The sequence below is a fragment of the Psittacula echo genome, assembly GCF_963264785.1.
Source record: "Psittacula echo genome assembly, chromosome: 10".
Lineage (NCBI taxonomy): Eukaryota > Metazoa > Chordata > Aves > Psittaciformes > Psittacidae > Psittacula > Psittacula echo.
In genome coordinates, this window is record NC_137741.1 from 8,061,658 (window position 1) to 8,205,836 (window position 144,179).

Sequence of the window (144,179 nt, forward strand, 5' to 3'; positions counted from 1 at the left end):
AACAGTAATAGTTTTCTTGGCTGAGGGAGGCCTGGAGTGCCCTCACAGCTTCTCAAGACTGTCTGTGACGCTCCAGCCCTGCCATGGAGGCCAGGTCTCCTCCAGCAGCACACCCTGGAAAACATCATTTCCACAAGCACCTGCATGTGTGAGGGCTGCACTGAAAAGGGATAAATTTAAGCCTGCTCCTGTGAAGTACACATTTACAGGCTTTGCTGAACCAGGCCCTAAACCACGACTTCCCTCTTTTTAAAATCATCCCCTTACAATTAACAGATGTAAAGGCAAACTTGGTGTATACAGTCAGCTTAATTTTTTCCCTTTGAATAACCTGGTTATATCCAGTTTCTGCAGCCATCATGTTTACATTGGTGGGGTTTTTTTTTCATTTCCCTCTTTTAATAATGCAAAGCAGACGCGGTGCGTCTGATTTACCTCAGGAGGCGGGGGAGAGGAAGGGTGCTGCCGGCTCCTCCGCGGAATGCACTGAGGGGAGTGGAAGGGGCGCTGCGGTCGGAGTTATTTATTTTGTTAATATCTTCGGACCCCAAGGGCCCCATTCTCGTCCTCCCTGGCTGCTCTCCAGGCCGAGGCTGTCAGCCAGGGAGAGGATAATATCTTCAGGCTATGGCCCATTTAAAGTTTTTCCTCAGCTCTCACTGAGCTTTTCCTGCAGCTCAGGGGAGGGCACATAAGCCTGGCTAGCCACGGCCACCAGGCCCCAGGCCCGGGTGCCCTCAGGGCCTGTCCTCCTGTGCCTGCAGAGCTCAGGAGCAGCCCCTGAGCCAGCTGGTGCAGCTCCTGCTGCCTGAGCAGCCCGAGGCCTGGGTGCACCTCCGCACCATTCTGATCTCCTCACCCCCGGTCTTTCTGCCCCCGCGCAAACAAAATCCCTGGGTCAGTCCTTGATGCCAGAGCCCTGGCCCCCGGCTTGCAGGGTATCTGTCAAGGAGCCCTTTCTGCTCTCTGCATTTCCCTTCTTCTTAAGATCTGTAAGGAGTTTTGATATTTAATTAAAGTATCATGAAATATCTAGATATTTAATTACCTGATTCTGTCAGATAGCCTAGCTTGGCTGAACGTATAAATCCATGGAAAAATGTTTAATGTTGGTGTTGAGCTGTTACCCAGAAACCGCAAACAGGCCAGCTATATGGAAATAGGAGTAATGTCAGGCAGGGTTGCATACACCTGTATTTTTCAGTAGAAGTATCAAAAGGCATTTGAAAAACCCACCTAAACACTACTCAGAATTTATCTTGGTTGGTTACTCTGCTGACATAAGAGTATGCTACCTAGCACAACATCATTCATTAGTAGGGCTTCATTAATCCAGGCAGAGCTCAATGCTAATGAGGCTATACTGCCTCAAGTGCTTTGACAAGTTAGCCAGCTTTCAGGGGTGCTGCTTGGTGCGATGTCCACGTCTCTAATGGCGTTACACCAGGAAAGCACTAGCTAATTATGTAAAACATTAGTTACAATTTTCAAGCCCTAAAGCAAGTTACAAACAAGGCCGTTTTTGTGATGAAAAAAAAAAAAAAAAAGTATTTCTGGTTTCTGTCTACCTTAACATTCCTATGGCAGTCTTGAACTATTGGCACAATGACAAAAATGCCCCCACAAAATGCCTTGTATGACACAGCTCAGCTTTGCAGCAGGGAATGTGGTGATCATGGGGGAACATCAGCTCTCCAGCCAGCAGTGCAAACTGGCACTTTACTGAGGTCATGGTTCAGACAGCAAGCCTGCTTTTAAACACCTAGTCTGGACCACAAACCAACCTCTTCTGAGCAGGTGAAACAAACGGCTGCACTGGTTCAGACTGACCCCAGGAGTTCCACATTTGTTCCAGCTGATGCTGGAAAACACCTTTCCCCTGGCAGGCTGTGTGCTGGATTGAGTATTACCTGTTCTTATGCAGCTGGCATAAAATCATCAAGGCAGCGTAACCAGCACACTGGCTGCTCTACCTAAATAGACAACAGGAATAAGTTGTGTAGCCATATAGTATCCTGGTTCAATTAGTACTGTTGGGTGTTACACAGTACCAGTATTACTAACAGTAATACTAACAGTATTTTTAATAACATTTTAATTATTATTAAATTATTTATTAAATTATTGAATTATTTAATAATTTAAATAACAGTAATTTACTAACAGTAAAACCATAACCTGGAAAAACATTTCCTGCTGCAGTGGCAGGCTGTAAAGTGGAGAGTTTGTCCTTCAGTAAGTCTCCTGGTTCTTCACTAGCTAGATGCAGCCAGGTGGTCCTTGATCAAAGGCCATGTACAATGTATTAAATGCAATCTGATCCAGGGCAGCCCTGCAATATATAGCATTCCTACAAACATCCTCTTATATTACTACTATCCTAACTGCAGTGTCCAAGCAACAAAGTACGTATTTCATACCAAGTTCCATGATAAAGTGTAATCTGACTCTCCTGGCTCCTCTACTCCCACCAGTAAAGCTACTTAGACATCAATTTAGCAGGGAACATGTAAGTATTCAGTGTAGGTAAGGTTTAAGGATGAGCATCATGCCCCCCTTCCTGGCACATGGCTGGAAAAGGCATTTTAGGCTTTCATCCTGAACTCTGTATCATTGATTCTTAAGGCCTCCAAACATTTTGCAGCTATCTTTTCTTACATACAAACACTCAAAAGAAAACACACAGAGTTCTCTGGAGCACTTACCTCCTAAGCTATGGCAGAGAATTACAGACCACATACACAGGTTAGACAGATGTGACACAGGCTGAAACACAAACTGCTGCTCCCCCGCAGGCCTATGAAATTTTCTCTCTCCTCTCCCTGTTTTTAAAAGGTCAAATATTTGCAGTTCAGGTGACAAGTCTCCCATAGATCGTCAATCCACCAGTAAAGCACAATCTGATTTCTCCAGCACAAAACATGAGGCAGAGCCCCTTTTCTGTGGTAAAAGGGTATGATACCTTGTAAAACAGGCACAATAGGTGAAATCTGAAGTGGTGCTTTTCCAATTCTCTTTACACTAAAAGCCAAACACAATTGATAACCCTGAGCAACTACTTCAAACATAGAGAACAGAGCTCCTCTAAACAACTGGCTAATAAAGTTGCAAATTGTGGCTTTACCATCTAGTGAAATATTTACTTGATTATAATCTTTTCCTACATCTTGCTTTTTTTCTTTTTGAAACTTTCTCTGCATGTAACGTAGGTATGTGGCACGTGAGTACAGAGTCAGCTTATAATGCATGTACTTCAAGGCTTGTTATCTTTGGATCTCTACAAAACTTTATAATCATCTGTGAATAAAAACACCTAAACAGAGCAATGACTTTAGATTTTAAATGTACATGTCAAGTGTCTCAACAGCCATTCAGTACAAACCTATAAAGTTCACATCCTCTCTACTGCACAGCAGTTTGAGTTAAGAGAGGGGTCAAGACATTCAACTCAAGCTCTTTTACCTTCGCACAAAGCATAAAAAGTGTGCATAAAAAGAATTTACATCTGCTACAAATAATTTGAAGTTAATTTTATTACTACTTTCTATCAGCATTTTTCATTCATGGGAAAAAGTAATCAATGTTGGAACAGGGCACAGCTGATAAGTAAGGCAGTTACCCACACAGCCCCATCCTTTCAGCAAGCTTAGAAAAAAAAAAAACCTAAACGAGGAAACCAGAACTGTCAATGTATTTCAGATTCAAGATCTGATGAGCAATTTCCATTAAATTTAATGGGATTTAAGGTAGCCTAGGGTAGCCAAACCAGATCACCAGGTTTTAATCACAAATAGAGCTGAAAATAGCGGCTGCCCTGTAAGAGAGGAGTATGCTGCAGTTACAGCATGGGGCAGAACAGCATCACATCCTGATCATCCATTTACCTGGTTAGCACAAAGCTGTTCTCCACAGTCAGTACTTCGCCCAGTGGAGTTTTAAGCACCTGCAGATGAGAACCTAGCACTTTCCCATGGAGGATCATTCAACAGATAATTCCTGCTACAACAGCTTTTGCTTAATTGTCCCAACCTACATTTTCCTCTTACCTTTATCCACTCAGCATTCCTCAAATGCATCTAAGTAATAAACCTCTAAATAATTTGTCTTCCTCCTCTGTGTTCCTATAACAATGAATAGATTATACTGTCTGAACTATAACACTACAAATTTCCGGTGCATAGTTTTAGCAATGAAGAATTAGGTATTATAATAAATACCAGGTTAAAACTAGGGGAAATTAATTACCAAGCTATAGATCAATGAGCAAGAGGTGAAACTGCTGAAGAGATGCTGTTATTAGATTATCAGACTTAAGGCTGATTTATAGCTTCCTTATCCATCATTTTTATAGTACATAGAAAGGGTTACAAAGCACAAATTGCCTTTTTTTAATTAACGCTGAAGTTTTAGACAGGCTCAGATCAGGGTAACCAGCCTTATTACCTTCTCCCTGCTCTCCAGAAAAACATGAAAGCAGAAAATATATTTTATTGATTTGGGAAGGCTATGACAGAGTGAACAGTTCAATACACTTGTCAGCCTGCAGCTTCCTAATACGCTTGCCTATGATTTGCCCAGAAATGACAAAAAGAGGGGGAGCAGCCCTGCTGAAAAGGCCCTGAGGGTGTTGGTAAAGAGCAAGCTGCAGGAGCCAGAGGTGTACCTGTTCAGGCTGAAGAAGGGGAGACTTCAAGAGGATCAAACAGTAGCCCTCCAGCACCTACAATGAGGCCATCAAAAGACAGAGCTAGGCTAAAACAAGAGAAGTTCAGAGTGGGTTTAAAGAAGAGCTCCCCACCACCGCAGGCCAGAAGACAGTAATACACAGGAACACGTCACCCTGAAACACTGTAGTGTCCATCCTTGGAGGTTTTCAATACCAGATTGGATTAAAGCCCTGAGCAACCTCATCTGGCTTTATAGCTGACTCCATTTTGCGTGAGGTCCCTTCTAACCTGAACTGCCATATGAACCCAAGCCCGATTCAGGACACAACAGCTTTGACATCTAGCATAACAGGGACTTGCTGAATTGTACTCAAACACAATTCAGCCTCTTCCATCTCTGAAAGGGATGATGACCTGTAGGTCAGGCTAAAACATCAGTTCCCTAAAGCTTTCTTAACCTGTTGGTATGGCATAACTCAACCAGTGGCTCAACAGCATTAGCAGCCAGCTTACACTAGTACTCCTGCTAGTGACAGCCAAGGTAAGAAACTGTAGGAAGATGTGCTGATGTTGAGAACCTGGGCTGTGGGGAAACATAAGTTAAACTGAAAGTGGCAGTGAAGATTTCTAAATCTTGAATACTCTTCAGAAGAAACCTTAGCTTGTCCAGGCCCTTTGCAATGGAGACACAAATTGTCCCAAAATAATAAAAATAATTAAAAATATAACTTTTAAAAAGCATTAATGTAGTAGCTTTAATATGTGTCAATAACTCCTCAGCCTCAGAGACACGATTCATTTCTTTGGAAAAAAGTGATTTTGCACCTGTATCCCACACAAGAGGCTTTTCTAAGGAATATAAAAGTCAGACAAAAACTAAGCATACTTTTACTAGCCATTCCCTCACCATAGTTGAAATATCAGGATCAGATCTGGACTGCAAACAGTGTTTCATTTAGTCTTGTAACTTCATTGCTACCTCTTTTAAACACTTCAGTACATATGAATACCACTGTCTGTAAGGAATACCATGTTCTTAGCACTCCTTGTTGCCATAAGTAAAAAAGATAAAGAAAGAATCTTTAAAAATATTGAGAATAACTTTTAAAATTATTATCATTTTCTTTTCAGTACAATTTAAGTGGTTACCAGAGCTGGAATGAATTACAGTGCACTGCCACAATTTTCAGAAAAGGCCCTTCCACCCCAGGAAAAGTTCAGTTGCATTCTGCTTTAATGGCTCTTGGCAAGCTTGCACTATTGTTTTTGTACAAACAGAAGTAAATTTGATATAAATAAAAAATGGAACTTTATGTGAATGTAGCAACATCAAATTCCTTAATCTTCAAAAGAAATTCTATCCTTGAATAATTAACTATGATATATTTATAAAACTAGAATAATTGAAAACAGAATTCTAAGTTGATTCATGTGGACTGCGCTGAAATATTTATTATTGTAAGTCCAGAAGATCTGTCTGGGTTTTGTCACTGGAAATGTCTAAACTCAGTGTCCAGATGTTTATTTAAGTTGCTCCCACATAGTTCTAATGTCAATTACCAGGGGTTATCAGAGAGCATCACTGTGTATCTTCCTTGACTAATATTCTCATTTCTTCTGCATCTTTGATGTTTTGTTTCATTAAAATTCCTGGCTCACAGCCACAGAAATCTGCCATGCAGGCAAAAAACTGGTCTGCAGACATGACACATGATGATGCCCATTGTCTGTGCAAGGATAATATTTATCATCAGCTATCATTTAAGCAGTACTATAATCAGTACAACACCAATTTAAAGCAGCTCAGAGAAATACACGTGAAACCAGGGAATAAGAACTTCTAACCAATGTGAAATAACTTGAGTTAGTAAAAAAAGTATTATTGCATTGAATGAAGATTTTTGTGAATATGTATGTGGGATTTTTTTTCCTTTCAGGAAAAAGCAGGGGGGAAGCCACTGACAAAGTAATTTCACACATAATTACAAATGGAATTGATGGATCTGTAACTCTGGAAACCACAATTACATCAAGACTTTTATAGTAACCAGGAGACAACACAGGCCACTTGTAACAGTGACTTAAACAGAAAGAGCTTATCACGCAGTCTCTGAAGATTTTCTACATTCAAATGAAAATAGTTGGCTAATACAGCTTATTTTATATATACACACATAGATGTGTATGTATGTATATATACGTACATATACACACACACATAAAAAATTTGGTTGCACAATACCAGTTGGTTCATTTAATTTGTAGGAAAATTCTACAAGATTATCTAGGCAAGATTTAAAGATCTGTAAGAAAACAGAAGAAATTCAATGCTAATTCAGTATAAATGAAAGTGGAGATAGAAGAGGGTTCTTCTATATGAAAGGGGTCTACAAGGATACTGGAGAGGGACTGTTCATCAGGGACTGTAGTGATAGGACAAGGGGTGATGGGTTTAAACTTAAACACGGGAAGTTCAGGTTAGATATAAGGAAGAAGTTCTTTACTGTTAGGGTGGTGAGGCACTGGAACAGGTTGCCCAAAGAAGTGGTAAATGCTCCATCCCTGGCAGTGTTCAAGGCCAGGTTCGACAGAGCCTTGGGTGACACGTTCTAGTGCGAGGCATCCCTGCCCATGGCAGGCGGGTGGAACTGCAGGATCTTAAGGTCCTTTCCAACCTAAATCATTCTGTGATTCTAAGAGGGCTGGACAAAATAGTGGCTGATGCCACCTCATGTTTCCACATTAGTACATGGGTACTAACATCAGGTTCCTCCCTTGGTGAGGAATGTAATCCATTTTAGTTCTGATCAACCAGTAAGAGACAGACACCTGATGACTTCAATGGAAAACGGTTTACATGATTTGGAAATGTAAATCTCAATGATTATGTAATTTAACTTCTCTCCCTACACTGTCACTTTGAGAAGGTGTAACCACCTACCAGACAAAGCCCTAACAGATGAATCTTCTGCCTTGCTGAGAGTCATTCCCCTTCACCGAGATCTTCAACATACGTCTTTGCATTTTCAGATTCAGCTGTGGTTCTGTGTGTGCCATAAAAAGTCCCACAGCTTCTTACAGAATAGCAAGTTTTGCCATAGAATTTGTGCTCATTGCAACACAGGTTGCGTGCAATCTGCATGCACTGGGAGGGCAGTGCCAATACTACCTTCAATTCAGAGATGAATGCAGGAGATCACATGCTTATAACCACAGCTACATTACTGCCACCACTGTCTGGCTCATCTGAGTATATGCTACTAGCATCAAATAACAACTGAGAAAACTTTTTTCCAGGGGGAAAAAAATAAAAAAAAAAACAAAAATAACCATGACACACCACCCAAACAAACAAGGAAACCAAACAACAGAAGACATGGACAGAAATTTTGCAATTGAAATTTCTATGCAGAAGAACACAAACAGTATCTCCTATCAAGTGCTTAGCTTCAGAGACTCAGCAAAACCCTGGACTGCAACAACTTGCCACATTATATCACTGACTTGATCTAACAAGCAACTACATTAATTCCAGCTGTGTGGATAAAGGCAGGAAATACGAATATGTTCATTAAACATTATGGCCCCACTTATCTCCCTCATGACTTCAGTGGAGATGTGCCAATTCATGCATGATGCTATTAGGGTCCCTAACATCAAACCTGAAAGAAAAGCAATGAGGGTGTCACTTGTTACAAATTTCCCTGTCAAGAAATCTCCCCTACTTGCTGCTGGAGGACAGATCCACTCCTATGCGGATGACTAAAAGTTAAATACTTTGTTCAATGATTCTAGCAAGTTGAAAATCAATTTGCTTCCCACACACATTTCACTGTGCTCATTTGCGTCGTCTCCTCACATTCAGTAATTGGTTCACAACTGTTATTCACAAATTCCCTTGCATGCAGAGATTAAACAAAACACAGAGCCAATATCCCAGTTCAACGGAGCGCTTGCTCATAAGTATTCCTAGAGGAACCAAACTCAGAGTTCAGTGCATGCTTTCATGCTTCACCAAATCAAGGGCCAATTTAATAAAATGTTAATAACCAAATTATCAAAACAGTTGCTTTAAACAAGAGACGACTAAAGGCCTCCAAAGCTTTGCATACATATGGAGAAATAATTACAGTATTTACAAAGGAGTCAAATGGAGTCAAGCACTATTATCCCACAGAAAGTCAATGTGAGTGCAAAACATTTGGACCAGTCAGCTAACATTTGCCTGCCACAACGTCAGCAGTGACAGAGCACCGCAGAAGTACAAGAATAAAACACAACCATTGGCTTACTGAAGAAGAAAAAAACTAGCACAACAAACCAAATGTTGTTTTCACACAGCTGTCTTTTCTACTTCCCTTCTCCTCCCAAAACGTGGGATTTCACAACCTAAAAACAAACATAGGAAACCAGGAAATCTCAGTGGCAATCTCCACACATACCACCCACACTAAGAGCAGTGGACTGGCAACAATAGATGACCACAAACTCAGGAAAAATACAGTTCAGTTAGCACCCCCCTGGAACAACACCACACCATGCAAGACCTGAAAGGACTGTCCTTACAAGACACTTCAGAGAAATTACACTTCTTACTCTGAAAAAGAAACAAGGCTGACAAAGCAGAATAAAGATATCTTTTCCTATAGCAGAGTGCACAGGGTGGGGCATAGCTTCTTCCAACAGAGAAGCCTAATTCCCTGTCCCTTTAATGCCACTCTTGATAGAAAGGCCAAGAATTCATTGCAGTTCCCCCAGCCTAAAGGTACTCCTTGCAGGCAGTAACCTGCTTAAGGCAGATGATGAGCCAGATGCTACTCAAATTAGGCCAAAAATGTTCTGAATAGGGTCCTGCTACTGATCATTTTCACTGGCAAACCCCAGCAGGGTACACAGCTCAGACTACAGCCGGCCTCTTGAATCCAGGGAACTGGCTCTACAGCAGTGCTGCACAAAACCAGCCAGCCAGCCAGATTCCCACCTACAACTTAGGCTATTCAGGTCCTACCTCCTCCTAAGATTGCGAAAGGCTGCCAGCTTGTGGTGTGTTTGCAATACAAGAATCATCTTCAAGTTCCATAAGGAAACCCCCAAACTACTGCCTGGGGCTGCTCATGGAGCACAAGCAGCTTTTGCCATGGCTTCAAGCTCAAGTTTCAATTGCTCAGTCTGTAGCATCTGGGTATTCTTTTCCTCAACTCCTGATACTATGTCCCTGTGGCAGGTTCAGAAATTCCACAGCACAGAGCCATGGTTTTCAAATTCTCTCAATTTGCAGACCCCACCATTTCCTCCACCCGGGAGCCTGCAGCTTACTGTCAACGACTTCTATTTTGATGGCATGGCCCTTAGAAGCAGCCTGCAAGCCACCAAACTACAAATGTAACTATTGACCCATCAGCTAGGTTTAACTAAAAACTACAAAAAGTAGTTTTTATGCATCTTTTCTACCCTTAGTCCCACACAAAATAAGTAAGTACAGCAGCATTTAGGTCTTTCTCCTTTCAAATGCTATTTCCCAAATACTTAAATCCTCTAGATCATGTCATTATCATCACAGGTAGCAAACCAGATTGCATGTCCTGTCCCTCAGGAAGGGTTACAGCCGTAAACAGATACTCTATTACAGTGCTTTTCTTCTGTGCAGTTTGGGGATTAAGTACTCCTAACAATACAAAAATCAAGGGACTACAGCTGCTGCTGCAGATACCTGCATCACATGCTCGCAGCTCTCCAGTTAAGACCTGTCTCTGTGCCATCTTTCAGACCTGTATGACCACCCAGATTTAGGTTTTACAAACCTGTTCTCATATCTTTGCTTTCCCAAAAGCTTTCTTTCCCTATATAGCAATCATTTCCTAAATCCATTTCCAATGTTTTCCTTGTGGAGCACTGAAGCAAAAAATTGCAGTTCCCCCCCAGATGTGACTTCCTACTTTACACAGTCAAAACATTATTCACAAAAGGAACTTCAGAAACATATTATCAATTCTTTGTTTTCTACTGGCTTAACAGCCCCACTCCCAGGAAAGAGAGCGAGCTCCTCAATTCTCAGCATACTTTTTGAAATGTTCTGGAAATGGACCACAGTGAAATACACAACAGCAACACCACAGAGGATCAGCAACTTGGTACAACTAAACCATTCCATGATCATCCTCTTGTTCTCTAACCCTTTACAAACTTCCAGATTGCACATTCTCCTTAACATGGAGGACTCTTATTTGTACCCAACTCCTTGCTTTCTTATCACTCACAAAACCTTAATTCAAAGTACACTCCTGTGCTCAGAACCCAGGACCAACAATTCCCATGAAAGCTACAAGTTTTGAAGTAATACAAACCCTTTGGCAATAACTTAAAATCCATACCTTAAGCTTGATTTTCTATTCACACAGCATTCTCTTCCACAAAGACCCTTCCAGCACTGTGCTGAGCAGCTGCTACTTGTAGAACAAATATATAATGCACTTCACCTGGTATCAGTGATTCTGCCCCACCTCCCCTTAAGGGTGAAGTTTGCCCATTTAGTGGATCCACTCTGGCAAAGTTCCAACATGTTGAATGCTACCAAAACACAGATCAAGAAAACTGCACCTGCTTCACAAGGCTCAGAGAGCAGAAGTAAGCCTTAAAAGCACAAGGAAAGAGCATGATTTTAGTTAGCATGAAAGAGTGGAGAGCAGAAGCTTGTGCTGAGCTAGATTTCAGTGATCTAGAAAACAAATTCTTAACTCTATAACTTCATGTAAATTCCTTCAGCACAGAAAAGCCAGATTAGAGAAAACACATCCAATAACTTTAAAAGGGGTGACTACACAGTCAGGACAGGGACAAGAGTGATGATGTTAGTAAGAGGGAGAGATGCAAACAGGCCTGGAAGTGGTAACTTCTGCTTCATGCAACACTCAAGGGAAAGCGAATTCTGGTCTTCTGGACCAGAATTAAGGACCTCTGGTCCTTAAGCAGAACAACAGACCAAAATAATGGGAAGACTGATGATGAGACTCAGCTGAACAATGACTATTCGAGAGATGAACCACAGCCACAAGAGAAGAGTCGTCCACTGGTCTATGGAGTCAGACCCAGACAGTGAAGGAAGTCTTTCTGCTGAGGGCTGAAATACGTACAGCTGAGGATCAGATGGGTCATCAACACAGGTGCTGAGCGATGAATAATGCCTGAGTATGTGCCAAAAATAGTGCTGACAAAGACAGGTGATGGTGAGAAGCTGGGAGGATGGAGCAGGAGCACAGAAAAGAGGAAGGAAAACTAAACACTAGGGGGTGGAGCAAACCAGGAAAAAGCAGTAGGAAGCAAAAAAGGAAGATATAAGGCCTGGAAGTGGCAAATCTTGCACAGTCTGAAAACAAAATATGAAATAAGAAAGCCTCAGCAGGAGGGCAGCTGTGGCAAAAACATGAAGACATTCAGGTCTCCGTGAGATACTGAAGTGGCTGAGAACATACCCAGCTGCACAGCTGCCATTTAGATGGAGCTGCAGAAATCAAGAGAAGATAACAATAGCAGGAGGATGCATGACACTTGGCAGAAATGCAGACACAAGCAGTGATATGTCATTTGAAAGGGAATGGGTGGTGCAGGGATGCAGAATATGAATTTGCTCTAGTGACAGGAGGTAAGTCTTATGAGGAAAAGTGAAGAGCAAACAGCTGATGAGAAGGCAATAAACAATGAGAACAAGAAACCTGTGACAGGGAAGAGTACAGCAGTACTCCTATATAGGACTATAGGGGGGATCACAGATAAGCAACCCATGAGCTAGTCAAAAACCATCACATACTGGCTTAGTAGCAGTTCCACCTGTCAAACTGCTTTGCCAGGGTATGGACTATGCCACAGGAACTGCATGGGAGAGGTTGTGGAGCATCTGGGAGAGATGCCTGCTAGTAAAGTGCTGTGTGCACTCAAGAAGTTGCAGAGACTTTAATCCCCCATTTCCAGATGATGTTGTGCAGCTTTTTGAAGGACTCGCATGCAGAGCTCCCTTGGTTTCCAGAGACACCATTCCTGCAGGAATACGTACATATCCAGGGAGAGCCCTGTGCACAGAGCCACCCTGCAGACACAGCCATTGCTGTGCCTTGGAAAACAGGTGTTGCCAGGCTATACACGGCATCTCTGAGGTTTGTTTTTTAGAACTGAACTCATGCTAGGCTTGCAATATCCTAGCCAACAGTGGAGTATCATTGTGAAATACTTCCCAGATGTGTTCCTTAGCTTTCAAAATTCATATTAAAAGGCAGAAAATGTTATTGTAAGGAAGAATACTTTTTTTATCTTCAAAGAAAGCTAAAACTTCAACACATACAGAACATCTTCTCAAAGAACACCAGAGGACGGATCTCTTAATTTACACATTTGGGCCATGAAAAAAATAGTATTCCAAAATATTAAAGCAGTGTGCAAAAACATGGAAACCCACCAAGACCTTTAATGAAAAGGCTAGTCTTCAGAGTAACTTGATGTCTTGATGTGCTTTGCAGTAACAACCAAAATGAAACAGTAGAGTCCCTTAAAGCCCAAACAGAATTTGAGTTACAAAATAATTTGAAATGCTTACCTATTTATATAACATAAGGACAGAAAGTGTTATTTTTAATGTGCAGGCACAGAAAAACAAGCTGTCATGTGATAAGAAGCTAACTTACAGCCTATCACTTATTTACTGTAGATGTATGGGCATGTATTTTCACCATACGGTAAAAACAGGATAATCTTCAATAGATAGAAGAAGTATCTCACATTTATACAAGCCACGAGCTTTCCTGTGTGCAAGCAGTCCACAGGCACTCTAGTTTACTTTATTGACGTGTGCCAATGCCCTGTGCAACTGCATTTCTGCACAGAGGGAAATTTCTCTTGTAGGTGACTCATCACAGGCTGAAAAAGTGTATCAGAGAGTTACCGCTTAAAACCACTTACATTTATGAGGTTTATACTGAAACCTGCCTATCACTGTAATTTTAACATTTTAAGAAAACTACTATTCTCAATATCCATTCTCAATATCCAGGTTTGGGTTTTAAGAAGTACTGCATAAAGATCAATTACATGGCTCATCCACAGACATCCCTGCTTGAATTCAGTCCTCTGCTGAAGAATAATCTTCATCTCTTCCATCTCTGTATTGCAGAACCCCCTCTGGTTCAAACCTGAGCATTTTTATATTCAATCTCTCTGCAAGTTTCTGTGCTGCAAGCTTGGCTTGCATTTCCTAGGAAAGAAAGGAAAAAGGACACAAGTTAGAAAAAGCGCTGTCATGTTTATCCTGGTCATGAAAAACAAATAGTATACTGAAGTATAAACTTGACATAATGATATCAGTAATTGCAGAGTGGGCTTACTTAAACATAACTAGCAAAGAAATTTCAGCTCTCTCTTCACACTTAAACATGACTGTGTTATTAATATTTGAAGATGCAAGAGTTTAAATTCCTCATGTGGCTGTCCTCACCTGTGATACACTAACGTGGGCTTTAACAGAACAGAATCAGTACATGTGAGAGAGCAGCTGTGCACAGTAACCATGTAGCAATAGCAGCGCTTGACATTAGCAACCTCAGCAAAAATGTTTCCCTTTTCCAAATAAATTAGCTCTCTTAAAGTGTCACGATGGCTAAATTAGAAGTGCTTTTAAAACCATAAGGAGCAACAAACACTTTAACAATAGCATCTAATTTACACATTAGCTTGCACTACCTGGAAAGTCAAATCCAAAATCCATTACAACAGAATTTGTAGCACCTCAGAACTTTGATTCTTCCAGCACACTATAGTCAAATACAGATACTTGCATATTTTAAGAATAACAAATACTGCTAGGCCTTCACTAATACAAGGGCCAAGAACTCTTTAAAAACTAATTTCTAGTCAGAAGGGGAGCAAGTGCGATGAGGTTAGCATATCAACACACAAAGAATAACGTTAGATTTTGCTTAATGCAGGAATAACAGTTTCAGAAGGTATTAATACATTAATTATATCATTAAAAGAATCAAATACAAGAAAAAGTACCTTTTCTCAAAGTCTGACAATCTCGATTGCATCATCAAATTAATCAGAATGAAAAGATCCCTTTATGCTTTCTTTTTTAAAAGTGATCCCAATTGTGTAATTACTTTTCAGACCAAATTGTGAATTCATACCTCATAAGCTGCTTTTTGCTGTATCTGAATTGCTATGGATTCCTCTATGGATAGTAGCTTAGTAGGAGAATGGTGAAGTGGTGGCAGCCGAGCTGCTGTGATCTCATTCAAATGCTTCTTATCTCTAAGTCGTCTTTCTTCAGCAGTAATTGGAGAGCCACATGCCCCAGGTGACTGACTGGATGCGGAACCACGCAATGATCCATTTTGCTCTCCTGATAATCTGGAAGAGGTGAAACATAAAAGTCACGCTGCAAATCTGGGTCACAAGTTTGAATAACTTCAGATCGAAGACTTGTTATTTTGAACTTGTAAGAGCTGAAAAAAAATCTGAAAGTGTTACAACACCATAAACAGACAATAAGCAGCATTCAGCAAAACTGAAAAGGTTTCTCTGTAGAGAGACAATATCACACACAGGTCACTCCTCATAATGAACAAAAAAGGTATGGCAGTTAATTAGCAAGCATGAGATGGCAATGTTTTGGGAGTCACATGAAGTATAAAGCGCTATCAGTACAATGTGAAAACTCTACATCTCTAGAAACGCAGGAAAAGCTAAAGGCTACCTGCTATTCAAGTTCTGTGAGTTCTAGAACTGACCCACAAGAAAGCTTTGACAATGATTTGTTTTATAGCTTAAGCTATGAAACTCTGTGAAGATTCATGACAATTGTTTCAAGTGGCTATAGTGAGACCACTGCTCAATATTCCATGGCACTTAACAGAGCCAACATATTAACCTTGCACGTCAAATAACTTTAAATCTCTTTGATCACCACAACAAAATTAACCCACTATGCTCCTTCTGTGCCATTTCCAATTTCATACAAGTCAAGTATTTCACAAAAGGTTTTCCTGTTCTGTCATACTTACACATTTGTTTTAAATTTGCTTTTCTTTATGACTGGGTTCTTGGCTCTAGACTCTAGAACTTCAATATAATGCGGAGTCTTGGGGTGCAGGCTTCCAAAGGCATTCCCCTTATGTTTAGCCACATTCTGCTCTTTTTCACCATCATCCCCACCTACAATTGTAACTTTTTGAAAGGCATCAACCAACTCGTCTTTACTGTTGCCCAAAGCACCTGCACTTTCTGTGCCATCCTCAGATTTGCTCTGCGATATCTGCTCATCATTTGTCAGATGACTGCTTGTGTCCGACTTGGAGACAACTTCACAAAGCAGATACTGATCTTTTGTAAGAGTCTTTACTTCTCCATTTTTCCTCCGAGTCCTTTGATTTTCCAGTGCTGTATTTGTGGCATCGTGTGCAATACATTCTGCCTCCTGCCTTTGGGAAGAAACCTCAGAAACTTCTTTAGTATTAGAGTTTTCATTAAAGACTGTGGAATCTTCACGATTTAGTTTGTCCTCATTTAGGATAACTTGCTGTTTGTTTGCATTAATCTCATCCTGCTTCACCTGAAACTCCAGTCTAACTGAAGATAACAGCTCAGCTGCCCTTTCTACTTCTTCTTCTTGTGAAATGGCAAGCTTCAGCTTTTCCACAAAGTCGGAAATCTTCTTACCTTTGTCTGGAAGCCTTGCAATGAATTTCCTAAGATAAAAAAAATAATAGTCATGTGACAGGACAAAAAAACTCCTCTTGCAATCTGAGATACGGAACTGTTTCAGTAGAATAATATATTCATTAGAATAATATTAGAAAATGGCAGGGTTTTCACTTTAACGCTAAGTTTCTTATTTACGTGCTACATTTCTGAAAAGCAGCGAGATGCAAAGCACCTGCAGGCTGTGTGCTGGGATAAAGCGACCTTTACGGGGTTTTCTGCTCGAAGACGTAACTGCTGCTCTAGATAGTGCAAAAGCCGGAAGCCCCCGAGGGTACATGGAGCTTCATGAGCCCCGAAAGGGCTTAAACTAGGGAGCGGGAGGCTTGGCGCGCTCCTCGGCGCCTCTCCTCACCGGTCGGCCAGCAGCCGCTCCTGCCGCCTCAGCATGTCCCGCAGCTCGGGCAGGCTCCGGCTGCGCAGGCCGCCGCTGCCGCCCACCGCCGCCATGGGGCCCTGAGCGGCCCGTCGCCAGGGCTGCCGCCCGGTCCCGGAGCCCCCGGCGCTGCTTCCGCAGCAACTCGGGGGCCGCCATCTTACCGGAAGCGACGGCAAGTGGCAGGGCCCGACTTGACCAGAACGCGAAGGCCGACATCGCTGTGGGTCGCGGGTCGGGGGAGCGGAAGCCGTGGGCTCCCTGTATGTCCGCTGCAGGCGCCGCGACGGGGGCCGGGTGAGGCGCTGTCGTGGTTTAAACACAGGGCCGGGGGGGCCTGAGCATTGCTCGGCGTTAACCCTGTGTTACAACGTCTGTGATGCAGGAAGCAGTCGGTGTTCGAGAAGCAGGGTGCACATTATCCTCAGTGCGAGAAGCTGAAGCAGAGGCAGGTTGCCGGCCATGAGCCCGGCCCGCGCCGGGTGCTTGAACGCTGCAAAAGCGTCAACGTTTCTTACGTTAATTACTTTGCATTTGCACTGGCAAAAGCCAGGCCACTTCCGTGTGTTTGAGTGGATTTCAGCAGAGCATCAATTCCTGTTTAGGAATCGAGGTTTACTTTTTTGCGTGGCATTTATTTTTTAACATGTTTATGTGTGACAGAGGCTGAACATAGACATTTAGACTGCAGTATAATGTTGGCCTGCTTATGCCAAACTTTCCCTCCTGATACAAGTGCCATGAGCTTTAGTTAGTCCACTCCATCTAGCAGTAATAAGGTCATTAGCTGAATGGTAGTTCCCAGGCAGCAGATGTCAGCCCTTTTAAGTTGATCCCAGTGGAGGTTTCTTGATCCAAGTAATTGTAGAGGCACATTTCTCAGAGCTGTTAGAACAGTTGTTTTATGAACAGGGCCTACCCTGGAGGGGCTGGAGGAGGAAGTGTTTTAAAATGTCTGCCTGCCCTGTGTTTGCTCAGCTGGATGGGGAAGGGGAAGGCTGAGGCCAGGGGAAATGAGATTAATCAAGTCGGCAGCTACCCATGGAAACAAATACCACAGCCAGTGTGAGAAGAGCCAAGCTCAGGGATTGGTTGAAGAGACCGCTTTGCTGTGTGTGCTGCACAACCTGGATCATCTCCTGTGCAAAATCCCTAGGGGAGCTTTCCCTGGGAGCTCAGGGAAGAGGAAATCACTGAGTTTTTCTCACCAGGAGATCACTCACTAAAGGGCACAAGTTCCCTGCGTTGCAGCCTCTGTAATGCAGGCTTAAGCTATGCCATCTATTTAACATTCCTGCATCTTGCAAGAAGGAACACTTTATCCTGCTTTTTAGCCTCTTTCTCCTGTGCAGATTGGAGAAAGTGGGAAGGCTGGCTGTGGAAACAGAGCACTGCTTCTGCCTGCATGGAAGTGAATCCAGAAGGAATGGTCTCATTCAACCACTGCTCTGCACTTACATGATGATGGTTCATCTCAGTCCATCTGCTGTTATTATATGGACAAAAAAGTAATGCTGGTATTTACAGTGGATTTCAGCTTATGTGGTGAACTGCATAAATACAGTAAAATACAGCAAAAGGAAAAAGGTCCTAATAACATGACTGCTGGGAATCACAATTGATCATTCTGTAGCCTTGCAGTGGAATGCCATTCACCAAGTCTGTGTTTATCCAAGGTCATTGCGAAGGAATATTATTCATCTTTATAGTTCGGGAGCATTAAGTGTTGGAATACCATAGTTCATTTACAAGTAACACATGGTTCCAGAGTGATGAACAAATAGCTGAAGTCTGGAAGGTGCCAGAACAAGTACATTCTTGCTTGTGAAGAGATGGGCAGCATCCAGATACAATGCAATCTAGATAGCATCCGTTCAGACAAGAATGTGAAAAAGGAAAAGTAGATTTAAGCTTCCTTAGTCAAGAAGCAGAAGTATAGAGCATTTGTGGGACTGAGGAAAGTTATATGCTTAGGGATTGCTTGCCCTGGGGTAAATACAGGTAGGAAAATCTCACTATCCCCACTCTGAACGTGAGTGAGCACCACCCAGTACCTACTGCAAGTTTAGTCTTAGGACTTTACTCTTGCTTCTCTTAAGAGGCTGACAGACTGGCATTATTTGCAGTGAATGGTTTTATTTTCCTTAGAGCATTCTTGGCCTTTTGATTTGAGCTTATATTTTGTATCATTTTCTTGAATATTTTGATTAGCATTCACATGAGTGAAGTATATAGCAAAACAGGGGTTTAACCATTTCTTACATAATGAGCTTTCCTGTATTTCTCACTTAGGACATTCTCTCAAGAGCTATTATGAGGTACAGTTTTCAGTCAGTCTATTTTCAGTCACTAGACATTTAAATATAACTCATTCTGCAGTAGCATGGCTGCAATTGCTATGCAATTTAGTATTATTTCTACAAGAAAATTATTAGAATGACAATGAAGAAGATCAGGTATACTAACAAAAAGGAATAAACTGCGTGGAAAACACAGCACAAAGTGTGACCCAGGAATATTCATCTTTGTGTATGGTATAGCTAAAAAGAAAGGTATTCAAATAACTGAGTAACTTATTCTAGCATAGATTTTTTTCAATAGGTTACACCAGTTACAAGAAACATTGCAACAGACATTTGTGCCCCAGCTTTTAGTGTTCCTGTTTTATCAATGCCAGTTGCGACTAAACTGATGCATTCTAGTTGTATGACATTTTGGGGGACATGGCCATGAAATACAACTGGCTGAATTCTTTCAGGTGTAAAGATCTCCTGCCAGCAACACCTGAGTCTGCACAAAATTGGTATTAAAAGTAAAACTAACATTCTTGCTTCTTTTCTGTTAAAGGCATCATTTCCACTCTCCATTTGTCCTTTATTCAACTTTATAAATACATAAATGTTACTTCTTTTCACTAGGAAAAGAGGCAAAAGAGCCTTTGGACTGTAAGTCTCTAGAGGAAAAAACCCATACTTTTACAGCTTCTTTGCTCCTAGGTGGAAATATTGAAGGGCAGGAGAGGAATCAAGCCACACTTACAAAATAAACCACTCCAAAAGAAAAGTTAAAAAATGGTATGAATATTTGGAATATAAATTAATAATTTTAATTTCCTTTAAAAAAGCCCCCACCTTTTTAGTCAGCATGATTTTCAATAATTATTTTAGTTAATATAAGGAAAATAACTCCTTCCTTAACCTTATTTCTCTAAAAAAGCCCCAGACACTTTAAAAGCAATCCTATATATGCTTATACCTATCACCATACTGTTCTATGTATGGTTGTTGTAGCATGCCTAGACACCCCCCACACCTTCACAGAATATTGTAACCTTATAGATGTTCACTTGCACATATTTTCTCTTTAATCTGGCAGGTCTCTTTTTCCTTTGAAAATGTTCACATACCTTAAGTTGTAGAGCTCTCCTATCACCTTGTTTTCCTGTGTTTCTTCCGTGTTCTAATGATTGAGGTAGGGCTGGAAGGGCCTTATCTCCTTAGGTCACTTAAGAACATTCCTTCTTTTACACATGCAAATAGCCTCAGGTTCTGAACGGGAATGAAATAACACGTAAATGGCATGAAACTCTCAGCATGTACAACTCCATTCTGTGAGCAGGGATTTCCTGTACGGAGTTACAGACTTAGCAATGAGGAGAGAACTTCTTACTTATTTTCTTATCAATCCATGTCTTCAGATGTCAAAGACTTAAAGACTCTTGCAAAAGCATTAGTACCCAACTCCTAGGATCCTGTGTTGTAGGCTCAGCACTGATCTCAACAAGATTTTGAGGTCCTCTTGGCAACTTATACAGAATACATATACACAGGAAAGCACTCTTCAAGTAAAAAACCTCATATTCTTCAGCTGAGCATTGCAAACCAGTAACACTCTGATTGTCATGTTTACAGCATGACCTCTTCTTATTTAGTTGACATGAAGATTGTTTCATTGTGACAGTCTTAAGGATAAATATTATCAGTGAGTGGATATAGACTGTGAAAAAAATACAAAAAGGAGCCACAGTCATAACAGACTCATCATGCTGAAGCCTGGAGAGCATCATTCCAGATGTGTTCTGATGTTATCTGTGGGATCTGAAGTTGTAGGGGTTTTATGCAAGGGATGTGCTGCCCAGTTCTTGTTTATCCTGTGCAAGTCAATAGTTCTTTATTTTATGAAAGAGTTCATCTGCTTTTGTTACTTGGCTTTGAGAAGAGTCTTTAATAAGGGAGTGTCTTTCTGTTCTCACGAGCCCATCTGCCAAAGGAAACACTGACAAAAACATCAAGGCTCCAGGGGAACTGCTGTTCTATTCATACATGTTTTGAACAAACAAGATAGTGTAAGAGTTTGCAAGGTCTTAAGGCAAGTTTATTTCTAAATGAGTGTTGACACAACAGAATAGAAAGTTTAAATACAGTATTTATTGCAATTTATCCTTTTCATGTGCTACGTACAGGATGTATTAAAAGCATACAATGTAACAGCATTATTTATATGGCATATATGAAACTGTATCCCAAAATACTTTCCAGAGTATCTGAAATAAATCACAAAAGAATACTTATCATGGTACAAATGTAGTCATACAATTGACATATTTAATGCACTTTCTGGGACCTATTTATATGGCTTTTATTGATGTTTATAGAAATGAGTTTCTAATGTTATAATACTAATTAAGCCAATCTCAAATTGACAAAATTTATACTGAAGTGTTACAGTCTTTTCAGTCAGGTTTGTTATTATCTATGCTAATTTACATTGCTGCTGATTTGAGTGGAAAGCTCTGCATGGTCAAGAAACACAATTATATAAATACTGTTCCACTCCTGTTCTTCAAAGTTACCAAATATAGACCAGAAGCCCAATGAAATGGTGGTCATCCAGCTCATCGCATGTCAAAATGCTCTTACAATATAGCATAGTCTTCAATCCGTGTTTGGTTTAGAAAAAAAGTAGCACATTCCATCAAACAGTCAAGACAGAATTTACACAGAAAATTTTTACAGGAAAAAATTAGTGCCCTGCTGCAGTCTTGGGAAAGCCTTGAGCAGATCTTAATTTTGCAAGTCTGAGAGTTAAAATAGCTTGCAGTAGTTTCAGAGGAGATCCTGAGGACTGCAATAAAAGTAGAATGAACTTCCTTTTGAAGTCTGTCAAAACAGCATTTTGATACTTCATCCTGCCCTCTCCTCTTCACTGAGCACCTCAGTCATCATGTTCTGTTTTCTGAACTCTGGCCAAAACCAGAGGGATAAAGGATTTATACTTATTTAAACTTGACGGTTAATGTCTTTCACAGCCACGTGCATTTCCTTTTATCTATAAATACCACCTTCATCCATTCATATAAAGCTTGAAGGTAAATTTCACAAACTATGGTTTATAATTAAACTCCTGAAATGCAGAGGGACTATTTGGGCACTGTCCTGGTTTCAGCTGTGACAGTTAATTTTCTTCCTAGTAGCTGGTGCAGTGCTGTGTTTTGGCTTTAGTCTGAGAACAATGCTGATAACACACCAACGGTTTAGTTGTTGCTCAGTAGTGCCTACTCTGATCAAGGACTTTTCAGTCTCATGCTCTGCCAGTGAGGAGGGGCACAGGAAGCCAGGAGGAAGCAAAGACAGGACACCTGACCCAAACTAGCCAAAGGGGCATTCCATACCACAGCATGTCATGCCCAGTATAGAAACTGTGTTAAAGTTACCCGGAAGGCCCAAATCACTGCCTGGGTCAGGCTGGGTGTCGGTCAGTGGGTGGTGAGCAATTATATTGTGCATCACTTGTGTTTTCTGAGCTTTCCTTTCTTTGTTCTTGTTGTTTCCTATTATTATTACTATTGTTGGCATTCGTTCTATTATCACTATATTTTACTTCATTTTAGTTATTTAACTTATCTCAGTGGGTTTTACATCCCTTTGATTCTCCTCCCCATCGTGCTCGGGGCTGGGAGTAAACAAGCAGCTGTGTGGTGCTGAGTTACCGGCTGGGGTTAAAGCACGACAGGCACAAAAAAATGCTAGAAGGCATAATGTGATGAACTGAAGCTGCATCCCTAACAGGGACATTAACATGGCCAGCTGGGATTATACTGTACACTTTCTCTTCCAAAAGATACTGCCCAAGTATTTGCTGTTATCAGCCACTAGAGGGAGATATGATTACACAAATCCAAAGCTTAACCCTGAAGCTTGAGTTGGGTCATTACCCATCCTCTTTGGGGTTCATCAACATACATTTCCAATTTAAATGTGTTCTCTTTTAGAGTTTCACTTCATTATCTTAGTTGCTCATAACCATAATTCATTTAATGATTGATCAAACTAACTGTTATTTGGGAACTTTTTTTCAGTAAACTCAGTCTCCCAAATTCATTCAAGCATCAAAACTTCAATCAAAACCACCCTATGCACTCTTAGAGACTACAGCTTCTCCATGTGTCAGCTGTTTCCAAGTCTTTGGTATTCAGGTACAAGACAACTCTTCTTTTTTGCATAATGAGAGGGTGCTTTGTCTGAGAACTGTTTTTATAAGGAGAGACTGTTCTTGGGGACCTACTCTTCCAGTGGTTTCCCACTTGAGAGATTTTGCACCTCTTCTCTGGGAGAAGCCATTTAAGCTTTAAGTGTGGTATTAGGCCTGTTTACTGATGTGACAGCTGGAGGGGTTTCTTTGCCCTTTTGGTATCTGAGATCTTCTGCACTCCCTCAGCACATGCAAAGTAAACAGTTTCCTTTTAAAGCTATTAAAACTAACAATGTATTTTTTAATTATTATTTTTAAAAGAAGCATTGAGCAGCTGTTAATGTTTGTGACCTCCCTATCAGCGAAGGTACAGGCTTTCTTCACACAGTAAAGAATTCACTTTTCTGTTAATGGCTTTCGTTGCAATTATTTATTTAGTTTTGTGCATAAACCAATCCATGGTGCTGTGTTTCACTTCGTAGGAAGAATGGCCATTTTAAGTTCTCAGGAAGAAGTCACGACGGGAAAAAAAGCTTATGTGCAAACAGGATCATCTAACACAAAAGCTGGGGAAGTCTGAGCTTCCCATTTTACTATGAATATGCTTTGATTGTATCAAGCAATTCATGTTCCTGCAAGATTCCTGTACCACATCAAAACATCCTTCAATCCATCCTCCTATAGAGGCTTCTTTATTTAGTAGTTAAACAGCACAGCTAGAGAATAAACAAAGTTATCTAACAAATCCAGAAACCCATGTAATAATGCAGGAATAAGATTTGGATTATGAGGTCAATATTATTGTTTTAAATACAACTCTACTAAGTATACTTAATTTGAACAGACAGTACTGAACTGAGGAACTTGCATTAGACTGGAGATAAAAGCAATCACTTTGTAAAGCCCTGTGGCAAGATGAGCACCTCCTGGGATTGACATTCAATGCAAGAATGATATTAATCATACAAAATGGAAGTTGTTTTCAATATCAGATACTGTAATAATAAAAAAAATGCCCTTCATTCATGATAATAGAACTACAAGAAAATCTTCATAATGCATTTTAGTTCACCAAGACTGGAAGACCAAAACAAGATGTAAAAAAATGCCCTGTGTGTATGTTTAAATAAGGTTCAGTACTAGATGCAGTCAATCCTGCTGGTACTTTGAAGTAAAGAATAAGATTTTAAGTGCTTTGGGAAAAAAATAAAGAGTACTCAAAAATCCTGATTCAGGATTGCTGTTGATGTAGGAATTGCAGGGACTGCTGCAGGCAAAATTCTGCTTCATTTCATTTCCTCTATTGGAAAAGTAAATAAAAAAATGTGACAGGGATTTTCCTACACAATTACTATTGAATGTATCACCAACAGTCACGCTATCCCATGACCAAGGAAGTGCAAACCAATGCCTCACTCCAACAAAGCAAAATCCATTATAATCTGCTCTATCACTTACTGTTTTGAGCAACAAACATAATATTCATCTGCAGGCATCGAGGGAATTGCTTTAAACAGCCCAGTTGCATCTCTCCCTCCAAGCAAAAGAGCACTTTTTGAGTGGACTTTGAGGTGAAGAGAGCCCTCAACTATAGCAGGTCTCTGACAGGCGTGAACAGCCCTCACACTTTGTACACAAAGGAAGAGCTCTCAGACTAACGCCCTCTGCCAGCATAGTTTCAGATACTGCTTCTAGTAGCATTGAAAATAAAATACATTAGAGCTTCATTACACAAACAATTACAACACAGTTGAAGAAAAAAAACCTGTACAGCTATACAACTCCTTCCTTACAGGCATTTGAAATGACACATTGCACTAGCTACCTTCTGAAGAAGCAATATTGACTGCTATTTCACTCATCCTATTTCCTTCATCCCCCCCCCACAGTTAATGTCAGTAGTAACTTCAGATAGGAAGTTACTAAAAAGCTGCTTTCAGAATAAATTTAGCAAGATTCCGTGCTGCTGTTCTTCGCTATGACTTGATAAAAATTTACCTAATCAAGCTGCAAAGGCACAAGCTATTTGCTTGCATTTAGAAAGCAGTGAAAGACTTGAATGCTCAAGATGTACTGTTCTTTGTGCTAAATTCCAGCACTCTCTTGAATGGAGTGTATGTCCTCACCGGCCTTGCACTTTCAGGAGATCTTCCATTCTCAGTACTTGTACTGTTAAGGACACAACAAAAAGCTTACAGAGTTAATGTCAGAGTATCAGACAGCTAGGCTTGAAATGCCATGGCAATGAACTTGTGCCTCATTATTGATATTGACAGGCTAAAATTAAACTACTCAGAGTATTTGGTATGTTCTATACTTCTTTTCTCTATTGCCACAAAGAACATTTGATAAAAACCAGATACTGGTTTACTGGCAGACATCTGCTGTGGCTCATATTGCAATGTCCAGCAGTACAGTTACTAGGACTAAAGATCCTGTAACAATAAAGACAGCAATATTACATTTAAGAACACAATTAATTTGGAAGAGGAATTGCATAAAATCTGAACTGTAGAGAGAGGAATTTCTGCATAAATCTCAAAAATAGGAAAAAGATAAGTAGGGGCTGCAGTTACATACAGAGGGGCCCCAGAGAGGACAACAAAGATAGCTTTCTGTTGGCACCCTCAGTGAAAAACACTGGTTTTGAAGTTTCAAAATTCATGCCATTAAAACATGGTGTAGGCTGAACACTGAAATAAGAGTATTTATTAATTGGGAAGGAAATTTTAGTTTGTATTGCAGCTTGCTGATTTCATTTGCTGTTTTACATTGCTCAAACTAAATGATTTAGTTTGCAGGGCAGTTAAGATGAACAAGTTTACCCGTTGGTAGTAGAAGTAATGTGCAATGGTCCTTCTTACCTTACTATTTTGGTTTCTGTTTTTCTCCTTCCACAAAAGTAAGATTCAAGTGCAAGTCCATAGCCTTGCTCCCAGGGCTTAGTGCAACTCTGTTGCAGTGTTCAGGGCAGAGAAAGGGAGGAGAAGAAGCCAAGGCTACAGAAACACTGGCCACCACAGATCAGAGACAACCACCCCAGTGCAGAAGGGGTAATGTTTCCACACTCTTTACTTGGGAATCTTCCACCTAGGAAGATTCCCCTCTAGGGCTAGTGCACCTCCAAGAAATTGCTGCAGCCTTAAACTTTTACTGTTGGTGTTACCTGCCCTTTAAAATGGTCCTGGATGCATCTCCCAGAACACAAATAATAAAGCATGCATAAAGCCAGCATTAACCAGCCTCAGGGTAGAATTGTCCGTTGTTTTTTTCTGTGCTGCCAGATGACACAATTCATCAATATTTCTGATATTTAATAAAGTCTTATCTCTTGACTTCTTTTACTCCTTTCTTAAACCACGTTACTGTAAATAAGTACTCCCCAAAGGTTTGCATAAGTCACTGAAGTACACTACACCCTGTAGATGTAATCTTTTAAACTCCACAATCCACTCTAACAGTTTAGCACAATGGTTTACTAATACAGCACCAATAAAGGAGATTATGAAGAAATTTCCTATGAACAAGCAGAAAAATTAAATACCTGTATGGGAGATCACATCCTACACCGGTATCTCTGGTTTCTATATTGATCTTTGGTTGGTTTTCCATTAAGTAGTCCAGTTTATCTTGTAATTCTTTATTCTGGAAAACAGCAATTTTAATTTCATAAGTTTATTTTATTTATAAAATAAATAAAATTATTTATTTTATATTATAAAATAAGAAGAAGAATAGGCAGGGAAGAGATTCAGAGCAGCCCTGCAGAGAAGGACTTGGGGGTGTTGGTCGATGAAAAAATGAACATGAGCCGGCAGTGTGCGCTCGCAGCCCAGAAAGCCAACTGTATCCTGGGCTGCATCAAGAGGAGCGTGACCAGCAGGTCGAAGGAGGTGAATCTGCCCCTCTACTCTGCTCTCATGAGACCTCACTTGGAGTATTGTGTGCAGTTCTGGTGTCCTCAACATAAAAAGGACATGGAACTGTTGGAACAAGTCCAGAGGAGGGCCACGAGGATGATCAGGGGACTGGAGCACCTCCTGTATGGAGACAGGCTGAGAAAGTTGGGGCTGTTCAGCCTGGAGAAGAGAAGGCTGCGTGGAGACCTCATAGCAGCCTTCCAGTATCTGAAGGGGGCCTACAAGGATGCTGGGGATGGACTCTTCATCAGGGACTGTAGTGACAGGACAAGGGGTAACGGGTTCAAACTTAAACAGGGGAAGTTTAGATTGGATATAAGGAAGAAATTCTTTACTGAGAGGGTGGTGAGGCACTGGAATGGGTTGCTCAGGGAGGTTGTGAATGCTCCATCCTTGGTGGTGTTCAAGGCCAGGTTGGATGAGGCATTGGGTGGCATGGTTTAGTGTGGGGTGTCCCTGCCCATGGCAGGGGGGTTGGAACTAGATGATCTTAAGGTCCTTTCCAACCCTAACTATTCTATGATTCTATATTGTGTTAATTAAGCAAGGAAATAAAACTGCACATTGGCTTAATCCACATGAAATAATGTAAAAGGATTTCTTGAGAAAGAGGAATCCTTACTTCTGGGGAAAAAAAATATAAATCAAACCAACAGTTGTATTCAGAAGCTTCTGTTTTGAGTAATTGTTATAACAACTGTTATAAAACTGTATGTTAAGAAACTTAGCATTAATATTGAGACTGTATTACACACATTCTTCATCTTACTGGTGTTGTAAGTTTTATTTCCATACTGAAGAACAACAAATATGTATAGTAAATATGCATCCAGATAACATCAGATGACATTAGTTCAAATTTTATTTGGTTTCATAAAACTATCACAATAATATAAATATAAAAGTTAATGCCTTACCTCACATTCTAAGAAAGAGATTTTTTCTAAAAGCTGTACTATGAATAATTCCTTTTCTTTCACTTTCTTCCTTAGCATTTCAATCTATGAAGAAAAATAAAACAAAGACATTTAGTCTAATGGGGATGGGAAGAAGATGAACCAGACATAGATACGGTAGGAAGAAAACAGTTTCAATTTATTGTTCAGCAACAACTGAATACGTATACATATTTACAAACTAGTCAGTGGTTCAGCTATCATCACATACAATTAGGATCATTTAGATGAAGATGATATAGTATATAACACGGCTTTTAAGAATTGGTATTTTTTGGAAGGAGAATGGAAACACAAACATTGTCATATAACAAAGCACACTAGGGAAAACTCCATTTTTGATTCAAAGGCCTTTGCTTTAGTCAGTTTTAACTACACCCAAAAATACGTGGCACATTTGCTAGCTTCCTGAAGGTCTTATTTGTTCATTTATTTCCTGGCATACCAGGCTCCTTGAGAAAAAGTGCATTTTCATTTCACCTAGGGAAAGGAAGAAGTTATTTACAAATGTTCATGAACAGTAAATAAAGTTAGCTGCACCAGAAGCATTCCATCTCAGTACTGTTCTGTATGGAACAAAAGACAATCTTCCTTATGTTCTGGGATTTCTCCTGGTCATAGAGATGTACAAGAATTTTTGCATTAAATCTTGCCCTGCTACCAGCACAAGCAGGGAAAGGCACATACTCGAGAAACTGGTATTTCATTCTGGTCCCTTACTGTTGACCCAAAGCTGTTCTGATTTTGAGGGAATGGCTTTCTAAATGTCCTAAAGCCACAGATTTCCTTTTCTGTTCCTCTGAACTGTTTGCTTAAAGAGAGGTTTGCTGTGTGAGGTTCATACTGTTATCAGCAATAGAATAAGATGGGCACAGAGGTCAGTTCCTTTCAGCTTACCACATTTAGGAGACAATAGCATCTTGTGCAAACAAACTGAATTTTCCCCTTGGACCAAAGGCAAAGTCACTTGATATTCTCTCTCAAGCCCTGCTGACTACACCCACCAAACCAGCAGCTCATAAAAGGAGCAAACCAAAATAATAGCTAAATAACAACTTTGTTACTGCTTCCTAGGAGGCAGTTCAGGTTATTACTGATTGACAGATGTAGACACACAGTACTTTACAAGCACAGCAGACAAGGTACTTCTTGTATTTGTAGTGAGTCTACTCCAGATGCAGAAAGCAGTGTTAAGAGTATTTCTAAGCAGAATCATTAGAAGTGCACGGAAAGATCAGTTTGAGGGAGAAATGGGATTCTGCATCGTGTGTGTGCAGGTAGGAACTGGGAGAAGATGGATTTCTCACTGTGTTCTGTGCTCATGCAAGTCCTGTCCTACAGCAACAGCAGTGAAGGCTGAAAGCAATGGATACTTTTTTGCTCTCACTGCTAAATGGTGTCAGGTCAGTAATTTTTCCAATTAAATTTCAATCCAGCTTTCCTGAGCAAACCATTCCAGGTCAGCCAACATAAAAATCAAAACCCTATTTTCCTCCTATTAAGTGCATGGGAATCTCTCAACTGATGTACTGCAACACCATTAGCTAAACCCCTTTCCCTGCTCTGTGCCAGTCCAACACCACCTGCTTTACCAAATAGTGCATTATCTAAGGCAATCATCTCCACAATTCACTGAAGTAAAGATATAAGAAGTTTCTGATCTTAAGCCTGAAAGCAAAATCAGAAGTAAAGCTCCTAAATGGATGGTCCACATCACAAATGGAATGCCAGAGTCTGTCATGCACTGCTTTTGGTAAAGTCTTCACTACTGTATATATAAAAAAGTGCATCCTTCAAAACTATGTTAGATGAGGAAAGAAAGATGCTCACATTGACACTACAGCACTAGAAAAGCGTGTATCCTGCATATTCCTTTGCATTTTTGGGCAATATGCCTATAGTGGAAAAATCACAAGAAAACTATAGAAACACCTAGACATAATAAAAAAATAAGTACTTTCTATAAAGCTTCAGATTAAGTGAGCTTTACTTTGCCAGGTTATTGGTTGGCTGTGGCCTTCACTGATACAATTTTAAGGAAAAAAAGTAAAAAGTGTTTGTTAGTAAAAAATCTAGTGGACTTTTACTGAAGTGAATTAATTTTGTAGAACAGCCAAACTGAAATCAAGGAAAGCTCAGAATACAGGAGCTTTTCTTGACAGTCATTATGTTACATTGTTATGCAAGAAAGACCATTTTCTAAATCCTTCAGTCAAATTTTCCATGCATTTTCCCCAGTCACTTTTTAACTGTGTATCTTAATATTGTGAAAGCAAATGAACAAACCCATTCAAAACCAACAAAATTTTCAGCATGTCTAGAAACAATGATTAGTAGAAATATTCACATCCTGCTAAAAGAGAACGATCAAATCCTCAAAGCTACAGAAAGCAAAACAACAGTAGTACCATCATCCTCCCAAAACTTTAGTGATAGATGTTATAAAACATTTCAAACAAAACAGACAAAACTATGAAAAAAATGAAGCAAAACAATTGCATAAATTAAACAACAAAAAAAAAAAGTTATAAAACTAACTCAGCTCTAATTTAGTTTCTATGATCTTCAGTTACCACCTCTCATTTGACACAATGACCAGTTATTACTTGGAAAAGCTAAACCACAGTGCTTTCAGCGTAACAGTTACAGAATATGAGTGCTGTCATCATCTGTCTTTCTCAAACTCAGGTATTTCTTTCTTTTTCTGCTCTCAAGTGCATGTAAAAACTCTCCATATTATCTAAAGCTATTATCATTTCAGTTTTCAAATCACAGAAACCACAAAGCTTGTAGCACGTTCAGAAAATCTTCATATTTTGATCTCCATATTTAATTACAGCTTTGTTTAATATTATGACTAAAGTAAGTCATTGGTTAAACAGCTCCAGTCTCACCAATAAGTTCTGCTTCAGAAAACATAAACTGTCCTTCTAGGACTTTCAAGTGGGTCTTCTCTTAATGCTCTGCTACTATGCATACAAGGAAATAATTTTAACACCAGTAATCAGTACAACACAAAGATGACTGAAGCAAACAAAGCACAGCTATATGATCAAGGGAGGTTTTGCCCTGACAGATATTTGTTCTTGTTATTGAAGATAATGTACCTCATCATCTGCCTAATATGGTTTTTACATCAAACACAAAAAAAGTCTGTTACCAAATAAGCAATCAGATTATCAGTTATCCAAAAGCAGGACCAAACTCTTGTGTTCTGTAGCCATTTACCTTAAGTTATATTCACTCTATGATACAAAGGGTCTAAGACATGAAATAGTGTCAGTAACCTTGTTTACCAGTATTATGTACAAATAGATTTAGTGCAAGTTAAACTTATATTTTTTATTCTTCACATGGGCTACAGAGACACAAACTCCCTAAGAATGTTTTTAGGTTAACTGCAATATTCTGAAGACAAAAATGAGCATGGACACCTTAAAATCTAACAGAATATAAAGAGGAAGATCTTGACAAACAGCTCCCCCCCCTTCCCAAACACAAACCCAAACTCCTTTTTTTCCTCATTGAGAACCCTCCAAAGACTTGCAGACTGACCACACACAACAGTGCTCCCTGCCTTTTTTTAACATGTTTACACAGTACCTGTCAGAACCCATCACATCAATCTGATTTGTCCCCCTGAAGAATTATGCCCGAATTTTAAAACATTCCTTCTCTTCTGCAGTGCAGAGAAGAGACAATGTGGCACTGTATCATCACACACACAAAGTCTTAGTCTAGCAGTAAACTAGAATGGAGTGATTAGACCACGCAGATTACATATATAAGGCTGTGAACTGGGTAACTTACATGAAACTTTTCAGTGGATCTTTAAAACATTGTGAACTCAAAGACACAGCCACACAGACCAAACATATTCCAGGGGAAATTCAGCAGTTGCTAAAATGAGAGGCTGATTTGGCACCAGGAAAAAAGCCCTGCAGTCCCTGCTCCCCAGATGCAGCAGAGCTACCTTGTGAGGCCCTTGAAGAAGGAAAGCAGGGCCAGAATGTAGCAGGGCACCTGTATTACTTCATACAGAATGCTGCACCCCCAGACACATGGCCAACTAGTTATCTCAGCAGCTACTGCAGTCCAAGGTCTGAATCAACTTCTAAAGTTATGACACACCTTTAAACCTACCCACATGCCTGACAGATGACACATCCCACCAGAGTAGTTTACTACAAAAAAAGTTTATTTACTGAATATGGACTTGAGTACACATCATCCTATGCCATTAGCACCAGGAGTGAGCAAACTTGATGTGATTAACCCTTGACGGGATATGGCACAGGAAAACAGGAAAAACAGGAATAACTTTAGGGCCTTATATATTCATATATTACCATATTAAATATACTAAATAAAATGCAACCTTAAATCAATACATTTATGTAAGTCACGTTGCAAAAGTAAAGGCGATGCTTTCATTTATGAGAGGAATATAACAAGAACACTGGGTCATAATGCTGATACTGGGTAAAAGCACTTCAAGAATAAAATCCATGCCATGCTACTTAACGTAATTTTTATTTGTGCATAAGAATGTTAGTTATGGCAAACTAAAATAAGATGAGGACACTTACAGCACCATAAACCTGTACTGGACAAACCCAAGTCTTGAGAGTGTCTTTGTTTCAAGGAGTTGTATAAAGCAAGAGAACAACTAGCAGTTGACAGAGCAATAGGTTTTGCCTTTTGGTTGAATATAAGGTAAGGAGAAGGAAAGGAGAAGCAAGATAGGTCAAACACAACACTGAACTGAGGGCCCATGCGGTGGCCAGAATAGTCTAGGGTCAGAAACAAATGGCTGCAAATCAAAAACTCTCAACTCCCATAGACTGACTCTTGAACCTCAGTCACTTCTGGACTGACTCCAGGAAGTAACTATCACCAAGATGTTCCCACATTTTCTTTGCTCAATAACCAAGGCCTATAATCCATCTCAACCTTGTTGTATCTTTAGACTTGAGCATTTCACCTTACTGCCAGCTCAGCAACTTGCTCCCAAATCTGGCTTTTGCACAACTACCCTCTAAGGTTCTCCATTTCAAAACAATAGAAACGTGAATTGCTAACAGAAATATGAATTTAGCGACCCTGGACCACACCATCACCCTTTTACCTATCCCTTGATTATCTCTTACCTCCCCCCCCCCACACCGTATTCATTGTTCCTGCTTTCACTTCTCCTACTGGGAAATGTTTGATTATTCCAAAACTGGGAAGGGAAGAGCTACAAGGCCGAAGCTACAGTTCATAATTTATCTGATCTGTGAGTGACTGAGGGGCATCCATGCTCTTAGACCACCCCAGGGGCTGGGGAGCATTCCCCCAGTGCTGTAACCACTAGGAGACAAGAACTCTGGCTTAGTCACCCAGTACGTACATGCTGCTCAGGGTTTCTGTGCCTGGTGACAGGCCAACGCAGCAGGGTGCACGTGAACTCAGCCTTTCAGCCACCCCATTTCAATCCCTGACTGTCAGACACAGGAAGGACACCTGATCTCTCCCTGTCATGGCAGGATCCATGAAGTTCCCTGCAGACTGTGTTAGGTGTGTAGCTTGTATTTCACATACCCACTGCAATTTCCAGTGACCTGAATCAGCACATAAGGCCCCACAGGCAATGTTATCATCCTGAATTTATCCACTGGCTCAGGATTAATATGACCACAGCACTCCTTTTCAAGCTTCCTCCTCCTTGATTCAATCCTATTGCTGTTACCACCTCCATGCTTTTGCCTCCTTCTGAAATCTTTTTCAGAGGTCATCTCTCTGAAACTCCCTCGAGTTCCAGATTGTTACTTTATCTTGGAGCAACTCCCAGAAAATTAAATCCATCTTGCTCATCCTATCAAAGAAAATCTGCTTCTTTCTCACTACTGCAGCTTATAGTCTCTAATACCTCTCCTCAAATACCAAACAAGATTGTCATAATACTTGAATGGACTTTCTAGGAAGTGCTGCACTTCTAAATTTCTCTTGCTCCACCAATCAACTAAAGTTTGCTTCTATAAGATGGAAAGTCAACAGCATTAAATTGGTCTCACAGATAGAACACCTAGGAAGAACAGTCAAAAGGAGAACTGCAAGACTAAGAAGTCTCTAGAGAAATGTTGGAGATGTGAGAAGTGATATTATAAGGGAAGTCAACAGAATTACAAAGCTATTCAAGCAGAAGGAAAAAGCATCTTAAGAGAAAATTCCAGTTGTGTCCAATTGTAGAGCCTTTATAAAAAAAGTCTGAAATAGCGAACTTTATTCTGTGCACTTAGACACAGTTCTGGAGGCTCGAAATATAGAATGATCTATTGGATTGGAACAGATTCAGCTGTTAGATAATCTCAGTCAACAATTACCACTTGATATTATCATCCATTAGTTCAAAATATTTGTCAGAACATGACAATGTCAATGTATTTAAGTGTTACATATTATTCAAGTATCCTGCATTTTCTTTATTCATCTACCATTCACAAATTGGACACCTGTAACACTGGTGCAGACATTAACAAACTGGTCATAAATATGACTAAACAGAGGACAAACACGTAGTATGTGACACAAAACAAGACAGGCAAGACATTGCAACATCAGCCTGAACTCTCAGAGGTAATTGCTGTACAAGGAGAAGTAGATTTTTCTCGGTCCAGTATTTCACTTTACTTTAAGCAGTAATTCTCAGAGGCAAGACAAGAGCGTTGAGATTTTTTTCAGGGAACATAATACAGGGAACATAATACAGGAATGGGCACCTTCGCCTTTTAAGCCTCCTTAAATCACTTGAGCCCCTCAGTACTTTTTTTTATTTTAAAACTCATATTATATTTAAAGAAAAAGTAACAACTGATTGATTTAAGTTAATGCACCAACATAGAGACCTTCCTAAACTAACGAGCTGGATGAACCCATTACATCAGTCTTCGATGCACATCTATTGCTAAAGCAGGCCCACCGGGCCTAGATGCCCTAATGAGTTATAAACATTGGCACATTGTCTAACAGTTCAACCCACTTTATTAAGAGCTACCTTAGTAATGTGCAAGTTTTCTAATTAATGACTTGGCCAGGCAATTCTCAGCTGAAACAGCTGATGCTATGCATGTATAAACACTCTCACCAAACACCAGTAGTGATTCTACTTCTGCCAAAAGATAAGCAACATACTGCATTGCTCAAGTCCACTGAGGCATGCCAAACACTTGAACTGGGGGGTGGTGAGTTATTTATGTTCTGCCATTTATCTTCTTCCTCCCAAGCTCTGAGAATGGGTTTCTCTTTCTACATTTGCTGTTATGTGTTTTGTTGTTGTTTTGGGTTTTACTGTAGGTACTATGCAAAGCAGATTTTGATTAATAAAAAAATGGCATCTGTCTGTGGCTGGTCATTCCATCTTCTCGTCCCTTATGCTTCTGTATGGCTTCTTTTACTTTACCTAAAATTGAAACTGCGCTTCCATATTAAAACTGGAATATTTTGTTGTGTATCTGGAGTTGGAGTATCTTGATGCAGAAGCTTTCAGCTGGTTATTAAGCCTTCGGTGGGAAAATTTCTTCTTTATTCCCCACTTGCATAATACAAAGTATCTTCAGTATCTGGGATATCATTTGCTCTTTAGCACTTTGTTCTTCGTGCAGGTATCTTCTACAACAGAACAGGATACAACTTCTCCCTGGGGTTTGGTCACCATTTATTATCCAACGAATCTCAGACTAAAGCTGGAGAACAGCTCATGGGCCATGACCTAGAGACAGTTCAATTCAGTAGTTAGGGGAATTTCATGTGACATCTGAGTTCTGTAGATAATTTCTTGGCATGGAATCAAATATCCTTTTCTCTTCTCAGTACCCTTTAGAACAGCTGCTTGTATCTGCATCAACCCACTCACCTTGCTTACAAAATGTAAATGCTTATTTCCTTCCCTCTCCTGCTTCTCAACAATGAAACAATATTACATATAAAATAAGCTTATTGTGCCATGAAATGGCAATCTATTTCAATGTCAATTGCACAGATCTCAAAATCAAAGCTCTCTGAAATCTCTCTAGGTTTGAAATAGAGATAAAGCCAGAAAAAACATCTGTTGCTCATTTAAAATCAATGTTTTGTATTTCATTTGAAGACTTCTAGCTTTATATTACACTAAACTCTCTCCCATCTTCTAGAATAGCACACAGAGGATAAACTGACTGACCATATCAAATAGATAACATAAAAGACAAGCTTCCAGCACTTTCACAAAAAGCAAAAGCAATTTCATCCCTGCAAGAAACAATGTGGTAACAGCATCCCTTGCCCTCCTATTGCACCTCTGTGCCTGCATCTGCCTGCCCCTGCCTGCCCAGTTCTGTCTCTGCATTGGAAAATCTGTAGTGGAAGGGCCCAAAATTAGCACTGTTCCACCTTTCACACCGTGAGTCTTCCTGCAGATTTTTCCTGTGATCGACCTAGCCTTTCCCTGGATTGTCTTTGAAAGCCTCCCTCTGTCCAGCTGTACTTTAAGAGGTCTAGAGCTGAAAAATCCCCCATACCTACTAATGTTCACCAATTTCACCACTGAGCTCTGGGTGACCCACTCTGGCCATCTGTCTCAATCTTTTGAGAAGGCTTTTTTGAAAGCCTGCTATGTACAAATAGTATGAGAAAAGGGCTGGGTTTCTACACATCTGCCAAATAAAGTCCTGCATTTCATATGAAGTGTACTGCACTAAGCTGAGAACAAATAGATTTACTTAACAAACAAGTTCAAAGCAAGGATAAATCTGTCAGCCTTAAATCATCTGCAATCTCTAACAAGAACATGAGGCTTTAAGACTATGTAGGATAATTTTCTGCTCAGCTGGTGCTCTAATGGGCTGTGATCTTGGCTCTCACAGCAAAGAATCCCTGTGAGGCTGAAAAATGGGTGTGCATGGGATCTAACACGCAGAGATGTTGAAAGTTACAGAGTCCAGCAAACTTCCATTTAATTTCTTCTATTTATTTTTTTCTGAAAGTTATTTTCCATGCTCCTATTTAATTTATGTCTGGTCTGACTAGGTCAGGTTGGCAAATGTTCTATTAATGCCTGAGACGGAAGGACTTCTTTTCAGATAAAAAAACCTAGAAGCAAATTATTTCTTCACTAAGGAGTACAAGCACATGGAATTGTGATTGTTCTTCTTTGCCTGGGCTCAATTCCCTAGGTCATACATCTACTGCATTCAGTACGAACAAGATGGGTCCTCAAAAAAGGAGGCTTTAATACTCTTTTCCTCCATGGCCTCCTACATTTGGTGCTTCTCTGCCAGCATCCACTTTCATGCATGCCTAGATTAGAACTGACCATAGCGTCCTAACACATTTGCCATCAAACAGCACTGGAGGTGTTAGAGATGCCTACAGCATCACAAAACTCCACTATAAAGTTTCTCTTTCACTTCCTCTTTACTGCTTGCTGTTCTTTTACAGAATGCCCTGCATCTGTCACTTGCCAATGATCCATCATCTTCACCTAAAAAGCCTGAAGAGCAACCTATTTTGTGATTTTTCAGCCAGCATATTCATCTCAGCACTTGTTCAATTTTGACAGTTCTCTGTATGAGTTTGAAGCAGCAAATCTTTTTAGTCAGCACCCCACTGAAATAATTCATCATTTCTGTAGCTGCACTTTATTGGAGATGATAACAGCATAAACCTGTTGTGGTTTACACTGAAAAAATAAACCCCTCATACTTGAGATCTCTGTCCAAATATACCAAGATTAATACTAAATAAAGCTCATTCTGTAGTCAAGCAAGCCGAGGCTTAGCCATCCTCACTTAGTTCATACAGTAGCTTTGTTTCAGCATCTAGCACAATACTGCTGATAATTTTGATTACTTTCTTTCCACTTCTCTTCTGAGTTTCCCATGTTAGCCTCTTACCTGTCTGTTCTCATGCAATAGAGGCACTAAGTGTTTCAGAAAGCAGGCTTTCTAGATGCTTTGATCATTCTTTCTCAATTATATAATTTAAATGCAAGTTATTGATCATTATAATGCCCTCATAAACCCTAAAATGGAATGTTATTTTACAGACAGCAGACATGAAATTATTCAGTAATGAGTAACATGGTAGGTTTTCGTGACACTTTTTTAGATATTCTGATCCGTTACATTCTGCATTCAGTTAAATTTAAGTAGGGGGGATTTGTGCTCATATATACCCTGATGAACATATTTTCTGGGAGTTAAATAGTAGCACAATCACATTGTCTACCCTATTTGCTCTAGAAAGTATATTTAGTGATGTTGCTCATTAGTTTTTAACTCCAGAACAGACTCTTCAGATAGCATTCCTTTTCAAGAGCCTACCTTTTAAGAAGCATTTTCATTGCTGATTTCTCAGCTTCTATGGCATAGTTAGCAAGTGTTGCTTAAAGTAAGCTTAAAAATAATTTTCTTATGTTTACTCAGAGAAGAGCACAAAATCATGAAAAATACCACATGCGTGGATAGCTCAGGGCACAAACATCTGCAGTGCTTTCAATCTTCCCCCATGGTGGACAGTTACCCTCCTCTGTACTATTAAAGCTGCTATTTTTAGACCTTTAATGAAAAGAGCCCAGTTTAAAATAGTGCATGCCAACTGTATCATATATATTTCCTCGAACACAGTACAAACACAACCCATGGACAGCACAAAAAACATTAAGTGCCTAACGTATTTAGTACCATCTGACATGATCAAACTTATGTTACAGGAGTCTTTAGTTAGACTCAGTAATTTCAGTTACATCATACAGATGTAGCTACAGGTGTTCATGCAGTTATCAAGGAAATGGAATTAAAGAAAAACTAACACACACAAGGACTAAAGGAGAGAGCAAAAGTGCTGGTTACATGGCAGCCAAGGATTTGTACAGATATTTAATTGATTTTGAGAAGAAGGTAGTTTGACATCAAGCTAGGTAATACTGAGGCAGCTAAATAATGAGTTGGTCACCTAACATTCTACTTGTTAAACAGGGTAACAAAAAGATCTGTGAGGGCTTTCTGTGTATATGAAGGCACCAGCAGAGATAGATTGAAAAGAATCGGCAAGCTATTACTTGTATAAATCTTGGGACAGTTATTAGTATTTCGTATTACCAGAATCATTTGGGTTGCCACATGTATCACAAAGTGGCAAGTCCTTTAGAACTTCTGGTTAGAAGAAAAAAACCCTGATAATATGATGGTCGCCATACAGATATACAAAACATGTTATAGAATTGTTCCCATAATCCATTAAATCGATGGCTTGGATTATTAGAATGGAAATGTTTTTCTTAATAGAATACCATGGTATAAAGTGTCAGCTCAGTTTTTGACCACCTGCTGTGATGTTTGAAAATCATGAAAATGGCGAGCTGAACTAGAAACAAAACCTCAAGACTTTATACTAGTCTATACTGATGACAGAAGAAATTTAATGCAAAGAGATACTTTTGCATCCCTCTGTGTAAAAGACACTTATGTAAAATGACACTGTGTAAAATGACCCATCGGGTCATACAGCAGGACTACATCAGAATCTTATAAAACAAAAGAGATATAGGCCTTTGGGTATTTATGTATAAATTCCACCTTGATAAAAATGGAAAAGCACCATGTCTAATCAGAAATTCTATTGTAGGACATTGTGAATGCAGAAAGAATGCCTTAGGTTAGAATGATTTCCAAACATTTGATTTTGTGAATGTGTGATGTCCAAATACAAATAAAAGGTATTTCATGAGTGCCTCTCCTCTGTGCAAGGCTTGTGTAATAGTGCTGTCAGTCTGCTTTATAAAGCTCCAATTTAAACTTAATTTAGCTATTTCCTGTGTCATTCTTTCATTCACTTGGAGAAACACAGATCTTTGCAATCACAGCCTTCTGACTGCTGAACAGGTTATTGGCATGTAGGCAGTGTGCAACTTAAAGCCACTTTCCAGCAGAAAGCCACTTAAAGTTTTACAGGAAATTTTATCAGCTAAGATGATAAAAGATGCCCCAAACTAGGGTGAAAACGATGAGCGGTGAAAAACTGTTTGCCTGGCTATTTCTGTGAGGAACCACATTGAAAAAAGAAAAATAATTAAAAAATAAAGGCAGTTTTTGCCTTCCATGTCTGTACAGGAAGGAAACCCTTACTGAGCAGTCTGCACTATTTCTGCAGTTACCTTCTGCATGCTTCAAATTAAGTTGCAAGTTGTATGTGTATTTCCTGGACTACCATAAGGAGTTCTAGAATTAGCGTCAGCCTAAAAATCACAGTATATAAACCACAGTCACTGGATTAAACTGCTTTCACCTAGTCTTTCTGCTTCACTAGCTCATCTTTCATTGCATTTGCAACTAAGGTGGCATAAGGAAATTGCACACAGAACAGAGCTCTCTTTGGATTATGTACTAAAACAGTGTTCCCTCAAAAGGCTCAGAATTGTTTTACTAGATCTCACCTCCTCAACCATGTGCTTGACTTTCTTCTGTTGGCAGTGGACCATATCATCCAGATGTTTGATTCGCTCTCTGAGGCTAGCTGCTACCTCCTCCAAATGCTGTGACCTAGCAAAACATGGAAGAATTAAGCATATGAGTGGGAATCTATGCAATAAAAGCAAAACAAGAACAAGCTCCACAATCCCACCATAAATCAGGAAGACTAGGTCAAGGAGTAGGCAAGTCATATACGCTGACAGATGTAAATTTGTCCAAAGTACATTTTAATGGTAGTCCTTTAGTCAAAGTGGCTGTCTCCACCCAAGTTAACCCACCTTTGTGTCGCATACTGGCTTGCTTACTCAGAGCCTGAAGTGCTGACACTTAAACAACGTGATAAAGCTCACCTCCTTAAGATGTCTGTTTTTCCTTGAAGTGTAAAGCATTTACATAACTAGATCTTTATCACAGAATCACAGAATAGTTAGGGTTGGAAAGGACCTTAAGATCATCTAGTTCCAGCCCCCTGCCATGGGCAGGGACACCTTGCACTAAACCATGTTGCCCAATGCTCTGTCCAACCTGGCCCTGAACACTGCCAGGGATGGAGCATTCACCACTATTTGACACCCTGTTCCAGTGCCTCACCACCCTCACAATAAAGAACTTCTTCCTTATATCTAACTCGAACTTCCCCTGTTTAAGTTTAAACCCATTTCCCCTTGTCCTACCACTACAAATCATCAAAAGACACTTTTATCTTGAGTTATTATCACCTGAAATCTTTTTGGAAATGCATACTAACTAAAAGCCAGGAAGCACATCTGCTGGCATCCTTTTCAAAGCTTTCCCACTACAGGATTCAGGACTCTCTCACTACAGTCAAGGATTTGGCATAGTTGCCAACAGCAGCAGAATACTAACTGGAGTTAGTATTCTAACTAACTGGAGTTAGTATTCTGGTGTTAATACTGGAGTATTAACTCATCAACAGCAGGAAGTGTGGTGAATGTTTTAAGTTTGTATGAATGACTCTTTAGATAGATTCTGCATTTCTTCAAATCTGTTTAAGACAGAAACTGAAGACCGCCAGAACTCCTGCCACAAGCTGGTTTCACAGCTTACCAGAAAAGTAGCTTTAGCATACACAAAGACACGGGAGAGAAGCATTTTATTAAGTTTTGGGCATGTTGGCCACGGGAGCCTCCATTTTTATCTGAACATGCAATTCCTGCAATACTTCAAAGAAAGCAATTGGTTGCTTACAAAGTAAACTTTTGTACTCTTAGGTTCAGAACTGGACAGAATTTGAGATGTGGAGGAGGGGAATCAAAACCAAAAAGGCTCTTTTCATCTTGGTCCGTGCACAGCAGAAGAAACTGTTGAAGCTGCAATTAGAACAACCATACGAAGGCAAAGCAGCAGATGGCAAACTGTATGATAAGATTTCAGTGAATGACTGTGAAAGCTGTTTCCCCCCAGAAAGAGTCTCTATTAGCAGTGAAGTACTCTACAGAACTATAACTGCAGCACTTTGACAAGGACTCAAAAAAAATCAAGGCATTGCTGCAGGTTTTTCAGTCCTGTATGTTAAGGTCCCACAAAATCACAGTTTATATTTTGATTGCAACTGTAACACATATTTGGTCTCTCATTGAAAGATTCAAAATTTCAAGCACTGATAGCAATGGAGCAATGTAAAAGAGATCCTTCCTCAGGTGGAGCTCAAGTGTTTGGTCAGGTATAGACCTGTAAAGAGAACTTAAGAACTTCAGCATCTGAACCCACATTCACTGCTTGCAGTGCATAAATTGCAACTCTGTGCATCCCTGAATTGCACAAATTCTTGTCTGAACACCGCCTTTACTCTTTATACTGCAGCGTAACTTTTCACGCTGAGTGGCTAGGGCAGGATTCACTGAAGCAAGAAGAGTATCTGTTATGCAGAGGTTAAGGAAGAAAGCAATTATCTTTCATCTCTGTATTATATGTTGTATGCAATATCTGCTCACTTTAAATTATTATTTTAACAAGCTGCTGTGAAAAGCTGTTAGTACACTTAAACCAGATAAGCTGGTCATAGATCAACACAACTAGGCAGTGAGATGCTCTCAGCAAGGTCCTCCTTTTATGTTATGCTTCCTAAAGAACAGTGGGATGCCACAACCTTAAAACTTTATTTCTTGGCACCACAGAAATACAAGTTATTATCAAGAACAGTTATTCAGTCTCTACTTATGATTCATCTTTACCCACTTAAGTAGTGTCATATAAACTTTTAAATGGCAGATGCAATTTTCACTCAAATGGCAGTTATGCTATTTAAGAGCTGGACAGATTTCCCTTGAAACTTTGCCTTTGGCTTTGCTTGAACCTTTCTTTTGCCCAGTCATGATGCTCTGTCAGTCCCAAACAAATAGTAATGGATGCATATGCCATCTGTGGGCAGAAACAGCACATCCAGGTGCCACCACACTACTAGATCTTTCTTCTAAGCTTCATGCTTTTGAGAACAACCATTCATAGAGGACTCACTGCCAATAATATTGATCTCATTTTACCCAGATAACTTTGTAGCTTATTTCTGCACTGTGATGCTACATGACAGATTTCTTCCACACCTTCACTTTGTTCATGTGCATACTTTAACATGCACCATATGTACAGACCAGCTCCTCCCAGCCTTAAATATATTTTCTGCTTTCCCTCTTTTATGCATGTTTGCAAACAACTTTCCAAGAAAGATGCATCAAAGTGGGGGTTTTGTTGCAAAAATTAATCCTCTTGATATTTTATGTGTCAATAAGCTTACATTCAGCTGGACAATCCCTACCAGACTGCAATTTTAAAGATAGATAAAATAAAATTCAGGTGTCTTCAAAAAACACCCACCCCCTAAAGTTTCTTAGCAATACTACAAGTTTGACAGACAAGACGTATCTCACCTTTCACTGTCGGAGTTGTTTTCAGATTTTGCTCCAGATATTTGCATTTCATTCAGTTCAAGTTGTTTTTGCAGCTGGTGACGTTCCTAAACAAGAAATGTTATCCTTTGGTTATCTGTGTGTCAAAACGTAAAGGATAAAAGCATAAAGCATATTTCATTGCAATTCAAAAGATCATTTGTGAAATTAAAATAGAAACTGATTAAACAAAATTCATGAAGGCACACAGGATGCATAGGAATAAAATCAAATTCCCAGCTATGCATGGAAATAACATCAGAGTTTTCCATTTCCTTTTTGAAGATGTACAGTTGTACTTGAAACTGAGGATTTTGAATAAAAAGATGAGTCATCACAATCTTAAACTACATAAATGTAAAATTTTCCAAGTTATCCCTTCGAAAAATCTCTCAATCCAAGGCTGAGATAAAAGATATTGCCCTGTTTTCTTCACCAAAATATTCTTGTTTAATTTTCAGGTGTCCACCAGCACAGCGCCTGTGAAAAACCTATGAGGCTTTGGGGTCTGAGTCAACACAAACTAACAGAGAAGTCTGCTGTCCGCTTTAATGGGAATTTAAGAGGCATTCAGTTTTATTCTGCAAGTATTGGCCAGATAAGAGCAAATTAAATAACCAACATGAAGAAACTCATCTGTACTTAAGAACTATACTGCAATCTTTTATTCACTGCAAAATACAAGTTGTAGGGAGAAGCCCAGATTAAGTTAATGGAGCTGCTAAAGGGCATATTAAGCTGAACGACTTCTCAGTATAACCACTAGTTCTGCTAAAAGATTTGCAAGCATTAGATAAAAGAGGCTCAATACAAATGCACATTAGACTACACAGTCAAGCCAACAAGACAGGCTCCTAAAAATCTATTTCTTGGTAACAAATATTTACTATACTAGTTTAAGCCATTGAAAAAAACTTCATGTGTAAGAACAGAAGATCATAGTCCCTTCACTTACTAGAATGCTCTCTGCTTCTGTATTTTAGATAGCAACGCACAGATCTTTAAAGATAATGAGATGCCTGCTATTAAATGAAATGAGAAATGCCAAAGTACATCCAAGAGCACTGGAGTCTTTTGGAAGGGCTACTCTTATGCTCTCTAGGGTGACACTATTCAGTCTGAGGACTAAACAGTAACATTCATTCTCAGTTAGGGGAATGATACCAGAAAACTAAGAGGAAATTTCACCATAAGGCTTAGGCTGATACTCTTAGGCTTAACAATACGTTAAAATAATAATAATTTCATGATTAGTCTGAGTTTTGCCCTGGAGCATAGCCCGTAAAAGAGAAGAAGGGAAATAAGGAAATACAAAGAAACAATGCAAAAAGTACTACAACTAGTTTTACGGAAGTGTCACACTTGACAGTGTCACAAGAGGTAAATGTCTCAGAGCTTTTCTGCTTTGAGAGTTTTAAAATTCAATTGTCAAAAACTTGCTTTCAATTACAGTGTGATAGGGAATATTTAGCCAGGGAGAGGAATAATTAAATGCTTTTTAATACCAGCAGGAAAGGAAGAACCTAAATTTTGGATTAAAAGACAGTAAAAATGATTTTTTAATTCTTTCCTCAAATTATTCTGAGCTATAATCTAAATAAGATATCAGCATGGAAGATTAAGTGGCTGTTAGATATCCACAAAAAAATCCTCAAGACATTTTAGTCTGAAGCTTTCAGTTTAGCATTTCATCCCCAAGTGGAGGAATTTGGAGATACAATTCCAATCAGGAATATATATAGCTAAATAGAAGTATCTATTGCTAACTAAGTACATTTTAATCACTCATAGAATCATAACTGTTTGGGTTGGAAAGGACCTTAAAGATCAGATCAAGATTTGGTACTGGAAACCTGCTCTAAGGTCTGCCCGAAGCCCTCTCTTCTCCAGGCTGAACAAGCCCAATTCTTTCAGCCTGTCTTCATAGGAAAGGTGCTCCAGTCCTTTGATCATCTTTGTGGTCTCCTTTGGACTCGCTCAAGCAGGTTCACATCCCTCTTGTGTTGGAGACCCCAAAGCTGAAGACAGTACCCCAGGTGGGGTCTCATGAGAGTGGAGTAGAGGGATAGAATCCCCTCCCTCAATCTGGTCATGCTCCTGATGCGGCTCAGAACATGGACGGTTTCTGGGCTGCAAGCGCACACTGCTGGGTCATGTTGAGCTTCTCATCAACCAACAATCCCAATTTATGCTCTCAGTCAGTTCCTCATCCATCCCCATGCAAAACTCTATGCACTCCATGAACCTACAAACGGCATTTCTAAGAGACTTTGGATCATTAGGCTTAGGAGACCTTGCACACTGAAGGAAGACTGAATGGTCTTTTTAAACTCTTTATTTAAAATAATGGTTAATTGAATAAATAATTTTTGACACTTTAGGCAGCCCTGACTATAAAGGGCTACACTACACTACAAAGACAGAAGAACCACTTAATCATAGTGTCTTTATGGTAGACGAGGTCCATTTACTTATATGGTTACAATAATTAAGATAGATGCAAACAGCAATGGTATGACACTGAGCAAGGTACTGAGCAGTGGAAATGGAAAAGGGAAAGGGAAAAAAGAAATTTGTTTCCTCCATGCACTTCTATATTTCATATAAAGTCGGTACCTGACTAACTCTCATACCTCTTCCATGCGTTCAATCAGCCGGTCCAGCTCACCAATTCTCTGGTCTTTTTCCTGTATGCTTGTTTCTGTAATCTGCATCTTCTTATTTGCCTCTTCAATAGCCTTCAGAAGCCGATTCGTTTCCTCCTTCAAATAAGAACTTTTACAGTCACATTAAGATCCCATAGAGCCACGATAATAGCTTTCAAGCAGAGCTCAAAGCTTTTCACTATATCTGCCCAGAAGTCTGGAAGAGTTGTGACCTTAAAGGTGAATTGTATAGAACAAAAGATTTGGGGTATTTTGAAGTGCATTTTAAAACGTCATTATGAAAATCCGAGAAAAACTTTAACCCATTTCTTAGATATTTGTTTTCCTTTCTGAGCATGCCATGAGTAACAACATAAGAAAAATATTCTGTTGCAGAAGATAGCATTTCAGACACCAATGTTTCCTACGTTCAGCTTTGTACTTTTCTTACATATAAAACAATATCAAGAGACTGGGGAATCTACCTTCAGTTTCCATCATTATCTACTTTATCTGCTAGAAAAATGCAATGACTAACTGCTCATAGAAAGGTTTTACTTGGGAGTGGAGGGAAAGCAGGGAACAGAAAGAGTTCTTCCTCCAGTAGCATCCAGTTAAGTTGTTCCCTCTCTTCTTAAATTTTAACTAAAATTGGACATTATATTTTCCTTTCTTTTTTTTTTTTTTTAGAGAGAATCAAAAGTCAAAAACTGCAACTTACTCCATAACAAATTTTGAAATCTACATTATCATCACTGTTACTGTGTTTGAACACATTGTTTTCTTAGTCCTTCAATCACAAAAGCTTGGAAAGCTTAATAACCTTGGCATGACTAGTTCACAGAGACAGGCGTGAAGGAACACACGTCAGCTCTGCAGTATTGAGTGATTCAGAAACACCCAAGCTAAGCACCGCTCTTACAGACTGGTTATACATACTAGGAGGATTTCTTTCTCAGCTTTATGTTTCTGCTCCTCTTCTCGCATTTTTTCCTCATACTGACTGTACAGTTTTCTTGTCATCTCTCTCATGACTTCAGCATTGGCTTCCTGCGACGATTCCACCTATGAGAGAGGAAAGTTGACCTGTCAGTCAGTACAGCACTGCTGGGAGCAGGAGGAGTGAAGTTCACGTGATGTGAGAGTAGCACTTTGAACTTCAGCTCCACCTTGTTATGACACTGCTGAAGCTGATTTTCATTTGCATCAAGACCATTCACAATACTCTGCCAATATATAATTCGAGTTCATAGAAGTTACCATTTCATCAAGTTTCATGTTGTCTAAATTTAACTAGTTATTGCTCATCCAAGACCAGGCTATGACTCTTTACTAAGCCCTTCTGTAACAGACCCAAATAATTTAGTTTGTTTCCCCATTGAAAAGATATTTGCCTCCCCTTATTTTAAAGAAGCATAGATTAGAGATGGTCTAGACTCAACCATTGTTTCTAAAAGATCATGAACCTCAAAGCAATAATTACTTCAAGCTGAACCTAAGCATATATTAACTAGAAGACACAGCTGTATGGTCCCTCCTCTCCCTTGCTTTTCCACATACTGCTCTTTGTGTAGGCACAAGAACTGAGGTGCCCATGAAGAAAAGCAGATTAGAGAACAATCAGACAATATTCTCAGGGTGTGGAAGGGTTAATTTCTAACCATGTGACCAGAAACTTTACTATTGCTACAGGGAAGAGGGCAGGCATGGTAATTCAGAGACCGGATTTCCCCCTTCTCTTGGCTCAAAACGCTGGCTGAACCACACCCTCAGTGATTAAACACCAATAGGATAGTCATAGCTTAAACCCATCTACTCTGTAAGCATCAATAAAATAGCTAGTCCAGGACTTAGTTCTTTTATTATAGACGCCATAAATCAGACAAGGTTCTACTGAAACACTGTGGGTCCTACAAAAATGTCAGGAAGAGGAGGAATACACTGTCATGTGGGAGAAGAATAAAGTGCTCCTCCCTGATCACTACAGTTCACACAACTACAAAATACCTGGTTCTGATGATTAGGGGTTTGGTATCGTTGAAAGCTCTTTTAGGGGGTGGGTTTGGATCTGTGTGTTTGCTTGCTTGTTCCTGGGGGTTTTATTTGTTTGTTTTTCCGTTTCAAGGACTGAAAGATTTATTAAACCCCTGTGCTTATCTTGCACGGTGGGAACAAGCTGTCTTACTACCCTGTTTAACAACAGCGTATTTCATCCTGAAAAGAGATTGAGCTCTGAAGAACATTGCTTGTACTGCAGTGTCCCCTTTGATGCCTCACCTAGACCAACACTAGGGCAAGGGCAGCAACCTGCACTTTGCGAGAGGGAGTGGAGTAAGTTCTCCGTACAACATGAAACCTTCCACATTTCAAGAAGCCTGGAATAATCATATCATTCAGAAAAAGCCAACAATGAAAACCCAGAGTCTTTAAGATATACTGAACTGGAATATGATTCTTGGCACTGTCTCTCCATCATTTCTTTGCTTACAGCTTGAGCAATGAGGAGAATAAAAACAAGCATAAAAAGGTAGGCGCATCAGGGCATCTGTTATGGGACTCTTAAGCAGCGTCTCCAACCTCAGGTATTGTTATGATCGTATGAATAAGCCAAAGATCCTTAATAAGTTACACGGGTGTGTTCTCCTACCCAGAAAAGAATCACAGCATATGGTAGTTACTGTTCTTCAACTGCTATCCCCCCAGATTCCAAACCATCCTCTTACATTCACCCCTGGAATTAAATCCCAGATGTCTTGGCAATTTTGTGTTTAACTTTCAAAGACAGCAATGAAGTATTTTATTCACTAACTTAGTAACAAAACTGCAACTTTGAGGGCAAAATTTAAAGTTTTTCCTCATTAAAGCAGGGCATGTATTATGCAGACCTTGACATGCTCAAAGAGAAACAAGTCCTTATGTATTCAGTTGAACCTGGACTTAACCTGTGGTTCTCTGCCCTTAGGAGCAGAAAATACCTTCTTCTCTTTTAACCATTCATTGCTAAGCATGAATGCAAGTCACTAGAGAGCCCAAAAGAAACATCTTCATTGAAAAAATTGAACATTAATAAACCAGCAGTCACCTTAATTTCACAGTGAGGAATCCTGATACAGTCCTATATCCAAATTAGTCTATGTTGAGCAATTTTAGAAGAGGCAAAGGTTTCCAGAAGGTTTTTTGCTTGCTTGGTTGTTGTTGCTTTTGGTTTTGCTTTTGTTTCGTTGTTTTTTTGGGTTTTTTTTTAAATGACATTAAAGGAATACATTTGGCAGATGAGTGGAGAAGATGGTCAAGATTTCTGGCATGTAAAACTTTTCAGTTTGCATTTTATTCCCTTGCATTTCTCTGAAAGAAATAGCTGAATTCTCTTTCCAAGACACTGGCTGTTACAGCATATATCTGTGGACCACATGCTCATAAGACTGAACAGATTACCTATTAAAAATTGTGCAATACCAAAGAAATTCATCATGAAGAAATTCTTATAGCACCATATAGAGTTACAATATTCCTTTTCTTACAGTGCTGGATGCTAATAACTATTCTATGGTTTGAATTTTCACCTGCAAACATCCCTGAATGACAATCCTATGTTATGGAAAGACTGACGGCAGCTAGCTGAGATTCTCTGTTATTAAACCAGTATTGATTCACAGCAATATGTCAGCTCTAGGGAATGATGAAGGCATGAAGAATGAAGAATGCTTTACAAATACGACATAGGAATTCGTTTAACATACTCCTAATGCCCTTACTGGGCAATATTTTTAGGGGAGTTTATATACCACACCTTTAATTTCAGTAACTGGTTTTCAATTTGTGCTGTTTCCAGTTGCTTTTGCTTCTCTCTCAGCTTTTCCATAGATTGCTCATGTGTATGTTTTAAATTCCTTATTTGTTCCCTTATATCAGTGTTCTCCAGTGTAACGTCAACTAGAGTTTTCTAGAGGAAAGAGGCAAACCACATATTAAAAATCACAAATAGCTTGGTGAACTAATACAGTCAAGAGATTATGGAACAGACAGAACATTTAGTTTCCTGATGTATCAATGCAGTGGGAACAATTTTGCATGTTTTAATGTTTAAAATTACAGCTCTAGTTGTATTTTGTTTACTAGGAGATATTTCCATGAAGAACATGCTTAGTGAAATCATGTCTTGGAACGCTATAAGAAAAAAAAAACAACAAAGGACCATGGATATATTTCAGAATGAATACTACTCCCAACAGGCTTCCCCCAACAGTCTTCCTTTCTTCTCTCCAAGGGCCATATTATACATATTAAATACACTAGACTGAGGAAAAACTGTGACATACAAGAAAGCAGGAACATTAAGTTTTTCAGATCAGATACCTGTAAGTCTTTAACACAGAAAATTCATTCCCACCTTCTCCCTCCCCCTACATTTCACAGGTATGTAAATTCCCACAAGTGTTTAGCATCCAAACAGGCCACTTCCATTTCTGTTAACCAGTGAAGGTAGGGATCAGTCAGGAGATTAACCGTTTTGCACAACACAAAACAAATCACATTTTCACCTTAGATATTTCATAGAGACATGCCTAATGACATTAGTCTGCTGCAGATCAGTATCTCTTTATTGTACACTATTTTTAATAGGTTTTTAAAAACACAGGTGCTGGAATTATTTTTTTTTTGGTCTTTGCTTCCTAAATTAGCTGCCTTAGATAGCCAAGACAGTACTTTATGGGTTTGTTTAGTGTTAGAATCTATATCTGTCATCCATGTTTTATGTATGCTTTTAAATCCATGTCAGAAAAGGCGGTTGCCAGCTGTGAAACAGCTATTAAAATGTACCTGCAAGTCTATTGATGCTGATGTCAAGGAGCTGTTCATTTCACTAAAGCTATCTAAGGCTGCAGCCTGCACTCGCACATGATTCTCTAAGGATTCCTGATGAGCATTTGTCACCTGAGCAGGAAAAAAAAAAAAAATAAAAATTATATAGAATAATGATCAAGGTTACCTATTCTTTCGTAGGGAGCTACATAAGAGAAAGACCCCATGGTTAATTTTCACAGTACTAGGATACTAGGATGTTTAAAATATACAGGCCTCAAACCATATTCTTGTACCTCAGAAACAAACAAACAGAACTTAGAATCCAAATACTCTTAACAGGAATAAGGCACAAGTATCTATGTTTATTGCTAGTCTTTAATTGCTGTAAAAGCTGTTCTTTTTAAGAAAGACAAGAGGATATCTAGCAGATGGCTACTTGGAAAGCTTATGTACATGGAGTGGGCAGTTTTTAAGAAGTCACAGAGTGAAAAGCAGAATAGTGCAAGAAATTAGGAAATCTAGAAAGGTTTTGGTGAACTGTAGAATAGTCTTACTTAAGAAGGAACTGACTAATCAGGTCTGCAAAGAAGCAACATCAAGAAGACTTAAGGATGAAACAATAGGAAGCAGGTAGGAAAAGTCAGCAGAGAGCTTTGTTGTGTGAAAATGTCATCTTCTGTTGTGTACAAACACACACATGCTTAAAAACTGGAGGGGGTTTGGGGGGTGACAGGCACAGACTGTCATCGTTTAAGAGACCAAAACCCAAGCTGTGTAAGTCATTATGACAAATCCAATAAAAAGAAAAATATTGTTACTAATAGAGACCAGCCCACCTCACATTCTTAGATGGACCAGATTTGTTTCTTGATAAAAACATAAGAACACTGGGGACTGATATGGAGAACAATGAGTGTTTAGTAACCAAGTCATACACAGATTAGGTCAGCATAAGGAGTAGAAGCCAAGCAGTTACAGTTAACCCTATACAAACACGTGCTCATGTAAAAACAAACAAACAAAGGCAGAAATGCTTTGGATGGATTAAGAAAGGTACAAGATAAGAACTGAGGTGAAGAAACATACCGCCCAGGGCAGTATGCTGGAAGTACAAATTACAAACAAATTTTATGAACAAAAAGTAGTCCTGGAAATTGATGGGGCAGAAGCATAGTGATTCAAAGCTGAAGCAGAGTATATAAATTATTTTAAACAGAATCCACAAATAGCATGAAAGATGGCAGTCATGTTAACCCAAAGCCAATAAAAAAACCCAACCATACATTATTAGGTAGAACAATGCTTGTGTTTTATTACAGGCAGTGTAAAATATTAAAAAAGGGGGAAGAGTGTCTCATAATGTGCTATTTATGTCAGAAGGAGTACTTCATAAACTGCTAATTTGCTGCAGAACTAGAGATTCTGTCAGAGCTGATCAGAAACCCTTAATTAAGAGAGATGTTCAGGCTCATGCAGGATTTCTACTGGTCTGACAGAAAGATCTGGAAGTGCCAGATATCACCACTGTGATATTCATCACTAACTGTTCAGTAAGGATCAGCAGCAAAGATGACAAAACTTCATCTGTATCAGCATTTGCCTGTGTGCATGCTGGGTGGGAGACTCACCTTGTTGGCATCATTAAGACTATTTGACACAGTCTACAGCAACTGAATTTTCTCCCCCCCCTCCCCCTCAAGTCAGGGTGATTTTTTTGTTGTTGGGTTTTTGGGTTGTTTTTGGTTTTTTGAGACTCGTTGCCATAGAGGTATCAGTTTAACAGCAAGTTCTGATCTTTATACATAATAGAGCATGCAGAGAACTGACAGCCTCCAAATGAGGATGGCAGAAGGGCACAAGTCAGGGTCTCAGTCCCCTGAAGTCAGAATACCTTTAATAGCCAAAGCTTCATCTGAACCAGGGCTGTGAAAATCAATGTTGAATATCAAATCCACAGCAAGTTTTCAGGGAGATTTTTTTGGACCAAAGAACTCAGCAGTTTTATATGAAGGATACTTACTTCTACAGACTGCAGCAGCTTTTATTGCTAAAGCAGCATGTCAGAAGAGAGGTCATCAAATAACTATTACAAGGTTCAATTAAGAACCAAAAGGTAAGTAATTTTTAGAACTGTCAAGCACTTTAATATTAAAAAATACTGCTGCTTCTTTCACTATAGTGTTTAAACAATAAAGTCAGTAAACCAGAGCAAAGTCTGTTGAAATGACGCCAAATTGCACTTTACTCCTAATTATGTAAGTTATTTATTCAATTCACCTGGCAGCTTTGTGGTACAAACATCTCCACTAATTACCAATACACACAGACAATGCTATTAAGATCACTCTTTTATTTCCATGAAGCAGGCAATTAGTAATTCCATATATGAAAACATCCCTGTCCTACCTTTCCTTCTTGGAGGGGAAAATAAATACATAAAAATTTAGATGTCACATAAAACAATGAACTAGAATGGCTTGAGATTTTATTTCTGTTCTGTTGAAGCAAAAAAAAAACCAACCCCAAAATCGTTTTAGATAACACTGGGACAGTTATTCTCATATGCCTTACCTCCAAATGAATGTGTACTTACTTTCAGTTCATTTGTAAGCTGCTGGATTTTTCGTTTCATTTCATCATATTCACCATACATTTTCTTTCTTACTTTTTCCAGAGTTGCTCTAACCTGGTGTCAGAAAAAAATCAAATACCTTTATCAAACTTATTGATGATATTATTTATACTAGGCCGTGACTTTTTTGTTTTGATATGTTCTTCATTGCTACTTTCAGTAATTTCCATCATTAATTTACCTTTTCATCAACAGCAATTTACTCTTAAGAACAAGACACAAACTTAAGTCTCAAGACTTGTCTATGTAGGGGTGATACAAATAAATGTCTCTGAGTAATTCTAAGCTTCTCTGTGCACACTCAAATGCTTGTAGATTAATAATTTAAATAATAAATTATCCATAATTCACTCTAACCTGATTACTAAACAAATTAAAATTAATTTGAGCATATAATGTTTTCATTCTGAAAAAAAAAGAAGCATCCACACATGGATTTAATACACCTTCATACTTTTTAAAGTGGTTAATTAGTTTTCCCTAAGTATCCTTTGAAGATAAACCCTTAAATTTAAGACTTCTAGGCTTGTGCCTAGCTAAACAATATATTAGCATAAATTTATCAATGCAATTTCAGATCTGCAGAACAGAGTAATCAATTTGATTTTATTTAAGAACCAAGGATGTAAATTACACCTTGCCTTCCAAAAAAGAAAAGAAGGGAGGCAGGGAGGGAAAGCATGCTGGAAGACAGCTTGGGCTTACATGCCATTGCAATCATGCACATAACCAACCTTCTCAAGAGCACACATTGTAAGCACTAGTTAAATATTTGCCTACAGAGTTTATGTTCCAGCTATATAATTCAAACTCCTCTTCCCCCCACTCCCTATCAAACACAGACTGACTGCAGATAATCTAGGGCAGCAAGGTTACCTCCTCGCTGCACAAGCTTGGGGAAAGCGCAAAGGGAAAACAGTAGGGCCTTTTAGAAGAGGGGATATTTCTAGCAGCTCTGCAGTATACCCGCTGTCTCCCAGAAAGAGGGGCATTGGCCACAAAATCTATGCAAGAGGTAAGCACAAGCCTATCCCAAGCTACGTGGTCCCTTTAGGATAAGAAACATGAAAGGTAGCTGATTCCTATACTTCACCTCAGAAAAAGTCCCTTGCCCTGTCCCTACCCAGACATGCACACATGCACACACCCCACTCCCCTTCTTGCAAGGTGCATATTTTACTCAGGTACAGAGGAAACTGTCAGCAGTTCTAATGTGGCCCATCATTTCTGATTTAAGTCTTCACATATGTGGCATAAGCTGAGGACTTTGTTTAAGACTACTTCTAAAGATGAAACTTATCTGGCAGACCAAAGTTCAGCAATTAGCATAGCTGAACACAGCTGCCAGAAAAGAGCAAGAGCCAGTTCATCTCTTCCCATGTTTTTCCCACTTTTTCCTGTAAGGATCAGTACCCTGAACACACAAACACACACACACACACACACACAAGACATGCAGTCCATCTGGTCTGACACATCCCTCCATGCCACAACCCAGCTGTGAACAGCAACAGGGCAGCCTGGGGAGCCAGACCTCATCCAGATTCACCCATCACTGACACCACCCCAGCAGGGCAGGCAACCAACCAGGCAGGCAACCAGCAGCCGACGCAGCTCACATGCCATGCCTGCACTGCAGTGGTGACATATCCTAACTGTGAGTGCAGGAACTTGAGCGTGGTGAATGCTAGAAGCAAACAACTGTGAGTAGCAAAGGAGAGAAGCAAGTGCTGATGGCTAGAGATCAGGCAGATGTAAGAGCACACATAATTATAGCCTCTTATGCTGCTGGTTTGACTCAGTGTTACTCCCTTTTGTATCAACTCAGTGTGCACTTGCATCAGTGACATAGACCAATAACTTCCTGAGTGGTGAAGGTGGATGGAAAGAGAAGGTCAGATTATTTGCCCTAGGCTAATTAGGGGGTTATTTCCAAAACCTGAGAGCCAAGGACTGATGGTCAAAGAGATGCTGAGTTTCAAGCACAGAAACCAGCAGTGTCAGAGATGCTTTTTTTTTTTTCCAGGAGAGCTTCTGCCAATTATGATATATGAGCATGCACAGAGAAAGTAGTACAAAGTCATCCTTATTAGGCTGACTATTTTAAGGCTGCCTCAAAATATACCCAAGTGATTTTACTGTGTCACCTAATTTAGGAGCCTTTTCAAAACTGGAGGATTTGGGAACAGGGGGAAAGCAGAAGAAGAGAGGAGAGAGTTTATCCTTTAAGGTGTCTGCCAACATAGTTTATTCTGTATGACATTTGAAATTCTGAAGGCTTCAGGACACGAACCTCAATATCTGTTTGGCAGTCTGCACACCCAGCTGAGGCCCAGTCAAGCACTAACAAGTATCAGTTGGCACAGAGACCTTGAGCCTGGACTGCACAGTTCCCAGGTATAGAGCACACTTTTTTCCAACTCAAATACTAATAAGGCAAGTCTTCAGCTTAGAGTAGGTTCCCAATTCAGATTCAGGTGTTGGGCTAGACATCAGTCATCCCACATACACTCACAGCTCTACAGGAATATATGGAAAGGATATTTGACAAATTTTGAAGCTGAAAGCATAACTCACTTCTTTAATGTAATTCATCTCCTCTTTCAGCTGATCAGCTGACCAGCCATAAACCACCATTTCTCTCTTATGGTTGTTGTCAGTTCGGTGCACGACGCCATACACCATCCCATGAGAGAGCTTCCCTGGAGACATGCCATTAGGTACATGGTAGAGCTCCTTAAAACCAGAAAAAAAAAAGAAAGTTATTTTAAAGTCGGTACTAGAATAAAAAATAACAAACAACAATACAGTATCACAGGGCCACAGGAGACAGTCAACTCTAGTGAAAGCACAACAGTACCTAAGAACACTAGTTCTTAAATGTTTTGGGGCCAGACAGTCAACCTTCATGGTTTTAGGAAGATGAATGACCAATTTATACTTGATACAGATGATAGAAATGTCTAATTTCCACTGGCTTTAATGGAAGTGATAAAGGTATAACTAGAGACAATGGGCTGGATTTGTGCAGGGAGAGGTAAAGGCATGTGAGAGAAAAGGTTATCCTGGCTTACTTTAATTCACCAGTATATGCTACTAGAAAATGTTCTGCATTCTTCTAGCTCTCACAGTTCCCTTTAAACTCTTGCAACCACAGAATTGCCCCTCACTCCCCAAACTCCCTCCTGCAGGAAATATAAAAATTCACAAGTTAAATCAAAATTATAGAAAGTTCTCAGAAGAAATTGAATTAAAACATTTTAAGCAAGGTCCCTTAAACAGAGCTCAGAAAATACTTGTTAATATTGCAGATAAATAAAGTAGAATTTCAGTTTGCATTTAAAGCTAACTAAGGACCTCCAAAGCAATTAAACATTCATTTCAAGGCTGCATTGCTCTTATAGAAGTTATCTAACTAACATTGTAAGAGCCAAAGCAAAGCTATGAAAGAGCATTTATGTGGGTGTTTCAGGTTGTTAACTATTGTAGGAGGATAAAAGTTTGAAATCAGGTCTTGATGGGTAAATAGAAAGGCTGTTTTAAAGTGCCTACATTTGTTACTCTAGTGATCTCCAGAAATTTGTAAAACAATAATTTTGTGTCTTTCTTTAAGGCACTCTTTGTGAGAGACTCCTCTTACTCACCTCATCAATGTACTTAGTAACATAAATACTCATGCTAACAGTAGGAATCATTCCCCTTGGCATGTAAATAAATATCTGCAAGGTCAGATGGAACCATCGCCTCCCTTCCAATCAACCCAGAGAAACATCCTTCTGTAGCAATCATCTGAAACGAGTCAGTCTCCAAGAACTAATTTCTTCTCTTGATTACAAAGAATTAAAAAAACATAGCTTAGATGAAGACATCCCCATTTTGATTTTTTAAAAAGGGAAAAAAGATTCTTACCTAACTTTGAATATTTGCAAAGGAACCTAAAATTAGGGATTATTTCTGAATAGAAATTTAGAAAAACAGTCTTGGAAACACAGCTGTTACTGCCTAGCTTTGCACCTTGTTTTTGAAAGGCCAGTGCCAGAGACAAATCAGTCTTACACTGGATATACCAGGACATGACTAAATTTGGGAGTATTTACTACATAGATCTTACAGCATAATCTGTTTGGGCTTGTTTTGTTGTTCAGTAATGACACTGTAGGAAAACCAACAAACTTTGAGATTCTTTACTAAATTAAGAGTCTAAGCAGTGTCTAATACTGTCTTTGACACTGAGCAGAGGCTGAAAGAGATGAAGCTGAGCATCTTACATCCATCTGCAGCTGCATCCTAGAGAGTCTCCAGTCCTCCACCATGACTGACAGTGGAGATAGCATCTGCAGTCTAAAGCAGTACCACTTTCAGCTTTTAGCAGTCAAACTAACACAACTATGGTGGCAATATAAGAATAAATTCTTCTTTAGATAAGGGAAAAATGAACAGGAAAATCTACTCGCATTAAGAAAAATGGGTAAAGACAGACGTTTGGTTTATACTGTCCCTCCCACATGGCATTGAGATTTTCTCAACACTGTAAATCCTACAGTCCTTTCCTTCACCATATCATTACTGGCTTAACCATCCTGCTGAAGCTCTGGGTGTGTGTGCAGGGCTGGGAGGGAGACAATCACAGAGCAGACGCCTGATAAAGAATGTTTCAGGCAAAGAACAACAAGGCTATAAAGAAATCATTTAAAAAGAAAGCCTTAAAACCACTCAATGGAAAAATATTGGGCAACCAGCTTTCCTTACATGATATCATTTTGCACTTGGAAAACATTATATGCAAAGCTTCACATCCTGATAATCAGAAGTTTCATATTATGTATTATTGGGGGTATTGTTTTGCGGTTTGGATGCATACAAACAAAAAACCTACACCTGGTTTTTTGAGAGTAGAGAGAACACAGAAACTAGATAGGGACACGACTCAAAACTTCTCTGTGTTTGTTTGCTTCCAGGGTTGTACATTTTCTTTGGTAGTGTCATCGCAGCTCCTCCCCTGCATCTGTATAAAGGGATTACATACAAGTTTCCATCTTCCTGATAACCAAAAGAATAATCACTTTGATTGCTTAGAGATTAGTAAGGCGCCAGACACTGAATTCATAAATCCATATCCTTTACCCATGATCATTCCTTTTTTATGAGATGAACAGCTGAATGCCAGCAACTACTAAGATCCTTTGTGCCTCCAAAACATTAGCAGAATTGTTTAAAATGCTATTTGCAGAGTTCTGTATGAAAATTATGAGCAAGTTCCTTATTTTTAGAATATTATTAACACATTCCTAAGGAATGTGCTAATTTGAAGGATCCCCCCCAAGGAAACACCTACAAATTCAGACCAATGGGTTTGCAGCTGGAGAATCACCCAGGACACTTACATATTTGACAGAAAACAGACAAATTTACATCATAATGGGCAGTACATGCAGGCTTCAGTATGCACAAAGCCAGACTGGGTACATGTCTCTTGCAATAACCCTATACTTCCCAGTTGTTTATATTGTACAAGCCTCCCAAGATGCTTTTGTCACTTCTCTTTCAGAAGAATAAAAGAACCTCCATCATCTGTTCAGTGTCCCAGTTCTACTACATGCTATTTAAAACACAAGATATTGCTCTTACCCCGACCCTTATTTCTCCTTTGTAACACAACCCCCAGGGCAGGCACCTGTTAAAATTTCAGCGCAGTTCTTGCTTCATTTAAGGCTGTGCAAACCAACAGCTATACAAATATTTGTTCTAATTTCTTTAGTCTTTTTCCTTGCTGCTCTATTTCAGCTATGCTCACCTTCTACACCCCTGTTTCTCTGGTTAGTAACTCTTAATTTCCACTTAACGACCACTTGTTTCAGGGTTCAGCATATACCCTGACAAAATAGGGCTAACCTGATACAGCCTCCTCTTAGAGGAAGGGTTACTATCAGAAAACTTTGCTCAGTGCAGGTTTGAGAGGTGGATAGGTTGCTTTGCTTGTTGACTTGTTTTTAATATAATTTTGCCTCTAAAGGAGGCCTTGCTGAAAGGCTGTTTCTCAAACTGCTCCACAGAACTGCATCAGTAAGTACTCTTTGTTCTTTTTGCAGTTTGTCTCCTGTCTTAAGCTACTTCCACCCATCTTTGTTTATTTTCCTCCCTTCAGTGCCTTGTCCTCTGTTCTTCCTCTCTCACATCTTTTCTCTTCCATGTTTTCTCTTTGACAAATCTTGCATTTTGCACATCCCCAGGGACTACAGAATGTTTCTAAGTGAAGTGTTTTTCACTGTTTTCCTCAAGTCCCATGCATATCCACTCTCAGAACTTAGATATTTTTCTGAGAAGGTCCTTGCCTGTCTCCACTCTGATCTGCAGCAAGGCATCTCAGTGATGGTAAGAGAAAAAGTAATTATGTGCAAGTATTTAGGAGCAAGTAAATACTGTAAATCTAACCAGTGCTTGAAGATGGAAGGTTTCATTAGGTTAGCTAGCCATTCCTGTTTAAGGCCAAAGTATCAGCTAGCTCCAGTGAACAGGGAAGTCCTCTCTCCCCACCTGCCTATGCACTTCCTACACTGGAACAAGCACAGTTGTTGCCTCAAATTGTGCTCAAAATCCCTTCTAATGTGAGCTGCTGATCTGAAAAAGCAAACTTAGCTTCAGCAATTTGTGACTGTTTCTTTGTACTTACAGTCAGTTATATGACAGATCAAGGTAATAGCAAGAACACATCATGTTTATGCACATGAATACAGCAGCTTCCAGGAACGTGCTTTGTCTATGTGGCAGCAACAGTCATGTTGCACTTGGTATGATCATACAGCATGGACTAAAGAAACACAGACTGTGTTTACTTAATATTTAAAACAGAAGCCTACACACCAAGGTTGCAAAAGTGTTGATAATTGCCATGTATCCTGTTTATGTCTGTGTCCAAGGAAGTAGCCCAAGTAGCATGAAACATGGGAAGCAAAGACACTATAAACACAAACACTACATCTGAGTTGTTAGCTGCTTTTTGTATTGCCAGTTATTTTACTGGCATTATGTAAATAACACCAGGAGATGATATGCTTCCCACTGTTTTTTCATCAGTTTTTGAAATGTAAGTCAGATACCCCCACACTTTACACTTTCTCCCCGCCCTAAAATTGGAAGCAGATCTACAGAAAAGGTCCTTTTACCTCAAAATAAAATATAACTAACATAATGACCAGCACAATTCTGGGTTTAGTACTCGTATGGCCTTAAGATTTTGTTAAATTGTGCTCTTCTTTACCTACAAAATCTAACAACTCTTCTCTTAACCAGAAACATATCAGCTAAGCAAGGCTTTATCTTTTCTTCAACTGCCACATTCCAGAGGTTTCTGAAATATCCAGTTATCTTTTACTTGTTCACTACTTGTATACAAGGAAAAAGGACATCCACATTCTTACTTAGGTTACATATTTTCCGTTCAGTGAAATGACAAATTTATATTATTGAGCTCACCAAGGAAAGTCGCTGTGCTGTGACAAAAAACAGGTGTGTATTCCTCTGCAGCCCATGAAACTCATGTTACTTTTAGGGATGTTTCATATATAAATAGTATTAAAATAGGGAATGTATGCCAAGACATAGACATGAGTGTTCTTGGATTCACGATGCTAAATAAGAAGCATCATTTAACACATTCCCAAAAAATAGAAGTGACAGGCGTTACGTGAAAGCCGTATCTACTCAATGAAATCTATACACAGAACACCAATATTTGTACACTAAGAAAATAAGATCAAAAAAATACAGCAGTAACCACAGAAGTCAGTGGAATTCTTTCTGTAGTTTTCATATAGTGCTGTTTTAATGAATGTGTCGCTTAATTAGTACACATCAAAAATCAAGCAATCAGTGCTGCAGAGGCTGAAAAAGCCATTAGCCACCTCTAGCAGGTGAGCCACATTTGTTATGACACAACTGCTGTGCTAATGGGAGTAAGCTGGCAGCAGCAGATCAGCAAAGAAAATTGGCACTGTCCTAATTCAACACGCACAACTGATCCAGGTCTCACACAAGTTTCTGCTCAATTCTCTCCATCACATATGGGAGCAAATTCCCCTTCTGGCTTCTTTACAGCCTACTTTTTTGCTGGGAAAAAAAAAAAAAAATAGAAGTTTGGTATGCTTCTGTATTCCTGCTTAGAAAGCAAAAAGAGTTTCACCTCTTGGTTGTGATGCTTTAAAAGCACATGAAAATTAAAGAGTTTGAGGAGATATACAGTGAAAGTTTAGGACTAAACACTGTTTCAAACTGTTTGAAAGCTTCAAAGACAGGAAAGTGACACAAATTTCTAGAGTGTTATCTCATTTTAATTCTCGTGTTCATGTGTCCTAGCGAAAACTAAAAATCTGTCTATACATGTCTCCATATTCTACCCTTGAATGCCTAGCTGCAGCTTGCAGTGACACTTCCAAATTTAGCCATGCCAGTGAAGAAAGGAGCTGATGGATAAAAATAAGCCCAATCCCAAACAGGGACAATACAATTGTCTAGTAACCCTTCATTATGCAAGACAAGGCAGGCTTCAGACATACAGATTTTACATACAATCCAGCACACACAATATTCCTTTGTACTTCTTGGTGAAGAAAACAACCTCACACTACTGTCATCCATTGTCTATGATTAACAGAAGTAACGGAACAAAATCAGGATAGTTTCAGATTCTCCCTATGTAAGCACTAGCAACTCAGAAAGTAGGCTTTTAGCCTGTAAAAAGCAAACAAACCAACCAAACAGCCTCTACTTGTGACTTCAGTTCTCATATGCTTCTTTCAAGGTATCATGCCTAAATATCAATATAAAAATCCAATTTGACCACAAGCTCAGTCCCCCTTCCATTTTTGAGATCAACTTCTGCATACCATCTGCCAGCCCTTCGCAAAAGACAGAGAAAGGCCATCCTAGTGCAGTAATGCCTGCAGCAATTTTGTTACAACAAAACTGCCCAGCTCCATCACTCTGTTTTAATCTCATATACTGATTCATTTTTATTTCATGGATGCATAGCAATAAAAAGTCAATCTGGAAACTCAGTACACTGATAATGGATATAATGAGATACAGCATACATTTGCTGCTAAACTTGGACTACAATGAGTAAGGCTAAGCTAACAACCAATGAAGTGATGTGGTGATGTCTGATCTAAACTCAAGCTCCAAAAAAAGTTTTTGGGAGGATCAACACTATCAAGAGCTTCTGTGCAGTTCACTCGCTGATTTTGCAACTGAAACATCTCTTAATAGCACTGAGCCCCAGAAAGATACAGAAAAGTAACAAATAGTAAACTATCACTATGTCACATTAGGGCAGCTCAAAATCACCTCCTCCTAATGAAAGATTTGAAAGAAGAGATTACAAGCAAATGTCATGCCATAGTATATTTATAGTTTTCTGGCACTCCCTCTGACACAGCAAGGTCCCTGCTCTCTTCCCTCACCAGCAGCAGGCAGAGGCAAGGGAGGCTGTCTTGCTCTGACACTTGTCCTGCCCAAATAGGAGAGAGCCTGGCAGCCAGGATCAGACTGTCTGATCTGCCTGAGTACTCCACCAAATACTGTACAAACCCAAGAATTACCCTGCAGTTCATTTCTGTAAGTCACACTAACATATTTTAAATACATGTTCCATTTCCATGTTCCCATTTTCCCCATACTCAGCGCTTAAAGACAGCACAGAACTCCAGATTCCAACAAGAGACCTACTGTTAAATTTGATTCTTGGTGAAGCTGTATTTTTTGACCTTAGATTATCAAGTGCAAGGCAGAAAACTGAGCAGCTCCCTAATTTCTCTCTGTTATCCCTATTTCCAAAAAGGAGGCACAGTTCTCATAGGACTGTGCAAGGATTATCTAACATTTGTAAAACCTGTTATTCTCAAAGTGCTTTGAACAGCTTCATTAACACTAAGTCAGTTGAACACGGGCAGATCAGCAGAGACACCTGATCACTGCTTGTAGGAGATGCTTTATTTTTTCAATTTAAATTTTGCAGTAAGAGAAAAGTATCACAGACTTGTCAAGAGTCCTGTGTGCACTGTACATTATTATGTAATCAATTCAAATACATAAAGCAACACATTACATAGGCAAAACCCTTCAGGTAACACATTATTGTCTTGTTTTAGAGACATGAGGAAAAAGGGTTCATGATGTGATTTTTTTGTACCTGCTTCTATGCACTATGACTATTTGTAGGGCTATTTTTTAAATTGCATAAATACCATGAGACACAAGTCAATAGCACAATTACTATGCTATTACTAATTGCTATGAAATTGACTAATTGGATCCCACCTAGCTCTGAAGATGGTACGTATGCTTTCTAGAAGTCCTTAAACTGTGCGAAAGTACTGAACTTTGGAAAACTACTCAAAACATACAATAACTAAATTACATATCACTTTTTTTGTCTCAACTAAAAAGGACCCATCTCTTAAAAATCACTGTGCAATATACCGGAATGTAAGATGAGCCAGAGAACTTATTTAGTATCTTAACATCCTCTGATACAAACCCCACTTGCCTTTATTTCTACTATGGGGGAAATACAGGTCTCATCAAATACAAGGTCCCACAGGAAGAAAAAATGGTCACATAAGAAATTCACTACAAATGGTCCAAGCACTAATCATTCACGCTTCTTTCTTATTATTACACTACTCAGCACAGTAAAGTGAATAAGCCATGAGTCAATACCCATCCTCCTCAAAAACAAACTGACATTACTCTTAGGGCAATGGATCCATATGCTTAGGCCAATCTCAGAGTTTCTGCAGATCCAAACTGACGAGAGATTGACAGAGTAAGCAGTGAGGGAAGCTACTCTATGTGCTATAAATAAACACCTCTGTATAAAATGAATTATTGCTATTTAATGGTAGGTAGCTCAAACCTAGTTTGCATTGAAGCCTCTTTCATGCACTCTTTAGGTCACACTTCTAGATCCTCAAGGACCTATTACTTTGCCAGAGCAGATCTTGTGGTTTAACTCCAATCGGCAAGTAAGTGCCACACAGCAGCTCGCTCGCTTCTCTCCCCCACCAGTGGGATGGGGGGGAAAGTCCGAAGAAGGTAAAACCCATGGGTTGAGATAAGAACAGTTTTCATAATTTAAATAAAGTAAAATATAATAATAAAAAATATCAACAATAATAATAGGGAAAAGAGAGAAATAAAATTCAGGAAGCACAAGTGATGCATAATACAATTGCTCACCACTCGCTGACTGACACCTAGCACAAACCAAGCGGTGATTGGTGGCTCCTGGCCAACACCCCCCAATTTATATACTGAGTGTGATGTTTAATAGTATGGAATATCCCTTTGGCTAGTTCAGGTCAGCTGTCTTGGCTGTGCTCTCTCCCAGCTTCTTGTGCATCTGTTCACTGGCAGAGCATGGAAAACTGAAAAGTCCTTGATTTAGGGTAAGCATTACTTAGCAACAACTAAAACATCAGTGTGTTATCAGCATTGTTTGCAGACTGAAGCCAAAACACAGCACTGCACCAGCTACTAGGAAGAAAATTAACTCTATCCCAGGTAAAACAAGGGAAGTAGTGTATGAAAAGCTGGGTGTATACAAGATTCCAGCACAAGAAATATCTGAGAAGTAATCTTTATCTTGACCATTTTACTTTGCATTTACTTTTATTGCTTTAAAACACTTGTCTTTGTGAGAAATTTTACAGTTACGTTCGCTTCTGAATACCACCAAGAAACTACTTTAAATAAAACCTATTGCTGTTTTGCTTCCTAATGTCATATTGCTACTCAGACACTGGCTCTGGCAAACTTAGCCAACTTCTTGTTTAATTCTGGTTTACCAAAGTGTAAATATGGTGAAGTTGTGGAGCCTGTCCAGCTTCCCTTTCTAGTCTCTTTTCATCCTTAAGACAAATTAAACATCATCCGTTGTTCTGAAACAGCTCTTAAACAACTAGCTCTACATAAAGCAGCTGTAAGATTTTTTTGTGTGTGTACACACTTACGAACCATACTATGCACATGACCTTAAAATCACTTTCACTTCAGAACAATCTTGAATTCTTTATTTTGTATTTCTTATTAGTACATGTCCTGAGTTCAGCAGTAGCAGTCATTTTTCTCCTTCTTAGTAGCTGGTGCAGTGGTGTGGTTTTGACTTTCAGCCTGGGAACACCGCTGATAACACCGATGTTTTTAGTTGTTGCTCAGTAATGTTTATTCTGACCAAGGACTTTGTGAGTCTCATGCTCTGCCAGGCAGGAGGGGAAGCTGGGAGGAAGCAGGGACAGGACACCTGACCCAAACTAGCCAAAGAGGTATTCCATACCACAGCACGTCATGCCCAGTATATAAACTGGGGGCAGTCACCCAGAAGGGCGAGATCACTGCTTGGGTTGGGTAACCTTAGTTACTGGACTGTTCTTATCTCAACTCGTGAGAGTTACATTCTTTTGATTCTCCTCCCCATCCCTCCGGGAGTGGGGGGAGGAAGGGGGGGAGGAGTGAGCGAGCAGCTGCGTGGTTCTGAGTTACCAGCTGGGCTTAAACCATGACAGTACATCACCCATTATCACCCATTACCAAAATTAGCTGACACAGCAAAACACCTGGGTTTGCGCTCCCTACACATTAAGGCTCAAATCTAGCACACTCTTAAGCCTACCTGAAATATGAAATCTCCTTCAGGTGAGGATCAAGATCCTGTTTAAAGCAATACCTGTTCTTGATAGCAGTTTCCTACTCTTTAATATATAAATATTAAATAATCAAGCCTTAAAAGTACCTTAGTTACAAATCACCTACAATCTCTATGCTGTTCCTCTACTACTGTCCCACTTTACATACAATTTTGCTGTCCCCAACTGCAAGACTCAGCCTTAAAGTTCATAGCTGACTTGCTCAGCTTCCACATGTTCTGTGGTCTTTCGAGATCTGGGCTTTGGGCTCCCAAAACAACCAAATTAGCTTCTGTGGATGGCAATATTTAGTCCTTGTTTGTACAGAACTTCACTTTAATTCTCAAAACTTACGTTTTTCTTTCTTTCAGGTTCCTTTGCTCCCTGTTCGGGCTGTGAGCCTTCATCAGGAGGTACAGTCAAGCGTAACCTACAGACGTTCATCTGAAAGAAAGGTTTGCTTTTAGATTTAAGTGTTATAAAAAGTTATTTTAATAACTTATATTACAGAATGAACTGTACCAACATTCAAGTTTTAATTTAGTATTTTTTACCTGCTGCCTCATAGCTGACAAAAGATTTATTTTTTTTTTAAAGTTGAAGAGGGTTTTAGCTGTCAAAAAATAATTCATGGGCATCCTCATAATTACATACCTGAAATAGAAAAAATCCATTTCAATTAACAGCATGTTCTTATGTACTCATAAATGACATTGAGAGCTGAGAGAACAATGAACATGATTTTCTAGCTTCTCACTTCTGTTTGCAGATTTAGCATACTTTCAATCTTCAAAGGGGATTATTTAGAAACATAATGTGTATTCCGGAGTGAATGTTTCTTTTCTGTTCAATATGTATCCAAGCATTTGATCCAAGGATACCTTAGCACTGCAATTCCACTGAGTGTGAATAGGAATATTATTGAAATCTGATACATACAAGCTGTTTGTAAAAATAAAGCTTCAAAACACTTCAGAGAAAATTTAAGAGGTACTGTTTCTTATCTGATTTCAAAAAAGCCATTCTCTCACTGAGGAAAGAGGCCAGTGGGGTTGATACTTTTCTACGCCAAATTGCAGTTTGCCTTGCTTTTGTCTGAGATCTTTGGTGTAATGATATTTTTCAAACAACACATTCCATACAAGAAACTTGGTTAAAACTTTCAGTCTTTGTCCTGTTCATGAGATATTTTCATGGAAAACAACTGCAAGTCTTAAGCAGAGCACAGAAAATAATGAAATGAGAAATTTGTCTATTCAAATTTGAAGCTGTTAATTGATAACAAACAGGCCTCTTAAGGCTCTTTCTCAAGATGTCTAAAATATCTCTTTCATGATTACTGTGGGCCATGACCACTGTTCTTCTACAGTCCATAATCTCATCAGATCTAGGTCTCTCTCATTTCTCCTAACTACCTACTTCAGTCATGTGTAATGTGTACCTTCTCTCTGAAATACACCTTTCAATTGCACTTGTCCAAGCTCACAGCTTGTGTCTTGGTCACCACAGCACTTCCTTGCGCCTTGAAAATGACAAGCATGTTTGCTCATAGGCATTCAGAGCACAGCAGCAAAGTACTTTTCAGAGACCCCTAATTTTACCATTTTATAATTCACTTCCTCCAACTGTCTCTCATAGCAATTAAGCTAACTTGACTTAACTTCCCAGGCTCTTTACAACACAACCTCCTCAGAGAACCACTACTCAGCGTCACAAGGATTCCTGTTTTCCCTGTTTCCAAACAATGTATCTTTTCTAACTTTACCAACAAGCTTTAACTTTTCCTTCTTCTCAAGCAAAAGCAGTTGGAAGAACTACCTGCAAATACCTGCAGCAACTTCACTATTTTAATTCCACCCTTTATTTAAATCTATTAAAACAACAAATCAACAGTGTTCAGACTACTGGTATGCTGCCAACTGGATTTAAAAAATACTACTTTATATTGCTTCCTCTTATACGTCTTCCTGCTTTATACGTCTTCCTCTCGGTTTGGTATTTCAGGTCTGCAAGGCCTTCTACCAATAAGGAACAGTGTCCTGAAACACAGATACAATTCCTGTAAAATATGTTAGCTGTGACCATATTATAAAGATGATCAAGGTGAAATATAATCTACTCTTTAGACACTTTTGTGGAGGCTTTTGTTCACTTTTTGTTCAGTGGGCTCCTCATCATTAATTAATCTTTCACCCAACTGCTAGTAAATCTAGAGCAAGAAGCCACAGAGAAAGTGACATAACCCCCCCAATACTTAGTATAAAAGAGGTTATGCTTTCACATTTGCTAAAGAATTCTGAAACAATGTGTTTTAAAATGATGAATTCTTGCACATTGGCTTTTGACACTGATCGTCTGCTGTGTTCTTCTGAGAATGCTAGACTCTCCCCATAAACTGCAGAAACTGCAGGTGCTTCCTGCTTACAAGTTAGTTATCAAGACGTATTAATTAGAAACTTCTCAACTTTGGAGCTTATTGATTCATAAGGTAATTAATGCCACCTTTTCTCACCTATTCATTTTCCATTTCCCTATGGTCTTTCTTCCCATTAGCTTAGCAAGGCTCTTCCCTCTTAAAACAGGTTTGTTTACCCCAAGAAGGGAAGCAGAAATCTGGCATCCTTCCACATAGGCGAACAAAGAAAGACCAGGCCCATAAATAGGAAATAGAACTGAATTTGTGCTGTGCTGTGCAGGAAGTGAGGGATGAGGCCAACTTTTTCTTACAATGATTTCAAATGAAAGAAAACTGGATTAAAAGGATTGAAAGGGTTGTTAGAAGAAAATATTAAAAATACCTCAAATAAATAGGAAGAGATAATGCCTGGCAAAATAAGTTAGGAGAAATGGAATTGTGTATGATTCCCCAAAGCTGGCAAATGGCTTGCCTGTTAGTCAATATGCAACTAATTATAGTCAACATACTTACAGATAAACACAGTACAGTGATTGTAAATAAGTTATTATCCCTGTACCTGTACACCAGTTAGTGAATCATGACTGCCTGTCATGTTACAGCAATTGATGTGTTAAAGGGTTACTATGAAGGAAATCACAGAAGCCCAATGCAGATGGCAGTCAAATCACAACAGCTATGTTGGAAATACAAGTTAATAGTGGTAATTTGTTGAGACTAAAACCCCTGTATGATCAAAGGGTTGTTACCATTTAAACTGTTTTTCTTGGTCTTTTCACACTGCCTTCTCCATTACCCCCAAAATCACTTCCCCTGTCTTCATTTCCACACTATCTTACTTTTAAAGCACCTCAAATCAGTATCATATTTTTGGCAGTATTTCTGGCAAAAGATAAGTTTTAATGCTTTACTTGGCAGCCTGTTGCATGCAAACACCAAACAGAGGGTGGCATTGGTAATCATCTAACGATTCCAGCCTTGAAGCCATGCCCAGTGAGGCTTGTACAGAAATGGCAAAGTACCACCCAATTCCTCACTAAGACAAACTTATACAGGCTGTACTCTTGCAGTCACTTATAACAATAGGACTTCCTCAGCATCTCTTGGGAAATAGCAGCAAATGTACAAAGTAGCCATTCACTCCTGCTCCTCCTGAGCCACAGAAGACGCACTCTACCTAAGGACAGAACTACAGAACAATCTGTTAAAATTCAAGAACACTGTAGAGATTGGAAGGGAAAAATAACAGGCACTGCCTTTTCCTCTAACCTCCAGAAGCAATTATGAGTACTGTACCTATGCTGTTCTGCTATGCAGTGCTTCCTGGAGAAACAACACACTGTGCCATTTGTCAGCAAGTTTACTTGACCAAATGAAAGAGCAGGCTCACATGGAAATTGCAGCAAACCCTCCTCCAACAGCAAACCACTGCTGCAGTGATGCCTTAAAATGGAAATGAAATGGTAACAGGAAGCACCTCAACTTAGTGCCAAACAGTGGCAGAATAATGTGCAACTGAAGATGAAGGAGTAACCTCCAGAAACAAATTGGTTTATTCAGAGAGAAAACAGGGAAGAGAATGAAAGAGGACTCCCCAAGCAGGAAAAAGGCTGTGATTCAATTTCCTTCATACGCTGACTGACAGTAAGAACAAATGAGGAAAACCAGGGACAGATATGTCTTCTACCCCAATTTTATGCCACTGACATTGTAACTTTGTGAGAATAACTTCAAAAAGAAATACTGGGTAGAAGAACTGGGTGTCAGATTTTCTAGCCTTTAGTTTGATTTGCAGCATCTGTAACTATGGCAAGCCAACAACATAAGTAATCTTAATTGTGCCAACACTTTGTGTTCACTCCTGACTTTTTTACACCAACAGCACAGGAACAGTATTTTCAAAGCTGGCCTGACATCATTTGTGAGATGAATACGCAGACAGGAAAACAAAGGCTGAGAGGTTCAGCCCAGCACTCCACAAGACAGCTAAAGTTTGCTGAGTGCAATGTAAATTAACAGGTGAAGACATGCTCTTTCACCAAATTTCTAAGAGGCTAGTGGGACAACATAGATGAGAGCTACTGCAGTATGGCAGTTAAGAAAAAAGGCAATCTAGGTTAGTTAAAAATGTTAAGAATTCATGGCCCAGATCCACAATCCACATGCATGTTTACCATCCTACTCAAATCACTAGGGTGCAACTTAAAACAAATAGGGATGACAGATTCAGTCTGAGTAATGCTTTTCAGCCTCTTCTTCCCCATTCTAAAAACTAAAGCACCCAGAAAGCCATTGATCATAGTTAACTATATACTGAAACAATTAACAAGCTAGCATTAAAATAATGAGCAATGTTTTTATAGAATAACCAAAGTTATTAGTACAGCAATAGAAAAGTACAATCTGTTCTACTAACCATTCCCATTCTAATATTTTTTACAGTACCCCCACAGGGAAGATACCAAAAGATATTGAGCTAGATATTAAGCTAGATCAGTATTTATCTAGCTTCAACACAACTTTAGAGTAAACACCACCCAAATCTAACACTGGTGATCTTTCTAATGTCTGATACTAAAATGGTTTGGAATAGCATGTTTGTTGAGTAACTATCAGCTAACCCACCAGCTCAATGGCCAAAAAATCATTCATTCTGCCTAAGACCCAATGTTAGCTTTAGACCTTAGAGGTGAAAGCAGAAAAGGAATAGATGTTTAGTTTCAGTCAGTCCTAAACAGCAAAGAAGAAAGTACTTTCTTTGGTCATTTATCTATTGCTTAGCCTGCTTCATTTATGAAATCTCTACTACGAGATTCCCCACACAATTAAACAGCACTTTTCTTGTGACCACAGGCACACAGGAATGTGACACACATCTTTCATTTATTCAGCAGTTACTCTAACTGTCTTCCTCCCCTCTTTTGAAAACTCATGGTAAGGGAATCACATTTCACTAAAGAAAGCAACAGCAGCTTCCCAGTGGGTTTTATTTGCAGTTTAGTTTTTACCAGTTTCCTTAAGAGAATGTATCAAATACAGTTCATTTTACACTGTCCCTGAGAAATACATCATGGGGATGAAAGTAAGAAAATTATCACTTTAACACAACTTCTCTTAGCTTTAACTTTTTCAAGAAATACTAAAACAGGAAAACTCCAAGGGAACATAGAAAATATGTAGGCACATAACTGTGATTACCAAGTCATCTTAATTTTTCCACATACATGAGCAATATCATTGTTATGAAGCCAAAGGATTTTTTTCTGCAGAAGAGCCTGACCCTCATGTTACCCTGTAAAACATGGCAACATGGCATTCCTCATTGTTTCAATTATGAACTTGTATTTTTGGAGTGTCAAAACAATTACTACATAATTCAAGAAGCATCATGATCACACAATTGTATTCCTTTGTAAGAACAACCTTATAAGTTATTGTGATTTATTTCTTCACACGTGGAAAGTGCATGCACAATGACAGTAGTGTGGTTACAGCAGCAAAACAGAGCTATATAAAACAGGGTGGCTGTAGAGACATTCCCGTCGTATCTGCCAGAGTTTTAACAACTTTTTAGAAGCATTTCTGAACAGATTAATGCAGCATTATTGGCCATCTCATTTATGAAAATTACAAAAGAACAAAAATCCTGAACCCAGGACACATCAGTAAACCGTATTTCTGTATTTGAGGAGCCGATTATAAAAATAAATTACTATTGCCATCTAAATCATTACGGTGAGCTTCCTCATGATAGCTAGAGCCTGGATAGGCAAGTTCTCAGTTGTAAATATCAACGCTCATTTCGGGGGGTGGGGGGGAAGGGGAAGAGCGGAGGGGAAGTCGTCTCCAACACAAGCACACCTTCCTCGCAGGTTTTCCGAAGAACAGCCAGGGATTAGCACTAACAAAAGCCTTGCAGGACACCCCAAAAGCTCTTCATTTCCCAGCACCTACTACGAAAGCGCGAAAAGGTGTCCTTGCACACAGCAAGCTGCACCTGAGAACGCCGAAAATAAGCAAGGGAAAACTTTAAGGGGAGGAAGAGGGGGGAGAGTGCGTATCAAACCGCCGCTTCGCCCCACACACCCCACAGGACCTCCCGCCACCCTCCGCGCTGCCCCTCGCACCTTCCGCCGGGCACGGCCGCCGTCGCCGGGCGGCCTCCGGGGGGTGGTGGCGGTGACCGTGAGCCCCGAGCTGTAGCGCAGCATCCCCGCGGCAAGCGCTGACTGCGGCTCCCGCGGCGCCGCTCCGCCCCGGCGCACATGGCCGCGGGCGGCCGCAGGGGCCGGGCTGCGCGGCGGGGGCGGGCCAAGAGTGGGGCTCCGCTCCGCGCAACTCGCGCCCCACGCTGGCTCGTGTGCCACGGAGGTGACCGATTTCCACTCGGGGGCAGCCCGGCGAAGCCACTGCGGGACGCGGCCCCACGAGAAAGGTGTCCTTGGGATGCTGAGGTCCCAACAGGATGGCATCCCCTCTGCTCCCAGGAGTTTTGGGTGTTGGGTGTGCGGCGTGGGGAGGAGGGCTCTGAGAGGAGACCAGATCAGTGTATCACTCAACTCTTTCCGAACAGTGGAAAACAGGGGCTAGGGCTCAGAGGAGCCACTGAAGGCCACTCAGTACCGTTCTCTGGTACCTACTTCTAAGTGCTCTAACCACGGAGTGCTATGGGAAAGCTGGACACTGTCCTCCTCTCCTTCGCACAGCTGCAATTCATAAGCCACTCAGGCCTTTCAGTTTGCTAGCAGTGCTCCGGGAACAGGTACCAGATTGATCAGAAAGCACCCAGATCCTAGACAGCCTTGGGTGAGAGGCACAAAGCTGATGCAGCTCAGAGCATGAGTGAATGTAAGCCTTGGTGCCAAAGGTCCAACAAGGAGGTGAGTCTGGTGCACTGGAATCAATTGGCCCTGAGCCAGATTGCAGGTGTGGACTTCAGCATTTCAGATGCTCAGATCTTCCAGGACCTGGGCTAAGGGAATGCCATAACCCTACACCACTGAACACAGGCCTAGGCACCAGTATCTTCATCTGCAGCCTTGTGCATCTGTCATGAGCAGTACATTCCTCAGCAATCAAAGGGGTTACGACCAAAGGAGATGCTTTTGTTTGAAAGAAATTGCAGAACAAATACCTATAACTGCATTTTACCTTGAAATAATTAAGACCATGAGAAAACACAGTTATGGCTATACAACATCAACGATCATGCTGGATCCTGTTTTGGAGAATGCTGGAGAGGGAAGTAATTTGCATTAAAAAATGGAAACTGCACTAAACTACCAGTGCCTCACCCGTCATGTACAATGTGCCTGTTCTCTTCTGTCTCTCAGTTCCTTGTCCCCAGGGCAAGATACTGAGCTATCAACATTGACCAGGATCTGAGGAAGAGAGGAAGAAAGCATTGCCCAGGCCAAGAGGAATGAATGAAGAGTCTGCATTTAGTATTCAGCATCTTTTCTGTTGTTTCCCCAGCTACTAATCTCTCCTTCACCTGAGGAAGGTAATATAGCTGAAGGCCAATAAATTAGAACAACTACTTGTTATTTGGACTTCTCTCAATTCAAGATTGACTGCATGTTAGTGCTCTCAAAAAGCAGCTGGGTAAACTCATGGAAGACAAGCTATGAGGACTATAAAATGTGAAGATATATCTGCAACTACTGACTTAGGAGGTCCTTGAATTGTCTTTTCCACCTCAACATGACTCCCCACCAATAGTGGTAAAGGTGAGAAGCTTCTAGCAGGTAACAGTTCTCTGCTCTGAGAGTAGCTCTCATGCCCAGCATCTGTCCTTGCCTAGGGCAATCTCTGAGTGTATTTTTCTCTCACCCCCATTGAGACTTAAGCCAAGAAGTGACAATCCAGAGAGTCACTCCCTCTTTCACTCCCTGAGAGATCAGGAAGAAACGTCTGCTTGGTTTCAACTTGTCCCTCTTTGCCAGGACCTCTGAAACTCTCTGGTTCTCATACAGTCTGATGTAGATTTGACACAGTTTACAGCTCTTTTCCCCTGCAAGGGTCACAGTACACTGTTGTGAGCATTCCATGCTGTCTGTCTTTTGGACATAGCACTAGCTTACAGAAACAGGATGGAGGAATGGAAAGTAAATGACTACTTGACAGTTAAGTTTGACTAAAACAACAGCATTCATTCTACTCACTTTGACAGCTGGACAGACTACAAAAAACATATACACAGTCATACAGACCGCTTATGGATAATATACAATGTAGTGGCAGAGCATAATTTGGCCAGGATGCTGAGCTTTCAAGTTCAAAACCTGCCAGTGCTTTGTGAATGCAATGATCCAAAGACACAGCAGGTTAGTAACAAGATGACCCTACGGTATGAGTATCTAGAGCAATAGTTGTTATGAAACAGCTAATATAATTACATAGAAACTGCAAGAAATTTTAAGTGTAGCTACCTTCTTAATTTTTTTGCAGACTACCTTGTTCCCCACCACCAGCATTACTGAAATGCTTTCTTCCCAGGAGGCCCGAAGATCATTATGCTGTGAGAAAAGTGAAACAGGATGTCACAGATCAACAGGCCTTTATATGAAAAGCCCTTGGCTACAAGATGGACAACAGTATAGAGTACATGGAGTAGGAAGCTGGTCTGCCCTCACAGGATAGTAGATCATAAAAGAATTCCTGCAGGAGTGGGTAACCTGATCTTACCTTAACAAATTGTCTAAATATGGGCACGATAAAAGACTGATTTTTCTTCATCAAGATCTCATCTCCATCCTCATGCCAACTGCTGACAGAGTCCACAGGAAGAAGAAAAGTTCCAATAGCACTTGATCAACTGGAACATTAATCCTGAGGGATTTGGGAATAATTGCAGAGTTACAAACTGAACTCACACCTGTGGTCATTAAGGTTATAAAGTCCCATTTGTATTCCTTCAAAAATGAGGTGTTATAATCAACTTCTAATAGCCTTCACTTTCCAGGGGGATTAAAATCTATTCTGTCTTCATCATCCCTACGGCATGAAAAATGTTTATAAGAGAGATTATCAAATGGACAGAGGCATGTAAGAGATTTCAGAACCAGATTCAGTAAGAACTGTGGGCTTGATCACCTATTTTTTCCTGAGAGCTGGGTTGTTTATTTTTTTTCTGCTATCTTTCACCCTTGCATTCTACAGACATACACTTAGCCCAGCATCATATAACTTTGAAGCTCTCTCTTTTCAGCATTACAGCTAGTATGAAAATTTTAGCTTACTAATGGTTATGAAAGAGCTTGTTAAGAGATACATATCAGGAGCTGAGCTCCCAAATTCATGTCACTTCTTAAGCTGATCAATAAACTGTTTCCTGTCACTTAACGCTCTTGATACATAGCATCACGGAATGGTTTGGGTTGGAAAGGACCTTAAGATCATTCAGTTCCAAACCCCTGCCATGGGCAGAGACACCTCACACTAAATCATGTTGCCCAAGGCTCTGTCCAACCTGGCCTTGAATACTGCCAGGGATGGGGCTTTTTTATATAGTCACAGCTTTTATTTTATTAGATAAAAAATAAAAGCTTGGACTTTACTAAAATCATCTGAGAAATATATTGAAACAACATAGGACAGTTTAATTTATCAAGAACACGGCCACGTATGAATGAGAAAATAGCACTATAATTTTTAAATCACAAAATCCTAGGGATTTAAGATTTTGCTGAAGCATATAGGGCATCACTCCAGTTCTGATTCAGCAGAAAAAAGTGCCACCCCTTGATTCATCTTCACCATTTCCTCTTTCATGTAGGTCTCCAATTCAGTTAACAACTGGGTCACAGCCCCTAGCAGCGTGGCCTGAGACACATGTACAATGCTAGAAGCCTGCCAGTCATTCTTCAGCAGTAGGTATTGGTTTAGTCAGTCCACACAAGCAGGACAGTTCAGCATAAATGTCATGTAAAAGTAATGCAGCACAGGAGCAGCAGCATTGTTCACACTGGGGTGTGACCTGGCCAGGTCATGTAATTGAACTGGTTAAGGTAGATAGGATAGTAGAAAACAGGCACGCCCCACCATTAGCACCACAGTTATACTGTTAGCTAACTGCATTTAAAATCATATTCCCCTCCCTAGAGATAATATCAAAGGATAGATCTCTTCCAGAAGACTGATTGCAGTATTGTCATTGTGGCAGGAAATTAGAGAATTTTAGAGGCAGAAATAAATTGCAAGTTCTTCTGTAAGTGTAAGAAATGGACGTATTTCAGGAAGTGTGAGCATGAAGGACAGGAAATCCATCTATTTGATGGACTTCTTTTAGCTTAAGGAGGGAAAGATGAGACACATTTCACCTTTATTTCTCCACAGAAAAGGAAGTAAAAAGAGGAAGAAGGGAAAAAGCTATGGAAAAATGTATGGAAAAAATTACATTCTACTTCAGCTCTATTTTATGATGGAAGTCCAGAATAGCAAGTACTGGACTTCAGCCCTGCCTCAGGGCAAAGGATGATGGAACATTTTTCTAACCAAAAAGCAACCAGGCATTTGTCTAGAATGTCTGCACAGATGCTACAGTTCTTGGTTGTCTGGCTTCCTCCCCATCTAGGTCTGTTCAGAGCGTCCACACTCACCATCTCAGAATGATACACATGGGAATTCAGCACTTAATGACTCTCCAGGCCACCGCCTTTTTGCAAAAATAGCTGGGCAGGCACAGGGAACTGTGCATAAAAGTTGTGAAGTACAAGTGGAAGGTCTGGTTCTATCACTTCTCTTCCTCTTACATACTAAAAAAAAGTTTATTAGAAGTCCTATAAAAAGAAAACTAGGTGGACAGGAAGGTATTTTAACCATAAAAAATCAGGTCATATTTGGTTTTGATTTCAGGGGACTTTCATCAAGAAAACTTTGGTTCCTCCAGCTCCAAAAAACATTCTAGTGGACCTATCTCAGTATAATGAAATTTTCTATCCTGCCACCAAGAATTGTCTCATTTCCTCTGTGCATAAGTCATTACAATAATAGAAGAAGAAATAAAGTTATAATCAATACAGAAAAATAAGGAGGGAGTATAGGGAGAACTAACTAGTTAAGGGTACTTACTAATAGCTCAACCCAATGACTAAATATTATTTAGGGAAATGCCCATCTAACGATAGGCCCAGACCTAGGAAGGAAATAGATTCACACACCTAACCACTTATATATTTGGTCACACACTGTATCTGTGAATCTGGATGGCCCCTCCCAGATTTCCAGTGTGTCATCTTTCAGGCAGCTTCAGCCCAGGAGGAGGAGTATGCATCATCCAGTTAGCAAGAAGGATGCTGAGAGTAGCATGTTTCCAAGTCCTAATCACAGAGCAAGAGATTCAAACTATTCCAGAAAAGCACTTTTGAGAAATATTGCAGACTGAAATAGACCAAGCTGGTATGAGTGACTTGGACCAGGAAATCCTTGGAGCAGGATTTTCTGATATTCTGCCTGTTTGACAGTAATGTCAAATCTAAAGAAACCTGTGGCTTCTGAGTGACAAAGGCTGGTCTACAAAAGAAAAAAAAAAAAACCAACAGTTTGCAATATCACTTATAATTCAGAAATTAAAGTTTCTACTATGAAATTAAACTGTTTCGGCGGTTGAACTATTCCCATCAGGCTTCTCTCTCCAGAGAATATCACAAGAAGTAGCGAGTTCTTATTCAAAAGACCTTTGAAATGACTTGAATGACTCATTCACTCGCAATTAGGTTTTGATTCATTCTGTAAATTTATTCCAACCAAGAGATTTGGATGGCAGAAGTCTCCATGAAATTCTTCTGCTTTCTCTGGATTTTAAAGTGTGCCTAAAATTTACTGTGCCTAGCACAACTACTTGAATCCATGGGAAACACAGAATAAAAACATACACAGAAAGCCATGCACAGTATGATAAACTCTTGTAGGCCCTGGAGAAGGCCAATTCTTTTTCACATTACTCAACTCCATTTTATCTTACTCTTTCCGTTGCCTGGCCCTGTCTCTAGTGCTACTGTCATGCCTTTGTATAAAGATTTCAAACTGTGCTGTTGATGAAGTTTTTAGTTGCCCAAATTCATTTTAATAATATATTTTGTAGATATAGATTTCTAAAAGGTACCATTAACTTGAAAATTACATTTCCCTGACTGATTAACTGCTTTCTTGCAACTTCACCATGCAGCATTTTGCTGCACTTCCGGCCTACCCACATGACTTCTTTGAGAAGTTTATTTATTGTACATTAATAAAGCACCATTCCCACCTCTGGAATCTTTGAGAGGAGTTACCTGAAAGCTCAAAAAGCTACCAGAGTGGCTGGACTGAGTTACACATGAGATTCTATATGGCCTCCTTGAGTTGGCCTAATAGGGCACATATTATACAGGTTGTATGGGCAGAATCTCATCTTCACCTGGCAGGAAGAAACAGAAATTGAGTATCTCAAGAGATCTATTTAAATTCTTCCCTGTTGTAGGTTTCTTTTCTGCATAAGTATTTCAGAATGGAAAGTGTGCATTATAGGGCTCTATATATTCCAAACCTAAGCTTCTGTAAGGGGTGTTCTTTTCCAATTAGCTTTGTCTCAGTGTAGTTCACAAAGCTTTTTTAAAATGCATATATACAGAGTCACATGCATGACAGTTGATTAACAAAGTCTTTTAGTTAGTACAACTTAAACTTGCTGATTTTAAAACTGCAGTGTTCTTCTAATGTAAGAAGAGAAAGCAGATATAAGAAGGGTGTGGATAGTAAGGAATGCTTAAAACAGACCTGTCTAGAACACCTCCCTGCTGCAGAACAAGAGCAGAAAGACACAAAAATATAATCACTAAAAGACAATTGCCTACTTCTGCTCTCATTTTCACTAGCATCTGTCTGATTATAACTGAGAAGTAAATGGAGGTGCTCTGGATATTAATGTAGGTTAATGGAATTAAAGTAGTACAAAGGATATATTGCTTTTTATAATTAACCTGGAGATCCATTGCTGCTGCAGGTCACTGAACGAAGAAGTTACTAGCATTATAGGAAGAGATGCATACAGATATGTACACAGGACCAGATTTGGGTCAGACAAAATAGTGAGCTAGCTAGCATGAAATTGGCCAGAGCTATCAATCAGGTTTACCCCATGGCTAGCAATGATCAAAGACTGACAGTAGTCCCCTGTGACACAACTGATACTAGACATGGGGGAAGGAAAGGAGGGGATTTGTCTTCCTGTGGGGCCCTGGGAATCGACCACTGTTGAAAACAGGATGTTAGACCATCACTCTGCTGCTGGAAATTTCTATATTCCTACCTTTTAGAGAAATATTTACCAAATGATTAATATAGTAGCACAAGGCCCAATCCTCTTCCCTCTAAAATCAATAGCAAAATTCCCAGTAATTTCTGCAGACATTGAACAGAAGCTAAATATATTAATACATCAACAGCATGCACTAGATACATTGAAAATGCCTGATGGTTGTTCATTTTCTAGCTTGTTTTATTTGAGTAAACCATTTGGGGGAGAAACAAACACACCAAAATCTTCAATCTGCTGTCCTATGACACTGTAAAGTACACCAAAATATTCTGAAAGCAGACAGGGCAGCAAGCTCTTATGGAGGAGTTTTGGTGCATTTCCCACTTCTCATATGACTGGAGTTATGGAGTCTATCAATTTTGAGGTTCTCCTGTGTTAACATACGTATTTTGATGAATTAACAAGAGAGAGAAAATACATAGAGAAAAAGATCCTACAGAATTAAACATTGGACAAAAATCATTGAAGCACCCTCCAGAATTATATTCCTGCTGAGCATTTCTCTCCCAGGCCTTAGGGAGACAATGTTGGAGCAGATTTCTCCATGAAATAGTTTTCCTTTCCTTGGTTTATGCAAGGTGCAGTGGCCAATGTGGGCATAAATTGCAATGAAAGATCAGTATAACTAGAACACTTTCAGTTGGCCAAATTTTCCTGTTTAATGGTATGCTTTTTCTGCATAGATCTGCTGTAACCATAAACAGGATCTAACCCTCAGATTTGGAAACATTTCAGTATAAATGTGAGTCTCTGACAGCAATTGAAGGATCTAGAAAAATAAACATTGAAAGATATTTGGATATTTGGCTGAAGATTTGAGCCTGATGTGAACGTGATGTTAGCTTCCATATTTCACACAGATTTTTGCAGTGCAGGACAACCACTCACACATTCGGATGACCATCAGCATTAAGGATACCCAAAACAAAGTGGTGGTTTTTTGCATGTTTGCTACTGGCTCTTATCCACAGATTTCTTGAGTGCATATTGTCAACCAAATAGCTTCAGGATTGTTTGCAATCTGTTTCTGTATTGCCAAAATAGCGCTGCTGGCATCGTTCAAATGCCTTTGTTTCTACAGATCCTATACAATTTCTGCAGTTTTTAAGCTTCTGTGGCCAGGTTAGATGGGGCTTTGAACAACCTGGTCAGTCTGGTGGAAGGTGTTCCTGCCTGTGGCAAAGCGGTTGGAACTAGATGATCCCTTTCAACCCCAACCATTCTATGATCCTATGATGTTGTTTATGAAATTTTCTATTAATACCACAGGTGTCTGGCACAATTTCCACAGATCCCATCAAACCTGCTGTTTTCAGCCTGTGGTTAGTGTGTTCTCTGTCTGACAATGTCGGAAACAGCTGCAGTACAGAGGTCAGATTCTTTGGCTGCATTTCACTTAACATGTTTGGGTACCAGCAACCACTTTGCAACAGCAACACAAAAGCTGTAATTCACTGATCATCTTATGTAGATATAGCTTGAATTCCACTGTTCCTGGAACCACATGTGATCTAGAAACTTACAGTTGCTTTGGCTGAATTTTTAGTTGTTTTTTGGTAAATATCATCTGATCATTTTAATGTGAAACCTTCCAAAAAGATTAGGTTTTCCCTGTGTAGAAATTCTGAGGTTTCCCTTGGGCTAGAACAGCATGATTTTGTACAAAGCTTTGTGACACAAAGTGGGCAACCTGTTCAAGTAGAAATTGTGGTCTTGTTAATCCATAAAATTTTACAGATACCTGATGACATGGCTAGTGGAGGTACCAGTAAATAAACCACACACATTTCACCACAGTTCATTCTCTCCTCTGTGAATTCTGGAAAAATGGAGGAACTCCTAGGGCCCATGCTGTGAAATGTGACTGCTCAAAACTAATCAGTCTGTAGATGTCATGTTCTGCATGACACAAACAGTATTTTTGCTGGCCGCTGGTGCAGTGTTGATCTATATTCCAGTATGCAAACATCAAACAAATCATGTTTTCAGTGAGAGAACATCCGTGTATCTCTCAAGTCAGATGAAAAAAAAAATTGAAACATCTGAGAAAGACCACAAGAAGTGTAAACTCTCCAGACCCTTAATGAAAGCATGAACATACCTGCTCGTACTTTTCCTACACTGCTGACATCTTCCTAGGTCAGTGCCTGAAGTTAGGTGGAATGAACCCAGGTCTAGGGTGGTGTTGAAAATCTTTTGTCTGAGAATGTTAAAATGTTGAGGTAAAAGACAACTTCATTTTCAATAAATTCTTTTCGTGAAGTCATTGTCCAGCCGTAGTCATAAACTACCTCATATTGCCTCTCATTATTATGCAGAGTAGTACAAATGCCCAGATTGTACCAGAGCTGCTATCTTCTCTGTCAGTGGTCAGGATTTCCTGTTTCAGAAAAACATGTAAGAACTTCACAGGAGATAGATGCTGATTATCCTCCCACTCTCTCCAAATATCTCCCTGGATTTCTAATCATTAGAGACTGGCTTACTTCCTGAACTATAGGTTCAGTAACTCCTGCTGACACATTTTCATGAATAATGGGTATTCTTACCAGCTATGAACTTTAATTTCTAGCTAAATTATCACCATCAGCACCAGTGTGTCTTATCATGCTGCATAAAAAAGTACAAATTTTGGTTTTCCTTGTTTTATTTCAGTGATTGTCTGCTTGCTACATGTTACAAAATGGTAAAGAGTAGATATTATCTATGCTCTTTCTGTCTTTTTTAAATCAATTTCTCCAGACTCAGGACCACTCAATTTTCTGTCCTCTTAGAGTCATACAATAGTATCTGAGTACTTCTTACAGCAGTAGCACTTTTCTAGGAAAGCACCATACCCCTTCTCACATAAGTCACCTCTTGCACCTTAATATCTTCAATGCTATTTTGACTATGGTTCTATACTGAAAAGGATCTTTGTTGAGCAGTGCAAGAAACTTGTACTCTGGCAGGAACTCAATCTCAGTATTTAGTTTCGAGATAACCTTTAGCTTGCCAATCTCTCTTTAGGTTAGTGTATATATGAACCCTCTTTGCAGAGAGAGCATCACAATTGGCTCCACATCAGTTGCTGCCTGGGAAAACAAGACAAAAGGTGCACTATTAGGGGATAATTAACACAGGTCAGCAGGGAGGGTGCAATGCCTCAGCTGCAATGACAGCCACAGCAGGACTCCCTGGCTGCTTAGCAGTACAGAGGGATGAATTTTGCCATCCTAACTATACTGAAGGATGCCAGCAACAAAAGGCAGTAGTGCCTCTGGGCAACTTATCACGTCCTTGGGAAGTGGTGACTAGTACACAGATGTAAGTGTGAGATTCTTTATGACAAATCCCTGTATTTTGGCAAAAACATACAGTCATGTTATTCAGGGAGCATTGTGTCATTAAACACAATTCAGGATGTATTAAAGTGTATCTGCAGAATGAGGTTGAGACCCACATTTGCAGCATTCCAAGACCAAGGTGGGCATTTCCAGCACCTGCACTGCTGCACTCTGCTGCCGCCTGTGGGGTGCATCCCTGCCTGGCACGGCAAGAGGGACTGCTGAGGCACTTTAGGCACAACTACAGTTCCCATGCTTAACACATTGGAAGGTTTTCCATGGAAAGAGTCCTCCATACTCCAGAAAACTTGCACCAGCTTTCCCCTTTTTGTATCCTCTTTTTCACTTTTTTTCCTTCCAGAGCCAGAAATGTCAAGCTCTGCCAAGCACACAGAACTTTCAGAGGAGCAGCAAAGCTTATGGGAATCAATCTCCCTTCTCTTCCTCCATATTACTTCTAAATTTATAAAAATTATAAAGATAATGAGAACAACTGCACTCTCTGGATAAAGACCCAATCAAAGTTAAAATGTGCTACTTTTACCTGATTCTCTGCACCTGGTTGCAGAGCATCCTCAGAGGGCCTTACAGCTGCTCTCTGGCAGCCATGCACACTCCCATTGGTGCTCAGCAGCAAGCCACTGCATGCCTCAGGGAAGTGTAACTGCAGTTAGTGTAGTGGGTAGCACCAGGATGCTCTGTGGCTGGTTGGTATCTTCATATTCTTGAGAAGAAAAACTAAAATGACAAGACGTATAAAAGTTTGTGGTATCAAAGCTCAGTTACTCGGTATCTGATGCTGTAGGCTTGGCAGGTATAGGAGGTACGTGTCTGTGTAATCTGTGGAGACCTACTCTATCTAGGAGTTACTCATCCTGTGCACTGGTAGCAAGCTTGACACCACACAGAACAAAGCTAGACAGGCTCCCCAATGAGTTTCCAGGTATTCTATCTCATCCTGCCACCTGTACTGCCCTTCCCATGTAACCGCTAACATCATTCATCTGATGGCACATGGACATCTACGGATGTTGCAGTTTATACACAGGCTCCTGAGGTTTGTGTCGTCCCACTTTGAGTCATAAGCTCCTGCCTTCCCTGAAAACAACTTTGTGAAGCTTTGCAGTAAAAGCCCTCCAGGTGAATACACATTACAACAAGATGCTAGGTGTGGGGTAACTGCAGAAGTAAAGAAAGCTCAATCGTTTGCTCAAATAAGCTGAAAGATAGGTATTTAATGTCATGTCCACAATGCATCATGACATTTCCTGTCGTACCAGCCTGGTGATGTCATCACAGCAGACTACAGATACCGCCTGCCTCTCACTTTACTTGTGGACATGAGGTAAGCAAAAATAAAATCCCATACATGTAGTCAAAATTTCACCCACAAGAAAGAGAAGACCTAACAGACACCTAGAGAATACAACCAAGAGAGAAACCTCCCCAGGCTCAATTTTGGTCTTGTTTGGTTTTTTCTTAGCTCTGATCAAAACAAAGAACAACCTTCCACTTCCAAACTCCAAACCTGCCCCCAAAAAGCATAATGTCCCAGCAGCCACACCTTTCTGTCAGCAGCTGGGAACCCGTGTTTGCTGTGAATAAGCTAATGTTAACTCTGCATTTTCCGAAAGTCTGGTGGTCAGGACTCCTCGCTTCCCCTCTGCCTTGGTGCATGTAATGCCATGCACTGGGTTTTCCAATAGTGTCTGTACTTGTCACTCCTGAAGGGTGGACCTCAGCTGAGAAGTGCAAGAAAAACTGTCAGCCAGGAACCATGTCAGAAAGCACACCACACATTGGTAGTCCTAAGATACCTGCATCTTCATAGAGCTACTGTGCAGTAAGTAGCTGGCCCAGCAGGAACTGTGCTGAGGCTTGTTTCACGGTAGTTGTCAGAGGACATGTGATGAAAATTCAGTGTCTTTGAAAAGTAATTCCACAGGAATTATACTGCAAACATTTAATTCCTGACATACACACGCATTTAAATGGAATCTATTTAATTTTAGAAACAAATGGTTGAGTTTGTGAGCATTTTGAATTGGTTTGTTCTGTATGTCCAAACTTACAGCTACCTTTCTCCTGCAGAGAATATGAAGGACTATCTTACTGAGCAGGGGTTTCCCAATGCCACTGTAACACATTCTCTTAGTAAAGAAACCAACAACAACAGGAAGTACAGAAGACAAAAGGAGGTTAAGTAGACTGCAGTTTTCCTTCTGCCATCCCAACTCTACACCAATAGCACCAGTGTGGTACATGCATACAGTAGGCTTATCGTGTGAACATCTACAAAGATTCCTTCCCCCTCATATATGTGGCCCTATTTCTTACTCATTTTTTTATGTTCTCTGCTTATCCCACAATGCTTATTTAATTTAGTCCATCTGAAAAGGTTTCCTAACCAGGAAATTGGTTTGCCAAGCAAACTGAAGAGACGAATTCTCTTGAGCTCTGTAGGAAGCTCAGACAGCCCTTGTGACATCCTGACAAATATCTGTCCTTACGTGGTATCACATACAGCACCACACAGACCATGGTCTTCCATTGTGACTCTTAGTAATGCTTAAGAAGTTCACAGTTGGGAGAGACATTTTGATCTGAATTGTGAATTTGATCTTATCTTAAAAACAGCTGGATACCACACACAATATATACTGAAATAGCAAGGCACAGTGAGCTGTGTTTAAAGTAAACAGCCCAATTCAAGAGGCTTCCTTTCTTTGGTTGGCTCATGTTCCAGCTTTTACGTAGTTTTACTGGACTATGCTTTATTCTTTCCTTATGTCTTTTCATAGCCATTCTACCTGTTATACAATAAACCATTTTATTATTAAAAAAAAATAAAATTGAAATGCTCCTTAAAGCAAGGAAATCTAGACTTCAGGCTGTTGTTCTGCAGCAAAGATACTCCGCAGAGCCTACCAGTTACTGCAGACCTTCATTCTCAAATACGTGGCAGGTAAAACAGCACCCCATTAGGAAAGCATTGCAGCATATCACACACTGCAGAGCAAAGGGCTAACACAGCACAAAAAGCAGATACGCTGAAAAATGAGATTCACTGAAAAATCAGATCCTCAGCATTTCCTCCTAATATTTTTATGCAGGAGGTTTCAACATAGACACAGCATCAAGTTTTCAAGGCCTGGTTTTGTGCTGTATAAACTAGGCATATTGACTAAAGCACAAGGAGGTCAAGGACTGAAGCAGCAGCTCAAACAGATTAGAATCCTCCTAGTTCTCCGTGCTCTACTTCCAACTATTAGACCACCCTGTCTTCTCCGGATGGTTCAGCTTCCTTTGTTTTCCTTTTTGTTTTAATTTGTTTAGACAAATTAAGAGGCTTCTCAGGCCTCTTGTCAAACAGCTCTTTCACACAACAGATACCCAAGAAAATGCCAGAACTCAGATGAAGGTGGTTTGTGCTGAGAAGGATTTACAGTAAGCACAGTGTGACTGCAGCCACTGAATGTGTGTATCAACTTTAAACATCAAGATGGATTGTGTTTTCAGGCAGGCACCAAATCAGCTGATACAGCACTTGCAGTGATGCATACCCATCCCTGCCTTCGGAGCGTGTGCATACATGCACAGGTATTTGCTTTTGCATGCTCTAGTCACAAACACCCAATGAGTCTTTTTTCCTTAAACAGTATTTGCTGTGCTTTAATCAAAACACTTGAACAAAATTAAAAGGATACCAATCTCAGCCTCATCTATGTGGAGCTTTGAGCAACCTGGTTTAGTGGAAGGTGTCTCTGCCCATGGCAGAGAGGTTGGAACTAGATGATCTTTAAGGTCCATTCCAAGTTTAATAATTCTATGATTTTATACTACAGAAATCACATGCTGGCAGCCCAGCCAAGTCAAGCTGCAGGTCTCATTCCTTATCTCACAGGAAAAAAAAGGCCATACTGGGCTGAGTATAGTCAGCTATGTGGCTGTCAGAGGTGAACTTTCCATCAACAGCTCACCTCTCCTATGCACAGTGGAACTGGTTTCTAGAAAAGTAAATTTCATTTCTGACACAGAATGAATTTTCCCAGGGATGAGCCCCAAACACTTTCTCTTTCCACTCCAAGGGCAACAATGTTTTCTTTCTCTCTCACAAAAAACCCCATCTAAGTAAATACAAATACATTTTTGACCAAAAGCCAAATGAAGGGAAAACACAGAACCACAATTTCTTTCTGGAAAAAAAAGATAAAGCTAAAAAGTGAGTGACACAAAATACGTGTTTCTGATACTGGCAGGCACTTGGGTATCCATGGTTTGAAGGTACTGAAAGCATTTTTGCAAAACAGAACTACCCATGCTGCACAGGGCTATGGAGCTAATCAGTCTGTATTAACAGTGCACCCACAGAAGTATCAGAAACATATGCTGCTCCTTTCTCAGCACTATCATTTGCCTCAGTTGGACTCTTTTGCAAATGTACACAGGAAACAGGCATTTCAATGCTCACTACTTCAGTTTGCTCCCTACCATCCTGAACTTGAACATTTACAGGCTTTCCCTGGGAATAAAATCTTATATCCATCCCAGCCTAAATAACATGTCTGTAGGTTTAAAATAGCTTAAGCAACATTTAGTATCAGGCTCTTTAAGAAATGTGAAGGGAAGGTCATAATCAAATCAATCAGAACTGGGCCCTGCATTCATCTTTCACACCATCTGTATTTTCTCCATAACTTCACATTATGGCATTGATAGTTTTCATTCTAGCCAGACTGCATGCAGCCAAAGGAAAAGGTCTGCTTGAAACTAGTGAAACTTGGTGCTTTGTAGCCTATAAAGTGTTGTTCAGAAAGCAAATTCTGCTGAAGAAGCGTAAGTACACAGAAAGCACAGAAAAACTCGGATTACCTGTAATGAGTCCCTCTTCTGCACTCACATAGAAGCGTTCCTACAGCTTTCTTACTGGCAACTTGAAGAGCTTAAACTTTCATCATCCATCTGTGCTTGGAAGTTGATTTTTATTGCCTGTTCTGCTAATGGCACAAAACTTCAGGATCTGAATAAGACAGCAAATTGTTCTTAGAATCATAGAATGGTTAGGGTTGGAAAGGACCTTAAGGTCACCTAGTTCTGGGAGGAGGTGATCATCGAATTCTTGGGTCCCCCTGCCCTGTGGAGAAAAGATCAAGTGTTTCTTTCCCCTTACATAAAACATAGTCTCTGCTGACCTCACATGAGGTTCACTGGTACTAAGCATTAAAGTGCTGTCACTTCTACTGAGGTAGGTGAGCCCAATTCACTACTGCACTTGACCTTGTCTGTTGAACTTTACTCCCCTTCTTAAGTCTTTCTTTTCTTACATGTTAAAAGAAAAACCTGTAATACAAAAGAACCCCTCCATTTCTATTCATATTTATACCTTTTTCTCAATAGTCCAATGCTCACAAATAAATTTTGAAATAACAGTGAAATTTTCCCTGCTATATAGTAGGGTCAGGGGGTTAAACAAGTACCTATTCAGCACCTTATGGAAAAAAGAACAAATAAATTGTTTTGGCAATCTCTAAAGAATGTTGCTCTTTCAGCAAAGTCTTTGAACATTTTTCAGTGTTACTTGATAACTGCAGTTGGTAGAAAAATTAAGCAGCTGAAATGTGTAATCTACTCATAGGATAGAAAGCTCCAGTAAGCTAAAAGCATCAACATTTAATTACTGAAATATGCTGCATGATCCAGAAGAGGCCAAAAAGCTGAAGCTATTGCACTGTATAGCTCACTCAGCAAAGCACACAGCTGGTCTGTGAAAAATGAGGAATGTACATGGCTTCTGGAATAGTTCAGAAAATCAGCTATAAATCAGAACAGATTATTTAATCAGGAAAAAGGAAAAAAAATAAGTTGAGAGGAATGAGGATAAATCAGAGGAGTATACAGGTTAATAAACAAATTATAGTCTAATCACCATAAGATTAACTACATTTGGGCAGGGAGGGTGAACCTGCCTAGTGATTGAACAATAAAAGGCAACTGACAATGCTGAACTAAAAAAGTATTTGCATATGGTAGGGTTTTCCTTAAATAAAGTGCAGCACAAGGAAGCAGGTAGAGGCAAGCAAGAAGAAAATTACTTTTTCCTTTTTTTCTCTCCTATGTACTAAAAAGATATTGTGTCTTAAAGACTTTTATGCTTTTATGAAAAGAGATACCTTCCAAACTCAAGGGCATAAAAATCCAATGTATGTGACAAATATCCTCAATTTTATTAGTTGGACAGTGAGTAAGGAGTCTTTGGAGGACAGAAGGATTCTCTTTGCTTGCTTTACATTTACATATTTTGCATTGTACAGCAATTGCCATTGAAAGATCTTGGAACACTTGCCAAATGTTAGTGGTTTAAAACATCAAAACACTCTTGCGGAAGTTAAATTGTATTCCCCAATCTACAAAAGTAGGCTCAGAAAATTAAGTGAATCTGCCAGAGTGTAACAGACTAATGAAAATCCTCAAAACAGAACTTGGATTTGATTCTCAAACCCAGGAATTATAAATGACCATGCAAGTCTTCTTAAGGCACAAATTGTCAGGAATTGAATACAGCAACATTAATCTTACACTGCTGTGTGAATAATACGTGTATTTAGACAGAATAGAACTTTAATGGGAAGGAAATACTTTTTTTTATAGAAAACTTCTCACCACGAAAATGGTCAAAACCTCTGTGGGATATAAAAGGCCATTAATCCCAGAGAGTACAAAAAGTTCATTGTTCACCATAGGTTACTTACCCTGAGAGAGAAGCATCCACTATACAAGTCATCAGGTTAGGCTTGTATCAAAAGCTTGGGTCTGTTTATGAGATACTATGATATCATCAAGGAAAACTGAAGGTCTCTAAGAGCTCAGAATTCAAGCCATGTCTAATACACCAGAAATGGACACTTGCACAAATTTCTAGGGACTGTCTCACAACCACGTTTCTTCAAATATTCTCCCTCTTGCTTCCTGTTTTGGGTCAAGAACTTCTTCTGAAATTAATTTACAAATAGATTACATACAAATATTGGGAACATTTTTCTAAACTAAACCTTAAAATGAGTTTTGATGAAAAACTGCCATGAGATGGAGTGAACAAATCAGACATCCAGTGGTTTTTTTGTGGCAATCAAGATCTACACCCTACCCTCATCACGGCCAGCATGTATTGAGAAACTGAACTACCAACTGTTTTGTGAATGAGCTGAAATATCTTTTTCAATATCTTAAGATTTTGTTTGATTTTCATCATATTGTTTGAGAACTCTAAAGAGGAAATGCCAGTGCCAAGCATAAATGAACAAACTAAAGAACAGTTCTTTTTATGAAGACAGAGAGGGAGAGATGTAATAAGCAGAATATCTCCCACTAGGAGTCTGCAAAGCTGCATCTCCCTCTTTCAAACTTATAGAGAAGGTTCAAATGAGAAAAGGAGTCTTCTAGATATTACACCTCCCACCTGCTTTACTAGTTAGAAAGCAACTATCCAAATAAGAAGAAAATGCAGAAACTTTTTTACAGCATCAGTATTTCCTAGATAATTATTTTCTTGTTATATCTTAAACACATGTATTTTCCGTAAGAAATTCAGTTGTCATATTGTGCATATTCAGTCGTGCACGTACAAAGTAGAAGTGAAAGACGTGACTGATTGTTTAAGTAAATTTTTCTTTTACAGTTTACTGTAACTGGAGGTAGATGTAATATTTAGGGATTTTTTTCCAGTGATTTGAAATAATATTTGTCTGCGAACATTAGGACAGAGTACTGAGACTGGAATCTGTTGTTGAAAGTTAAACCTACATAAACATGCAAATAAAACAACAAAAAATACATCACAGCAGGTTATATGATGATTGTCGGTACAGTATAGTACAGATCTTCTTGGAGGAAAGTCTGTTTCTGCACTGTCAAAACAGTAATGCGAGTACTGCAAAAAGTATGTATACTACTTGAAAAGATATACAAGATTCTGCGTATTACAACTGCCATTCATATAATTTCTCATGTATCTCAAATCAACAAAATCAAGTTGAAGGGAATTAAAGGGCAAAAGAGTCTGTAATTTGCCATGCATTAATAGGACTTCTGATCCCGCAGGCAGGAGTTTCATTTCACATAACTGTATGAAAATGGCTACTGCCATTGTCAGGACTTTTGCCGTAACCAAGTCTATCAGCCTCACTTTCAGAGTTGTTAAATTCGTCCTTTTTAGTAGATGCCTTTGTGGGAGTAATGGAAGCTCCCAGCAACTTCAGCTTGAATTAGTTTTTACAATTACATTACATAATTATTTGCTCCATTCAACAAAGAAGTGCTCACTAATCTGTAACTGTGGATAAATACTAATATTCAATTGGACTTAGCTATGGTTTCTTAAAAAAGTTACACAGTAGTGCCTTTTTCTTAGAATTCTGTACTTGCAGAGGAGCAAAACCAGTCTGGTGTAATGTAAATAGCAAAAAAAGAATTTATAGCAATAAAATTGAAAATGCTTTTGAATTAAAATCTGCAATTCTTTTTTAGTTTCCCCTCAAAGTTTGTTGAACAGATGGATCACCTGAAATGCAGATACTTCTGTAAACTGAAATACTAACATACATCCGCATATATGACCATATATTGCAATACATGACAAATAGATGGTCAAGAACAGCTTAGAAAGAAAAACTGGATTACATGCTTTGTGTTTCCCTGGTGCAATTTTTTGCCAACTGCATAAATTTTTGGGATCAATTAATGAACAGATTTAAGCATGTTCTTAATTCAAAGACCACAAGTAATTTTACCAGAATAAGTGGCACTTGTTAGACACTTTAAGATAAGCCTGTCCTGATGCCCTCAAATCAGCAGGCCTATAATGTTCTGCCTCTGGCAGTATGAAGCCCATTTCAGGAAATGAAAGATGCCAAGTAATAACTGACCTCATTCTCACTCTTCCCCACTAAGAACAGAAAGCTTTCCAAACAAAGTTTACAAGACAGCTGTAGGCAAACCACACTCATCAAGCAGATGCGATGCTCCTTCTAAAGTCCACAGGCAGGATTAATATTTGATTTCTAATACACAGAATACATACAATAAAGCTTGCATTGGTTTAAAAACGCAAATGTACTTCTTGGCTCAGGAATTGTGAATCGGCTCTGTAATGCACAAAATTGAATACATTTTCATTTGTTTTCTTTGTAGGTAAAATCCAAATATAGCATTCAGTATAAATTTAAGTACTTTACATATGAAACTGATTTATATAACATTTGAAACTTTACAAAATAGTACTAGTCAATAAAAAGAATAGGTTTAAAATATTTACATTTTATACATAATTTTCCCCTACTTACAACAATTAAATAATCCTTTGTGGTTTCCTTAATTTTAAGGAAAATCTTTTAATAACTACAAACTAATTTTGAATTACTTTCAACTGGCTTTTTACTTAAGCAGAATTTTAGCAAAATCACACTTCCAATGTGAAACATCCCATGTTTTCAGTAGCAGTTATTTCTCTGTGTTTTATACCTGTTTCATAATGCATTCCTGTTTTCCATAATAAATAGCAGAGATCTAAGTGAGAAAGTGGCACAGTATGGATGGAAACACTATATTCCCAACACTTAAATCCCTTTATGTCATTTGGCTTTTAGAATATCCAAGTTTCTTTATAATTCATGTTATTCTTCCAGTGCTTTCAAGGATTCACATCAATACTTATTTAGATTTTAGTATCATCATCTTTTGAAAAGTTATTTCCTGAAGGTACTTCACAGAGACTGTCACCATCCGTACTGATATCATCATCTTCATCGTCATCAGAATCAGCCAACACTTTACTTGGTGACTTCTTCAGTCTACTAAAACAAAAATACACATCTTTGCTATTAAAACTGCACATTTACATGCAAAACACATATGCAAAGTTTAAAACATTGACAGGATTTACATTTTAAAGGATGTCAAAGAAATCTGTGCTCCAATAGGGGTAGTTTATCATAGACTACATCTTATACGAAAGAGACATGCAAGAGAATGAAGATCATTATTTTCAAGCACCTCTAAAGTCACAGAGAGTGAAAACTATAAAACTTGCACACTGAGGTGTTCAAAGATGGCTCAGGAAAACTAACACAGGATAGCTGTACCTCTCAGTCATCAGCAGGAATTTTTTATTACTACAAATGGTAAGAAGTTGAGTTCCACCATTTTTTTCCATTTTTTATTCCCTGCCTCAATGACTTGATGCAGCATGCACATCTTAGAAAGAAGGTTTGGACAGCTAGAACACCCTGGAAAGAATTGGAGAACATTTGTAGAGAAAGGAAATGCAGAAGAGTTTCAAAGGTCTGTCTCCTAAACTGTCAGCTTAAGACAAACAAGGTTTATTAGAGGAAGCCTACAGTTTCATGGACTAAAGAGGCAAGAGATCAGTCTTGTGAGTGGTGGTGTAATAGATAATTGTAAGGTCTGAGAAGTCATCTTACCTTAATTCCTTTTTTGCAGTGTTAAGCTGCCCTTGCAATTGTTCATTTATGTCTACTTGCTCTTCCAGTTCTCGCTGGAGTTTCTTTTTAGCACTTTCCAGTCTGTCTATCTCTTCTTCAGCTTCTTCAACCTGACGTTTCATTGCTTTCAAACGCAAACTCAACTGAAATATTTACATGTCAGCTGATTAGAAGACTATTTTAATAAAGTAATTTTATTCTTCCAGCATCTATGAGAGGGAGAATAAAGACACAACTTTGCCAGTGTAGTGACACTGTAATCCCATGCTTCAGAATTATTCAAAAGCCAGCTTTAGACTTTGCGAATAGTGATGGGATACAGCTTTTTATGAAGAAAAAACACCAACAAGCAAACATACCTTTGGTAGAGTAAAACAATATTATGCAATATCAAGAGCTGATTCTCACTAAGGGAAGACTGGAGCTATTAGTATGTCAAAGCTAAGTATGTCAAAGCTAAGCAACTTTACCCAACATACTCTAAAATGTTTCAAAAGCTCAGGTTTTGAAAGGATTGTTCTCTTAAAAGATGTCTGCAATTGAAACATTTCATTCTTTAGGCAGACTATTAACTAATCGACTCTCATACTGAAACAAACCATGTTTTAAGCAAGGAATCAACAAAGACCATGGGAATGGTAGCGCACATTGCTATTCGAATATCAACATATGCTTAACACTTACAGCTTGTATTTAACAATAGCAAAATTGAATATATTTGTTAGTGTAGGTATTTATAGCATCATATGTTGGTGTATATATTTATAGGATCATATACTGTAGTTATTGGCTTTATTTCTTTAATTATAGCATTGCTTCTGTAAGTGCCTTCTTTTTATAATTTTAGAAATGAGTAATGATTTAGTACTAGACAAACTAACATGGTGACGACAGGAACTGTGAATCTCACTACATGGGTGTTCATAAACAGACTTAGCATCTACCTATATTAGTCTCATATCTTTTTTATATGATGATTTATGCTAGTAGAATTAGTATCAAATATTTGCATATTAGTCTTTCCCTCTACCTGGTCCTTTTGATCAGTCAGCGAGAGATGTTCATCATCTACTTGCAACATTAACTCCTTCACTTTTCTCTCAAGTCTGCGGTTACTTAGTTGGAAATTAGCTCTATCCCTAGAAACAAAACAAATAGAAGACAGGCTTATTAAAAAAAGGAACCAAAATACTTCCAGTCCTGCTGACATAAATCTTTAGCAATTTTGTAAGACTCAAATAAACACTAATGGCCCCTGCTCTGACTTACTGATTCCATGTAACACATGAACCACTAAGGGGAATGTGGAAGTGTTAAACTATAGTTTGTATTTCTAAGCCTGTTACTTGATATTAGACATTGATAATATAATGAGGTATGGAACCATGTTCGCACTGTGCTCAGTTTTAAATTTACAGGGGAACATCTAGTGTGCTTTCAGTTAAAAAGAAAATTTGCAATACTTGTATGAAACAATAACCATTTTAATTTCTTGCTTGTGACAAAAAAGTTAATTGTATTAGAGACTTAATATTAGTAAGAAGCCATATTAACAAATATAAACATGCATATTTTCATCTTAATATAATTAGTTTCACCTCTCTTCATTTTCAAGTCGTTCTTCTAGCTCTGTGATCCTTGCTTCCATTTGAGCAACAAGTCCCTCTTTACTGGATCGGTAAGAACCCTCCAGGTGAAGGATTCGACTCTTCAAGTCTTTGTTCTATAGTTGGAACATACTTAATATCAGCATATATGTAGTAATCAACAAATATCACCTTAACACAAACTAAATTTATCCAGGCAAGCATAAGGTGACCAGTATATTTTTAAATTAGGAAATATGAAAAACAAAACCCAAACCCAAGTCAGTGAGATTTTACTGTTTACTACAAACAAATCTTTTATTACAGTGCTTTATTTAAAAATAATGGATCCTTTAACTTCAAATACTTGCAAACCCCTTCCTACAGCATTTTTAATATGCTACATTTTTTCAAATAGCATTGGATCTGTCTCATTCTCTACACAATTATTTTGTCAAGTAGTGTATTGTTCCCCTATAGCTCACTGATATATGGCTAAAACAATTAGACAAAGAAACTACTTGCATCAAATACTGCTTTACTCTATCAAAGCTCTTACTGTGGGTTTCCCCCTCCCTTTCTTAAATATATAATGCTACTTTTACCACAGTTTGAAAAACTCTGCAAGCTTCATGATTTGTAAAAGCACACTTTTTGCCCAGATTTACACTTTAGTTTTTATGAGGCCAGATAATTTTGGTTTTTAATGGCAACCTGATGATTAAATAAAATTACAAACAAACAAACAAATAAATAGAAAGTTCCAGGAACTCTTCCATATTCTCTGTTACACAGCTTCAAACCATGATCTCAGATTTCAAAACTAAAAAAGCTATGATAGAAAACTCAGATCCAAAATATAAAGATGTATGTGTAGGCAGCATTCCTTTTTCTTCAAACAATTAAGATGGGATTAATTTCACGTAATTTAAGGCATCAAATCAGATGTTTGGTAGAAACATGTTCCCTAAAATCCCATTACAGTCTGGTTTATGTTCTTGGGACTGACAGTAATTCTATGATTTGCTAAGACAGCTTTCCTCTGGATCTCAGCTAGGGGCTATGGTAATAACCTTGCTTTCAAAGACTACTGAGCTGCAGAACAAAATGCTGCAAAAACCTAGAAAGCATTTTTAACGTACTTTCCTTCACAGATATTTACACCAGTCACATTCCTTCCCAAACAACAGAGTAAAGTTCTCTGTCAAATTTGTATCTCTTCTTTCAGTGGCATGCCATTTTTCACTTTTCCACTGTTTGCTTCTACAGAAGAAAATACTCAAAACCCACAACCGCTTGAAATTATGATCTACCTTCAACACTGTTCCTGAAATATTGTTAAAACTGTAAAGAACAGCCCCTCAAAACGTGGTCAAAGGATTTATGGCTAAACTGGACAGCCATGTCTGCAATGTGCTATAGTCTTTTCTGTATATGTGCCTTTTTAAAATTTCTGAATTGATATCTCAGTTTTATTCTAAAACAAGCATACCATATCAACTGTCACATTTCTTACATTTAATGTCTTTGATCCTCAAATGTATAGACAGGATTTGGTGCTACAGAGATGCCTGTTTTTACCACAACAAAAATGTCTTACTGTACTATATGAAACATATGTATGCATAGAATCATAGACTGGTTTTGGTTGGAAGGGGCCATAAAGACCACCTAGCTCCAACCACCCTGCATAGTGCAAATGTTTAGTACATGAAATATATAAACTGTGACACACCTCAAACTAAAAGAGCAGGTACAGGAAGAAAAAAAACCCCAAAGCCTAAGATTAGACTTAATTCAATATTTTAGTATTTTCTTTTGAGAATCAGTATCAAGATGCATGGTTTTTAATCTATTCTTACCAAAACATACTTCCAGCAGCACATTATGGTGGGATAATGACAGCTACCAAATGTATTCCTCAAATGTTTACTTGAATGTCTTAATGAAGGCAGATACCCACCCTGTCATCTTGCCAGAGTGATGACATGCCAGCTATAATTATAATTACCTGTCTTTCCAATGAAATTTTGTCACACTCCAAATCTTGCTTTATAGCTCTTTCCTGAAGCAGCTCTGTCCTCATTTGTTCAATCTATTATAGAAAGAAGACAGAAATTTTAAACATTTGATTTACATTTATCTGTATGATGCTAGGTGTGTATATACATATAAACACCAATACATAAAGTACATATACCTATGCAATGAGAAAATATTTGCTCTTTCTTAGAACTCAAGACATTTGCATGATTTCCGTTGAAGACTACTATTAGAATCTTGAAAATACAATAATTTTTAAAAAGCCACTTTGGGAAGCCCATGTTATTCCTAGTGCTTACTCTAGGTATTTTCCAGCCACACTGGGTATTGTTGATGTTCAGTATATATATATATTCTATAGCAGGGAACTGAACTCTAACATGTTGCATGAGACGTATCATGTGGCAGGTAACTGTGTTTTGGAACATCATAACAGTCTTCAAACACCTTCTACAGTTGTTTTCTTCATTCTGAAGTCTGAAGTTCTGAAATGGCATCTTACCTTTAAGCTGCTGACTAGTCCACTTTAGAGTTTTACTTTATTAAACACAAACTGGTAACTACAGAGAAGTGCCTACAACTCAGTGAGACACTTTATAGACAATTACAGTTTTGTATGTCTGTGAGAATATTAAAAGCTCTTTTCCAATGGACTGATTGCTCCCCTCCTCCAGTTACTTTTCTGTCTTTCATACCACGACAGCACCAACTTCTGGATTTGGGGAGGAGGTGGTTCTTCTTTCTTTTATTAAAACACAACTTCTGCTACAGTTCTGTAAATATTTCAAGTGTATATTCAATAACCAAAAGGGAAGTATATTCTCCACATGTAAGATGCTAAAAAACTACCTCATCGATACAGAATTGAGATAAGAAAACAGAATTAGTTTGGTTTAACTTTCTATTGGACTTGACTGGGAAAAAAGATTCTGAGAATCAAAGAGAAACTCTAAATTGCCTAACAGCTGCTAATGAAATTTCAGAGCTAAGAGAAAAAGCGTGTAGTGTCCAAATACTTTTCTTCCCTCTCATTCCTGCTGATACTGCCCTCAAGTATTTACAAATGCCTTTGCAGGCACAGCAAATGTTACCACAGCATTTGTGCTATTCCCTACACAATGTTTACCATGATGAATATCACCTGGGGAACACAGGGAACATCTATGCCAATTACTGTATCTCCAAGAAGACTGACAAATGTTTCAGTGGCCACACTACTCTTTCCTGCTTTATGACGGTTACATATTAACTTGCATAAACCCACCACTACAGTTAAGCAACTTTAAGTTACAGATTTATCTCACTAAAGGTCTTTTAAAATCCATTAGGAATTCTTACATAGAAAAATCCAAAAGCAATGCTAAGAATGTGAAGGTCAAACAAGTGAAGCACATTAAATTTTACCTTAGGGTTTGGGTTTTTTTAACCACATTATAATATTAAAAGATACCTGTTCGGTTAATCACATGTTTAAAAGAAGTCATTTACACTGTGTCTGAAGCTTTGGAATGAATATATGAATACAAACAATGGTAGCAATACATGCAGTTGCATATGCTATGTCACAGTACAGTTTCAGAACACTAGAAAGCATTCCTGAAAAATAAGGTCATAACAGTCACTGGACTACAAATATTAGCACGTGGCTCTGTTCTCAACAGCTGGGCAATTTCCTAAAAGCTCTCATTGTATAGAAGCCTAATGATGATGATGATAATAATTACATACATTATATAGTAAAACATTTTACGTATTAAATTTTAATATATACAAATTAGAATCACACATGTCTACAGTAACTGCATTTGCTCAGGAAATACATGAAAAATATTATAATGTGAGGGATTACATAGAATTTGTTACACTGTAATTTCTTTAGCCATGAAGACAAAGAGAAAAATAAAGCAAAATTCATAGCAAAATGAATGACTAATTAAAAATCCAACTGTTAAGAAAGGGGGTTTGTTTTATGTAGGATCTTGTTTAATGGACCACTTTAAAGTTCTGCTGTGCTCTTACTGTGCTCAAAGGCTGTGGAAAATTTGTGCAACCTTTCCAAGATCTCAAATTAAGGAATTATTTAGAGGACAATTATTATATTTGCAAGATAACTGCTACTGTTGTTGGACACTTCAGGGTAAAAGCAACCTCACAGAAAAACAGTGTGAGAGAGGAAAAAGTACTACCTGATTAGGACCAGAAAGCTATGTGCAAATATATACAAGAGCTTGCAAAAAGAGAAGAGCAGCAGCACACAGTTCTTGTATGGGGGAGGTGGAAATTGTTTTCACTTATCTCCTTGCACCTTTCATTAGTAAACAAATAATTAACACACAGAAAGGAAAAAAGCAGCTGAGTGCCAAAATGTGCTCAAACTTTTCACTTATTTCACAGCAGTTAAGATAGGCTCTGGAGCTTTGTGCTTCACATTCTACCTTTCCCAGATCTAATAAATTCTAATTATGTTAGAAGAATAAACTATTTCTGCAGCTTAAGGCAACAGTTATCACAGCTGGACTTGAAGAATGCTAACAACAAACACTTAAGAAAAGCAATAGTATCAGATTTTACAAGGCTTTATTAGATGTAACAGCATTTTGTGCCAGCTTTAGGATTAGAAGCAGCTGTTGAGTTCATTATTAGTGAAAACAATTTGATTTCTAGTAATATTGTAGGTATTATCACCATTGTTTACCATCTCACACTAGGTTCACAGCTTATATTTCTTGTTAATACCAAGTAGGGAAATGTGAAACATATATATATGACTATGTATATTTATCTAGACATACATACACAAATTCTCAAGTATGTGTCAAAACCCCCCAACATCTAACAAACAAAAAAGCTAAAGCCAAATAAACCCCCTTTGATGTTTCATAACAGAAAAGCAACCTTCACATTTTCATTTGTTTGCTTCCCACAGCTGGTGCCAGCTAGAGCAGGTATACAGCTATCCATTGGGAATGTTTTACCAAAAGGAAGTGAATGATGCAATGCAATTTTATCCTTCAGTATTTATTCTAAAGTTGTCATGGAAACTAACTAGCCCATTTTTCACACTTACTGAAATCAATAGACCCATGTTTGCATTTTCACAGAATACAAGAATTGATGAGGGTATCGAGTATTTTCCATTTTTGTTTGCAAAACCAAAATGGCAAGAAGTGCTTCATTTCACTTGTTTGTAGGTGGAAAAAACCCATCATGTACTAACATGTACCCTGTTCCTGCTCCCTTCAGACTCAAAGGGCAGCTGAGCACTCCAGCTTTCTATGCGTGTGTGATTGTTGACCATTTTGCTCTTTCCAGAGCTGCTAATACCTTATCATTTAAAACCTAAAAAGATACAATCCATCTTGGTCCTCAGATTTTTTTTACTGTCTCCACTTTGTTGTGGTACTTCTCAAGAATGAAGTAGGGAAGATGAGAACAGGGTCTCATGCAGCCATTCCCAGATGCAAAAGGGTGTTTAAATTAAAAAAGGCTAACATTTCATGGTAAATGAAATGTGAACTACTAGCCTTGCCAATATTTATTCCAACATTTAGCTGCATGTAAAAGAGAACGAGTTGTTTCAAGTTTATTTTACTAGAAATTTGAGTATTATAGTTCATTATCAGTATATTAAAGTAACATGCAATAATTAAAAAAAAAACACACCAAACATAACACATTTACAGAAATACAGATATTACCAAAACAAATCCACTATAATTTCTCATGTCATTATAAATACTTAGCAGACCCTGAAATACTCTTTAGTAATTTGACTACTTAGTCATTCTGGCATAAAATCAAAACAAAGCAACCTTTGTAACTCATGTGTGAAATGAGAAACTCCAGACCTCAAAATAAACATGCCTTTTACCCATTATGTAACATTTTGGTCACCCATCTGCGTTTCAGGTTTCCATTCTGTTAGCAAATTAACTTACTATAGAACCCACAAGTGCAGCTATGACTGAGGTTCTTTTATCCTAAGTTTAAAACACAGGCATAGTATTAAAGGCTTCCTAATTTAACAATAGCATGACCTCACACTATTATGGGTCCTTTACATTCTATTTTACCCAGACTCAGAGTCTTTACAATATCAATGTAATAACAACAAAAAGACTATATTGCAATCAAATAGAATCTCAGCAACTTGGGTCGCAACAAAATAGTGTTTCAAGGATGCAGGAAAGAAAGCTGAGCTCTCGCTCGCTTTAAATCTCTCCAGCTGTCTTAGTGGGATATACAATTTCATTAAAAAGACATAGAAACGATTTTACTTTCTATTCTCCCTCTGAAATTAAAGCTACTCCAAAGAATGTCAGCAATTCTTTTTTTCTGGAGAAAGAGAGAGAAATGAAACATAATCTTAGTGCAAATTGCCTCCTGGTAATGAGGTATAGTACTTAATGTAAACCTACAGTTGTAGATACACGCTGGTTTTGGCTGGGATAGAGTTCATTTTCTTCATAGTAACTGGTATGGGGCTCTGTTCTGGAACTATGCTGGAAGGAGTGTTGATAACGCAGGGATGTTTTAGTTATTGCTGAGCAGTGCTTACACAGTGTCAAGGCCTTCTTCTGCTCCTCACCCCACCAGTGAGTAGTCTGGGGATGCACAAGAATCTAGGAGGAGATACAGCCAGGACAACTGGTGCTGACTGACCCAAGGAATATCCCATACCATAAGGCATCATGCCCAGCATACAAAGCTGGAAGAAAAAGGAAGGGGGGGGGGTGATGTTCAGAGTAATGATGTTTGCTGTTCCCAAGTAACGATTAGGTGTGCTGGAGCCCAGCTTTCCTGGAGACAGCTGAACACCTACCTGCCTGCCCAGGGGAAGCGGTGAATGAATTCCTTATTTGGCTTTGCTTGTGTGCATGGCTTTTGCTTTACCTGTTAAATTGTCTTTATCTCAACCCATGAGTTTTCTCACTTCTACTGTTCTGATTCTCTCCCCCATCCCAATGCAGGGGCAATGAGCAAGTGGCTGTATGGTGCTTAGCTGCTAGCTGGGGTTAAACCATGACAACACACTGTAATGAGTTATACACTAGTTTCCTATCTTTCAGAAAGTAGAACTAAGGCAAGGAACGTTGTCTAGGTAGTGATATTCCAAGACAGCCACATCATCATATTTGTTTCCATTGGCTATTGAAAAACTTCCATAACACTGACTACTTGACCATGGATGCTCTGGGTACTTTTTCAGTCATCAGGTGTTATTCTCTACTTTTCTGGTTTACTGTAAGTTTTTGTCACAGGACCTATAATTTCATATGTCACTTCTTTCAGCCCTCTTTCTTCAGAACAATGAACTCCTGATTCTCTTAAGTCCAATTTCCATTAGCCCACTTCACTTTCCCACACCTGCATATTCACTGGTCTTACTGAAGGCAGAGGCAAAACACTCATTTATTTGAAGAGGCATACCTGGCTTACTTTTTACCTTGATTGATACACCTCATCATACAGTTTCCACAACTTCTTTTTCCTACTTACACGGCCGAGAATCTTTTTGTTACTTGCTTGAATTACTATGATATATCTCATGTAGCTTGGCAAATCTCACTTTATCTTTACATTTTCTGCCCCATTAGACGCAATCCTGCTATTAAATCCTTCTTCCCCTCTTTCTGGGCTATATACCCATACAACACTTCTGGAACTAACGACTGATGTTTTTGTGTGGAAAACGCTTTTCAACTGTCTTATATTTGATATACCTTAATCAGATTTTATACTTGTAATGAAAACAAAGCTTCCTCTCTGATGAAACTGGTCAGCACCTTCAGTTTGGCTGATTTCACAAATTAATTCCACAGTTTCCTAAGCGGCTCTTTCTTTGAAATCAAGACTCTATTAATGCTGGCCTACTTTTCAGGAAGTTAAAAAATTGTGATCATTCAACCTAAAATACTTTCTACAACAGGCTTTTTCTGCTAGCCTCATCGCCTAGAACCAAGCCTAATATAGCATCATCACTGCATGCATCAATCATTACTTGACAAAGCTCACTGCATTAAGAATATCAGAGAATGATACTGGTCTTTAGCCTTCATACACCATGTGTCAGTTTTCCAGTTAGGAAAACAGGAAAAAAAAAATGGTCTGTGCTGACATGGAGGAGTTTGTGAACCTTCTTTTTTTAGATTTACATACTCCGCTTAAGTACAGTATATAAACCCTATGGCTCATCATTATTCAGTTAAACAATATTGTTTGTAATCCTAATAAAGACTTTTTCTTCATCATTATACACCAGCTGGAAAACTTGTTCAAGTACCTGTTCTCTGCATCTACTGATCCTCTCAGACAACAAATCCGAATTAGTTTTTTCTTCATCAAGCTCAAGTTCCAGGTGAGATAACTTGTCCTAAGTGGAACAAAGAAAAGTAATTTCAACATACTACTTTCCCATTCCTCTTCAGATTACTACTAGGGTATTCTTCCTTACACTTCAAGGACTCAAACTGTCTGGAAGACTATGCTTGAAAAGTGAAATGCATCTGAAAACATACAGACTCTAGGAAAAAGAGATTACAGGTAGATAAGTCTTTAAACGGAATTGTCTGACAGAAGTAAAATAGAAGTTTCATATCCTTTTTTAATCACTTCCACCAATCTCCAGAAAGTAACAGAAATTCTGTAATGTTTCTAGAGACTGTTCTTAGAATATTTAAGTTACATTATACAGTTGGATGACAAATCTCTTTTCATATGAGTATATGAGTACAATGGTATAAAAATACTTGCTTATGAGAGTCAAAAGACAGCATAGTTGAACCAAACAGTTGTGAAGCTAACCCTGTAACAACATAGTTAGAATAACAGTGTTATTTAGGATCCAGAAATGGATTTATATTAGATGCTACATAGAACTTACACATCTAAATTATTTGGTGTTCTGAGTGATGGGCCTACGAACAAAAATAATACAATTCTGCCCGATAAAATCCAGAAGAAATTAATTAAAATGAAAGTTAATTAAAACAATGAAAGAACAATTGCAATCTAGAAAGCATCACATTACAATAGATATGCTAACAGATCACCAGAATAACTCCTGCAGTAGTACTACTACATGGACTTTCAACAGCATCCACTTATTTTGTTTCTTCCTTTGGTGTCATGTGAAACACCAAAATTATTTTAACCAGTTCTAATAAGCAAGCAACCCTGAAAAATGCCTTTTACCTCCATTAGTTTGATTTGTCTTGCCCGATCATCTTTTAAGTGGGTTTTGGCTTCCAGTTCATACTCCAAGCTTTTCACAGTCTGTTCTAGCAACTGAGTTTTTGTTATTGCCTCATCCTGGGCTCTCTGGTGGTCCCTCAAGTTTTCTTCCATAAGACGCATCTGGAACAATAAGATGGTAACAACTTTAAACTGTACTTTCTATAAATTAACTATGTCAGTAAAGGGGACTAACTACAAACATGACAGATCCTGAAGCGTTACAGGAATTGCACTGAGCTGTTATGCTTTTCATAGTAATTTTTGTTTTATCCACAAGATGGCACCAAGAAAATAAACTTGGATTAAATACCATAGCTAAAGAGATGCTTCACACTACAGGTTTTACAGTGACAATTATTCTTTATTTATTACAGCAAGCCAAAATTTTCACGATTTTTTAAATGGTTCTATCTTTTGAACTTTCGCAATATTATTCCTTTAATTTTCAGACTACCACTACTTTAGCTTTTAAATAATTATGTAGTTTATGTGTTTGAGGCACTTCAATGACAGCATTTTGCCAATGACATAATTGCTAACATATATCACAGAACAGTTTGGTTTGGAAGGAACCTTAAAGATCATCTAGTTCCAAGTGCCTGCCATGGGCAGGGACACCTTCCACTAGACCAGGTTGCTCAAAGCCCCATCCAACCTGGCCTTGAACACTTCCAGGGATGGAGCATCAACAACATCTCCGGGCAACCTGTGCCAGCATCTCACCACCCCCACAGTACAGAACTTCTTCCTAGTATTTAGATAGGTATTTTGATAAATCCACCCTCCTTTAGTTTAAAGCCATTCCTGAAGTCTGTTAAGGGGTCAAGGCAACACAAGAGAAGTTCCGAACTTGAAAAATCAAACTATTAAAATAGTCTCCATACAGAAAACCTCTGTGACCAGTGTACTCTCATAGCCTTTCCAATGGCAGAACAAGTATATGCAGATCTTTAAAAGACTGGATTGCCTTTACAGTAAAATTTACATGCTGAGGTAGACACTTCAAGACTGTGGTTGATTCTCGGTTGCACAGACACCTTGTCATTTAAAACTGTTCATACAGTTCATACAAAGGAAGAGTAGAATATATGTCAGCTCCTTTAGAGCCAGAATTTGATTTTTTCTAAGGGGGTGGGGTGTTTGTTTCTTTCTTTTCTAAATAAGTGCTGTGGGTTGGTGTTTTTTTTTCTAATTCAAGAATATTTCCACATTCTCAATTCTTTCAGTAGTAGACATTAAAAAGGCATTAACAGAGCAGCAAATCATCAATGGAATTCTTGTCATATCACCTAAGATACATTTATCAAATACTGCATTTATCTATTTCCCTGGCAGAAGATATATGTTGATCATCATCATGAAGAATTAAACTCAAAAGCATGATGATTAAGATCAGTCTCTTATGATGGAGTACACAAAAGCATTATAGCAAACATTCATTGTCTTGAAAATTATCTTAGCTGAATTCTAAGTCAAAGGTTAGAATTTGTCACTGAACACAGAAGTCATTACCTCATCTTGCATTCTCATAGTTGCCAGGCGTGATTTTTCTACCTCAAGGTTTTTCTCTTTCAATTGTCTCTGCACATCTGCAAGTTCCCTGCGATTTTTCTCCTTGTATTCATCAAGCTGGTTCTGAAGCTCCAGAGTTGATGTTCTCGAGAGCTCTACCATTTCAGACATCTGGGCAAAAAGTACATTTTTGTTTCCTAAGTTAGTGCTGCAAAAGGTTCTATCATACTTCATACACTGAAAAGTTTTTGTCTCCAGATTTGATATTCAGCTCAGTATTTTCAACTAGTAAATTTATCAAACTTGATCCCAAAGAAACGAATTTCTATGCAGAAGTGTGAAAACACAAAACAGTAAGGTTTTTGTTTCTAATGGTATGTGTGGCAAAACTATTGTCTTGTCTGTCAGTTCTTCCACCTCACTGATGTAATGAATTGTACAGTCACACTTCAGTGTATCGATATTAAGTTGTATGGTTTATACACAGATGGCAAAAGAAGTCTAATGCAGTAGCGTTTTGAGAACCAGCTGTAAAATCCTGAAATATCGTTGTAGCATACATTAGAACTGAACTCAAATCTGGGATCCTGTTTAAACAAAACAGAGCTGGTTTACAACAGTACTCTGAGATAGTGGTGTTCCAACCACTGTTCCAGACCTAAAAGCTCTTACTGATAGTCTCTAGGATAAGAAGACTAAAAGTAAAGTTTGCATTTCACTTTCTTCTACACATAACAAACAAACAAACAAACAAACAAAAACCCATAACAAAGAAAACCACCACAAAAAATCCTTAGAATTTGGCAACTCCTTTGCTTCTGTCTGTTAAACAACCAGATTCCTGCTGCCTCTTTGGAGTGAACTCATACCTCCTCCTGTAACTTTTCAACTGTCTTGTTCAGTAGCCGTTGTTCATTTTCCATTTCATTCTTTATCTCCTTTAGCTGTTCCTTCTGGTGAGTTTCATTTTGTAACTGCTGAGTTAACTGTTGCCGCTCCTGGGAAATACAACGGATGTTCTCCTGCAGTGGACGAAAAAATAAACAAATAAATACACATACATATATGATGACATGTAGACTCTCTTTTCTAATGTCTTAAAGGAATGTTATATAGCACTCTCCATGCAACAGCTGCTGTAACATTAAGACAATCTTAAATAATGAAAAAAGTTTACAGAGTTACAGTTTGCTAGCCAGTACAGGACAAACATCATTTTAGCAAAGCAGTGCTCTGTCCTTCCTATAAATTCCTAAAACACTGCTCTAACATTTGCAGCACCATATGTAGACCCTTTTCATGATTCTTCTACATGCAAAGCATACATTTAGCTTTCACATTTCCCTATATGATCCCTTTAACACTCCTTTGGAAATCTTTCCCTCAGGTTAAAAAAAAAAAAAAAAAAAAAAAAAAAAAAGAAGTAAAATACAGATCTGTTTCTACAATGAATGAGCAATAACTAGTGGACAGGTTTTTTTCCTGTTGCTGTACTTCTATAGCACCCAGAAGCCCTAATAAAGATGATGTTTCATTGCAACAGACACTGTGCAAACAAACCTTTGCGGCTCCTAGCACAGAAATCCCCTTCCTGAAAGAACCTTTGCCACTAATGTCCAAACCAGACCTTCATTATCTGGATTAAATTTTGAATGAAGTGCAGGGCTATGCTGTATGCTCATCTAACAGGAGCTCCAAATGTATCTGCTACCACACTGAGGATGCTTAAGAATGTAACACCCTCCAGCTTCTAAGTACTGCCCATCAGCAGAATAACTGACTGTCACTGGTTCATTCCAGTACAAGAAAAGCAGGTCTGCAGGTTATGTTCCATCTGCATGTTGTGACTCTAACCTCTTCCTTCTCCCTCCATAATAAAACATCTTAATGGCCTGACACCATAAGACTTGAAAAAAGGTTTGTTTTTTATGAAGAAAGAACATTGTCCAATATTAGAAGTTTGAGATTTCTTTAGATTCACTGTCTCTTACATTCCTATACAACCCATCAACAAAAGACATCTCTGATACGAACAGAAGTTATGCTGGATGCCTAAGAAAGCACATACACAAGCCTAAAACATGCTGGGGGCTAATAGATGCTGTTTTGCAAAGCTTAATTCTACACCAGAATTGGTTTAGCTGACACCAACGGACTTTAAGAACCTTGAAAAGGTTCGACTTTAGCACTCCAGTTCTAAAAGCTGCTAAAATCTTGGGACCCTGCTGATGTGCCATATTTGAGCAGGTTATAAAAACCTCATGTGCACCTCCCTCCATCAGCCTTTCACCGATCATTTAACTTTACTGTTTGTTTACACATCCTTGAGAAACAAACTGTGCAGACACAGATGAGTGAAATACATTGTGGCAGAATAATGGTGCCAGCAGGATGCTATGTTCTGCATTTCCAGTGTGCTGGAAAGGGAAGTAAACATCAGAGCAAATCTGGTCACTCTCTACGTCAGAGTTATCAACACCAAAAAAACCCCCAACAAACAAACAAAAAAAAACCAACAAAAAAAAAACAAAAAAAAAAAAAAAACAAAAAAAAAAAAAAAAAACAAAAAACAAAAAAAAAACAAAAAAAAACAACCCAACCCAAATCACTTAATATGAGAAGAAATTTCAACTAGGGCAATTGCTAAAGTTATAATATGTATGAATACTTACATAAAATAATATTATTTAAACAAATATAAATAAAAAGCAATATTTAAAGAAGATATTACTAGGGGGCTTGATGCAGGCAGTGGATCACCTAAATTTTCATCAGGTCATGCCAACTTATGCCTCATTTTCAGATAAGCGGCACACTAAGATGCACAAGATTGAAATTCAGCTTTTTCTCCTTTGAGTTATATTCTGTCATCCTGAAAAGAAAACTTCGTACTTTTCCTATATTGCATTTGCCCATTTTCATATTTTTACTGTTTGTTACTAAGAAGGATAATAAAATAAATACTAAGTACATCATTAAAATTTAGAAAGTTGTGAAGTTGTAATCATCATTATTTTAACAGAAAATACAATTCCTAGGTAACTGACCTGTTCCAAGGAGAAATTTCCATTTTGTCAAGTTTGATTTCAGTTAGTTCAACAATAAACTGACAGTGGCACTACTACTTCAGAGTATGAGAAGTGAAGCTCAGGTGCTTCACGCTCTCATTCCCACCCATCTGTTAAAATCTCTCATGCCCACATCCCTTTTGTGATGCAGCAGTAGGTGTTGAGCCATCTGACGTGCCATGAGAATCACAGGGCTAAGAATCACAGGCAATTTCCTATGCCAAGTAAAGCTCCTATCACCTTCCAACCTCCCTTTCCGATAGATCACAATTATTAGTGACTGAAGAAAGCAAAGATTTCTCTGGCATAAATTGCTAGACTGAAAAAAAGAATTTACAGCAGTGCTGTTTCTTAGCAAACCAGTTAGTTTTTAATGCACAACCACTGTCTTTGGAGAAGTGCAGAATAGCTGATAGTTATCTGGGCTTGATGAATTCAACTTGGCTGGAAATGGTGGTTTTCTTACCCCATCATTCTCCATAATTTCCTTCTCAAAATCTATTTAATATGATTTAATACAGATCATAATATGATTTTTCAATTTATTTATTATTTCAAAATATTTTTCTAGTAACTATGTCATAGAATTATTTATTCTTCAAATAGTGAAAATACCACTAAAGAATACCAATATCCTTGTTGTTTGCTAAAATGTAGCCAGCAGAAAACTCAATAACATAGGTATATGGTAAAAATATTCTTCATAAAAACTGAGCATTGCAACAGCAATTACCTCCGTTTTCAGAAAACCCCTGTATTTCACAACAGATACTACTTCATTCTTCAATATTATTCAGGGGAAGTAAGATGTCATATGTCGTTTCTCATCAACAATCGTTTTTCTTGGGCATAAAAGTTATATTTCTCTTTTCTAGATTAACTGATAAAGGAGAAAAATACTGATAAAAACTAACATGCTAGCACACCTAGCTTAACACTAATACTTGAGATAGACTAATAAGTCATGCTAGAAACAACTGAATCTTGACCCAAAGCTAATCAAGATGTAGGAGATGCATATGGTACACTGATTCATGTTGTGCAGGAAGGTCAAGTCAGACTGTGATAGAAAGGAGTTCTTAGAGAACAGTGCTAAATACAAGTTGATGATGAGCAATGGGCCATCTACTGTGATTGTGCAAGCCATCAGCAATACATACAAGCAAATCTGGAGAATCAGTGAGGTAGAACAGATAAACATGTTTGAAAAAAAGAAAAAAAAACAACTGACCAAAAGCCTTCAATGAAACACTTATTGATGGAGTTACAAGGAACAGCAGCTTAAAAACATCATTTTTTAGAAACAAAACTTCCTTACCAATACTGTTAAAATCTTATATTCTTGAAGCACATTTCATTTTAAAGACACAATAGGATTTTCTTCTTATTATTTTTTTCTTTTTACTATGATCAACTGAACCACGAGAACACAGTGGTTTACACAATCTTGGCTTATAATCCACTTACAAAGAAGTTTCTTTTTCAGAACAGTAATGCAAAATTTGTGTTGAAGACAGCAAGGGAAAACATCTGTTCAATTAAAAAAGGGCCACTACCAATGTAGACGAATCTCGCTTGAGTCTGACTTGTTTGATAGAATCATTTGAAAACTTTGCTTCTAGAGGCAAAACTAAAAGAATTCTAAACTGATATTGTTGAAACAGATGCTTCTTCACTACATGTAAAAGGTGAATTGCAAGAAAGAAAGATTAGGTTTGCAGCTTTTTTGGATACAGAATATGGTGCCAATAAGAAAATTTTTAAGATTTATATATATATTCATCTCCTTTCTAAACAGATCTGAGTTTTCCTTCCACCTGAATAATTCTATCTTCACTCATATACAATATTGCCAACATCCCTCTCCACTGCTCTGAAGTAGATCCATTATTCTCCAAATGATTAATTTCTGGGCATATCCTTTCCTTGATACTGAATAGGCTAAGGGGCAAGGTAACAAGAGGACTTCATACAGAGTTTAAGAAGCTGCAAGTCCTACGATATATGTTACATCTCTCTGGTTTCATGTTGTAATAACAGTTCCATGCAGTATCTGCAAATAAGGTTCATAAAAAGAGAGAAGCAAATTTCCTGACATTTGTCTACTACTACTGTTTTTATTTATATCCAAATACAGCTTTGTATTCCCCTACATGTAAATACCTACAAACAACCAGAGTTGAATGATTATTCAAAATAATAAAAGACGCTTATAAAACTTTATGCAGTTTATTTGGCCATTCATCTTCTTGAAGTTCTGCTAGATCCATGGGAGTGAAAAAAAAGAAAAATACTTTGTCAAGGTAAGAATTTAAATTAGATGATGATCTGCTTTTTTTGTGTGTGTGTCTCTTCCCATGGCAGAAGGGTTGGAACTAGACAATCTTAATGTCCTTTCCAACCCTAACTATTCTATGATCCTGTGCTTTTATGCTTTCAAGGAAACATCTGAACATTGCAGTGAGCTCTGGACTTTAAAACAGTGTGCTTCAAAAAGAATGAGATGTTACACTGCAGAAAGCAATAGCGACTCAGGTAAACAAGTAGAAAAATTAAACTTTAAATATTGCAAAATGCTCTTGTTCTTACCTGCATATCTTCCAGTTGGCTTTCCAAAGACCCTTTTAACACTACCAGTTCCTTTGCCTCCTTTTCAGCATGTTTCAATGTTTCTTCTAATTGTTGCTTCTCTTCCTGCAATGATATGACTTGATACATTTAGAAATAGTGGCAAGGCCTTTAATCTGACCAGTAAACTGAGTTATAAAGTATATTAAATTCTGGCCTACCACTGATCTCCCCAGTTCCAAGCTGTGACTTTTGCACTGGTTTTCAGTGTGAAAGTCCTATACATTCCTATACATGTCATCAAACTGCATCCTGCTTCTTGACAACCTGCTGGTTTTGTGATGTCTTCCCAATGACATTGCCCATCCTTTGTCAGATTTTGTTCTACAATGTAACCTTTTCAAACAGGAAGGAGACTACTCAAGGGGCTGGTTTTCTAACTTACCTCATATCTCTTTATTTTTTCCTTCATTAAATTTTCTTCTCCTTTCATACTATTGATTTGCTTGTGCAACTCTTCAGTTTTAATCTCTAGCTCATCAACTGTTCTCTTCAACTTTTCATTTTCTTCAGTCAGCTCTTTGACTTGATTTTCTATACTATTTCGTGCCTCTTGTGCAGCATTTCTTTCACTGGCAAGGACAGCAGCACTCTGGGGAAAACAAATTATATCATGCTTAAAAAAACCCCAGAAATTTCATATGGTGTCACAGCAAATACAGCTAAGATAAAACATTATTAAAATGTCAACAACAAATTAAACTTAAAATCTGTATTCATTACAAACATGTATTTTTCTTGTTCATATTACTGCGAAATAACACAAAATGAGCATTTTTTTTTCCTCAGGCATACCTATGTGCTAAAGTCACACACAACACCTCAACAGTCTTATGCCTGCCATCACATATTTTCACCTTAACATCTTTCTCTTATTGCCCTAAAATATTTTCATTACCAAATCCTACTGTTAGGTAATTTCAAGTAATCTAAAAAACTTGACATCAAAAGCCATATGGACCTTTAAGGAAGAACATATTGATGAAGAATGCCTTCTATAGCAACACAAAATCCAGGCAGTCTTGCCCCACTGCTTTTTTCAAGCACTAACACCCAACATTCTACATCCACGAAACTTTTGTGGGGCTGCAAAGTAAACCAACCTAGGGAACAGGATCAACTGTAATACATACACAGAGAGATAAATATAAAGATAACTTGACACTTAAAAAATGAGGGGTTTGTAGGGGAAGTGTTACTAGCAAAAAAAGCTCCAAACCCCCAATCAATTTCAAAACACAGTCCCACAAAGTGCTGTACGAGCCCAGAAAAGCAGACTGTGAGCAGGCATGAACAAGCAATAGAGACTGAAAGTACCTTACAGTGGTATCGGTGCAGCTCTTCCTGCACATAATACAGCCCATACTTGGGGCTGTACTTAACTGGGACTTCTGCTTGGTTTTCAGTAACTGCCTGAGGATGGAAGGAGTTTAGCCACTAGTTCAACTTGTATTCAAAAGTACCCTTTCTATTTTTTCAGAAACTCGAATCAATGCACAACACACAGAGAATGGACAATAAACCACTCACCACAACTTATCACATGTGCTGACAGATTTTTGTTGGTTTTTTTTTTTTTTGCAGAGCAACTAGCTGCAGCATGTACCTTTTGAGATCTAACCACCCCTTTGATCTCACCACTTACTGTCTCTGAAACACCCTACCACTTACTGTGGAAACTATGTCTCTATATTGTTACACTATCTATCCTGTTATACTGTAACACAAACCACGAATGTACTTGTAAACATTTCATTCCGGAGTAAAGAGCGGGGAAGATTTATTCTTTGCTCTTCATTTACTTGTCAGCCAGAATTCCCTCCGAAGAACATAAAAAGAAACCAAGATACAATTTTTCATTCTTGCTCTCAGGCATTCAGGTCTGATAGAAACCAATACTCTACAAAGACCTGGTTGTAATGTACAGACCCACTGCCTTCTACATTAAGACCCTAAACAACAGTAAGAACACCAGATATGAGAATCTCTCCAATGGCTATAGATTATGGACATAAAGAAGAACTGTTACAGGGTGAGCCTTTCCTCATTATACACTCCCCGCTTCATTGTTTTTCCTCCATGAATGTATCATCCATTAATTTCTCTAATCCTTTTTAAATTTATTTTGTATCCATTTTTTGCATCTACATTATCTGGTGACAATAGGTAATTGCACGTTAATTACTGAGGCTTAACATTTTCACATATGAATTTGTGTTTATCTGGATGAAAACAAAAGAAATCATACAGAGTAGTTTGGTAAAAACCTATTTTGTGAAATATTTTTATGAATGCACAAAAATAACTTCAGTTATACTATTTTTGATATTTTCCCCTCCCCGCCTCCAAAAAGAATAAGCAAAGTTATATAAAGGAGTGTTTACAAAGTGCACCCGCACTAGATTGTTTTCCAGCAAGCAACAGCTTTAAAATAATGCAAATTAGTTTGATAAAGCGGTAACTCTGAAAACGCTCAGACTGTCTACAGGGTCAATGAACTTATTAGACAAAAACTGGCAGCATAAGCAGGCTGACAAGTTCTGGTCTTTTGAAAATACTGAAAAAACATGTTCTTTAAAGCACCTGACTAGTTGAAAGCTCTGAAATAAATCCTTTTAGTTGCTTTAAGTTCTCACATATTGAAATTTCAATAAAATTTATATATTCCTTTAATTTTTGCTTTTTGCATACAGCAAAGTTTTACTAATTAGCAAGCATTCCACCAGTGGCTCCTTTTAGTCTCATTTCCCCTTTCTGGAGCTGAGTGAAAGCAGCTGAGGCGTGCTGGGGAGTTCAGGGAAAGGAATGTTGATTTGTCTGTTCTTTTTCATCCAACTGCCTACACAGAGCTGCACAGAAAGAGAGGACTGAAGCAGGCCCACACCACACCTGAAGATTCCACCACCTCATCTGCCACAGTTTGCTTCCCTTTCCCAATACAGGAAGTACTATTTACTTAGAAGCACATGCACACACACACAAAAGCAAACAACCAAACAAAACCTCCAGATCTACATACTTAAATACACACATAAATACACACGTATATATATATGTATTTAACCTAACAGGTTCAAAATTAAGTTCAGCCTCCACTGATGCAGTCACATCTGGAGACCTGCTCCAGCCTGCCTTATTCTATACGTATCGTAGGATACTTTTCCGGCCACTAAAATTAAACTCAACTGGTATTCTATCTCCTTTTTCACTATGTATTTCAGTAAGTTAGCAAGATGCTAGATGAACAGACATAAAAGGTAGATAAGTATAAAGAGCAAGCTGCAAGTATTAGCTTGGTTAACCTGATTTAAAATCTTGGGAAAAAATTGGGTATATAAGTAAAATCTGCCCCAAGTTCCAGATGCTTGAGTTACCATCACTTAACCAGCAGATCTCCACAGGTCGCTAATGACCTTGGCATCATTACAAGGGTTATACCTTCACATGGATGAACTGTTCCCAAACAAATTCTCTAACACATTAAGTACAAAATTCCTTTCTTTAACCTGGAAGGCATGAGTCTTTAAAAGTACCAACAATAAACATATACACTCACACACACTTTTTCAAAATGGTAGGAAACCTCTCAATATATATGGGAGCTCTACTGTATTTTAGCTGGAAAGTGACCATTTTTCTTACATTATCTTCTAGAGAGAGTAGAACAAATTTTCTTCACAGTGCACGTTACACTGTGCACTATTGTTTCAGTATGCTTTCAACTTGTTTCAGGTAAGACTGAGAAGAAATACAGGAGTATTTATCCTATCAGTTTATCATACACGATTGTATTATACACATAAGGCATGGAAGATCACCTTCAGGATATCATTCAGGATGATATTAGAAAAAACAATACATTAGTATCTTCAATTTGACAATGAAATTTAAACAGTCAAGCCACATAAAATACAATTTAGATGTTCTTTGAGCAGAAAATGTACACACAGCATCACTTCTCCACAACAGTCAAATTACACAGCTGGGTTTAGATAGAAAAAAAACAACCTATCCTATATTCATTTATCCTCACTGTAATGAGAACTGCATGCAGAGCTCTTCACTGGCACAAATGAAGCTTCTGGATTAGAATAGCTTTTGGCAATACACGTCATCTCCCATAGCATATTGCAACAGAAAGTCAGAGCATCAAACAACGCCACGTCTCTTCCTTTCTCATATTCTCCCTGTTAGCCTTATCTGGCACCCTATGTCACCTTCTACCTCCCCTCCAGCTCTTCTCTTGGGAAGACAGGTGAACATGACAGGTATCATTAGAAAGGATATGCAAAGGAAACAAGCACTGAAATGTAGTTCTGGCAGAAACCCCTGTAGCAACACCATCAGGAGAGAACCCAGTGGAGAGGGATCCCTATCCATATATTGAACAGTTATGTAAGGTTCAGGCCAGCAGCTATTAAATCATACACTGCTGAAGCAGAAATAGATTGTTGCGCGTTTTGACTATGGAACCCCACTTACACAAGCAGTGTACTCAACCAACCCCAGCAACTAGAAGGCAGTATTACTCACGTAGAGACCATACGCTAAATTTACCACTCTGTCGTTAGAGATGGCTGACTATATTCTGCATAATAAAACATGCCAGTAGAGGATATGAAACCCAATGCACTGAAATTACAAAGAAATTACTATGTATACCGATATATTTTGAATGCCAACTATTGCACCTCATAGGCTAAAACTGAAAGTGGCAACAGCACAGGCAGTTTAAACTGCACAACAGATGGTATTTGCTAACAGCCAGCAGTAATCCTATTCTCTTTAGTTCTGTCTACATGAGCAAGAAGGCACAGCTTTCATTTAAAATTCAGTAACTGGCTCACACATTCAAAAAAGGAGCTGAAAGCTGTTTGCAAAAGCATTGAATTAGAGTGGGTTAGAGTGATGAAGATGAAAACAGAATGTTCACTGAACACTGTAGGGGTAGTAAGTACAAATGAGGAAAACAGCCAGACAAGGAGAACTCACACGTACAGATTGTGCTGTGGATCCATATCCTTCAGTCCACACATGACTTACTTGTAATGGTGCTGCATGTAAACAGTGAGTTAACAAAAGGTCCTTAAGGCTTAATGACACCACATCAATTAATGACTCCTGCTGGTACCCATTCATAAATCCTTTGCATTGCTACATTTGGGGGTATTGGTGAAGGTTTGGCAATAGTTTTAACTAAGTTTATATAAATTTAACCCACAGTAACAGAACTAGGTAAAGGTCACAAAGTAATGATTTAAATTGAATATGAAACATTAACAAACATGTTGCTAGCATAACATCTTTAGTTCACAGAATTGTGGATCAGCCTCTTCAGAGTTGAAATTAGATGATGTACATACACACATAAAAGCATGTAACAGACAAAACTGGTTAAGCAAGATTCTTGAAGAAAACTCTAAAATGAAATACTGTATATTCACACGTATTTGTCATACAAAAACCCAACACAACCCAACAAAAAAACAACCACCAAAAGCAAAAAATCAAAACCACAACACACAAACCAAACCAGCAATGAAAATACACACACACACACAAATGGTGAGAAGGAAAAAAAAAATAAATTTATATCAAGCACTGAAGTGGACTCTCTGGATATTAAAATTAACAAATCTCAAATCCAAAACTGTAGTTTCTTCCCTATGATATATAAAACATGCTTATTTCTTTTTACTCCCACTTCCTAGTTGTGGCAGTATGCATGAATATAACTTTTTTTGCTATATTATGGAATTATATTTATGTAAAGTAAAAACCCTATAGCAATTTCCCTGTTATGTTTGTTTGCCTGCATTTGCTTTGTCTTTTCCTTTCAATCTGTTTGTCATCACACCATTTTCCAGGGCAATCAGTGCCTTCTATTCCCTACATTTAGCCTGTTTCATACTCAGATTTCCATCTCTTCAGTCTCTGAAAGAAAAATACCTTCCTCTTAATACCCACATCCTTGCAGACTTCTTAAACTTACTGATACCTTCTTCCCATTATTTTTGATTACATGAAATATTTTATTATGCTTCTCAAATTTTATCATCTGCCTTATCAGCAGGCTTAAGCTACAGAGATCGGGTAAAAGAAATTCACAAATTTCTAAAAAAAAAAAACCCTAACAAAACAAAAAACCCCACAAAAATCAATCAAAAAAAAAAAAAAAAACCCAAACTGAAAACCAAACAGGGGGGCTGGGGGGTAAAAGAAGCCTTTCTAGAAGAAAGAAAACAGCTGTAATGATGAGGTCCCACAACACAAGGCCCTCCGTGACTGCCTGAAGATAAGTTTCTACATTCTGATACTGTCATTGTACCGTAGCGCACATAGAATCATAGAATAGTTAGGGTTGGAAAGGACCTTAAGATCATCTAGTTCCAACTCCCCTGCCATGGGCAGGGACACCTCACACTACACCATGTTGTCCAAGGCTCTGTCCAACCTGGCCTTAGGTTTACTTATTAGTGCAGCAGTAGGCTCAAACCATCATGAAGAAAAAAACCACCAACAAGTTATCAAATCCTAAAAGAAAGGTCTACTGCAAAAAAGTCGGTTTCTGACCAGGAAAAAAAAGAGATCATATATGGAGGAAAATAATCTATGGTAGCCAATAACCACTGACATTTTCTTATAGTTCTCACACATTTCAATTCTGAAACTGAAAGGATTAGTCCATCAGTTTGAGAACAAGTCAAGAGTTTACAGGGAAAGAGGCTGTTGCTGCAGAAATGAGCAAGGCAGAAAGAGAAAGGATAGTTTCACAGCTAAGGTGCCCAAATACAGCCCTAGAGAATCTGGAGTCTATTATTGTCTCTGACAAAGAGCTCCTGAGGCAAGTCACTCAACCAAAACTTTCCAGAGGGGATCAATAACTGCATGCTCTGTAGTTTCCTTGGTGGTTGATTTGAAACACTTGGGTTTGGCTTCCAAACTTTTAAGTGCACAGTTGCAACTGAAGTCAGAAAAAACTGTACCCTGAATGTACTACAGGACTATACAATGGAAAGGACTATGCAATGGTTAACATTATGTTAACCCTGTCCCCTCTGTTTGAACATGCACAACTAATGGATCCTTTTGACAGTAATCTGTCTGCCTTTCACTTTCCTATACTTAATACAGGGAATAACATTACTTATCAGCTTGCAGCTGTGCTGAGAAAAAGAACTAAAGTTTGTGAAATATTCCATGTAATTCTTTACTCACAAGAAGTTTTTAATAGTATGTACTGAGTGCAGGAACACATCAAAGCCTGGAAACACTGATCAGCATTCAAGAATCAAAATTCTAACGTGTTTAAGTGAGTACAAAACTACTTTTAACTTGTAACAGATGAATGAGAAGATGATGAGAAAATGCATCACATATATGAGTGTACTATTTGATTTGGTATGTACACCTAATTTATAAAGTTTTACCTATTATAGGTCTGCTTATCTGACCCCACATAGTCACAGCTGCAGCATATATTTTTCAGCTTCGGGCCAAAGGAGGTCACTCTCCATAAGGAAAATTCAGCAGCAAAATTCAATTCCCTAGTTCTCATCCTGCTCCTTTCAGGTGTTTTACCTAACAAAAAGTGAATTTAATGAAATTTAGGTTTGTGTCCTTGTATACAGATTTATAGTCCAAAAATAATTTAAAATATATTAAATTAGTCAAGGCCAAGTCTAAATAAAGCAATAAATGTTGTTCCAACTCCTGTGTTACAGTAATCTTGGCAAAGCAAATACATTTGTATACTATTCTGCTCTCAACTTTGATGCAAGCAGTAAACAGATTTAAGGAACTGGACATGAAACTCAGTATAAAAGGCATATAAAATCGTTACCACCACTTATTATTGTGTAAACCCAGAGAAACTGGACAGAACACACAAACATGGACCTTGAGATGCAAATGAAATATTCTACTTCAACCTGAATACAGCAAAAAATCTCTTGGACAGGAATGCAGAAAATGTTCTGTAGCTCCACACCTTTTTTTTTTTTTTTTACCACACCCTCAACACTGGCAAAGACATGAGAGTGGTTGTGTAACTGATCATTAAAAAATGGTCTTGGCTGACTTCAGTGTTTCAGCTGGTGAAATTCCCTTTTGGCAGTGACTGCACAGAATGGGACTTTCAGAGTCCTTTTACAAAATACAGGAAGAGGTAAAATGAGCGGAAGCTAAGTATCTTGTTTACAGCTTATTACAATTGTTACATTTCAGCTAGATTCAAAGTTTCTTAGGCACAACTCAGCAAATCTTTCTGAAAACTTTTACATTTCCCTTCAGAATCAAGTAAAACTGAGTTCAACCAATTAACTGTTCTTTAACTGCCATACTTGATGTACAAATCTAAGGAGTAAATCTCCATTCAAAATGAGCTAGAGCACAAACAGAAGTTTTTTTACTGGAAGTAACAGACTTTCAAATTTTCTTCCCATATACACACTTGTGGAATCAAAGTAAATGACACAAAAATCCTCTGAAACTTTCTTAAGAATAAAGAGAATGGTGTGGCTTCTCACTTCATTCTGTCCCTGGTGTGGAACACCTAAGGAATCATGGAAGATACTGTCTGCTGAAACCAACTCTAAATTCTCTAAGCCACGTTTTTAGGTTGATGCTGGATTAGTTGTTTAACTTCTTGAGCTACATGTAAAAAGCTTCATGTGGCTTCAGGGATTCAGATCTACCTAGCTCCCCTTAGATGACCCTGAGAAGTTACCAGTGGTGGAGATACCAAATCCATTTCTATTGTTTTTAACTCTTCCTTTTTTGTGTATACACAAATCAAGATTAACTAAAACAACTAGACATTGATTTCCCTACCTAACATGCAGGTGATTTCCAAAGAAAGAAAAAACCAAACCCAACCCACATCCAAAGACTGACACCGAAAGAAAAAAAGACAAATATAATGAGTCTCAACATAGGGACAGCCCTTTAATTGTAATCCTTATTTGCTCTTCAGTGAAGACAGCTTCTGAAATCAGTATTATTCAGGTATAGTCATCTAGTTTTTAAAGCTCATGAATGCAAATAACAGGTCTATTTCTATTTGTACTGTTTGTAGTTCCGGTATTTCTCCCCACTGCGTACCTTTAGGCAATTCTTCTAACCTCAGATACTGTTTCTTAAAGCAGTTGAGGTCCTGGGATGAATAACACTGTAACACTGCATAGCATGGATAAAAAAAAAAATCTAATAAAAAATAGTTTGAAAAAAGGAATGAGAAAACTCCCTGAAAGCAAAGCTATCAACCCCACAGGACTCCCTCTTCCCCCCTAAAAAAACCCAAGCTTCTGGAAAAGAGACTAAACAGCTTTACTTACTGCTTTTCCACCTTACACTGATTATATTAATTCTCCCATGATCTCAAAATGAGGCCTAGCCTACTTTAACATACGGCTATGCCTTTGGAAGTTAACTATTATTAGTTACCTATTAAAGGGGTCAATGTGTTTTCGTGTCTCAGTGAGGTACACTGCAACCTACTTGAATTCTCAACTGTATGTCAAGAGATTATTCAGTAAGCAACTGCACAAACTTACAAGCAAGGGAGGCTGTCTTTCCTTCCATTTCAGCTAGAGCCATTCTATTAACTGGTTAAAAATTATTCTCTTGTGACTGTTTAGAGGCAAGACCTGTTCTCTTGCAAGGCCATTTTCACTAATCAAAATGGTATTATATCCTTAATATTATTTCCAGAACTACTCCAGGTTTTACTTTATGAGATATAATGAAAGATTTAAATGCCCACATTTTAAAATTGAGAATGCATCCCCCCTTTTTTCTTTTTCTTTCTCTCCAGTATAGGCATGACCCAGTATTCATTTACACAGTTACAAAATCCACAGCCAGGAAAGCATTAACCTCCAGTAGCAGCTATACCAAAGTCAATATTACGTTCCTAGATACATATCATGACATACTCAGACTGGCTTATACTAACAGAATTTTCAAGGTCAGAAGTTGTTGCAAATATTAGAGTAAAATATTAACTAGTTCTGTGTTCACATTGCATCCTACTGCATGGACTTACACAGTCTAGTACTTCACACACATACACAAATACATACTGTCATAGGACAAACCACCCGAACATACAGATACTGTCACCTGCTGACAGCATTAGAGATCCTCCTGATGCTATTAAAGAAGTATCTGACTGCACTGGCTCTTGCCAACTTTCAGAAAACAACAAACAAAAAACCTCACAAAACCTCAACCCTCCTTCCCAACGCAGGCTAACTGCAACAGTCCTGCCTTAAGGTTCACAACTGTCAAATGAGAAAACAGATTTTTTGTTTGTTTAGATGTGGTCCAATCCAACTCAAACAGAACTTTGCATGGCAGTTTTGCTAAGAGGCTTTCCAGACTCTACATACAATATGAAAACCACTCAGTTGTAGTTTCATGGTACTGTCTGCATCCAAACACACACATCCCCACTAAATACATGCAGAAGTAAATTGCACGGAAATGAAAGACCAGACGAGCTGGAACTTAAAAAGCTTGCTTTAGCACTAAAGGCAAAGTCACCAAGTTACATCTTCAGTGTGCTTTAGAGGCATGTTTATTATTCTTGTTAACAACACAGCTAATATTCCATAACGTGTTTGGTATTTCATTTAATGGGTGCCTAAAAACATGCACGATACTATTATCAAATGAATTCCTTTCCTTGCACAGAACAGACACTTCAAAGAAAAACAAATCAAACCTGTCTCCTAGATTTTCCATATACAGTTCTAAAATACATGTTTCCAATAACAGTGCCCATTTAAGGAGTGCCTGCAGCCTTCCTTCCATCACTACACTTCAGTCAGTGCACCCTCCCTTTCTTTCCCCTGCTCCATCTGTGCTTGTAGGACCACAGTAGAAATCAGTCAAACACATACCCAGTGTTTAGAGGACTGGTAAGGGAGGGCAGAAAATGAAAGCAGGGTGGGGGTGGGAAGTGTGTCATGAAAGAGGGGACATTGACTTGGACCAGACACTCCACTGTTCTTGGACTCTGTATACAGTTTAGATCAGTTACCAACTGGCTTCTACCATTGAAACAAAGAAAAAGTGTTATTTCAATATGTTAAAGGCTGCTCAGGCACGCAAAGGAAGAAACATCAGTGGCATTTGAAATCCTGGCTCATCTTCTCTAACGCTTTTCCAATTGTTGTGTATCTTGTTTGAGGTGAATGGGCTAGACTCAGACACAGCATTCAGGATGCAGATTCAGATGAGTTATGGATGTACGTACACAAGGGCATAATGATATTCTTGGGCCCAAGCAATTCCTATTATATAATTTGTTTCTTTTATTGTTATAAAGAAGATGTTTTTATAGAGCTACTTATTATAACCCCAAATTTCATCTTATTAGTTGAGATCCTATTAGGTTCTTTTCCACATTTACAATTTCACAGTTATATACAGTATGCTTGTTTATCCCTTTATGTACCAGTGTCTCTGTGATGTTCCGCAACCAGTTATGTCTTCGCTTTACTCTGAGTGACTGAAGTAACCACTGCTCTGTGTTTGTAGAGCATTATTTTAAAATAGGTTCCCAGAATATACTAAATTTAGTTATGCTTAATTTTACATTTAAACTATATTTGCCAAGCCATTTCTGAAGAAAGGCACACAGAGTTTATATCAATATAATCTACAATGCTTAAGCTAGTTTTGGTTAAGCTTCTGCTCTATGTGGGAGATTTTTATTAGCTTTGAAGAAGAAATATATTATCACGCTTGGTAGAAAAAGAATCAATATGCAACTTTCATTTCAAAGTTCTCTGCACATCTGTGCTAGACTCACCTGAATTCACAAAATCACTATATATATATGTAATATATATATTATATATATATAATGGGGAAAAACAAAAAAAAAGGAAAGCTGCTTCTCATCTACAATACTCAAGATTTTATATTAGTTTCTTATTTTAAAGGAGTACACTTTTACTTCATAATATATGCAGAAGGTAACCACTGTCTTTTGCTGTTGCTTTCACTTGCTCTGATAAAAGTCTTTCTCTTTGGTCATACCACAGCTTTACATATACATGTCAGTTAAAACTCATATGACCACTAGCTTCAGTGAATTCCTAAATGTGTGGATAAATGAAACTGTTTCTAAACTCTAAATGTCTGTTTTATCATCTTGAGGATAAGGTCGGAAGTATGATGAACCCTGAATAAATCAGTCGAGGTCAGGCTTAGATATGCCTCCTCACAATGTGATGATTACAGCATTTTGTGAACAACATTTGTGCAGACTGCTTCTCAAGGCAGACATAAATTTGATAGTGCTGGGCAGACTGCAACTGCACTCCTGAGCTGATAAAATTTCAGTGGAATTTGGACAGTGCTAGCTGCAATTTGCGACAACCTTTTACCTACAGTATTACATTCCAAAAGGTATTTCCAAATGTTACTGGAAATAAACAGTGGCACTTCATCTACTTCATCTACATCAGTAACAGAGCACTCGTAAGGTAAGCAGTACAATTCTGGCCTATTGTGCTGTTGGGTCAGATTAAATAATGTAAATTTTTTGTACTATATTAATGGCAGGAAAAGATTCTTATTCCTTACTGCTCTGGCATTTGCTGTTATGGAAAAATCCATGTTTAATTAGAAGGACATTAGTTTTTTAATTTATTATTAAATTAAAGGCAATTACTACCCCACAGAAGTATGTTAACAGAAAAGTAAAACTTTTACCATTGTTAAATGGGAACAGTCTGATCTCACTCTTAATAAACAACCAACGAAGTTAAGAAAAATCAGTCATCGAGACTACAAGCATAAGACATAACACAGAAATGAGTTAAAAACATGAACTGTAGCAAAAAAAAACTCTTAATATCTGTGACTTCATATAAAAATCTCTAGAAAACGAACAGAAAAAACTAACCTACCACATCAGTGAGCATGAGAACAGAATCACACATGACAAATAACCCCACTCTATTATCAGATAACCTTGTGTATGTTTCTAACGTGACTTCAAAACAGATCTATGTGACATTCTAATCACATAGACTAAATGCGCTCTACATTACTTGTCAACCTATCTGACATCTCCAGCAGTTGAAAAACTCTGTTGATTTAACACAAAAATTAATTCCTTTCTCCCTGAAAAAAACTTCCTTTTTGGCCTAAGAGGTATCACAAATCACCCTTATTCAGTGTACCAATTTGGATGATAATAAAAGCAACGTAAGAACTAACAACCTTGTGCATACAGACTCTGATATATCCTGCTCTATCAAACCACTATTACAGCATTTACACACCTGTTTTCCTCATTGAATACAACAGAATGGCAGCTTCAATTGTATAAAACATGATTTATACATACACTGTTAGGTATTCCAGATTAATTATAAAACCAATAATTAACATCATAAGTAAGATCACAGCAGATCACTGATCTAACTCCCCCAGTTACACTTGCCTAATAGATGATATATCAAACTGAACAACTAATCTCAGCCAGTAGTCATAGAGGTAATGTTGGCCTTCAAAAAAGTCCTTAAGGGTACTAATACCAGTGAGATTAAAAACAAATAAAGAAGGAACTTCCAATTAAGCATGATATAAGAAGTTTTACTTAAAATAAAACCAACAAAAATCACTTAAGTAATATCGGAAGAGAAGACCTGGTGCTTAGAGCAACATTAATTAATTAAATTTCACTTTTGAACATCTTATTAATTTACTATTAGACAGACTATGCCATGCAAGTAAATAAATGCTATTTATAACTATCTCTATGCCACAGCAACCCAGTCATAGAGCCATTTCCCAGACTGTTATTGTTATGCCAAACAGACTACTCTTTCATTTCTTGTCAGTTGTAATTACAGTTCCATAATTGAAATACGGTAAATTACCATGAAGTAACTTTGAAAGATGGTTCACTGAGGTTAAGCTGTCACTACAATTACTGTATAAGAAAAAATTATAATTTACATGTTCTACTTTCCTCTCAAAGAAAAAAATTAATTCAGTTCAAGCAGCTCAGATGAGTCAAATACCTTCATGATGATGTAAACAAAGAGAAACAACACATTTATCAAAGCCAAACAAGCTTAAGTCCCAGGCTGCACATACAAACCAGTGTATTAAAAACTTTTCTAACCACTGAAGAAAATTTTAGAGATCCTTCAAAAAAATACTCTTTATCAGAATTTAGTCATACAGTATCTATCCAGCATCTTCCATATATGCTCCTATTTGCTCATAAAGCATATACAGCTTTGGACATATCATTCAAGTTGCAAGCTTAATTTTAATTCAGTTCTACATTATGTTTTTGGCCACAAGCAGTAGGATAACTGCAACTCACTTAACAGCAACGACATGAAGGTAAAAGAAATTGGCACAGACATTTCTAAGCATAAAAGTGGGCCTGTAATTTTGACTTACATTGCTCAAGCAGTTTGCCTGTAGAAATTTTCTGAAATATTTGACAGAAATAAAATGAGGGATAGACACAAATAACTGTCACTGTAAAAATAGTGCTCAAAATCTTATGAGAACTGACCCCTTACAAAAAAAATCTTTCAATAAATTCCTAGCTGCTGTCTTCACAAAGGACATCTTTTGGAAAACAGTAACAGATAATACACTTCTGAAAACTGTTGCTATTCTCGCCCCGACAAAGACCGCATGCTGATGCTGGAAGAGGCAATTCCTTCAGTTCTGTTTTCCTCCTGTCTCCTTCCAGACATCCAATCCCTGCTGTTTCCCTTGAGCTGGTACTCATTTGACTATTCAGTTAATAGGGTAAGCTCAATAAATTAAAAGGGAAAAGGAATACACAAAAAAAATCCCAACCACCCAACACCACCAGCACAAAAAACCCAAACCAAACCAAGCAACCAAATGAAAAACCAAACCAAACACCCTGGCAAAAAAAAAACAAATCACCACACAAACAGAACCAAACAAAAACCCCAACATCTAGTAGTGACTAGTTGAAGTAACAAGAAGGGACAATGTAACCAGGGAACAGGATGTGGCACAAGGAGCTGAAGGCAAGAATAGAGGGCTGCAAAGAACTGCTAGAAGCTGTAATTTCCACAGCATCACTGGCAAAGCACACTGGTGCTCTTCAGGGCATCCTCAAGGTTTCAATGATTCCATTTAACCCAAGACAAGTAAACGGTCCTCTGTACTACACTCCCATCTATTCTCTCTCAAAGCTTGCAATGAAGAAAACAGCAAATAAAGACTCAAAGGGCCACAACTTCAGCTGTGGAAAGCAATCAAAACATTATATATGTGCATGAAATAAAACTTACTCTCAGCAGCTAAGCATCTCCTAGCCTAAATCTCTACCTATTTATTTTGTTAAGAGAATAGTAGTATCTGTGATATCTGTGAGAGGGATGACTTTTCCCTGTAGAAATTAATTGTATGCACTTATTTTCACCTCTGTTGCTTTCTCCAGGCTCTGCTGTAGATCAAGCAATTCTTTATCATGTTGTTCTTTAAGTTTATCCATCTCCATGTCATGGCTAGATACTTCTTCTTTTAGTGCTCCTTTTAAAGCGGTAAGCTCTCTCTCTCTCTTTCTCAAAATCTCTTCTTGTTGATCTTTTGCTATTAATACTTCTTCCAGATCCTGCTTCATTTGCATCAGCTCCTAAAGAACAAAATTAAGCACAATTGCATGACAAATAGGATGTTCTGTTTGTGTTTCAGAGAAGGAAAGCAGGTAAGATCCCCAAGGCCAACTTTTGTTTTTGTGACTTTTATACTAAGCTAAAAATTTTCTAAACCCTAATATTATTAGAAGTATACCATATAGCTCATGTTTCATATCATGGGTTGTCCTGGGTTCAGCTGGGTTCTTGCTACTGCTGATATCTGATGCTGCAAAACTATGAATATATTTTGACAGTGTATTCCACTGTCTGTAAATAAAGCAGGATTCAAACTAGGGTTGCAATTTAGTAACTTCCTCAGTCCTACCTTCTGTAGCAAAGAAGCTGGTAAGAACAAAGAAAAACCTTTTTAACCCACACTGCAAGAGAAATTAACTCAGTGGTAATTCCTTGTTGTCTTTTCTACCGGAAAGCATAAAGAAAGTTGCTTCTACAAGTGCTGAAGACAAAACAAACGCTTCCCAACTTAGTCAATGCCTTTGCACCCTTCCACCATGTTCACCCTAGAAGTCATTTCTCCTGTCCAAATTGCTGGGAAGGAAGTGGGTAATCAGTGAATCTGAATAATAAATATACACATGCATGTATACAAACACAGAATAAGATAACAGCAACAACTGAAAATGCACATCTTCAAGAATTACCTAATTCGGTATTTCTCAAGCTGTGAATAACTGCACTTTAAAAAGTAATGTAAACTTCCTCTGCACTGGAGCAGGATCAGTACATCTAAACTATTCCTGATATGCATCATTTATTCTGTCCTTAAAGCTTGCAATGAATACTACTGTCCACATTGCCACATTCCACTGTTTATTATCCATATTGATAGAAAACGTTTTCCAATACTTATTCTAAATCTCTGCAGCTAAGTCTCTCATTTCTTACTCCATCCCCACACAACACAGAAAAATTGATTGCTATTTCCTTTACTGCAACATTATAAGATGTGCTTTTGACTCTTCCCTCACTCTTCCATTCAGATTAAAGACCTTCTTCATAGGCAACGTTTTTCAGCACTATCAGCATCATTCCAGACATTCCTCTACTTCTGTACAACTTTCAACTGCAGTAATCAAACCTCACCTACACAAAACAAGGTAGTTATTCTACTCAGCATGTCTTGCATATTTAATATTCCTGAGATCAATAATGTTTTTTGCTCCTTGGTTTGCATTTTATCATTTAGCTTCAACTTCTTAAGCTAGTTGTTTGCACTGCTATTAACTGTTTTGGAACTATGAAGTATTAAGGTCATTCTGAATTCTGACCTTCCTTTTGAGCAATTATACACTGATACTCTTACACACCCTTATCAAATGTCAATATTTCATCATCATCATCAAATATCAAGATATTTCATCATCAGTAAATTAAAACAACAATTGCTCTCTCACAGGAGACAGAAAATCCATAAAACTCTTGTTCCTCTCCAGAATCTATCCCTTCTCTCCCTGGATTCCATTAATAGAATTAAAAATTTAGAGACTACCTTGGTGATTTCTTTTAATTTTCTTAGTTGAATCTTACCTGGCCTTGCTAATACGTACACCTTCTTTAAACTGATCTTCCCTGTTCTGACCAATAAAACCTATCTAATTGTTAAAACTGACCAAGATGATTATCTCATAATAGAGAATAACTTAGCTGTCCCTTAATCATTATGTTATTTGATCTCCTAGAAAACAATGGTACTTACACTTCGTATTCCTTTTAGTGTTAATATAGTTATTATAACATGCTTTCCTAGGTCACTTAATAATGGTATATTGTTTTGTATTGACAGAATGGGAAAAAACAAGACGTGTATTTCTTCTACCTGTATCTTAGTTCCTAATTTCTAGGCAACTGATTTTTTCATCCTTCTTCTGGTACTTTATAACTAACCTCAATCAGAACCTCTTTCTCCCCTTCATCAGTATGTTTTGCATTATCCAGTTCATCATGCATCTCGGAGAGCTGGTCTTGAAGATCTCTGATCTCAGTTTGATGTTGTTCCTGCTCCATTTTCACTTGAAAAAACCTTATCAGGAAAAATCAGACAAAATATTTTAATTTGTAGAAATTACAAATCTGTAGAAATTAGAAATACCTAATTTTTGAGTACTAAAACCCACAAGTATGTATACCCATGTTCCCCACAAACGAATGGGATATAATGAGGCAGAAAAATGAAATGTCAGAGGGGTAAAAATGAGAACTCTTCAGTAGATACATAAGTGGAAAGCTGTATTTTATTTTAAACCTGGTACTATATGCTTGACTAAAGTATCAAGTGTTTCCGTATTTTAAAGTCTTGAACTATATATTGTGACCATGAAATATAAAAAGGAATTCGCACTAAGAGGAAAACTATAAATTCAGCAATCTTTCTCTTCCTTCCAGATATTCTAAAAACATGCCTCTTCTAAACAGTGGAAACATTTCCTACAATAACAAACATCACTGTCAGATTCAATTAACATATCCTAAAGACACAGGCACTTTTAAACTAAAAGGTTTAAGAAAAAGCATGAATTCCAATTAAAAACTTCTGTAAAATTAACTCACTCCTCTAGGTTCTGCCTGAGTTCCTTCTCGCTTTCTTCCAGCTGCTTTTTTAAGGCTTCTTTTTCACACACACTTTCATCAAGTTGCAGCTGAAGATCTTTCAGCCTTGCTTGTGTGGCATTTCTCTCTTCTTTGGAATTCTGCTGATTCTGAATTTTGTACACCAAAAGTTAAGCAAGATAACAGACTAAGCATAAATAAATTAAAGGCTCTTTTTTATTGTATGAAAGAAGCCATTGCAAGATTTTTATATTTTTCACTTGTAGAAGTGCTTAATAACCTATGAATATTAAAAGCCTGGAATGTTTATTTGCACACACAAAGCACTGCTTTTTGGTTTTTATTAGAAACGTGAGAAGTGAAGTCTCCTCAGTACTATCTCATCAGTTTGAAGTACACTGGTTCTTATGACAGGGTTAACATGCAAACTGAAAGAAGCCAAACTGTTTTTCTTCATGTCTTCAGAGCATGGCTGTACTTAATTACTTCAAATTCAGCATTGCAAAAAGAATGCAGTAATTAACAAACAGCAGCTACATAAGTAATATAGTTTGTCTCTCACTCCACATCTGTCTTGCTACAATCAAAAGATTAACATTTACCTCCTCGGATACCTAAGAAATTTTATGTGCGTGTGTCTAACATTTTTATCCACCTCTCCAAACTCCTTTTCAAATACTAAGAAAGAGATTTCTCAATAAAAGGGTAACCATGCTATGAGGAACTACATTTAAAATTAAAAGTCTTCTGTAAAAGCAGAGGTATCTGGATTACAAGGAATACGAAGCAAAAAAGAAGGATTCAGCTGGTTGATCAGTTGTCACTTACTTAGAAAAGTTTATCTGAAGTAGTCAAAAGCTTTATAATAACAAAGTGCCATACCCTAATTTCTAGATCCAATTTTTTTTCTAATTCTTCCACTTTCCTTTCAAGTTCTGCTTTTTGCTCCAGCAATGCTTTTACTTCAGCTGAAGAATCCGAAACCTACAATTAAACAGAGATGTTTAATCCCACAAAGCCAAGATTCTCTTTGGCAATTGTTCTTTTTAAACCTAAAGTAAAGCTACAAGCCAGGCTAACGAAGTGTAGCATCACTTTTCATACAGGCCAAGCCAAGCTAATATTTTCAAAGGAGCCCAGATTTGATTTTCATAAAACTTCTTAGTAATTGCTCAAGGGATGTTGCAAATAATATAGAAAATATACAAACCTAAAGAAAAATTCAAATTAGGCAGCATATGAATTAAGTCACAAGGACTGGAGGCCAAATTTGACTGAGATACCACCAATTACATGAAACTACCATCAAAGGGGTTCATACTCAGATGTCAAGACAGATTTTCAAACAGTGTTTTTTGGTAATTTCTTAAGATGTGTTTTATATATTAATTTTGACTGATTATAGCCCAGTATAAAATAATCATCAAAAGTAAGCATTTAATCCTCATGCCATCACTGCAACAACTGGGCATTCCTTCACTTTCTTTAGAACTGAAAAAACAGTTCATCATGTAGCAGGAAACAAAAACTCTTCAGCAGGCAGATTGTCAAACACCATTAATGTCATATGGCTTTTAAAAAACGTCTTAAATTATTGCTTTTCTAAATTACAAATTAAAATACTCTTTCCACTCAGATATCTATTTATAATCACTATAATGAGAAGATGCTCCACCATTATTTTTCAAAGCTATGTATGTTAGCTTTTCCTTTGATCCAACAACCTTTTGATGTTCACGTTAATTTTGCATCTCTCCTTCTAAAATGTAGAAGCTCTCAAAGTAGACTCCTTTACATTATTCTTTAATTGTTAACAAACAGATTTCCCATAAGTCACCTCAGTGCATGATTAAAATTAAGCTATACTACTGAGAATACTACAATAATATACTGTACTAGAAGAATAGTCTCATTTAAGTCAGTGAGGGAATTCAAGATTTTAAGCCCTGTTTGAATACACATCACTATTAAACAAAACAAAAAAACTTAAAAAATTGTTTACCTGCGTCTTTCCAGCAGCTCTTGACTTTAAAGTCTGAATTTTCTCAAAAACTAAGTTGACTTTCCTCTTTGTTGCATCATCATTATCAGCACTTCTAAAACACACAGAATAAAAGCAATGATATGATCGAAGGTCCTATTTTTTTAATACTGGAACAAATTCAGAGTGTCCAAACTATGTAAAATCGCCACCATAAAAAAAAAAAAAAAAACCAATATGAACCATTCAGAAATTTTCTTAGCTATGATTTCATTAAACCCTTTAAAGAGAGACTGTTGAAAAATTATATCCACTGAACTCTTTAATTGTAACTCTTTTCTACAAAATTATAGCTGTGGAAAGACAGGTATTCAGCATGTATATTATGCAAACATACTGAAATTAGGAGCAATTAGTAGTACGTTTTTCAAGTTCTGACTATTGCACCATAAAATACACTTTAGCAGCTCCTAGAACCTGCTACATCAGGAATGCAGAAAAATTTAAGTACATTGTGTGTATTTTAATTCATTTCTCTTTCCTTCATCTTTCAATAAGTTATCATTAGGAAACACCAAGTAAAAGAGTTACAGGTAGACAAAGGATTAAATGTACATCAACAAGAGAGCTTCTGCCAAAACTTTAAGAGATAACACTTTTTTGTTGTTTAAAAAATCTACAAGCTTTAATTCTCATGTGGTATGATTTGAAATCTTCATGAGCCTCCATATCACATGAAGTTTAACTCCTAAAGTATTTAAAAGATGAAACAGATTCTAATTAATAAATTTCAGGTACACTTAATCAAATCCTGTATGTTACTTTATGTAAGTCCTGATTGCCCGGGTATTTTGAGATCCTATGCCTTGAAGGATACAGCTCAGATACAGAATTACACAACAATTCTAGCTTTGCTTTTACAGTTTCACATTTTAAATATAATAGAAAATAAATATTGAGAAAATACAGTCTCTTTGGACAGCAGTCCTCTCCAAAACTATGTTTACTAACCCTTCCTTAAGGTAATTGTAAAGTATCTGTTTAGCAGTCTCTTCATTTGTTTGCTGTGCAAGATCTTGCTGGCCTTTTAAGAGATCAGGAGTTGCCTAAAATGACAAGACAAAACATCAAAAAATATAATCATATGAGAGTTGTAAATACAGTCTCTACAACTTAAGTCCTCCATTCTAGTCTATTATGAAAACATTTATGTACTGTGGACCTAAGTTCATAAAGATCCACTGGAGTTTTGGCCTGCTGCAACAAAAAATATGCTCCACACCAAAAGAAAGAAAACATAATTTTGCATTCTCCTCTTCTGCATTTATGCTTAAGAATAATCACATCATTTACAATAAACTCCTTTAGTCCCACCATCTTCCTTCACCCAAACAAGAATATACTGTTTTACAAACCATGGTTTCTATACCTGCAGATAAAGGAGTAATTTTTGTGGTTTTACTTCTCCAGAACAATCCCATTTGAAGTATTGTGTGATGGGTGTTGGTTTTAATGAAGAGCAGAAAAATACGCATTTAACAGTATGAAAGTTCTAGTATGCTAGAGTGCAAAGCACAGCTTAAACAGTAAATTCAAATTTACCTGTATATGAGGGACAGATGAAAATGTTTTCACGGAAATCTTCTTGGCTCCTGAATCAGGTGGAATTGTGATTCGGTTTGGCAACAATAAAGTAGAAGTTACTGTTCTAACTTCTTCTCTCTTATTCTGTCCTGGGAGTGTAGACGACCTGAACATCAAACTCTCTGTATCAGCTCCATTTTGTTTATGGTGTTGCAAAGAACTGAAACTGCTATTCTGAGTGTCTTTATCAGGCATTTGCAGTTTTCCAATACTTCGAGCAGAAACCTTCATCTCTTTGGAAGGTGACTTTTGATCTTTGGATAACTGCTTGTGAAAGCAAACTTTAGATGGTCCCAGCAAGTGCTCAGTTGACTTACCCAAGCTTTTACTGAATTCACCTAAATAGTCTGAATTCACATCAGGCCCTAATGACAAGGCACTATCAACACTTCTTGATCTTTTACGATCATCTGGATGAATTCTATTCCTTTTTCCTGACCTACCTCTTCTGTGAGGATCCACTTTCTTATCAAACTTTTCAATTAGCAGATCTACTCCTGGAAGCGAACCAGTATCAATATCACGGCCAGTTCCAGGCAAAAACGGGATATATCTTCTGTTTTCATGACGATTAACATTGTCTGCATATATGGCATACTCTTGGTCATCAAGTAAAAATCTGTACAAGGAATTTGCCGAAGTGGGAGTGGCTGATGAGGACGATGATCTTCGTGAGTCATCCAGTACGGGCCCAGCTGAATCTTGTCTGCGGAAGGGAAGAACATCTGGTCTAGGTTTTCTTTTCTCTGGATAAGCAGTGGGACTAACACATGGCGATCCTCCTGCAGATGAAAATGACTCTGAAACACACACTTCGCTGAGACTGATGGTGCTACTGGGACAATCCAACAGCTGCTTATTTTGATCTTCTGTTTCTACTGACCTGTTCAAATGCATTTTTTTTGCATTTGCTTTGGGTGGCTCTGCAAGATACGTATTTGTCTTCTGTAGGGACACTACTTTAGATGAGGAAATCCACGGCTTTGCTTCAGTTTTTTCATCTGCAAAAGATTTAGATTTACTGCACACGGAAGACTGGTAATTATCCAAGTTCAGGTTATTTTTTTCAGGATCATAAGGCTGTAAAAGTTCAGGATGTCTTTGAAAGTTCAACAAATTTGAGGATTTCATTGTTCCACCTTTAAATTCTGATATTCCATTTTCTTTTTCATCCAGATTGGTTATCTTTAGGCTTTTAAGCATACCCGGCTGCATTTGCTGTGCTCCAGGAAACATAGTGTGTTCACTGTTTTTGTCCTCCAACCTAAAAGCAGTACTTGAGTCTGTGGCTGGCCTGCTTGCAGTATGAGAAATGACCTCTTGTTCTTTTCCAGCAGAAGGATTTTCTGACAAACATCCTTCTGTATTGTTTAGTACAATGTAAGGATGCCCATCAATTCCTTGGACTCTAATACTGACACCATAAGACCCTGTCCTAGAATTTTGTGCATTTCTGGTTTTTTGAGTCTCCTCACTTGTGAGTTCAAGAGTAACTTCGTAGTCCTGTTGCACATGCTTAAAACCAGCAAAATATGGTTCCATGATTACCAGAGGAATATAGCTGAAGAGAAATGACAAAAATGTCATTGTTTAAAACACTTCAGATTATTTCATTCATTATTTTATTGCACCCATCAGTGTGACTAGGAAGACTTAACAGTAATATGCAGACAGATCAATATACAAGCTATACAAAGCTCAAAGCAAATACACTGTGATCTAAATGTCTGACTGATTCTGGACCAATGTAATATTATTTTATGATTATAAATGGTAAGAAATAGCAAGTTAAGACTACCTACACAGAGTTGGTGATAATTGCTTTAGAATCAGATTACTTCAAATATAAGCAATTCTAGTACAATTTTTTTGAGTCAAAGCAGCTTTTATTTTGGGTGTCTCCACTTATTTACTGAAAAACTGTACATTTCACAAATCAATAATCATTTTATAGTCAGCAATTATTAACAGCTATATTAACATTTGAACATAAGACCAGGAGAGCAAAACACAACCAGGCAGTTTTAGATTATGAATTTTAGGCAACTAAAGCACTGCAAGGAAGGTCAATATCCTCATACCTTTGAGTTGCACTTTTACATATCTGCTTTTCAACATTTGTTTCTCAAGACATCTGAAAATAAACTTTTTCATTTATTATCTCATTACCATCCATAAGAATAAACTTTCCTACAGATTAATTCAACAATTCCCCTAATTGTGGGCTTGTTCCAGAAAACTCCAGTTGCTATTTTAAAACAGATACTTTGCTGAGCAACACAAATGGAAAAATGCTGCTAGTATTTCCACGGCTGATAGCACCTTTTTCAGATGGAACAGGAATGCTAATTCCAGCCTATATGTGCCAAAACTATTCCTGCTTTTAAAAAAAAAAAAAATGAGAAATTAAACCCTACCTGCACTTTTAATGTTAAATGCCATTCTCTCTTTCTGTAAGAGCTGGCTTGGTGCGTAGTTTTACTTTACTGTCTGTTGCATATTATGTGCCAACTGTTTAGTGGCAGAGGCAATGCAGTGACAATAAGAACCGTGTCTATAAAAGGATGAAACACAATACTCTGATGCAAAACCTGGAGGGAATAAACTTTTGAACTGAGCTGGAGAGTTGAGTAACCACTGAAGCCTGACAAAACCAAGACCATTAAATGGCGGTGAATAATCATTGAAAGGAAACAGAAAGAACAAGATGTCTCATGGAAAAACAAACCTCTCCAGTCAGTTTCACTCTCCTGTGTATCTCAGCATGAACTATCTCCCTTCAGATATTCTAAACAACAGCAGAATTATCATTGCTTCCTGACAGTGATTTAAAAAGTCACTATCAAAGTCTTCCTCAAATATTAAAAGATTCAGTGAATTAGGTACATTCACCAAAACTAATTCAGAGGTTACATTCACTTAGTAAAGGGAAGCAAATAGACAAAATGAATTGGATCTCCATTTAAGACTTCCTGAGCAGGAAGAGAAACAGAACAAGAGAAAAGCAAAGATGAGCCAGGGAAGGGTAAGGGAAATAGAAAAATGAAGGAGCAACAGAAAGTTAACAGCAAGTACCAATACACTTTATTATCTTGGTACTCCATTCTATTTCTCTATCCTTTTTTACCTTCTCTGAATACTCACAATATCTCACATTAATTACACTGTTTCAGTGTATAAGCTGAGACAAAAAGGACTAAGTAAAAACAACAGAAGCTGATTCTAATTACCCAGAATCAATGAAAAGATCTCTATTGGGTTTTCGACCAGGACACAGAAATCAGCTCTGAGCTGCTCTACTGGTGGCTGAGAAAGCAAAGGAGGAAAAAGAGAGGGCATAGCACAGAGCTCTAACAGAATATTCACTGAAGGGACCAGACCACACTAATCTAATGAATGGTTGCTGGAGGTAGGAAAGAAACCAGGCTCTTCACTCTGTTCTTCAAACTGTTGAGTGGGTCCAGCTACATTCAATTACTCTTTGTTTGCTCAAGGCAACAAAAAGGAAGTATTTCTGAAAGTTCAAAAGTTGTTTTCAAAGAAGTAAGCCTTTTGAAGCTTTTATGCTTTCCATTTTTCCATTTTCCATAATTACTGTTATACAATGTTGATCTGAAGTCACTACTACTGGTATGTAATAATTAAAATTAATCATTTGTTTTAGCAAAATAAAAATTATAAAATAAAGTTTATCAGACTTCTAAAACAAATCTGCTTGATTGTCTAGGGAAAAAGTGTTAACAATACATGACTTTGCAACTGAGAATTACTGACAAAGAGACTTCAACCAGCCCATGAAAAAAGCAACAACATTCTGTATCTTCTAAAGAACATTTAAAGTATCTCAGTGTTCTCAGAAAATACATACCATTCAGAACTCTAACTTCATAAAAAGAAATCTAGCTTGCAGAATACAGTATGCTGATACTACACTAAGTACAAATCACCCATGGCATATTTGCATCTGACCATGCAAGTGAAAAACCCCCATGATTTATATACAGGTGTAGCATACATCTGCAGTCGATGAATACATGAATGCCTTTAAAAAGGACTTCCACTTAGTGATTCTAGCAAAATCAGAAATACCACCAGTAAATATTAGATAGCCAGAAATAAAAAAAGAGGCCACGCCAAAATAACCCAACAACTCAACAACAACCACAAAACACCAAAACCCTTTGTGTATAGTGGAAACAGTATTTATGTTAATAATCTACCTTAAATTAACCATTAATATATTTGTCTCTAAAACTATGTAGAAATACATGAATTTGTCTTCCTCATGCATTATACTAATGAATTATATATACTATAATATATACTATAATATACTATAAAAAAGCATAAAACCTTGTAGAAATCAAAGTGCTAGTACAAAATTTTTAAATAAAACATTTTATCTTTCTGGAAATTTGAAAATATATATATAACAATCCCCATTACATCCACAAGAAAATCAGACAGCTAGTCCTACCAGTCTAGTATTTAAAGGTCTTACTTAAGGGTTCCTATTTTATTGGATGATAAGCCACGGTCGATAATACTCCTATGAACTACATAATATCTGAAGGTTAATTTACAATACCTGAAAACAATGTTGGTAATATTGTAAACATTTTTAAATGCTTTAAAAAAGCACTACTGGTTTTTCTCACACAGCCTTTCTGAGGAAAACCTAACTCCTCTAATGATGCCAATTGTTTAATTACAGTTACAGTCATATTTTTACGCAAACACTGTGCAGTCAGCATCTCAGGCTTTGGCAGGCTTACAGCAATAGATTAAGATAAGAAGACTGAAGCTGTTCCTCTCCCATCTGTCTGTCCCACTCCTCTGACGGACATTATGCCAAAAATGAGAATAATGATGACTGAATATACACATCAGCCACAAATATTTGCAGACTGGCATGTCCACGTAAATGCAATCAGCCTTCTGCTCCATACTACTGGTGGATGAAATTCTGACATCTGACACAGGAGGAGCTAACAGACAGGGCCCTGACAGCTACTGCCATAGCTGTCCAGTTTTAATCTCCTTTTAAGTCTGCTGAACCTCTCAAATGTTATGACAAAACAGTTTGTTTACTCTTAAACTTATAAAGAGAGGTTAGATGTTTTCAGAGTTATTAGGAAGAGATTTTCCTCATTTATCGAGCTGTTTGTCATTTCCTTGTAGTTATCTATAAAAAATAGAAGCTTTTATTTTTTTTATAGACGGTGATGCACATTCTAATTCCGGATTTTCTGCCAAACTAGTATTTTTACTTTGAAATAATAAAGTCTTGCTAGAAATTTTATTTAGTGCCTCACAGAAGGTTAAAAATACAGTTTTCAGAAAACAGAAGCAATAATTCTGCGTAAATTCTTAACCAGGTAGAAGACTGTTATTTTACAAAATAAATAAAATGTATTCTATTATTTTATAAAACTGATTAGTATCTCCTACTTGTGAAGCAAATATCACAGCAACAGATACAAATTTATCAGGACATAAGAAATAACTACTTCAATAAATTATTTTCTTTTGAAAATATTCTACTTGCTAAAACGACAGATAATATAGTCAAGGACATACAACCATCAGTATCTTTCAGAGATTAGAAGTGCAGCTGCAGTTTAGGACAATGAAAGTATATTGGCATTTTCAGACTGGTAACTTCATCTGCTCTTTGTACCAAGCCAAATATTATTGAGCAGCAAAGTTTCACTTGAAAATGTGCAAACAGTCCAGTAAAGAAATAGCTCAATTTTCTACAGTTACATCATGTAGACTTAACAGCTGGATTTATTGATCAACAAGTTCAGTAAATCCAGTCATCATCTAGGGCAAATCCAAAACACAGAATTAAAGATACAGGAAACACTGTCAGATACAAACCAAGCAAATTCACTGTACTAGGCAACACATTAGGTTTTACAGATATCACTAGAATGTATTCACTGTATGCCCCAGATAAGTTATTTTATTTGAAAAAACAGCAAGAGTCATTTTCAATCAAATATCTTACTGAAAACTGTCAAAAGCTGAAAGAAACTAACTTAATGAGTTTAACCTTAGACTCAGCCTGAGCCTGCAGGCCTAAGTGTTTGTATCTACACAGACCCTTCCTCACTCTGAAACCTCATGAAAACCTTGTGTGATCCCAGTATGCTCGCATATAGCTTCATCAGGCTAAAGGATCAAGTTCTTTAAAAAGATCCAAATATGTTGGTTTGAAAGATGCTTACTTCCCTTCAATTTTGTTTGTTAATAGCTCACCTGAAAAGCACAGGTCATAACACACTATTTCCACAAGCAACAGTTCTAGCATCCCATTATCTCAGCTTGCACAATCCTCCCTGCTTCTTTTGTGAGCCAGCAACCACGCAGCCACACAGCAGCAAAATGAGCAGTTTTGTGTCACACCAGCAAGAAAGGCATCAAAGAGCAACAAGATCACCTATTTTAGCAGTAATGTGTCCTTGGACTGCTTGAGGCAACCACAAAATTCCAAAATGAGTTCTCAGGGATGTTTTCTGGGACAGAAACCTTTAAAAACTTTCATGAACAAACAAACAAAAGTGGCACTCAAAATGTTCAGGCCTTTCAGTTTGGGAATTTCTAAAATCAGCCTTCATAAATGTGTTTAAACACTCATTTTAAATACTGGCCTCCAGTGGATGTGGAAGTCCGTATTTCATCATTATTCAGAAGTGGTTTCATTTTTCTGGACAAGTTATTTTTGCCAAAAGTAGAAACTATGATATTTTTGTTTATAAAGGAAACTTGTGAGCAGAGGATCTCATTTCTGAACATCCAGTACTCTGCATGTTCTTCTGTAGCAGTTTGTTCTTCAGTGGTGATAAGATACTTTTCAAAGAACCACAGAAGAGGAATACTGAGAGTTTAACAGGTCAAAAACATTTTTCAAAAGTGCCACCAAAACATTTCTTTTCTCAGCTACTTTAAAGCTGTCTATGAGGAGCTATGTAAGACCTGCCTTACAATCAAAGAAACCCCTGTAATTTGGAACCCTGGCTGTTCTCTCTGGCAGCATTTGCAGAAAAGAGTGCCCTTGAGAAACATACTCCTCTGCCAGACATGGCTGCTCCCTTCAGCGACTCTGCAGCCATGCTAACATTACAGCATCACAAAGGCATGGAATTGTGTCCACTCACCCATTTCTGTTATTCTTTAGCTAAATCTATAGGACAGATATATATACATCATATATAGTGTAACAAAAAAATATCCAATATCATAATCCTGAGACTCCTAAAACAGAACCAACTGAAGATTTTCCGTTAAAGGAAGATTAGGGCATACCACACTGTCTTCTCTTCGGAGGGGTGACCTTTTTTGAATTCTGAAAATGTTAAGCTATTAAAAGGTAAAATAGCAAATTCCATTTGGTTCCATGAAATTCACCTCCTCATTTTCTTACAAGAAAAAAAAAACCAAACCAACGGTCACTGCCCATATTATTTAATCAGTGCCTTTTTTATGAGGGGGATGTAACAGTTTATGGATGTTTACTCCAGATTTTTCACACATGCACAGCAGAATGCCAGGAAGGAACTATAAAATTTGTCATCCAGCTTTACGTAACATCGAGCTTGCTCTCCAAGCTAAATAATGGATTCTCTGTGCAGCTGACTATTCAGAAAGTACCAGCAGTATCACATGAAGACAAAGTGGGTGTTAGGTCAATAATAAATTGCAGTGCTATGGAAAGAGGACAGGAAATAACTTTGGGAAAGAAGAGGAAGGAAAACTTACATACTGTAAGGGTAAACGAAAGGAAGCAGACAGGATAATTCATGGAAAGACCAAAACTAGAATGTTTTTACACTTGGTGGAACACAGTCTCACAAACATGCCTTGCAAGCATGATGGGAAACTTCATCAGTGTCAATCCTACCTACAAGCTGAGGCTTCTGCTAAAGGAAAAGGAACTGGATTGCTGTCCCTTTGGGGCAATATGGAAAATAGCTCTGGGGTAGCTAAGTTTATTTGATCTACTGCTTATAGCAGAGCAGAAGGGAGGAAAGTGAAAATTTACGGTTCTATATATGAGACTGTAAAAAAGGAACAGTGAAACCCGTTTAAGAGCAAACTGACAATATTCAGCAACATAAAGATATATGAAAACAAGTTTGCCATCTTTTTGGTAGATTACTTACGCCCATTTAAGATTCTTTCCTAGTTTAGATGTATTTTTTGTCTATATAAAATAATATTTGTATCACACCTGGAAGGCACTCCTCAAAATTGTTAGAAAGAAAATTACAATAGTTACAGAACCTAATAAAACTTTCACAGAAATTTCTTCTTGTCCCTGTACTGTCTGTAAACTGCCACTCCCTGTCTGTGGTCAAAACACACAACTTTCAAAAGGCCTATACAGAGGATCTTCTACAATATATCATGTCATAATTCAGGGGAGGGAGGGGAAACTACCCAGAGAGATTTATTTGATTATTGGTCAGCATTTCTGATGACAGTATCAAAGACCTACCTAAAATTTCCATAAATGAAAGCTAGAAAACAGAACACTAAGCTTTAAAATATTAATTCCCTTTAAAGTAGCATGAAAGCTTCATGTCCCACCTCTTCTTCCCACTTGTTAGAATGAGACTGAAAAATTCTGTGCCTAAAAAGAAATAAATCATGAGTTGATGGGAACTTAACTCATTTGGCAAGTATTATTCAGTATATATACCAGAGTTACACCACAAAGACTTATGCTTGGTATCACACAGATACAAGACAAAATCTTCAGCCTCAAAGACAGGGCTGACCTATTATAGGCAGAATTAACCTTACATATTTCATAAAAACTAAGCCAGCAATTTATGTTCTTCCAAAAACACTACATATAAATGAACTGCATAAGCTATTGCTCAACTTAATACTAGATCCCATTCACCACATTAGATACAGTCCCTGTACACATCTACATTATTAACTGGTGCAGTACAAAGAGAAAGGACTAGGTTTTGATCTGCTACATTCCATTATAGTCCCACGACTGCATACCCAACATTGCATTGTTATCTGCAATGAAATTCAGACCCATTGGCAGTCCAAGATGTGCACGGTGCCCATGTAGAGACATAAATGCTGGAGGACCATATACCCACACTGTACATTGCCTCCCTTTGAAAGCAGTAATTCCAGTCTCTGCACCAGAAGCCATGTAGGTCTATACCTTCCATAAATGCAACATGGTGGTTTTTTTTTTCCTTTGACCAAGTTGTGATTAAATATGGTACTCATGTGGCTTTGGATACACAATGGAAAATGAAGTCCAGGCAGGAACACTGACCCATAGAGAACCTGGTGACAGAAGGAAGCCCACCATCATAGTACTACATTTTAATAGTGACTATTTCAATATTTCTGAATCAATTACTTTATTTTTATTCTATGAAAATATTCTCTGTTTTGATTTCAGGTGGCAGCCTAGGGCAGCATAGAATTTCTTGCAGGACGAAAACTCCAAGTAACACTTCTCTTCTATAGCTGTTGGTGGAACAGCTTAGATTACACATATTATTTTAACAATTTCTTCTGAAACGCAGTATAGCAAAGTGGATGAATTCTGGATTTGCTGCCTCAGAGATGATTTCAGTTTCAGTTGTGCCCAAATATTAAAGAACATTATTCAGATGCTCAGCCAATAAAACAAAATATTAATAGCCACCTCTTCAAAGACAAGGACAGGAAGAGAACTGGGTTTAATAAAGACTGTCAACAGAAAGAACTCAACAACAGAGCAAAAGATATTGTTCTCTTGCTTACAGCTTGGTTCATACTCCCTCTGGCTGAAAAATGCTATGTTTGAGGAAGTCTCAAAGTCTCAAATGTAAAACATCTTGTTAGTCCTATGAAAGTATGTGACAGATCAGCCAAATGCTTGAGCTATGTGACAACTAGCAGGTTTTGTTGGTTATGCTTGAGCTGTGTGACAACTAGCAGGTTTCCTTGGTTTATTTTACTGCCCTCCTCTCCTTTTCCCCCACTCCCCAAAAATCTGCTTCAATGGCTGCAAGTCAACAACAAGATATTTTGGCAGATCCTCAGGTCTCATAAATTGTCAAAATTTGACTGAAGACAAGGACATAATATACACCCCATTTTCTTAACCTGCTGTGTATGAATTCACATTGTCATAATTTTACAAGATTTATTCCCAGAGGAAATATGGCACGACCTACTAACCTTGCTTACTGAGTGGAAATTAAAGCATTAATTTTTGGTAATGATAAAAACAGTAAGAAAATCCCAAATTTCTCCTGTAGTTTTCTAAACTATCCCCACTGCAATATATATTTTATATCATTATTAAAAAGTTCTCTTTTTCTTTACTGAAGTAATTGGTTTCCAGATTCTTCCAAATCAAACAAAAGGACATCAGAGATACAAAGCACACTAAAA

The 144,179-nt window shown here is 38.2% G+C and overlaps 2 protein-coding genes across 2 annotated transcripts in view; both read right to left on the reverse strand.

Moving 5' to 3' along the window:
* Positions 1 to 13,032: 13,032 nt before the first annotated feature.
* On the reverse strand, positions 13,033 to 72,916 carry LOC308225483 (myocardial zonula adherens protein-like; the record flags this gene model as incomplete). Its single annotated transcript, XM_080626435.1, has 16 exons — positions 13,033 to 13,905; positions 14,837 to 15,059; positions 15,713 to 16,396; positions 16,950 to 17,159; positions 26,801 to 26,901; positions 28,094 to 28,177; positions 40,584 to 40,689; positions 43,509 to 43,594; positions 46,160 to 46,288; positions 47,111 to 47,236; positions 49,962 to 50,114; positions 50,993 to 51,106; positions 53,571 to 53,663; positions 56,187 to 56,345; positions 66,644 to 66,733; positions 72,833 to 72,916. 16 exons carry the CDS (start codon positions 72,914 to 72,916, stop codon positions 13,774 to 13,776), a joined length of 2,574 nt encoding a protein of 857 aa, XP_080482561.1. The 3' UTR covers positions 13,033 to 13,773.
* Positions 72,917 to 93,039: 20,123 nt separating this feature from the next.
* Positions 93,040 to 144,179, reverse strand: part of CGNL1 (cingulin like 1) — a gene marked incomplete at its 3' end in the record, with an annotated part of 58,025 nt that continues 6,885 nt past the window's right edge. The window contains exons 2-19 of the mRNA XM_080626555.1: positions 133,713 to 135,315; positions 133,122 to 133,216; positions 132,132 to 132,225; positions 131,012 to 131,113; positions 130,130 to 130,278; positions 129,467 to 129,602; positions 127,345 to 127,557; positions 112,285 to 112,491; positions 111,861 to 111,965; positions 107,073 to 107,225; positions 106,204 to 106,374; positions 104,650 to 104,811; positions 103,739 to 103,828; positions 97,424 to 97,507; positions 95,425 to 95,549; positions 94,857 to 94,965; positions 93,806 to 93,969; positions 93,040 to 93,178 (exon numbers count right to left, since the gene is read on the reverse strand). Coding sequence (XP_080482681.1) covers positions 93,040 to 93,178; positions 93,806 to 93,969; positions 94,857 to 94,965; positions 95,425 to 95,549; positions 97,424 to 97,507; positions 103,739 to 103,828; positions 104,650 to 104,811; positions 106,204 to 106,374; positions 107,073 to 107,225; positions 111,861 to 111,965; positions 112,285 to 112,491; positions 127,345 to 127,557; positions 129,467 to 129,602; positions 130,130 to 130,278; positions 131,012 to 131,113; positions 132,132 to 132,225; positions 133,122 to 133,216; positions 133,713 to 135,315 — 3,901 coding nt within the window. The remainder of the gene's footprint in view (positions 93,179 to 93,805; positions 93,970 to 94,856; positions 94,966 to 95,424; positions 95,550 to 97,423; positions 97,508 to 103,738; positions 103,829 to 104,649; positions 104,812 to 106,203; positions 106,375 to 107,072; positions 107,226 to 111,860; positions 111,966 to 112,284; positions 112,492 to 127,344; positions 127,558 to 129,466; positions 129,603 to 130,129; positions 130,279 to 131,011; positions 131,114 to 132,131; positions 132,226 to 133,121; positions 133,217 to 133,712; positions 135,316 to 144,179) is intronic.